The following is a 140870-nucleotide window of genomic DNA, read 5'->3' on the forward strand; positions in this document are numbered from 1 at the left end:
GAACCGAGGGGGAACGTACGTACGTCTGCTTTGTCACGCGCGAGGACGGCCAGCAGGGGGCACCCACCCTCCAATTCAATGGGCCAAATTGCTGTTTGTTGTGAACTCATGAATAAAGCCAAGGAGCAACTGTCAGGAACTTATCAAGCGAAAGATGAAGCTTCGCCACACAAGTTTGAGGTGGCGCCCTCTCTGGTGAACTTATGTATTTGCACAACACAACATTAAAATAAGAGAAAATGTGCTTGTTTGCCAACAACAGTAGTGACAAAGACCAAGCAACCATGTCATGGCTTCACCACTATTAAAACCTTCAAATGTGATTTTTTTATTTTATTTTGGTGAGCGACAGCGGGAGCAGAAACCAGGTAAGTTGGAGTATCGGACCTCCAGAGTTCATGTTGTGTGACGGCTGAGGTGGATCAGAGAGGCTCCGGCCGGGGGCACAATGTGTTTTCAGCTTGAACGGCTGCATGTCTTTGCATAGTGCAAACAAATACGCTGCTTTTTTAGCTGAAAGGAGGGAAAACACCCCCAGGGTCAGGAAGCAGGCTGCACAGAGCTGTGTGTGTGTGTGTATGTGTGTGTGTGTGTGTCAGGTGGGTGGGGGGCGGGGGGGGTCTGTTTTCCTTTACTTATGAAGCTTAAAAGGCTCCTTTGTGTCGGCCGCCACTCTGTGTGGGAATCTGGGGAGTTGAGAGCGTTAAAATTCATGTTTCTGCCGTCTGAGTGGACAGCAGCCCCACTGTGAGTGAGTGTGTGCACGCTGTGTGATGCCAGCACAAACACCTTCTCACGGCAGCCAGTATCAAAAAAAGAAAAAACTGTTTCTTTTTTCTTTTTTTTTTTGCTTTTTTTATGAGTAGTTGAACCACCTTCAGGCCTGGCGTGGGTTCCTGGCGAGCTCCCACAATTCCACAGTGTTCCTGTCCAGTCCAGGCCTCAAACTTAAACTACATAGCTTCTGCTTCTGCTTCTGAATTTGCAGATCTCTATTTTCTTGTAAAAAAAAAAAAAAAGTAAAAGTAAAAAGTACCTCATCTTTTTTCCAGTGAAAAATCAATTTGTAATAAAAAAAATGTGGTTGTAAAAAAAAATCGAAATCAAAATAAACTCCTTGCAAAAGGTAGCGGCGGCGCCAGCCACAGCTCCGATCGCCGCTGTTTTACTCGGTCCCGGTGCCGCTGTTCGACACGCAGGGCGAGGAAAGGCTAAGAGCAACAACATGCTAATCTGTCCGGCAGCAGCTGCAGGTCAGCGAACACGTCGGCAACTATTTACAGATGTGGATGAATCCGCATTTGGTGCGGCGGAGACTATTTGGAGAAACAGGAAGGGGTGTGTGTGTGTGTGTGTGTGTGTGTGTGTGTGTGTGTGTGTGTGTGTGTAGGTGGGGGGGAGGGGTGTTAATAAAGTCACACCCAGTATTACATGTTCGGTGGACAACAACAACTGACTGTGTGTGTGTGTGTGTGTGTGTGTGTGTGTGTGTGCGCGCCCCCCCCTCGTGGACTCGCAGCTCCGTCTGGAATCCCTCCCAGTGCCAGATAACGCTGCCGTCCCGGCGCGAAGCTGTCGATGACATCACCTCCAGCAGGAACAATGATGTGACATCACCTGTCGCCGGGGGGGGAGGGGGGGGGGGGGGTGTGGGGGGGGGTTTGGGACGGCGGTCACGTGTCCAGGTTTCTTCTCCGACCACCTCCATCGTCGCCTCCTCGCTTACGGCCCCGCCCACCCCCCTACCCCCCGCTGACAGACGTCCGAGTAAACAAAGGCCGAAAAACAAAAGCACGGCCTTCCCTTGCAAGCCCCGCCTCCTGCCGTTACATAACTCCGCTTGCCTTCGTTCATCCGAAACCCCCAGGAGGCGCCGCAGCAGGGTCACCGAGTGGCTGGTTTCATTACTCTGTTGGATTTATTGAACAGAGGAGGGGTCCTGTGATTTTGGCAGACAATTTAAAGCGGGCCAATCAAATCACTTCGCTGGGGAACAGCACGAGGCTTCCTATTGGTGCACGTTTTCTTCAGGGCCTTTTTTCGCTCTTTGCTCGTCTCTCATGAGGAAATTGCTGCAGAGTGATCAAAGTCAAAGTTAACCAAACGACTTAGACAGGAGCGACGCAAGACGGCTCTATTCACAGCTCAGACTAAGCCAAACACATTGTGAGTTTTAAGCGAAATTTATTTTTTGTAAACTTGCCGGGTTACATAAGCCAAAAAACAACAACATAAAATACACACTTTTCACATTCGTAAGTTAAAATAGCTTCATAGATACAAAATAGAGATGTACACATGAGACGGGGGGGGTGGGGGGTGCGAGCGGCCGGCCGGGGCGGCGTCCGGCGGATTGGAGATTGGTCCGACGACTCAGTCCAGCACCGATCCGACCTCAGCTGGAAGGCCCTCCGCCTGCCTCCACTGCGCGTTGCGTAGCTTGAACCACTTCTGCAGGGAAAAACACACAAAACACAGGCGGCCGGTTAAAACGACGACGAAGGCGGAAGAAGTTTTTTGGCCCACGAATCTCACGGCTTTCTTTTGGCACAAAAAGCGGCAGCGCCCGAATGAAACGTGAGAGCGGGTGAGGTCACCAACATGCATCTTCCTGGGAATTGACACAGACCGATTGTCACGGACTGCATTGTTGAGACGGAACTTAAAGAAAGTGCTCCTTTCCCCGCTCTGCTTCAATGTGCTTCTCTCACCTCCAGGGGCTGCGGGTCACATTTGCAGACACGACAATAATCGGCAATCGCTCCTGCTTCAGTTCATATGCAACCTAATAGTGTTGTCTACAGGCGCAACATCATTGTGCGCTGAAGACGAGGAAATGCTCGCTTTACACAGGGCTGACATGCAGACGGGCGTTATTTGAGCTCCACAGCCGCGGGCCTGACTCAGCATCGGCGTTTTGTTTGGACAAATTTGCTTCCTGGCGAGTTACAGGCAAGTTGGTTCTCACATAAGCAATGAGTTCTCTGTCTGAAAAATAATACACCTGGCTTAGCATGGCTAGCAAATAACAACAACGCGAAATAATTGCAACAAACAAAAAAAAAAAGAAGAAAAAAAAACAAAGACAAAAAAGTGGTGGGAAAAAAATAGTTTTTTGTTATGTTAAAGATTTCACGATGATCTAAAGGTGTAAAACTATTTCAACTAGCCAGCTAAACTACGAGCGTTGCGGATCCCCCCCCCCCCCATCCCCAAGCCGATATTGGCAACAAAGTTATCTCAAATCCACAAGGACTTTGTTGTATAAATATTATCCTCCAGAACATATGAAAGTCAGAGTTCATGTTCCCCCCGGCTCGTCACATGAGGGGGAAGCCGCATCACAACAACAAAAAAAAAAATGTTTCCAATTCCAGCGCGAGGACGGTTGCACAAGCGCGCTGCCATTTCTGGAAATCCAGTTGTCACAGAGCGCTACGCTGGAAGCGACCAGATGATGAGTGTGCGCGGCGGCCTGACACACACCCGTGACCCGGCACGCTGCTGTTTCTAGTTGCCAGGAGTTTCAAAACGCTGCTGACATCACGCTAATCGCGGCCGCAGGGGGATGGGAGGGAGACACGAGTTCGCTGGCTGGCAGCGGGAGAGAAAAAAAGCTCCCACATTTATTCTGTTTTGGGTTGTTTTTTTTTTCCCCTCATTGAAAGCACATAAGATTCCCATTTGCAGTCATCTGGGTTTATATGAGTTCATTAAATCGGCTTTGGCGGGGAGCGAATCGGCATTAGCTCACGGACATTTTTTTGCATTTGTCGCGCTTTTGCTTTTTTCGCTTCTGGCCGCGTTGTGAATAAAGCAGTGTACTGTGAGCGCCATACGTGTGATAATCCTTCCTTGACTTCCGCACGTGACGTATGTAATTTTTTTTGAGATTACATAACGAGGGCCTTTTCATACATCCGCCTGCCTTTATTTTATTGACACAACGCAAACAAGCGCTGGATGAAAGCGGCTCACGGGAGGCTGTTTTGTTCGAGGTGGGGGAGCGGCAGCTAGGCGTGTCCCCCCCCCCCCCCCCTCCCCCCACCCCCGCCGACTGAAACCTCCAAGAAAAAAAAAAAAACACCCAACACTGTAGACTTGTTTTCGGTCCGGACTGAGGTCCGAGCTGTTCCTCCCTCTCTCCCTCCCTCCCTCCCTCCCTCCACTCTTTAACGATGAATGGAAAGAATTGGGAGAGACCATTAGAGGGCGGCGCTGCGCGCACACACCTTTCTGAATCACACACACGGCTAACAAAAGCATGTGCACACTTTGCACATTTTGTCTAAAACGTTTGGCACGAGAGGGAGAAAAAAAACATCCATGAGTCAATTCTAATGCGAAAAGGCTCATTATGCAACTCCTCCACGTCCCAGAGATGACAAATAAAGGTTGGGTGATTTGAATATGAAGGACGTGATGATCCCGACCGTTGCATTTTTTTTTTCATTTATTAAAACGTTCGCTTTATGTAATAGCAACAGGATGGGCATTTATTTTTCACTATTCACTAATTTCACTGCTCAGATGCTTGGGAATAGGCGCCCCCTCTGGTGGATGCACGTAGTTGCAGGAAAAGGGTGTATTCAAGGTGTTCGGGTGTATTCTGTATTGTCTTTGGAAGGTCTGGGAAATGGCGCCACTTTTGGTAGAAACATGCAATTGCAGGGAAGATTCAGCTGAAAGAAAGCGATTTATCTGCCGTTCTATTATTATTATTATTATTATTATTAACATTTAGAATCAGCGGTTTTTTGTTTTTTTTCTTTGCCTTCAGCAACATCACCACAGTTAACATTTCCGGGAGGAGCTTCTTTTTGACTCGTAGTGGTAAACGTCACTCTGGAGTGACCTGGAGAAGTTCTACCCACCCCGGTAGCTTCAGCTTTTGGGTAAATATGTTGTTGCTCCTTGTTTGCTATAGGTTCAATTCTTTCCCCGTGGGCCAAATATGGTCAATCCAGGGGACGCAAACAGCAAATATGGGCCTCAGAACGTCGACAAAGGTGGTTTTCTTATTTGACCGTTTTCCCCGACTCACTCTCTTCCTGTTGCACAAGTGATCTTCTGGGCACCATTTCCCAACCCAAACAGTCATTTTTGCACTTCTACTCTTTAGCGTCTGTTTTTTTCACCGCGTGTACAAGCCGACGACTGAAACTGCACCACACACACAAAATCTCAGCGTTCTGCACGTCGGCCTTTTTTCTACCACCCGGCTGGGAGGCTGAGCAACATTTGCCATTCAAATCAGAACGAGGTTGGAGACACACCTTAAAAAAAAAAACAAGAAAACCTTGTTGGCTGAATTCTCAGAGTGTTTGCTCAATGAGCTCCCCTGCCGGAGGAACCTGCAGAACCTCATCGCCGCCACTCTGAGGCTTCGCATCTGCCTCCTGACCGGGCTCAGACATTCCTCAGATAGGACGAGAAGGTGGGAGTCGCCGGTGGATCCTCACTGTAAATACCCTGATAGGATAGAGCTCAGACTGGGAGGAGGAGGAGGAGGAGGGAGGGGGTAGAATACAGGGGGAAGAGATAGAAGAGGAAGAAGAGGAGGTGGGGGAAGAGATAGAAGAGGAGGTGGAGGAAGAGATAGAAGAGGAGGTGGAGGAAGAGGAAGAGGAGGGGTAGAATAGAGAGGGAAGAGATAGAAGAGGAGGTGGAGAAGGAAGAGGTAGAAGAGGAAGTAGAAGAGGAAGAGGAGGAGGCTTGGCAGTCAGCTGGAGACTCACAAAGTGAGCACACTGGCTGGGCAGACTGCCCCCCCCCCACACACACACACACACACACACACACCTGCCCTACCTGTTCTTCGTGTGCCTATTTCTGCTCTGACATCACCAGGTGAGGAAGGTGATTGCCAGGGACATTTTTTTTTTTTTTTTTTTTTTTTTTAAATTCAAATCGATTTCAAACGAGCAGCTTTGCCCTCCGTGAAAACAGCTTTGCCGTTTCAATAAAGCACCGCTGCAGCGGAGCGGCGCAGAGGAGTTTTCTGAACCATCAGGGCGAATCGGGGAAGCGGTCATTTCCGATGCGAGAACGCGAGTTGCGTCAGCGCACTGAGCGCCACATCAAATGAGTTCACCTGCAGGAAATGAACGGGAGTGGGAGCTATTGTGTTGCGAACAAACAGGAAAAGTGCCCCGGTGCGCGCCAACAGAAGACATTAAAGTGACGCTCAAAGTGAAGAAGCAGAGAGAGCAGAGACATACGGGGGGGGGGGGGATTCTCTCACGTTCCGCACCCGGACTGAGGAAATCCGCAAAGAAACAGCGCCGATTCGGAACCTGACGCAAAGTCCAAAGAAAGAAGGAAGGAAAGAAGGAAAGAAGGAAAGAGAGAAAGAAGGACCCACCAGTGTCTCCTCCTCCGACAGTCCGCACTCTGCGGCGATCAGCATGAGCGTCGAACCGTCCGGATGCTTGGCGACCCTCTTGAAGTTGTCCTCCAGCACCGAGAGCTGCTCCTCGGACAGATTGAGGCGCTCCATCGCGGCGGAAGCCATGCTGCTCCTGGTGGCGGCGCCGCAGACTCTCTCCAGCGTGTCGGAGCCAAAAAAAAACTCCCTCTCTCTCCCTCTCTCTCTCTCTCTCTGCCGGCTGGAGGAGGCGGAGGACGGGATGCTGCTGCTGCTGCTGCTGCTGCTGCTGCTGCTGCTGGAGCGACGGCCCGGGATGGAGGTGCAGCGGCGGCGGCGACGAGCGGCGGAGGTTCGCTGAGCGGCCCGGCGCGGGAGCGAGTGGCGGACGAGCGTGAGAGAGAGCGGCCCGTGTGCCCGTGTGTGTGCGTCTGCGTGTGTTTATGGGTGTGTTTTACAACTGTCAACAGAAACATACGTCACGGGGCTGCTTCCCCTCCCCTCCAGCTCGGCCCCGCCCACCTGAAGCAAACGCCCCCCCGCCCCCTCTGTACTGCAGAGCCTCTGGGATTAAAGGGAATATTCTGGAAAGATTGAGGCAACAACAACAACAACAACAACAACATCCAGTCCTTGACTTGACTTTTTTTTTAACAGGAGTACAAGTACATGCATTTTGGTACTAACTGATACTAATAATGAGTACTTAACAAGGCCATTACACTTTATTGAATAATTTTTATTGGCATCACTTTCTGTGAAGCTCTACTGTATAATGCAGTATGAGTGTTTTTATAAGGCATTATAAAACATTTCAGAAATATTCATAATCGCATATGACAACGTTTGTACATGACTAGAAGTGGTGGTGGATAGAATGTGTTATAAAGTCAACATTCATAGTTATTTCTACCTCCACACCAAAGAAGTGGTGGATGGTATTACCACAGCATCACTACCAGCTACAAAAAAATGTTCTTAGACATTTTTTAGAGTTTAACTTTGTGAGCTGGATGTACAGTGTGATTATAAGTATATAAGTATAGTATAAGTATAAGTATTTTACGAGCACGAGCAGAGAACTCAACCCCGGTACCGATACTCAATACTGGTAGTGGTGCATTGCATCAGTTTGCACAATATCAAGGAAGTGGCGACAGCGAAAGTTTCATATCCAGCTGAAAACACACACACACACACACACACACACACACACACGCACACCCGCACACTATCAGCTCAGAGACACTTCAAATAATCAGTCACATGGCGACTAACCCAACACAACAGCAGCCTGCATGCTGGTTTAAAAATACGCTCCAAGTCAAATAGCGCTGATCAGTCATGAGTTGTCTGACTCACGCTGAGCCGCCGCCGCCGCAGCAGCAGCAGCAGAACAGAACGCTACTGGGAACACGAGCTGCACAGATAAAGCAGGGATCCTGACAAGCTGCACAGGGTGAACAGGAATATTATGCAACAGCAGTTTACCAGTGACTCAGAGGAATGTCACCCAACTTTGTGCTGTGACACTTTTTTTTTTTTTTTTTTTTTTAGGTTTCTCGCTCAACTATGAGATTATTTGTTGTGGGAATTATAAAATGAAATATGTATATAAATCCAATGAAGCTCCAGATTTAAAGCCACCTGTTTGGAGGAAATGAGTGTTTGTCACACTCATTTCATTGGCAATAAAAAATAAATAAATAAAGGACATCTGTGTGATTTGTATTTGCTGCATCGCTAAGGCAATCACGCCAACACGAGGTCTGATGACGATGTTGCAATTGAACAAAAAGCCGCACATTTTTTTTCCCTTTCAAACAAAAGGACATTTCAATCCGAAATATCTCAGCATGTCTTCCACACCCCTTTGAAGCTGCACAAACAGCGGCGAGTGTTGCGTAATCTGCACTGGGCCCCGGGCTCTGCCCCGCAGTGGATCATTAACTGGCATCAGATGGACTGGTCCCCGACTGTTCTCCCCGAGCGGCTCTGGGTCCTGACGCTGCGTGTTGAAAAGCGTGGCGCTGTACAAACAGTAAACACAGGCTCGCAGCTCAGCTTCCCCACACTTTTCCATCACGACGTGGAACTCCACCTCGGAGTGCTTTCTGGGGGAAGTTTATGGCCGCCTCATGACGCTCGGTGCGGATCCACTCCGGTGTCAACATTGTGAAAGCACTGCGTTGTTGTTTAAAGCGAACAGCAGGGGACGAGAGAATGTAAAAACCGGGGGGGATAAAGCGACGCTTTTCAGGCTGAGTCTTGTGTTTTACGACCGAAAATTTCATAAGCAGCCAACATCAGATGTGATTTAGCGATTGGGTCGAATCAGATTCAGCCGATAATAATAAGAAAGAACACAGGTGCAGATCAGATGTTGTGTTCTCTGGCGCTACAATGATTGATTGAATTTCACCACATCTCTCTCCACAACCACAACACAAGGCAGGCCGACTCTGCCGACGAGAACAAAATCCCATTGGGAGTCAAACAGACTTCAAAGCAGCGCAGTTCTTGCGTCACAATCTCATCTTTCTTTCTTTCTGCTTTGGCTCAAACAGAAAACTCAATCGATGCAACAGCCCCGGCAGTAAAAGCCGCTGATGTCAAGGTGTCGCTTTATGACCGGGGTGAACAAACACGGCAGTGGGATAAAGAGGAACCCTGCGAGATACGGAGGCGTGCGGACAGACGGTCGGCCTGGATTTTATCTGGAGGATTAAAAAGTCCACAGTCTGCCGGTCATAAAAGTGTCCGGCGTGGACGACGGCGGCCGGGCGGCTCCCGAGAAACAGCACCGCCGGAGAGCAGCTGGGATTCACCTGCTGCACCGCCGACTGACCGAGGTTGGACCAGGAGGAGGTGCACCAGGGTCTGAACAGGGACAGGGTGGGATCCAGGGAGGCCAACTGGAAGTGGAAGTGTTCAGCGTATAGAACGTGTGTTGCTCAAGTGAAATAATTTTCTATCTCACAATAACAAACATAACTGAAATGTAAAAAATACAAATAAAAATGCAAGAAGATAAAGCCAGGAAGGAAAAAAAGTAAAAATGGAATTGATGGAACAAATAAGAGAACAGATTAAAAAGTAATTTACCGCCTCCAGATCTTTTACCATCTAGAGTGTGAATGGCAGTCAGAGGTGATTGACTCGGTGAACTTCCTTTCATCCTGCGCACTGCGTTACATCATTTGTTGGCGGACTTAAAAAAAAAAAAAAAAAAACAGCGTGAGGAGAATTTCGAACAGGTCGAGTTGATTTAGCTGCCGCAGCCGCCGCCCGGGGGGGTCGAACTGTTTTGTCCGAAAACTCTGCCGCTGAGGACAAAATAAACGGCGCTGACGCAGCACTGACACAGACTGCTGCTGCTGCTGCTGCTGCTGCTGCTGCTGCAGTCGCTCTCCTGCACGCTGGCAAAACAACACAGCGCTGGAATAGAGAAACTTCACGACGGCCGACGCGCTGGATGGATGCGAGCGGACAAACATCAGGGGTCGTGACCTCTGCGCCTGCTGGCAGAACATACTGTACGTGTGGTCCCCTGCCTTGTATACAAAACACTCCAAGCCTGGCGAGGGTTGCGCCATGAACAATGTCAAAATCGGTATTTAAGAACACTGGAAAAATAAAATAATAATACATAATATATAATAATGAAATAATATTTTTTTTCCAAGTTCGGCGGGTCGGATTAAAAAGCATGACAGACCGCGTGTGGCCCCCGGGCCGCAGTTTGCTCCTGCCTGAACCAGAGGCTCATAGCAAAAGAAGAAAAAAAAAAAATAGCGACAATAAAAACGCTCTCGGCTTGTCGTCACGTCAGCAACGTGTAATCACACCACACTGCTGCTGCTGCTGCTGCTTTATCTGCGGGACGGTGATAAACCTGAACATATCATCCTATGATGGAGGGGGAAGGGGGGTGGGGGGGGGCACTCTGGGAAGAATGAGGTGAAGGCGACTCATGCCACTTGCCTGAGTCACGACTCAGTCTCTCCTCCTCCTCGTCGTCCTCGTCCTCGTCGTCTTCGCAGCTCCAGGCGGTGTTTTCGCACGTAATTACAGTTGCAAAGCGTCAAAGTCTCGGCACGAAACCCTCAGCAGCAGCAGCTCCTGGGATTCACACACACACACACACACACACACACACACACACACACACACACACACACACACACACACACACACACACACACACACACACACACACACACACACACACACACACACACACACACACAGCTGCCAACTTGTTGTGAGTCAGGGACTGAACGTCACCCCATCAGAACTCACCGGCGACATCAGCAGGTGACGTCTCCCCTTCCACCGAAAGACAAAGTCAGCTTCCCACGCTGTGAGATCATCGTCTGCAGCGCCCACCTGCTGATGGCATCTTTGACTGGAAGTCCTAATGGGCTTGGAGCCATGACGGACGACCAGCAGCACAAACTGCAGCTGATGGGTTTTTCATTAAATATTTACAAGGACAAAAGCGATTCGCTGGATGCTTTTCAGGACTCGAAGCGAAAGTGACTGCGGTGGAAACTTTTTGGAAGTCAAGCGGAAGGCTTCAGTTGGGGCAGCTGGACTTGTTCTGTCACGCGTTCGCCCATCATTCGAAAGGCTTCTTCGGTTCTGAAAGAAGATCTGTGGAAGCCTTTCAGATGAGAGGCGAAAGGTCTTCAAGATCGACTTAACCCTTCCACTTGAAGATGACCTTGATGACCGAGGACCTTCACCAACCTTTTGGAGGTGCAAGCACCCACACTGTGTCGGCATGGACGAGCAATTTGCTCAGTCATGAAATTGGCGTTATAATTATTAAAACCTTGGGCAAAGTTCTCTAAAATCACAGGCCTTTGTTTAAACACTTCCTTTTCTGACGGGCTCTTTGTCAAACAGATGTGTGAAATACAGTGAAACACTTCAGACGCATTTCAAACATCTTCCTGTCATTGTTCCGCTGAAAGTTCACATAGACTCAAGTGGACTGGCTTTGAATCTAATTTTTTTTTGTTTGTTTGCAATTATGGACAATCACTGCCTGATATCGGAACAAATCGAAGATCCTCAAATAGATTTTTCTCCTCGGGGCACCCGAGTTGTCTGAAGGTCACACAAAGTTCCCAAGACAAACACGGCTCAGAGGCAGCAGCAGCAGCAGCAGCTTCGTCCTCCCCATGATAACAAACCCGTACGGAGAACCTGGTGAGCACAGCGGGATCCTATTAATAACTCCAGATCTGTGGGAACCAGAGGGTCCATCCTCCCGACGGCTGCGCCGCTGTATTTCAACTGCTGCTGCTGTGAATCCAACTCTTCATGAGATGTAAATATCTCGTTTTTATCCTTTACCCTACAAATATTTTTATTGCCTCATTTATTTTCAGTTAATTATTTCCCCAATGTGGGATTAATAAATGCATTCTATTCTCTCTGAGAGAAAAAAAAAAAAACAAGCTCACGTTGAGCAGAAGTCGTGCTGCCGAGTCAGACAGGAAGGCCTCAATTAGCTGCTGCAGGGTGCTAAGACGCTGCAATGCAACAGGACGTGCCGGTCCAGGAAGGAAGCAGCCGATGTGTGAAGACGGTGGGGAGGGGGGGGGGGGTCGGCTTGCCAGTCTGATACGAAGGTTTTGACTTTTTAAATTTCACGTAGTGAAGATGATGTGTCAGCAGACGCATCGTCTGATGCTTCGGCCGCTGCTCGGACATGTCTGAGCAGCCACTGTATGAGGAGGAATTACATTTGAGGAGGAAAGTAATGTAGTACAGTAGCAGTAATGGTGGATTTTACAGGCATCTACTTTACTGAAATAAGATAACGAAACATACTTCTGCTGGATTTTCACAAAAGAGCACCAACAACTTTTGTCGTCACTTCTGGATGTCTGTGGAGACGACTCGTCGAAACTGTTTGCTGTCTTTGACAAAAATCCGCTCATTTCATCTTCATTTTAGCTTTCAACAACACACACTGGTGTATTTTTTTTTAGCTCCCCCCCCCCCCAAAAGGCAGGGGGACCCTGGACCGTGGCGGTATGCCAGCCATGCCGAACCCTTAACGTAAAGGAAAAAAATGCATGGGAAAGGAGATTTGCACTCAAGATTGTCAAAGCGGCCCACTAAGAGTGAAGTTGAGTTTTGTTTTTCCAGCCCTCTAACTGGCAGAAAAGGTGGGAAGCCAAGACTCTGGAGCAGGAAACAACTTTCCAGCTCAGTTTGGGGATCCGACCAACACAATGGAAGCTTTGGAGGAGCTGCACCCCCGAGCGGCTCGAGGGCAGGATCTCTTGCGTAATTGGTGGGATTTATACGTTGCCTGTCAAAAACAGGGGGCCCCGGAGAAGGTACCAGCTTCTGTGGGGAAGCGGGGGCGGAGGGAGAGTCTGGAAAACAGCAGCGGGCGTGTTTCAACAGGGGAGCGTCGCAGCCAATTGGAAAAGAGCAGTTAAAGCAGTGAACTTCACACCTTGGCTTTATATATATGGATTTTTTAATATTTTTTAGAAATGTTCCAATTTCCAAAATATGGTCAGCGGAAAACAAGAATCCTCTAAAGCAGCGTTTCTCAACTGGTGGGTCGCAGACCTGTTTTGATTGATTTCTTTCTTCTTTTTGGGGGGATTTTAAGACATATATATATATATATATATATATATATATATATATTTAATAAGATGTCAGGCATTTATTTTGCCGGACACACATTTCAATTAAATAATTTCAATAATTTATTTACATTGCGTCTTCTATTTTTGTGGAATAAAGTTGGGTTGCGAAATTCATCATCAGGAAAACAACGTGGGTCCTGAGACTCCACCAGTTGAGAACCTTCTGGAAATGAGCGTTTTGTGAGAGAATTTTCAGCGATGCTTTCTGCTGATATAATTCCTCCTGTTTTCCCGAGCACAGCACGCATCGCTCCCTAACGCAGAGGGAAAAGGGATTCCTCGGGGTGGCAGGAAATGAGCGCTTTTGCAGAAAATCCCACCGCTTCTTTCTCTTAACGCGCCCCTGCAACCCGTTACAAGGTTTTTCCCCTCCCTCTGAAGTCCTTCTGCATGTGGTTCAAGTTGAGGACTCGGCGGGTGGAATGCTCGTCAAAATAAAGCGCGCTCCTCCTCCTCCTCCTCCTCCTCCTCCTCCAGCTCCATCGTGAGGCTGCGCCGCACCAAAAGCTGATCAAACGGGCTGCCTGTGGTGGGCGTGGCCATAAGGAGGCGCCGCGAGTTTTACAGCACCGACGATTTCTTCGACAGACAAGAGAGGTCAAGCTCCCATGGAGCTCTGAGCTTCTCCTTGAAGTCCTCAACCAGCTCCACCCCAGTTCCAAGGGAGTTCCAGGAGCCCATCCACAGTGACAACACCCCCCCCCCTCCCCCCGCTGTTTTTCCTTCTGCTTTAGAGCGGAGCCAAGAGGCGACTCCCACACACTCCCAGAGCGTATCGGCAGCAGATAACCTGCGAGGGCACGAGACCGGAGCTGCATCACAGTCCAGCAATGCGCTCCTGATTTCCAGCCAGGCGGCGCCAGCGGACTCCCGACAGCTGCCTCCTGTCAGAGGAGCAGCAAGGGGAAAAACTCGGGCAGAAGTCGCTGATGACGGAAGTCGGGCCGTCGACGCAGAGAATATATAGAAGTATTTACGTGGTACTGAGCCTATTACGATCTCGAAATAACGTGAAAAATGTTCACGTAAAGTGAGAAACTTTCACGTAAACGCATGAAAAATATCACGTAAAAACGTGAGAATTTCACAAATAAAAAGTGAAAATTATCACCTAAATACAACAATTTTAACATGATTACGTGAGAAATATTTTTTAGAATGGCAGTAATACGCTCCTGTATTTCAGCACCAAGCGGTATCTTCTTTTCCCTGATGAAAAATTCATCAGTGTTTGCAAGCGTCGCTTTATTTTTACGTTTCTTCGCCAGCCCTAAAAGCACTTCAACGTCTGGCGGGAAGGACGCCGGCCGAGGAAAACACGACGCTGAGAACAAGCGAATTCCGGTATCGGGAGGAAAGGTTGGGAGTGGCGGGAGGTTCCGGATGGCCCCGGAGAGCCGTGTTAAATAAAGCGCAGAGAGGACAGCGCTCTATTGTTTTGTCCGTCTGCTAATTAAAGGAAAAAAAAGGGAGGAGAGCCGCGTCAACATGGTGTCTGCCGCGACGGACGCGAAGGCCCCATGAAGAGAAACCTCCGAGAAAGATCCTTCGGTCGCGGCGCCGCGCACGGCCAGGAGAGCGTGCGAGGAGCGGAACCTCCGTCACGGTCGCAGAGAGCGCAGCGAGTCTGGGGACGACTTTATCAACGTGGATGTGGGAGATTTTTTCCAACGTATTGACTCATTGACTCTGATTTCACACCACGGTGTGAAAGTTCCCGCTTTCCACGGGCTGCTTCTCCACTGGGAACATGTGGGAAGCAGCCGTGCTGCAAATGAAGTGCCACTCGGGCCGCTGTGTGTGTGTGTGTGTGTGTGTGTGTGTGTGTGTGTGTGTGTGTGTGTTTACTAGAGCCCATTAGCTTCAAGAGCAGTTCACGGCTTCTTCCTCTGCTGCTTAAGCAGCTCCACTCGACTGGAAGAAACACACAGACTAGTTAATCCAGGGCTGGGCAAACCTTTAGACTGGTGGGCCACAGTGGGTTCTAAAATTTGACCGAGGGGCCGGAGCAGCAGCAGATGGATACAGTGTTTTGGTGACCCAACGCCTTAGTTTCACGTTTTTACTTGAGACTTTTCACGAAATAACATGATTACGCGATAATTTTCATGTTATAACGTGAAACGATCGCGCTATTTCGTGAAACTATCACGTAATAATTATCACATTATTTCGTAATAACGTTCATGTTATAACGTGATAATAAGCCCTGTTTTTTTTTTTTTTTCTTCTCGTGTGGCAGCGATGAGCTTCCGTAAAAACAAACAAAAACAAAGTTACTAAAACATTTCCGTCTTTGAAGTCCGACGTAGCATCATTAGCTTTTCTAATATAATACAGTTCCTTCAAGTTCGGCCGACTGGACTAACAGGCCGCATATGGGCCTGAGGCTGGAGCTGCTGCACTGACATTCAGGAATAAGAACAAAAACAGGGCCCCCCGTGTTTGTTGACAGGAGCTCGTCAAGTGGAAAATGGTTCAATCTCAACGCATTCTCAGGGACTCTGGCAGGATGCGATTGTTGTTTCAAGTGTTTGGGGGAGCAAAATATCTGTGGAACAAAATACTTTCTGGCACATTCAGAGACACGATCTCTGTTACGCCGCTGCGGCAAAGTGAGGTTTTCATCGACAGGAAGTAGGAATGCGTCTTTTGCTGCGAGTTAAAATGAGACATCAGTAGCAATGCTGGTAACTTGCAGGTGACCAGTGTCCTGGCTGGGAATGGCGCCGCACAGACTGGGAGAAAATGACAGAAGCCTTCTGTGGGAATATTTACCTGATAATTAGTGAGGAATGTGCATTATTCTTCAATTGCAATGAGCTACATCACAGCCTGCCTGGGTTTCTCCTCTGAATCTACTGATCTCAGCAGCACTAAACAACCTCATTAGGGTGTAATTTCACACACACACACACACACACACACACACACACACACACACACACACACACACACACACACACACACACACACACACACACACAATCTGTCTAAAATCAGTGCTTTTCTATTTTTGTGTTTGGCCATGATATAATTCAACCTTGCTTTCAGGCTGCGGCCAGGGTGGCAGGGAAGGAGGCATCGCTGTCTGCTGCCGGCGGTGCAGAAAACGTTGGCCCTGGTAACGTGACTGGATGAAGGGCTGTGATATTACGTAATATTGCAATTTTGTGACTGGAGCCCATTGTTTGACTGCGACGTTGTGCGACGAGTCAAAAGCTAGCAGCACGCCACGTGTGGCGCCCCCTATCGACTCATATCTATCGGCGCTTTGTTGGAACCTTCCGCGTGTTTGGACAGGGGAGCCCTCAGAGGGCGGAGCCAACACCTGGACGCAGATCCCCGCTTCAAAACTTCCTCCTGGACGGAGCCAGGAGGCGGAGCCACCGAGACGTGAGGGCGGAGGGGGCGCCGGGGGGGAAGGATTTCCTCAGCGCGGAGGGAAGGAGAAGACGTCCCGGGGCGTCGACGGTACGGTGGACTCCTGGGTCGCTGCCGCCGGGGCAGGAACGCACGGCCCTTCATCACAGCGAGCCGTCCAGCAGAGGCGGATCCTTCCGCCCCTCGCCTCCGACGTCACCGTCGCACGGAAATCACACGGAATATTTTCCTCAGATTTATTTAATAAGCTGGTTCATAAATTATCGCACATAAAAGATCTTCTCTTTACTTACAAAGTAGATAGAGATAGTAAAACAAACCAAAAGACGCTGACAGTTGTGGGCTGTAGGGGGGTGGGGGGGTTCACATTGCGGTAGTTGCGGGGAGTGTGTGTGTGTGTGTGTGTGTGTGTGGGGGGGGGGGGGGGGGGGGGGGGGGCGTGAACACGGTTTCCTCGTTAGCAGCAGCAGCTCTGGATCTCAGAAGCCCATTTAAAAAAACCAGACGAGGGAACGCCGGTCAGTCCTCCAGTGTGTTCGACGCAGTTTCAGAGTGAACGTGGTGGCGGGTGAGCGGGGAGGGGGGGGGAGTGTGAAGGGGTACGAATTTAAAAAAATAAAATAAAATAAAATAAAATACAAACGAACAAAACCAGCAGGAGCTACATCATGATAGGCTCACGAGAAAAACGACTGAAACACAAAAAACGAGGTGAGGAGGCGTCAAGTTCAGGTGGAGCGGCTCCACCTTCCTTCGCTCCTTCCTGCTATTTCAATTCCTTCATTAAAAGCGTAAAATCGCACCTTCTGTCTGTGCTTCCTTCCCTCGGGGGGGGGAGGGACCGACCGACCGACCGACCGACCGACCGACCGAGGGGCTTCCAGGGCAGAGTTGTTTACTCACGGCTGTCTTGGGAGGAGCTGTGGTAGAGGGTGGGTGGGTTGGGTCGGGTGGTGGGGGGGCACCTCGCTAAAAACTGACCACCCGGACTGCAGGGGGCGAAGCCGAGCTACTGTTCAACTTTCACTGATGGATGAGATCCTCTTCGTATTGGCTGGCGGCTGGCGCAGGATGTCCCGCCTACTTGGACGCCTGCTGCTGGATCTGCTTGAGGAAGTCGTGGTAGGACGAGGCCGAGTCGCAGCGCTCCTCCACCAGGTGCTGCCACAGCGTCACTTTGGACGGCCCGTCGTCCCTGCACCGGCAAACACACCACAGAGAGAGAGGGAGGGAGGGAGAGGGAGAGAGAGAGAGAGAGAGAGAGAGAGAGAGAGGACAAAAGAAATGATGAGAGAGAGAAATAATGCGGTCATGTCAATAAAAACTTGACAAAATAAAACAGGAAATTGTGCACAAATAACACAAATTAATGTTTTGTGGGATTTTTTGGCCATAGAAACTTTATTGGTAAGATAATCTTTTTAATCTTTTCATCATTCTACACTGTAGAAACTGAGGACATCAAAGATATGAGCAAGATATATGTAATCATCAGAAGGGTTTGCTGTGTGCTCCGCGCAACAACCTAATGAAAGTGATTACTAACAGTGAATAAATGAGAAAAATTATTATTATTTTTTTGTCTATACAGTAAAACAACTACGTGTCCTCGAGCAAATGACCGATTCAATGCGACTCCAGAAAGATCTGGGTGAGAGACAATGGCAGAAATGGGTCGTTTATGTGGATCGTGTATGTATGTGGTTTACATATAGGATCATTTGTCTTTTGGATGTACTGTTTACCCCCGGACCCTGAATGTGTGTTCAAAGTTCTCTGTTTGCTTCTTGAAAAAGATGAAAATTACTTATAAATAAAGAGTTAAAAAAAATAAAAAATAAAAAAAAATACAATGTATAAATGGACAGAAGGTAGGAAGCTGCCCGAAGCTGCGCTCTCTCAGAGGCAATGAAACACGTGGCAGAAACCTCAGGGAGGAAAGAGGAGGTGTTTGTGCGAGAGCTGCAGGGTGTGATGAGGGGACCTGACTGCAGTCTCAAGGTGTTGCTTACTTGACCACGTGTATCATGCAGCTGAACGCTCGGTTGTCCTGCAGCCAGTCCACGAACGCTCGCACTCTCTCCGACAGCGGCGTCTCCAGCTCGGGAATGTGACACTGCAATTGCAAAATAAATAAATAAATAAATGAATAAATAAATAAAGCCTAACAACAACAACATCAGCAACATCAGTGTTCCGCTGACAGGAAGGAAATCAAACAGCAGTGCAGGCTGCAGAACGGAGCAGAAGCGCCGATCGGTGGTGCGCTTCCACTGGGCGATTTTAAGGGGATTTGAATCACGGCCGTCACGCCACTCCCCGTCCAGAACTCCACTGACCATGTCGGGGGGTATGGAGGCGTAGTTGGCGCGACCCAGGACGTCCCGGATGAACATCTCGCTGCAGCTGCGGCCGATCCACAGGTAAAACACCTGCACGGACAGGAAAAAAAAAAAAAAAAAACGCTGTCGTGTTTTTTTCTCCACATCTCAAAAGGTGAAATAGTTCTGTTCTTTAGGCAACACTTTCTGTGAAGGTCTACTGTATACGGAGTGTCTTTATAAGGAAATATAATCACTTTATAAGGCATTACAAAACAAGTAATACATGTAATGTTCATTGTGATGTATGACAAATATATAATACCCATATACCTAAACTTTCTTTTTAAAGTTTAGTTTCTTTTTTTTTTATAAATAGTATGTTATGCCGTCCAGGACTTCCCAGGTATAAAACATTATAAATGATATTATAATACATTGTTACCACGTATAATCATTTATAAACGTTGTAAGAACATGGTTATGAACATTTCTGTTTTATAAGTGCCTTATTAAGGCATAATAATGCCTTTGTAAGGCACTTATAACGCATCATACAATAGACCTTCGCAGAAAGCGTTGCCATTCTTTTGACTGCAAACAGAAGCTAAGAGCTCACGTAGCCACAGTCCATGAGGAAGGCGCCGTCTCTGCTCAGCCTCTCTGTGGACAGGTGAAGCAGCTGCGGCTGTGGGACCACCATGTCGTTCAGGTGGAGCGCCCCCTGCAGGTGGGGGGCCGACGGCACACACACACACAGCGTTATGAGCGGTAAAGGTGATCGACGGGCACAGTGGAGGTATAATCCTCATTATCTCATTACATTCAACTCCACCCCCCCCACACACACCTTGTCAGACATGTCGTCCAGCCGGTACAGGTCCGGGTGAACCATCCGCATCAGCTGCTGCAGCGGCTGAGTCTTGAACTCGCACATGGCGAAGACCCGCTCGTCCAGCCGCGTGCTCGTCCCCGTCCGCAAGGCTTTCTGGGAAACAAACACAAAGTCTCGCTCAATGATGTTGACGTTTCCCCGACTGTTCTTCTCAACTTTATGCACATTGTTTGTTTCTTAACTGTTAACTTCTTACTTGTTTAGATTTTTTATTTTCAACCAATTTCACTTTGATTTTACTTTAAAGTTGCTTTTGAATTTGAATTTTTGAGTTCTGTGTTCATCTTTAAACGATGAATTGTTCAGCTTCTGCCCCTCCCACGCTTTGGAGCAGCTCCAACACATCTGAGCCTGCTGAATACTGATGGAAGAGCTCATCTACACACCTGGTAAAGAGAGAGTGCTATACTGCAGTACTACCCAGAAAATTAGAATATCCTGAAAAGGTTGTAGTATTTCTGCAATTCAACTTAAAAGGTGAAGTTGACATATTATATAAAGGAATAATATGCAAATCAATACATTTCAAGCTTTTATTTCTTTGGATTTTGCTGATCAGGTCTTGCAGCTTAAAAAAAAAACTCAAATTCAAAAACTCAGAAAATTAGTTTGTGGGTTTTAATAAGTTGAAAATCTTAATCAGCAAAGTTACAACAAGGAACTGCTTGAGATGTCAATTTGCGTGGAATGGCTCAATAGAATTTTGTTGGTTTCATCTTTTATCTTAAATTGCCAAAATAAAACAACTTTTACTTGATATTCTAATTTCTGGGGTAGTACCTGTACACACCTGGTAAAGAGAGAATACTACACTATATCTCGGAACACCACCACATTCTGTAACGGCTTGGTCTTCACACATCCATCAGATGGAGAAAACAATGAGTCATTTATGCAGTTGCTGACTTCATTCTTAATATTCATATTTCACTTCATTCCGTGATGCAACCCAAACTCATGAAGGGCTCCTCCACCGGCAGACCTTCAGCCGGGGTCGTCGTGATGCAATGAGGGAGGATTAAGCTCAGGAAGCTCTGAGTTGCTGCCCGTCTGTCTTTTTGTGACGGCAGCTTCACACACGTGTCAGTGGCCGCGCCCTGGATGTGTGAAAGAACGAGTTGTGGCTCGACGTAAGGAGCTCGCGCACGTGTGCGCGTGTGTCTGAGAGCATTTCTAGATCTACATTATGAAGCTCAATGGCGACGGTGAGTCACTGTGTGTGTGTGTGTGAGTGTGAGTGTGTGTGTGAGTGTGTGTGTGAGTGTGTGTGTGTGAGTGTGTGTGTGAGCACGCTTCCACACCTGTTTGAGCAGAGCGAGGATGTAGACGGGGAAGAGGCGCATGGAGGCGGGGACCACCAGGCCCGACTGCTGCAGGTTGGACACGTTGCTCTTGTAGGCGCTGATCAGATCCACCACGGCGTTGACCAGGGCCTCGCGAGCGTCCGCCAGGCTGGACGATATCGACCTGTCGATGGCTGGGAGCGCAGCAACATTTATTGACGACAAACTCCATTTTCAGTTTTTTTGTTTTTTTCCTTTGTTGCCCCACCATCTCATTCAAACTCACCCATGTTGGCCAGCAGACAGGTGATGGCCTGGACATCAGCGCCGGCGTACACGTCGCTCAGCTGGTTGACCACGGGCAGGCAGAGGGTGTGGACGCGGATCCTCCTCTTGCCTGCGAGAACACACACACACACACACACACACACACACACACACACACACACACACACGAGACATGAGACATTTTTGACAGCCATCGCATAACGACAAAACACTGGCAAAGCAACTGCATTGCTGCAGAAGATTTCTGAAATTTTCAGGGTTTTTTTCTATTCCTGAAATTTTGTGCATCGCGCTTGTCAAGCTCTGACTTTCTGTCAGTCTTTGTTCGAGAGGTGATCGAAGCAGATCCAGCAGGAAGCCCAAGAACCAGGAGGAAATACAGAAAGACAGAAACTACAAAAGCAGCAACCACGAGCCCGTCGAACAGTAAAATGATTCCCACGGCTGCTGCGAGACGATGCCACTGCAACACTGCGAATGACATCCATCCCTGGGTGTGACGGGTTACTGCTGTTACCTTTGCAGGAGGTGTAGAGCAGAGCGGCCTGGAAGCACGCCAGCGACGAGTCGGCCAGCGAGTCCTCGATGGACATCTGGACAGCGAAGGCCGAGTCCGGGTTCACGTTGGCCAGGGACAGCAGGTCGGTGGAGCGCACGAAGAAGTTCCCGTGGAAGGTGTGGATGGACAGACCTGGCGGGAAACTGCCATCAGTCCCCCGGGAACACACACACACACACACACACACACACACACACACACACACACACACACACACACACACACACACACACACACACACACACACACACACACACACACACGCGCGCTCCTGCGACAGTCGTCCGTTACCTTTGGTGCAGCGAATCCTCATGACGGCCTCGAAGCCGATCTTCCTGCTGAGGTAGCGCTCCAAGTCCCGCTGGAGCTTCTCCAGCTGCGCCGGGTTGTGGATGTGGTGGAAGGAGGGGTAGTAAAAGATGCTGCCCGCAGAGTACTTGGAGATACAAGCTGTGGGGGGGAGGGAAGAGAAAGACTGACAGACTGCATCCAGAACCTCCAGACTCACTCCAGCGTTCATCCACATGCCAGGACTGCGTTAAGTAACCAACCTGCCACCTGCATGCTCTGCACTTTGAATGGCTGCATTTTAAATTGGTGTATTTTACTGTGCACTGTTCTATTTTTTTGAGTTTATTTGTCCTGAAAAGTACAATCAACTCAATTCAATTCAATTCAATTCAATACTGACTGCTCAACGATTAAAATTCAATTCTTGCACCACAGAGAAGTTGCTTTGCTACATGGGTTGAATCTGATCAGACATTTATTGAACAAGTTTTCGTTCTACGTGGTTTTTGTTTTGTTCTGAAAATGGACAAGCGCCGCCCCCTGCTGGTTGGACTGGGCTATTGCAGAAATGATCAGGCGCCTTCAGTGCTGTAAGCAGCTGCGTTTGTTTCTATGACGGTTTTTCACAAAATAGAAGTGATATTTCAAAATTTCCATTGAATGGTGTGAAGCGCATAAGCCGTAATTCTCGTCAGATCTCGTCCCGCGAGACCCCACTTTTACGGAGGAACAAAACATTTGGCATTTTAGGAGGAGCTATTTGAAGTGAACTGGTTACGCAGCCCCCGTACGTCACGTCCGCTGACGTATAAATGCGAAAAAGAAGTCTTTCCATGAAACTTTTGCGATGTACCTCTATATGGATACGTCTGGAAAAACCTCCTCATGAGAGCGTCAAAACATTTTAGCCACATCAGAGAGGTTTTTCCAAGTTTAGGTGTTTGCATTACCAGTACGTTTTAATTGCGATATTTAGGTTTTGCGCAATTCTAGGGGGAAGGGAAACGCAGCTGCTGAGACCCGAGTGGAAATGTTGCGTGTTGTTCTTACACAGCGACGCCAGGTCGGCGTACTGGGAGCTGAGCAGGAAGAGATCCACTCCGATCTGCTGACCCGAGCAGTCCAGAGCCAGTTTCTTGTAGAAGTCGGTGGCCGGGCCGAGGTGCTGAACTCCCTGACAATGAAAAGAAGGAGTCACTTTTTACCTGAGAATATGAGCGCTAACTGGTTTCTGGAGGGTTACAGGAGCAACAATGAAAATGCTACGCTGGGATGTGTTGTTTGGAGTCTTTCAGGTGAGAGATGACGGCACACAACATTGAAATCCTAGGAGGAAAAACCTGAACTGAAACCTGTAAGGTGGTTTGAACGGGTAATAAAAGTGAGTTGAGGCAGGAAGATAAACACAGCACGGTACATAAAGAATCCCCACAGCAGGGGGTTCCTCACTGCACTGGAAGAAAATCTGCTCCACTAAATCAACCTGGTCGCACTGCACTTCAAAATAAAAGGCAGTTTAAAAAAAACCCATTCAACAGGTCGGGTCTCTTGCCTTTGTGCTGGAGCGCTGGTTGGGGTCCTCCCTCGACTGCAGCGCCCCGGCGCCCAGCGTCGGCAACTGGGTCTGAAACACGGTGACGCGCCCCCCGGTGGGCGACATGAGCTTGAAGGCAGCCTGCAGCGCCGGGCCCAGGGCGCTTTGGGTCTCCCTGCTCTGGGCGAACATGGCCGGCAGCGACGTCAGCAGGTCGTTCACCAGCTGCACCAGCGGGAGACGGAGGAGGAGGAGGAAGAGGAGAAGGAGGAAGAGGAGGACAATGCACAGAGGAGAACAGCCGGGATGTTCAGGTCCATTTAAAAAGCATCATTTGCGTGCTTTAAGTACTGCTGCATGTTACCTCCTTGCTTTCCTTGAGGTTCACCATCAGACTGTCATGTGAGGGAATGAAGACATCTGGCGGAGAGAGAGAGAGAGAGAGAGAGAGAGAGAGAGAGAAACAACCATAATGATTCCCGACTTTTGAAATCCATCCAGGTGAAAAGAGAAAAAAGGAAAAGAAAAAAGACGGTGGCGGCGCATTAAATCATCTGCTGCGCTTCTGTTTGCGGTACCGTCGATGTCGGACACCACCAGCATCTGCGGCTGGGACAGCTTCTCCTGCAGGTTGTAGAAGTGGATGGTGCTGTCGAAGGTGAGAAAGCCCACCTTGGTGCGAGCGTCCCCGGGTAACCTGAGACACAGACGGCACCCCCCCGCCCCCTGGGTTTAATCCACTGGAGGTCAGTGTGAGAGTGTGTGTGTGTGTTAGTGTGTGTGTTGAGCAGCTCTCACCTGTCCAGGTTGTCCAGGAGGGATTCGCAGAGATACTTCAGGTAGCCCGACTCCACCGCGTTGTGGGAGACGTCGAGGACGAACAGGTAGGCAGCAGGCTGAGGAGGCCGCAGCTGAAACCACAGCGAACACACATGGAGACGTTATTATGATTGATGACAATGATCAATGTGCTTTATATGATTAAAAAAAATAAAAATCAACATTCAAACGCGTTTAAAAAACAAAGAACAGTCTTCAAAGACACAATGCAGAGAAAAAAAGACCACTGGCTATTGTGGAACTGAGGTCCTGTGTCCAAAATTCTGAACAACACCCCCTTGAAGCGCAACTCTGCTGCTCTCTAGTGGTCACAGACGGGCAGTTTACCATGTAGTCGGAGGAGGCGATGAACTCCACGGTGGAGTTGCGGACCTCTGGCCTCTTGTGAGGCTCCCCGTACGACCTGGTGACCGGGTTGTACATGAACTCATCTGGCACTGGGTGGGGGGAGAGTAGAAGCGGGGAGTCAGAGCGAGACCAATCACCTGGACTGGAACAGACAGAGAGAGAGAGAGAGAGAGAGAGAGAGAGAGAGAGAGAGAGAGAGAGAGAGAGAGAGAGAGAGAGAGAGAGACAACAGAGAGAGAGAGGGAGACAGAGAGAGAGAGAGAGAGAGCGAGACAGAGAGAGACAGACAGAGAGAGAGAGGGAGACAGAGAGAGAGAGAGAGAGAGAGACAGAGAGAGGGAGAGAGAGAGCGAGACAGAGAGAGACAGACAGAGAGAGAGAGGGAGACAGAGAGAGAGAGAGAGAGAGAGACAGAGAGAGGGAGAGAGACAGAGAGAGAGAGAGAACAGCTCCGTACCATCGTTGACCCGGTAACACAGGTTGCACTTCCACCTGCGCTGGTCCAGGAATGTGACGAAGGGGTTGATGTAGGTGCGACAGGAGCGGCAGCGCACAATGGTGTTGGATGTGATCACTGGCAGCTGCTGCAGAGACAGAGAGGACGGCGGTGACATGAGGAGCAAGCAAGTCTCCTTGCAGCCGTTCAAGTTTCTGCAGACACTCTCAGACACTCTGCTCTCAGTGCTTCTGCTGTAGAAACACCTGCTTGTTGTTCCATCTTGTGCCTCTCAGTGTGTAAGTACAGAACTCTGATGCATTCACAGCAGAGGATGCCGAAACACACCAAGCGTCGCATATCGCAAAACAAATCATCATTCGATGGCAAATCCAGATATATCCCAGAAAGTAAATCTTAGCGTCTGCCAGCTCATATTACATGTATGAGTGTCAAGGTCGCAACGGTGTCGCGAACATGATTTGGAGGAAATTTAAGTGTTTTTTTTTCTCGAAAGTTGTGAAAGTATTTTTGCTGGGTTTTTTTGTTTTTTTTAAACCTGAGGTGAAAAAAAAAAATCCAAAAATCGTATCGTTCTGAAACACATATTGAAACCAAGGTATTGGTATTGCATCTAAAGATTTTGAACGATACCCAGCCCCACTCCCTGTGCATCGGCGACACTCATGATATCGGCCGTAAGCCTGTTGAATATTTTTGGTGGCAGTGCGACTCTTGGAAATATCTAAAATACTTTCAGGCGGATGAACCAAACATTAATAAATATCGCGTGTACAGCACGAGAGGTTCTGGCAGCGTCGCAGGCGCGTGGGGGGGTGAGCCAAAGCGCATTATATCACCGACAATAACTGCCAAGACTGTGTGTGTTTTTTGAGGCCGAGTTGACTGGAAAGCATCCAGACCTTGGAAACAGATTCAGTTGAAATAAACTCGACCCACTTCCGCCACTTTCCTGCGGCCCGAGCGACGCTCGCAGGGGGGGGGTTTGGGGGGCAGAGCTGCCACTGCGCTGCTGGTTGCTGCTGTTGCTGCTGCAGTTCGTCAGCTCACGCGCTCCAGTGACACGCCGGCGTCACGGTGGAGCAACACCTCTATAAATACAGCCTGGCTACTTCCTGCTCCCAAACACCTTCCCCTCGCCGCCTGCCCCTGCCACTTTGTTCTGAGAGGGTAGTATTAGCATTAGCATTAGCATTAGCATTAGCAAATAGGAAAATAATGTGATATGTTAAAATATCAGACTGCTGCAAGAAGTAAGAACTTCGTCAGTGGTTCAGCAGATTACCGGGGCATCACTAAGCCATCCTAATAATGAGCTTTTTAAGACTTGAAAACATTGCATATTGAGTCTCATGTCGAATGATGGGGGGGATGACTGGAAGATGCAAACTGACCTGTAGGTCTCTGAAGGGGTGCAGCAGGAGGCCCAGAGGGAGTCTGGCCTTGTTCAGCAGAGCCTGAGTCTGAGGGATGCTGCTCAGCGTGCACCTGAAGGTCCTGACCACCACACACACAGGAGAGACACACGCACGGGTGAGACGTAGGAAGGAGCCGCTACGCAGCGACTGACAAGTGCTGCTGTGCATCAGAGGTCCAGCATCGGCCACTTTTGCAAATAATTTAAAAAAAGAAATCGTACTCTTGAAGTTCAGTATTTATAGAAAAAATAATCAACAACAAAAAGCAGGGCGAGTTCCAAAGCGAACAGTCCCCTGCTATGGAACTCACTGCGGACTGCAGTTGACCTTCTTGAGCTCAGGGCTGAGGTTGGGTTCGGGGGCTTCCAGAGGCCTGGGGGGCAGCAGGTTCCTCTCCTGCAGCAGGTTGACCGGCCGCAGGGCCTCCACCTCCAGCTCGGGGACGCCGCTGAGGCCTCCCAGCGCCGCCGACAGCTGCGAGAGGTTGGGGAATGTCTGCGGTGAGAGGGGGAGAGGCAGAGAATTGAATTGAATTGAATTGAATTGAATTGAATTGAATTGAAATGAATTGAATTCTGTATTCAAGCATTAAAAAAACACAAGTGCTAAACGAAACAAAACTTATTTAAACCTTCCCCGATTCACTTGGAGTCTTTATCAAAATGTATTACAACAAGATATTTAATGCAGCTATTAAACATTAGCAACTATTACATGACTACAATTATCTCACTATTATATTACAGCACTATATTATACCAAGGTACTGTGAGTATTATGCACATAAACTACATTAGTACTATAAATAGTAATACTAAGTATTATACACACAAATACCATGTATTACAATATATTAGAGTATATTGGGTTGTCCAATGACTGAAAGGTTGGCAGTTGAAATCCCGCTGCTTCCCGGTCTACCCTGGTGTCCTTGGGCAAGACACTGAAGCCACATTGCATCGTACGAATGTGAGTGGATGTTTGGTGGGCGGTGGTCGGAGGCCAGATTGGTGCAGATTGGCTGCCAGGCTTCCATCAGTCTGCCCAGGGCAGCTGTGGCTTCACATGGCGCTCACCACCACCACCACCACCACCACCACCACCACCAGTGTGAATGAATAATGGCTTCAACGAAAAGTGCCAATTCATTTTATTTATTTACGATATTACTGCGTCCAGAGAGAGACGAGCGGAGGAAGAGGAGGAGGAGTAGGAGGAGGAGGAGGAGGAGGAGACGCCAGCAGGGCCTCACCTGGGAGTACTGGTTGTAGCCCGTCTGTCCGTAGGGGTCGTGAGAGGGGGAGGGGTCCCCGTGGGAGGCCGCCTCCGGCCCGTAGCCGGCCTGCTGCATGTGGTAGTCATAGCTACCGTAGCGCACCACCTGGTTGGTCAGGCCTTCACAGGGCGGCATCACATCTGCGCACAATCAAAAGCCAGAGCACACGAGTGAGACGCTGGCCTGGCGGGCAGAGGAGCGGAGATTAGTGAGGCCACACGGATCAGTGGGGGTCGCCCATATCAGGGTTTGCTGTGTGTGTGTGTGTGTGTGTGTGTGTGTGTGTGTGTGTGTGTGTGTGTGTGTGTGTGTGTGTGTGTCCTATTTCCCTGGCATGCTTTTACATAATTTGAGAAGTGCATCTCATCATCCTTTCAGTGAAAGTGAAAGACAACAATCTCCCATGCATCTCTACAACACATTTTATTAAATAAATGACTTTTTCATGATCGTTGTTTTCTTTTGTTTCTCATGAAAAAGATTCTCATCACGCTGAGGTTTTTAATTGTTAATTTAATTTAAAAAATATATATATATGTTTATAGAACCAAAACAAATTGTTCTGTAATATTTTATTTACGATTACTTCCTATACACAGTTTGAAACCTTAAACGTAAGTTTGTTTTTTTAACTTAAAAATGTTTAAGGAAGTCACATTTCCGAAGAGCTGCAGCAGCTATTTTCCATCTCAAACCACAAACGCGTGCGACAAACTTGAAGCAGACAGAACCGTTAAAAGAAAAAAGAGAGAGCACAACAACTGCGGACATGAAAGATCACAGTGACATCAAGTGCAGTCCTGGCCAACGTACCCGGGTAGCTGCCTCCTTCCAGGCAGTCGTAGCTGTTGGGAACCGGGGAGGCGGTGCCGGTGGAGGAGGAGGAGTCGCCACCTGACGGAGACACACACACACAAAGTGGGTTAGTGGGTGGGTTGGGGGGGCACCAACAGTCAAAAGTTTGGACACATACTTTTAATTGAATGGCTTTCCTTTCATTTTCATGACTGTTGACATTGCAGATTGTCACTCAAGGCATCAAAACTATGAATGAACACGTGTGGGATACGGAGTAAACAGAAAAGTCTGAAATAATTCAAACAAGTTCTATTCTATTGAGCCATTCCACGCAAATTGACATCTCAAGCAGTTCCTTGTTGTAGCTTTGCTGATTAAGATTTTCAGCTTATTAAAACCACAAACCCACAAACTCAGATAATTAGAATACTGTGAAAAGCTTCAGTTTGGTAGCTTCAAAGAGTCCAAAGAATCCCAAACCCCTGCAAAAAGGTCCTGAGCCTTTAAAAAGTCTGTCAGAAGGGTTCACACGTGGGCAACCTGCAACAACAACCTTTGCAGGAGATCCTAATGTTCTGGCTAGTGCTGCATATTGACATCTTCAGCGTGCATCTACAGTGGAGAAAGTAGTAAAGATAAAGAAGGAACGGGTGCGTCCAAACTTTTGACAGGTAAGAGTACAAATGTAAAAACGTATATAAATAATGTTTACATAGAGATGACTGCCTGCAACTACCTTCACTTCTAACTCGTCATTTTCAACCCTAGTCCTGTGTCTCCCTCTGCAGCGACGCACTGAACACAGTGAGTGAACAGATAAACTCGGGTGGCCGCGCTTCTCTCCGCCCGGCTGTTTTTCCTCTTTTCTGTGTGCGATGGCGGCCGGTGCTGCCAGGAGGATTAGCGCCGGCCAAATATCTGAATGAAGCCATTAATCCAGGCGAGGGGAGGGGAGGGGTCGGAGGTGGTGGTGGGGGGGCGGGGGTGTGTGTGTGGGGGGGGGGTGTTCAACAGCAGCGGACGAGAACCCTGGCAGACAGATCATTGGACGGCGAGCGATCCAATTATGTCAGACTAAGTAGGGCAAGAGGACTTGTGGATTATCAGCAGGCGGTGGAGGAGGTGGAGGAGGAGGAGGAGGAGGGGGAGGAGGAGGAGGCGGCTGAGCCTCTTACCCCTCATCCAAGACACTACCAACACCTCCATTAACCTGCATTCTGACAATTCCCCGCTCAGGAAAATAACCAAGGCACTCTTTCCTATTTGAGACCAGCAGCTCAGTCATTAATACTGAACATTGATAAGTGAGCGTCTGGAACAGGAGTCACCCGAGAGCGCCTGCAGGGGTACCGAGTCACATGAAGGGCCGAATGGATGACGTACTGTACGTCTATTCCGTGACTTACTCACTCTTAATATCATTTCTTCAAGTTCGGCGGGCCGCATTAGAAAGCGTAACGGGCCGCACATGGCCCCCGGGCCGTAGTTTGGCCATGCGTGAACTAACCTGTCACCTCGAGACTTTTTTAAAAAAATATATTTTTTTGGAACAAATACTTTATGATTCCCGGCGGGAAGACGGACGGCAGGCACAGGGTTGTGTTATGAAACGCGAGGACTGAAGAGCTTTTCAATGTTTTGGGTGATCAGCGAGCGACAACAGCGGGGGGGTAGTGAACACGACACGGAGCAGCCGTCCCCTGAGCTGCCGTCCAGGGAGCGACTATATTTAAAGTCTCGTTAACCTCTGCATGATGACACAGGGCCACTGGGACGGTCATGAGCAGAGCACCTGTGTGTTGCATAACACACACACACACACACACACACACACACACACACACACACACACACACACACACACACACACACACACACACACACACAGCATTAAGTATTAGTAAAACATCTAATGAGCCAATCAGAAAGAGGAAGACGAAGAGTTGACGAAGGTGAGGGTGGAGCTCAGCGGGAGAGGAGTTGAGGAGGGCGGAGTTAAGAGTGGATGAAGGTTTTGTCGGTGGTGTGGAGGCAATAAAGAGCATCAAGCAGACCTGCTTCCTCGTCCTCCTCCTCTTCATCGTCGTCGTCGTCATCTTCGTCGGAGCCGGACGACGAGGGTGCGGCGGCCGGGTCCGAGGCGGGCGCAGAGGCCGAGCTAGCGCCACTATTGGCCGCATAGCCGTACTGCAGGCCTGTCGGGGGTGGGGGGAGGGGTGGGGGGACAGGGGAGGGGGAGGGGCAGCAGAAGAGGAACAGGTTGCACGTGTTTGTACACAAAAACTGCTTTTAAGCTTCATTTGACGGCCCTGAGAATCGCCGCCGAGCACCAGGTGTCCACTAGAGGGCGCTGGCTTCACACACGCAAGCATCAAAAGTTTGGACACGCCTGTTCCTTCTTTATCTTTACTGCTTTCTACACAGTGGATCGGGGGTCGCCGACCTTTACAAGCCTGAAAACTACTTCATGGGAAGTGATTCACTTGAAGGGCAACTTGTTTGCTCCGCTCTCCATTGTTTTCAGTTAGACCTTGAGTTATGCACCATTACTAATGACACTCCTCTATGTGGAGACAGTAATCACATTAATGATTACGTTGCCGACCCCTGCTGTAGATACACACTGCAGACATCAAATCTATGACCAAGAGATGTGGATTAATGTGGCAAAAGAAAAAAAAAAAAAAGCTAAACACCTATAAATATGTTATGTTGTATATATTTTATATGAAAGGTGGCTATTCTAGATCATCTAAAACATAGAACTTCAATCATAGTTTTGATGCCCTGAGTGACAATCTACAATGTCAACAGTCATCAGTCATGAAAATGAAAGAAAAACCATTCAATCAGATCAGAAGTGCGTGTCCAAACTTTTGTGAACAAATTAAATATTTATGCAAGTTTCTCTTTTCCTGGTGCGTGTATTCATTATTATTACCGACTCTGTGCACACATCTATCTATGAATCTCTCTGCGTCGTCCAAAAACTCTTGATGCTGGTCGACCTCATTGTCAACAGTTTTGTGTTACTGGTGCGTCGCTGTGCGGGTGCCGAGCGTTGTGTTATCTTGACCGGGAGCTTCGGCGCAGTCGTAGCCGCAGCAACAGCGGGGGGCGGGCAAAGTTTTCAAGTGAGCAGCTGGTTTGCCTAACCTGAAACTCTCATATTTGCATACAGAGTGGGGCACACCTGCACGTTCCATAAGGCCTCTGTGTGTGTCAGTGAGATGGGCAGCAGCTGTGCACATGTAAACCCTACCTATGCACTGGTGCTCTAAATCTAGTGCAGGATTCCACAAAACCAAACTGTATGCGTTAACATAGGTTGGCAGGAGCCACAATAGAAAGGAGGCAACGTTAACATCAACGACTTCCATCATGTTTCTTCCACCGCAAACATTTTCTGTTTGGCTTTAAAAAGTAAAAAAAAAAAAGAGAATTCATCCCATTCATTTTCTATTATTATTGTAAGTGTTGCTTCGTCCGCTCGTGTAAAAAAACAACACATGCAAACGCCGGCGCTCCATCCCTGCGCTGGCTTGACCGGCTGTGACACGACCAGCAGCAGAGCGGCTGAACAGATCGAGGTCCGTTTGTTAGTGTTGTAGTCAAGACGGCACCAACGCAGACCAAGACCTTGTCAATACTAGAGAGTACCGAGATGGAGACAAGACCAAGACTTTATATATCAAAGAAAAAAGACAAAACAGAAAAAAATGACCAGTGTCTTTTTTATCAATTTTGAACCATTTTGAAAAAAAAACAACTTTGCTTGATAAAATAAATAAAAAAAAATTAACCAGTAATAAGGGGACAGGGTGTCAGAAACAGAGCGGAAAAACAGCAGCAGATGGATTATTTTCTGTTATTATCGTGTCATTACAGTGTACAGCTGAATCTCAACCGGTCTTGATCAAAAATCCCCAGTCCGTCCAGTCCGAGACCGGGACAAGACCCAGTAAAAAAGGCCTGGAGACTCAAGACCAACCTCCAGGACTACAACACTAGCATTCGTCACGTTTGTCAACAATACGACAGCATCAAATCAAATCAATGCGGTTACCTCTGTGATGTCCAGGTGAGGAGTGGACCGAGGCGGAGGGGGTCCCAGAGGGGGGTCGGTCCATGTCTGCTGCCCCTCCAGCACCACCGCTGTGAGGAGGGAGCCCAGCGTAGGAGTTGTAGCTCAGGGTGTCCTGGTGGCTCTGGTGCTCGTAGTGCTGCTGGACTGTGTGTTTGGACACAGAGGAGACAAGTGGCGTTAACACTGGAAGAAGTGCGTGACCGACAGCGACAGCGGCAGCAGCAGCAGCAGCAGCAGCGGCAGCAGCAGCAGCAGCAGCGGCAGCAGGCCTCAGGCTGCCTGCAGTGTTTGGAGCAGCCATGTCCTTGTTAGGTATACAACGTGCCCGCATGATTTTTCACACTCGCATCAGCTGACAAAAAGCGTCTGCCCGAAGCTTAGAAAAAAAAAACCCTTTCAGCCTGTTTCTTATTTAGTGACGGGTAGGAGTTCAAACCACCCTCAATGTAAACACGCCGGGCTGCGCTTGCTCATCCATCCTGCCAGCGTCGAGCGGAAAGCTTTTTAAGTCGACGTGCAGATGACACGAACCATAGGTGACTAACTTTGGCCTGCAGTGTAATTATTATTAGATTTGGCCCCGCGAGTCCAATTTTCTGTATAACTATCAACGTTCACCCAGGACTTTGTCCAGGACATTTGGGCAACACTGTGAGTGGGAGAAGACGGATGAGAAATACGGGACGCGAGCGACCGCGACCCTGGCCAGCGTAAAATCTACGGCGGACTTTCATGGAGAAGCAGCCGTTTGCCTGCGGCAAATACTTTCAATTCAAGTTGTTGTTCTCGATATTCCCCAATTTGTACTGAGTCTCAATGTTGTTTTATTAACGCTGCTGGAGTGTGATTTTTTAAATGGACCAAAAGGAGCGAGACTTTTTCCGACCCATTTGAATATGATGAGCAAAAGGTTTCGTGCAGTCATCTTCAAAGGTTTCCCTGCGCTTTCAAATGCTTTTTAATCTATTATTATTATTTCTTTTTTTTTTTACCAGATAGATGTGTGAAATGAATCAAGAGGACTTAACAAATGTTCCCTGTGTTGTGTAATTTCCCTGATCCAACACCACCTATCAAAAGACTGCTTAAGAGCCAATAAGACGCTTGTAAAATAAATACATTCAATCAGATCAGAAGTGCGTGTCCAAACTTTTGTGAACAAATCAAATATTTATGCAAGTTTTTCTTTTCCTGATGCGTGTATTCATTATTATTACTGACTCTGTGCACACATCTATGCATCTTTTGAAATTCTAGCAGGACATTCTGCTAGAGTTACATTCTGGCCTGTAGTCCACATTCTAGTGCTATGGAAGGAGCTATGGAAGGATAACGCTGGCGTGTGCAAACTGACGTTCCAGTTTCTCTCGGAAGGCATCAAAACTACGTATGAACACACATGGAATTATGTAGGAAACAATAAAAGTGTAAAATAACTCAAACGTGTTTTATATTGAAATTTTTCAAAATAGCCACCTTGCTTAAAAAACATATTTAACATCGATCTGCAGTGTAGAAAGTACTAAAGACGAAAAAAATGCACAAGAAGGAGTGTCCAAACTTTTGGCTGGTGGTGTGTACGTGATGGTAAAATCCTGACAAAGATCAGAGAAAGACGCTCCAGACATGATGCCGTCACGCTGCCGCAGTCCCCTGACGATAAAGCCCACGCTAGGTTTGTCGAGTAACACACTGACCTGCAGCTCCTTGTCCGTTGACCATGGGCGCCGCATCGCCACCATAGCCCGGCTGGCCGGCTGCGACGAAGGCTGGCTGGGGGGTCCCGTACTGGTGCAGAGGGGCCCTGATCTGGGTGGGCATGACTCCGGGTCCCGGCGGTGTGCTCTGGTGGGAGGAACTCAGGGTGCCGAACTGGCTGCTTCCCGGCGCAGAGGGGTATGAAACAATAGGATAGAGGGGAGCTCCAGGGTCGCTGGCCGGAGCAGCCACTAGACTTGGCTGCTGCTGCTGCTGCTGCTGTTGTGTAGGGGGAGCAGAGTATGACTGCTGTCCATAGTAAGATCCTGGAGTGGTGTATGGAGGATGCTGCTGCTGCTGCTGCTGGTTGTACTGGGCATTTGACGGCGGCGGTCGCTGAGATGGAGCAGGGGCAGCATATGGCTGTGGAGGAGGGGCAGAGCTCGGGGGAGCGGCGTAGGGTGATGTTGCTACATGCTGCTGCTGCTGCTGCTGAGGATGATGGTGGTGGTGGTGGTGGTTGCCCTGGTAATAGTGGGCACTGTTGGTGACGGGTGCTTTGTTGGGAGCAGGCTGTGCAGGGATTGTGGGGTAGCTCTGCTGATGAGGTGGGGCTGCAGCAGGTGCATAGCAGCCCGGAGGCGGATACATGGACTGGTAGGTTTGTGCTGGACCTGCAGCGAGACAACAGAAAATCCTCTCAGTGTGTGACATTCAGAGGCAAATCTCAATAGAGGAAACCAGGTACAAACGGAAGTGGAAGTGTTTGTATGTTTACTGCACAGAGAGCCGTTAAATGTATTAAAAGATGTGTATCTGTTATAGGGGTAGAATTGGGGAACAACATCAACATGCATTTAAACTCACGAATGGCATTGGTCTGTAAAGGTATCTTTGAGGGATATATGCAGAAATAAAGTTTTTTCTTATTTCTATTATTATTTGAATTTATAGTTTTGCTTGTTTCAGTGTTTTTGTTGGTAGAATAAAGCCGTTTATATTTTTTTATTATTATTTGTATGTAGGCGAGACGTATATAAGCATTTAGCTTCTGCCTCAGCCTATTCAGTAAAAGGAAGATGTACGGTCAAAAACCACCCTTCATTGTTTGTATTTCTGTGCTTTGAAATGACTGGATAAAGTCAATCAAAATCACAATCAAAGTCATACAACAGCGGTGCTCTGTGTAAGAGCTCCACAAAAGCAGGCTCTCCTGTCCTGACTGCAGTGCTGCTGCTGATGATGATAGAGGCTAGCCGCTGACTTAGCCTCAGCAGAAACCCACTGCTGAGCATCACTGGCAGCCCCACTCCACTTGACCATAACCGTGGAGACAGTCCTGTTCGGATTTATTGATTCAAATCGTGTCAAATTATTTGTTTAAACAGCAAAGGTTCATTGCAGGAATGGGCATCACTGAGCGAAAACAGCCGGGGGAAAAAAATCGATATTTAAATAGCGTCCGCGCTAAGCTACGAGCTACCTTAAGCTTGATAGTTTGCCATGATTACAAGTCAGGTGCTTCCGATGCGACCTCGACAACATTTGTGCACACGTCACCACAATTCGTTTAGGTGTAAAAAAGTGACGATGCGCTCTGACACAAAACGCCGCAATTTGTACAATGACAATAATGCAACTGGTATCGCGGAGGGTTAGCAAGCTAAGGCTAGCCAGCCGGGGCTAATCGCCTCTGACAGCCCCGCCTCACCGTTCTGGTAGGGGGACGCAGCTCCGCCGTTCGCCGCCGAGCCGTGGCTGTAGCCGACGGGGCTGTTTCCGTTCGTGAAACCCGGCGAAGACATCGCCCCCGTCCGCCCGTACGTCCTTTATGCCCCACAGGTGGACAATTTGGGTTAAACGCGCATGGGGGCGCAACCCGTCCCGTAAGCCTTGGTTCCAGCAGAGGAGTGCGGCAGAAAGCCCCGCAGCAGCCTGGCCAGGTCCTCCTCGGTTAGGGATGAAGACTGAAGTTTTCGGTGTTAGGGGGGGATGTTAGGATCTCATCAGCTTGTTGTGGTCCTAACACCCCCTCTAACGGACATTCGGTGGAATTACACTTTGCTTTATTTTTCTTCTTTAGACTTGACTGCTCCAGAATTGACTTTGATTTTCTTTTTTATGATGTCCAGAGTGTCCAAGTCCAATAGGAATGTAACAAAGACTTACATTAAAGCAAATTATGCATTTCACAGAAAGACAAGCCTATGACATGAAGGGCATGGTTTGCATGGCCTATAAACAATTCTGCACGTCTAAAGATAAAAAATAAAATAAAAATAAAATACAAAGGTTATAGTATTTGGCAAATAACACACTGAAACAACAGACTTGTCCTTTGAATTCAACCTTAATGATCCTCTCTTAAAAATCATCAATTGATCAAGAACTGCAACACTTTTTTTTTCAGGAATAAAAATGAAAAAAGTCTTGAATTTTACAGCTTAGTTTAAAAATAACTGCATGTGAGGTGAATTAGGAACTCTAAATTGTCCTAAAGCGTGAGTGTGAATAATTGTATTTCTTTGTGGCCCTATGATGAAATTGTCCATCGTACTTGGCTTTATGACAGTTGGGATAGTTTCCCTGCAACCCTTAGCTTCATTACTTTTGAATGTTTTAGTAATACACATATTTTCACTAAAGAAACTACTACTATTGTACTGACTATATCAGAAACACAAAAGTTGGGTTGGGGGAGGGGGGAGGGTGTCATTGAAGTTTGTGGACCAGTCCAGCTAAACAGTGAGAGGAACACGGGCCCTTGTACTTATATTCCATGATGTCTGAAATGGGAAGAAGGTGCAGATGATGTCCTGGCTGGGGGCTTGGAGGGTTGGGTCAGAGGGGCGATGGTGAGAAGGACCTGGGACCATGCTCTGGTGGGTGGGGAGTGGGGATTGGAGGAACAATCAAACACGGCAAAAACAGATCCAGTATGATGCATTTACTTCTACACTACATAGAAGTGGATGCTGTTTATATCTCCAAGGCACACAAATGTGACGTAATGAAACCTACAGGGAAATTTCTGTGGTTGAAACCTATTTCTTGAAAAATCGTGAACATCTGATTTCTTCATCCGGCACAAACTAAACTTTCCTGTTAGAAAAACGAGAATTTCCCTTTTCTATGGTCGGAACGGCCGACTCGAAAATTGGCGGTCGGACGAAAAAAGGCGTTACGCTTTGGGGGTGACCCTTGAGTACCCCGGAAGTACTTGACTTGAATTAGGAGCGCACGGACGCTGTTATCCAGGCTTCGAGCCGCCGGCTTGGTTTATTGTTTTGTTTGGTGCCCGTTTTGTTGTCGAGGAAATATATTTAGTGAAAATGTCCCGGAGGCGACACAGCGACGAGAACGATGGTAAGTAGAGGCCGGATTTTGAATTCGTTTGATAGGCGGATGTGCTGTTGCTAAGCTAAGCTTAGCGTGCGTTTCTCATATTGTTTTTTTCTGTTGCTTTGCATGGAAAATCTTGATTTATTTTCATGGGAAGCCGGCCTCGTTTCGTGTGCCAAACTGTAAAAATACGATATCTTCACATATACGCTCACATTTAAAACAAATGTTGTACAAACCGACTCTTAAACTTGCACACTTGTGTTAATTTCTTATCGTTAGCCAAAGGGTTTAGCATGTGCTCATGGGGGCGGCAACAATTAAAGATAATAAAGATGAATACGAAACGTGTTTTAATGGAGTCAGTTGTGATCCACACACTCATGGTTGAAGATCTACTTTTTTTTTTTTCTGACCAAATCGGCTCTAACCCGGAATTCAAATTGCTAGGATGAATTAAGTCGGCATTTCCATTGTTATTCATGATTACAACCTTGGAATTCCATGTCTTATCGAGACATAATGTTGCTCTAAACTTACTTCTTTACGAGCCTATTATATATACATTATAGGTGTACTACATATGTTACCCAGATTGTTAGTCGAAGCAGTCTGTAAATGCTGCGTTTGATGCAAATATGTAGGCATATGGAGATACTTCATACACTACCAGTCTAAAGTTTGGACTCACTCTGTGAATTTAATGTCTTTTCTTTGATTCTCATGACTATTGACATTGCAGTTTCTCACTGAAGGCATCAACACTACTTATGAACACACATGGAATTATGTAGGAAACAATAAAAGTGTAAAATAATTCAAACACGTTTTATTGAAATTCCTCAAAATGGCCACGTTTCCTAAAAAGCATATTTAGTTATTTTACTCTTCTTTCTTTTTTTAACTGCATAATTACACATATCTTGCACATATATTTGATGTCTGCAGTATCTACAGTATCCGCGGTGTAGAAAGTTGTAAAGCTTGCCTTTTGCTGGGCAGGGTCCTCAAATGTTGCAGACGTCAATGTTTTCTACACTATGTTTTCACGCATAGTGTTACAGGAGATTGGCTGCACCAATGCATGAGTTTGTTCTCACTCTGTGTCTGCACTGCCAGGGGGACAAGCCCACAAGAGACGGAGAACTTCAGAGCCCATCGAGATAGAGGACCGCCTGGAGTCGCTCATATGTCGTGTTGGTGAGAAGGTAAGAAGCTGTCATCCAAGTGGCTCCGAGCTTTATTTCTGCTGTTGCACGTCCTGAAATTACAAATGCTTCTTCTCAGAGTACGTCTTCGCTGGAGAGCAACTTGGAGGGTTTGGCCGGTGTCCTGGAGGCTGACCTGCCAAACTACAAAAACAAAATCTTGCGCATATTATGTTCTGTGTAAGTCGATTGACCTTGTTCCTCTTCACCACTGCATGATTCCCCTTTTGCCACACATCATCAGTATTATTCATTTTTTGCCTGTTGGATTCCAGTGCCCGCCTCCTCCCAGAGAAGCTGACCGTGTACACGACCTTAGTGGGTCTGCTGAATGCCAGGAACTACAACTTTGGAGGGGAGTTTGTGGAGGCCATGATCAGACAGCTCAAGGAGACTCTGAAAAACAACTTGTATGACGAAGCCGTTTACTTGGTATGCTGATTTTAGACGAAGCGCGTCTGCCAGTTTGAACGTTTTTTGCTGTTTCCTGCACAGTGAGACTTCATTCCTGCTCGTCTGTCGTAGGTGCGTTTTCTGTGCGACTTGGTCAATTGCCACGTGATCGCTGCTCCGTCAATGGTGGCCATGTTCGAGAACTTTATCAGTGTTACTCAGGAGGAAGATGTCCCTCAGGTAGGTCTGACTCTTGTATTTACCTTCCTTCCTAAATGAATGCGGAGAACCAGAGGTTCAAGGCCGCTCCGATGTTGAAACTAAAACTCTAAAATAGCTAAAACAATTAGAACTGAAATTTGAATGTCTGGGCCTAAACACCTGAACCTAGAACTCCCGTTTGTGTCATCAGGTGCGGTCGGACTGGTTTGTCTACGTGGTTTTGTCTTGTCTGCCCTGGGTGGGAAAGGAGCTCTACGAGAAGAAGGATGTGGAGATGGACCGACTTCTCAGCCAAGTGGAAGGCTACCTCAAGTGAGAACATCTACGTTTTACACACGACTCTACGTGTTGCAGAGGCTCCACTATATCTTTCATGCTGAAAAGCTTTTTTTTTTCTTACCCCTTACGTTTTGATTTCTGTTAGGCGACGAGTGAAGACGCACGTCCCCATGTTGCAGGTGTGGACAGCAGATAAGCCACACCAGCAAGAGGAGGTGAGAATTGGGTGCAGCGACGGCATGTGATTGATACTTAAGATTTGAATCTAGATATTGCACTCATACATTTTGACTTCTGTGTTTAAACTACAGACTTTATGATTGTCCATTAAGTTGGAATAAAATATTTTATTTATTTATTTATTTATTCATTTTTCTAACCTTGTCTCATGTAGTGAGCTCTTAATGAAGATTCTGCTCAAAAAGTGCGACAGACATTGAACAGTATTTTCAATTTAACTAAAATTTCAAAATTCTCTCCTGGGTTTTAACTAATTAATAATCCACAGGGGAGGGAAAAAAACGTCAAAAACACTTAAAGGTCACGAAAATTCACAGTTAAATACCTTAAAAAAGATTTCTCACGACTTAAATATTGAATTAATATTCCCTAAATAACACAGTTGAAAGGAAACTCAAAAGTCTTCTCCGCTCCTCCCCGCCTGCCAGTACCTGGACTGTCTGTGGGCCCAGATCCAGAAGCTGAAGAAGGACCGCTGGCAGGAGCGCCACATCCTGCGCCCCTACATCGCCTTCGACAGCGTGCTGTGCGAGGCCCTGCAGCACAACTTGCCGCCCTTCACCCCGCCGGGACACATGCCCGACGCCCAGTACCCAATGCCCCGAGTCGTCTTCCGCATGTTCGACTACACCGACGCTCCGGAGGTGCGTCTTCCAGAAATTTTGCGTTGCCCTCAACGTTTCTGCTCCGCAAATAAATCCCTGTTTTTCATTTGTGATGTAAGAGACACGGCCGAGAGTTTTCACTTCTTTCCTCCTTTCTGCCCTCAGGGTCCCGTGATGCCCGGCAGTCACTCTGTGGAGAGGTTCGTCATTGAGGAGAACCTGCACTGCATCATCAAGACTCACTGGAAAGAGAGGAAAACATGGTGGGCGGCTGTTTGGAAAGATTTAACAGATGTTCACCAAGCCTGTGAACAAAGTAACCCCCTGAAGTCTCCACTGACAACATCTCCTCCCTTCCTCTCCCCCTCCAGCGCCGCGCAGCTGCTCAGCTACCCCGGCAAGAACAAGATTCCACTCAACTATCACATCGTGGAGGTAGGAAAGTGCTTCGCGAGCTACCTGCGTCTGTCTAGACCAGGCATGAGCAAACTGCGGCCCGGGGCCCATATGTGGCCCATTAAGCTTTTGAAGAAATTATATTAATAGTAATTAAGTATTAAAATCTAATTGTTATAATAATAATGTTATAAATATATTTAATTATATAATAATCTATGTCATGAAAAAATAAAATAAATGAAATAACTCTAAAAACACTGAAAGAATGGATGAAATACAGCTATTTTATGACTTACTCACTGTTAATATAATTTCTTCAAGTTTGGCTGGCCGGATTAAAATGCTTAACGGGCTGCATTTGGCCCCTGGCCGTAGTTTGCCCACCCCGGGTCTAGACTCAGACGTCCTCCTCCTCTCCCCCATGCCGCAGGTGATCTTCGGAGAGCTCTTCCAGCTTCCGGCGCCGCCTCAGATCGACGTCATGTACACGGCTCTGCTCATCGAGCTCTGCAAGCTGCAGCCGGGCTCGCTGCCCCAAGTCGTATCCTTCACTGCGTGGTCCTGTTGACACGTGACCAAAAAAAAAAAAAGCAGTGCGTGGGTTCGTTTTCAGCTGCTTTGGCGCAGCTCTGGCGCGACCATGTGGTCGCACGTTATTATGCTATGGGACTCAGAAGGTGCAGTGCGCTGGACTTTGCCCAGGTTCATTGGGTTCATTTCAGTGTTTACAGGGATTCATTTTCCATCACATGTGGACGTGAAATGCACACGCCTGTCTGCTGTTTCCAGTTGTTGTTCTTTAACACTGACCGTCAGTTGGCCCAAGCCACAGAGATGTTGTACATGAGGCTGGACACCATGAACACCAGCTGCATAGACAGGTAACGTCGCATCGCTCCCTCAGAAACTGGGCCAGTGGACCGTCTTGATTACGGTTCGGTGGTAACAAAAGCAAATGTCTTCCTCCCACTTTGTCTCCAGACTGAGCAACTGGTTTGCTCACCACTTGAGCAACTTCCAGTTCCGGTGGAGCTGGGATGACTGGTGAGGAACCGCGGCAGGGCGCCCAGGGCAGAGGAGTTTCATTTTGTGTCTCCGCCCCGGCTGACTGTGTCACTTGTCTGCCCCCGCCCCTCCCCCAGGTCTGACTGTTTGGCCGTGGATCCAGAGAAGCCCAAACCCAAGTTTGTCAAAGAGGTTCTGGAAAAATGCATGAGGTACCAGAACTCTGTTGAAATATTTTTAGATGCGCTGAAACACTGTGGGAGCAAATCCTCGATCCCAGAGTGTGTTTGTACGTTTTTCTCTCTTTGTCTCCTTCCCGACCCCTGAATTGTCATCTTTGGCTTCTTCTTCCACTCCAGGCTCTCGTACCACCAGCGGATCGTCGACATCGTTCCTCCAACCTTCTCAGGGCTCATCCCAGCTGAGCCCATCTTCATCTTCAAGTACCTGGACGAGAGCGCTTGTAAGTCCATACGTGGTGTCGCGGGGAAAGAACGAGCCGTTAAATGAGGCGCGAGGAGGACGTCCTCAAAACGCACTTCCTCTGTCGCTTTCCAGCTTCGTTACCGGGCTACCCCACCTCCGTCACGGTGAGCAACGCCATCAAGAACAGAGCGTCCAACGAGGAGATCCTGGCCATCCTCAAAGAGGTGCCCAACCCCAACCAAGACGACGACGACGGTCAGTTTCCCGCCACTCGCCGCTTCCCACAGCACAGCGTTACCATGGATGCACCGCCGCCGTGTCTGACCAACCCTCTGTCACTCCGTCTGCAGATGAGGGCGAAAGCTTCAACCCGCTGAAGGTCGACGTCTTCCTGCAGACTCTCCTCCACTTGGCCGCAAAGTCCTTCAGCCACTCGTTCAGCGCCCTCGCAAAGTAGGTGCAGCCCACCCGAGTCAAAGCAGTCACGCGACTTCAGTGATCGTATTTGGTTTTTTTGAGCAAAAGATAATAAAAAGCACAGTCGATGAAGCTCAAACTCGCTTTGCTCTCCACCTGGCCAGGTTTCACGAGATCCTGAAGAGCCTGACGGAGAGCGACGAGGGCAAACTGCACATCCTGAAGGTGGTGTACGACGTGTGGAGGAACCACCCGCAGGTACGGAACCGCAGCAGCACAAACCCTCTGTGCTCAGCAGGAGGGAAGACGGTGGTGTGACTGCACCATCTTCGTTAGGGGTCGGGGAAAAACGATTGTTAGATTAATCGCAAATATGATATTGCCAACTATGAATTGATTCACAAATAAAACAATTATTTTTTTTACTCGCCAGCGTATGGCAGCATTTTGGCTTTTACGAGGTTGAGGGGGAAAAGAAACTTGACAAAAGTCACAGTGTGCGTGCGTGCGTGTATATATACATATCTATATCGCGATTAATTGAAACATAGCCCTCTGAATGGGAATGGAATTGAATGGTCAGGTAGGCAGCGATTCCCACCCCAGGTCTCCGCTCCCAGCGAATGATTTTCTGCTGCCGCTCCTCCTCAGATGATCGCCGTGCTGGTGGACAAGATGATTCGCACGCAGATCGTCGACTGCGCCGCCGTCGCCAACTGGCTCTTCTCTCAGGACATGGCCCACGAGTTCACCAGGTGCGGGTCGGACCGGGGGTGACGGGGGTTCCCCGGGTAAACTCGGGACTGATCTTCCTCACCTCAAAAACCTGTTGTTCTCGTTCCCTCCCCCTCGCTCGGCCAGACTCTTCACCTGGGAGATCCTGCACTCCACCATCCGCAAGATGGACAAACACGTGCAGAAGATCCAGCAGGAGTTGGAGGGAGCCAAAGACAAGCTGGAGAAACAGCAGCACAAGAAGGTGAAACCCCACTTCACACCTGGAGTGTCTGCGGTACCCAAACCGCTCCGCACCCTCTCACACCCGGCGCGTTCTAGCGCGGCGGCTCAATCAGTTCAGACCGCGCGACAGCCCAGGAGGTAGTTTGACAGTCCAGGAGGTCTGAAGTATCGCTGTGTGTAACTGCCGGTCTGATACAAAATGCAGGTATTTAAAGTTTGCCTGCATTTTGTTCCTCACAGTTTCAGATTTTAAAGTGAAATCTGCTTTATTGTGACGGCCGAACTGAACAGCGTTGAAGCGGATACGTCGCGTCGACGTTTCACAGTCAAATCCAACACGCACATAAAGCAAGTTTTTGGGGGTCCGGCGCAGGCCGCCTCATCGAGGTCCGGTTGAAGCGACACGCTCGCTGGGTTGTGGTGACGCGATTTTCTCGTGACCCCCGTCAGAGGGACAGCGGCGACGACGAGGACATGGACAAGGCCAGCGAGGACGAGGAAGGCCAGCTGGAGGAGCAGATCGAGAGGCTACAGGAGAAGGTGGAGTCGGCCCAGAGCGAGCAGAAGAACCTCTTCCTGGTCATCTTCCAGGTACCGAGCGCATTTCCACGCAGCTTTTAGATGTGGAACCAAACCCCCCAACATGGCTGCCCATTCATTTCACTGGCTGCCAATATGAGATATAATAGAACCTTTTATAACAGTAGAAAGATTTACTTCGCAGGTCGCACTCGTCCTGTCAGCCGTTTTGCAGGCATTTATTTTTATATGGCGGTCTATGGGAAAATGTTGGCTGCAGTACTGTAAGTGGCCACCGGAGAGAAAAAAAAACCCACACTACCGTGTTGCCAGCCTGGTATTCGCTTCTTATAATGCATCCATGTTCAGAATGCGTCTCACTAGTCACAGTGCTACACACACGCACACACGCGCACACGCGCGCACACACGCGCACACACACACACACAGTGTGCTGCTTCAGATGTTCAGCCTCAAGTGTTAACAGATGGAGCTGAGTTAAAAGCACCGTGCTGCTCCTCCAGTCTCACTCTGCACCTCTTTCTGGCTGCAGCGCTTCATCATGCTGCTGACGGAACACCTGGTGCGCTGCGAGACCGGCAGCGTGGACATCAGCACGCCCTGGTACAAGAACTGCATCGAGCGGCTGCAGCAGATCTTCCTCATGGTAAGACGCGCACACACACACACACACACACACACACACACACGCACAGAGACGGTTTTAAAGGTCCAGTGCAAGATGCTGTAATCTGAAATAAAACCACTTGATGTCGCCGTTTCTTCCTCAAAATCTCCAAACGTTACACACTTTACCTTACCTTTAAACACACACTTGACTGGAACGTCTCTCCTACCATCCCACAGCACCATGTGACCATCCAGCAGTACATGGGGACGCTGGAGAACCTGCTGTTCACAGCCGAGCTGGATCACCACATCCTCAACGTGTACCAGCAGTTCTGTGCCCTCCAGCTCTGAGCAAACACACACACACACACACATACAGTACACAGAATCGCCACAGAACTACCAGCTCTTGTATCAAGGATGCCCATGTTGCAATTTGTTTTCTCTCCTTTTTAATTTGCAACCTTTTTTTTTTTTTGCCTGCATTGCCTCATTTTTAAAAACAGTTAATTCAGATGATTCTGTTGGATAAATCTGTGCTTTACTTGCTGTAGTTTTTCTTTCCTCCTCTGTTGTCGTATTGACTGAGTTCACATCAACAAATGAGTCTTTTTAAAGCCGTTGAATCACTGCCGAGCAGAGCAGGTGAGGGCGAGTCGTTAATCCAGAGAGCATTCTACTTTTTATATTTGTTTTATGTGAAATTGCAAAAAAAAAATAAAATCACATTGAACGACTCTTTCTGACCGTCCGTGTCGTTTCTCTATAAACACATTCAACTCAACGCGGTTTTAAAACTGGGTATAACAACAGTAAATCAAAGGAGCACATGTACGCTGCAGTGAAGTTGCATTTCCTATCAACTGTTCATGTCGGGAAAGAGCTGAAAGAAAGATAACCATTGATAATAAAATGATTTAATCACCACTTTAAGTCATTTACACCGCATCAAAACTTGGCATTAATATCTCAGATGTTCCAAAAATTTCAGGAATGAACAAGAAAATAATAATGAAAAAAAAAAAGCCTCCTGATTTGTGTGCATTTGAGGAAATGATCAAGTGTGTTTCTGGCTTCAGACACAAGCTTTGCTCACCATTCAAGTTACGGATTAAAACCAGCATGCTAGAAAAAGAGTTCATGAAAAGCAGTTAAATAATTGGTCCTGGCATTTTAAAAGGAGTTAATTACTGTTATAACGTAATGCAGACAATCATAAATGAGGTTGTTTTTAAAAAGACATTCAGTTGTAGCAGTGGACTAGACTTCAAGATCAACTTCACCCTGGATGACTGAGAACCTTCACAGACATCCAGCTGTTAGCGATAGTAATAACAATGTTAAAAAAAAAAAAAAAAGACTGACAGCTTAGTAAGCCACTTTAAAGAGTACCGTACTCATCATTAGGGTTGCTTTGTCCCGTATTTCCGTGAGATTAAAAAAAAATGACTCATAAATCCTCCCGAAACCGCTCGTTGTCAACCCAACTCGTGTCTGTTGCACAGCTCTTCTGCAAACAGAGCCCTTCAGAAGAGGTTGAACGCTTGTTTGTTGGAGGCGGAACTCCTCCCGCCGCTCAACAGTCGAGGTATTAAACTACCAGAGGTACCACAGTGGGAAAAGCTTAGCCCGTCAAACTTTAGGTAGTGTGAGATCTTTCAGAGAACGATGACAAACCTGAGGAGGAAGGAGTTGAAATGCTCACCCACGCATCAGTGTGTTGCGATAAAACCGTATCCTGACAAGGACAAAGTGCAGAAACCGCCATCGGACGTCTAAGTATCAGTACTGAATGTGGAATGTGAGCCGTTTGCGATGCAGGGAACAAAAGTAAAGGCACACGGGTATCGAGGATCGACAGACGAGACCGTCTTCGGACCCGAAAACCCCAGAGGTCAGAGGTCACCTTCCTTGCACTTCCTGCGCCTCCCGGTTCTCACTTGTCCTTGTCCTCCTCCTCCGTGCTCGTCCTGCCGCCGGGCTGCTGCCCGTAGACGGCGCGCTCCTCGGCCTCCAGCCGCCTGTAGCGCGTGCGGAAGCAGATGACGAAGACGCAGGTGGAGAGGGTGAAGAGTCCGGCCAGCACCAGCACCGGCACTGAGGGTGGAGAGGAGCGGACACAGGGCCACACACACAAAGCTATTATCAAAAAGGAAAATCTTATTTATTTTTTCTTTCTTCTCATTTCTCTATGATCTGAATACAAAGACGAACTGGACACGTTTATTATTTAACGGCAATATGTTAACAGAAAACACCCTGTGTTCATGTTTGTGTTGTTGTATATTGTGAGAAAAAAGTTTGGCATTTGGGACAGGCAGCCAACATGAGATGTATGCTTAACTGATGTATCAGAAGTGTGATTCTAAATGTCTGATCCTAATTGTCAATAATAAAAAAAAAAAAAAAAAAAAACACCAAATAAAATTCATTACCAGCAAATGAGAAAAAACAAAAACAAAAAGGAAATTCTTTCTTTGTGTTCAACACTCTGATAGGAATTGCTTCACATCAATATGGACAATTTGAAGAATGCAAATCAAAACGCGAGTAATCGTGGATTAACAATGGAAATTCAGAGCTTCATCGTGATTTAAAAAAAAAGAAGAATCGTTCTCTGTGGGGAAAGTTTCATCTGGAAATAAAACCCAGTGAAGTGAACCGGTCACGGCAGATGGGACTGCGTTGAAGATGCGGCGCCACCTACCTCTCCAGCTGAGGACGACGTCCCCGCAGGTGGCCTGAGGCGCGTCAGTGAGCCGCGTGGTCAGAGCCTGGAGCAGCATGACGTAGACGACGGACTGGACCTGCCTGCACAACAAGACAACAACAAAAGTCTTGGTCTTGTCTCGGCCTCGGGTGGGGCGGTCTTGACTACGGCACTCTATCGTGTGCACCGGTCAGACGTCGTTACCCCGACACGAAGATGAGTCCCGTGGACGTGGCCTCTCCCACGGGGTAGGAACACTCCACACACAGCTCCATGGAAACCGGGTAGAAGGAGGAGCCGAAGAAGCCAAAGAGGGAGCTGAGGGCGATCAGGGCGGCTTTCTGCCGCTGCAGCATGGACACCTGGCGACACGGGACCAGAGGGTGGGGTCAGATGACACTGCGGGCGACCCATGTGGTTCCTAGGAGAGGAAGACACGCTCGCTCACCACTGCGAAGGCGATGGAGGCCAGGGCGGTCAGGCACATGTTGATCTTCGTGGCCTCGGTGAACTTCTTGGTTTTGTCCACGATGAGGCCCAGAGCGCCGGCGCCCACGATGCCAAACACGATGAAGAGGGCGCCGCAGATGCCGGCGAAGCCCTGCAAGGCATTTCCAGCAAAGATCTCCATGCAGCCAAAATAGGTTCAAATCATAAATTTTTCCTCCTCCTCCTCCTCCTCCTCCTTCTTCTTCTTCTTCTTCTTCTCATTATTACAAGGTGACCGTGTGTCACTGATCAACGTCAGATCATTTCAGTCGATCTCTGCCTTTTAGCACAGTGTTCTTACGTCGTCATATCCCTGCACGCACAGGATCTGCTCCAGCAGCGTGGAGACGCAGGTGTAGGTGGCGATGACGGATCCCATGCACAGCAGCAGCACCAGGTAGGCCTTGTTCCTCAGCAGCTGCAGACAGCCGGCACGGGTGCAAAGACAAGAAACACAACAGATGTCGGCAAGAAGGAGCAAAAGTTGTAGCGAGCGCCGTTTATTTGCAAATGCAATAGTAGCCGCGTTTCCATGGACCCTGGAATTGCACAAAACCTAAATATGGCAATAAAAAGACGTCATGGGAACGTTACGGAAACACGGCTCAGAGGTTTTGACGCTCTCTCACATCAAAATGTAGATTTACCCAAGAGATTTTGTTCCTACATCCTCCTCAAAGTGGGCTCTCGCGGCACCAGATTTGACCAGAATTACACACTTCACACTATTTAATGGAAACATCTGCAAATAACAATCGCGCTTTGTCGAAATCTTTAGAAAGCGTCGCTTTTATTTTGCGAAAAAACGGTCATGTAAAAATGCAGCTCATGTTAAATAAACTGTCTTGGACCTTGGACCAATGCTTTTAATTTGCCCAACTTTCTGCCCGGGTTACGGAGCCCTGATGCGGGTAAACATCTCACTCTCCCTCCATCCCCGGCTCCTCACCTGTTTGAGCCCCTGGATGAACGGCTCGGGAGTGGACAGCTCGGCGCTGGCGGACGGCGGCGTCGGTGGGGTGCTGCTCCTGATGCCCACCGTTGCCAGGAAACAGGTGACACAGGCCGGGATGGCGGAGACAATCAGCTGATAGAGAGGACAGAAGAAAGATGGAAGAAAAATCAAAGTTGATGCAGTTCCGTCATCTCAGCTCACGTAGTCGCCCATTAACTCTCGGCACTCATCCGACTCACCAGCGTCGGGATCTGCTGGGATGTTTTCACTATGACCGGTGAGATGATGTTGGCCAGCAGGATGCCCAGAGGATTGGCTGAGGAGGGAGAGGCGTGAAACAACGAGCGTGACAATCTGTTCGCAGCCATCTACACCTTCTTCCGGCCATTTCTGTTGTTTTACAACACACAGGCGTCATCCATCCACACCCAACCATGTTCTACACATAGAGCCACGTGGAAAGAGGAGTTCACACTCGAACGCACACACCGACGGACACTTCAGAGTTTCCGATTCTCCTCACACGCGTGCTTTCTGGAGTGTTTTGGCCAGAGGACTCGGAGGGAACCCATGCAAGCCACGGGGAGAGCATGCAAACTCCACACAGAAAGTTCCCAGACCAGGAATCGAACCCATGACCTTCTAACCACGAGAACCACTGCGCCACCCCTGTACAAACTTGATCTTCCCAAATCCTAAAATAAGTCTAAATGCGCTTTGCAGCTGAACAGCAGAAGTGCTTCTTTAAACTCCAGTCAAGTTCCTCCCTGCACGCAACAGCACGGACCGAAAAACAACTGACTGAATGACTTCCTTTTAGATTCTGTCACGCGACACAGAGCGATTCATTGAGGTCTAGACATTCAAGGTCTGGACAGAGACACGATTGCAAGTTCATGAGAGGAAGACGCTGATCTCTAATTCATTTTCAGAGAACAAGAATCACAATTATTTTGTATTTATTCATGACTTCATTTAAAAAGAAAGTCCCTTGATAATCCGATTTTCTTTATCCCTTTTTTTCCTGAAGATTTTCAATTCAAATCAGAACAAATGTTAGAAGCTGCAGTCAAAGTTGTCTTTGGGCAAAACGCATTAGCTTTCCTCGCCCTGCCTCCCTGTTGCCATGACGATAAACTCACACATGGTGGCGATGGTGTTGGCCGTGGCGCGCTGGTGGTCGGGGAACCACAGCGCCACCTGCTTTGTGGGGGTGAAAATGATGAGGGGCTGGGCCAGGGCGCCCAGGGTCTGGCCCAGCATCACCACGGGGAACAGGTAGCTCCTGCCCAGCAGCGTCCCGCAGAAGCGCAGCACGGCGCCGAGCATGTTGAGCCACGAGCCCAGAATCAACTGCAAGGCAAACCCAGAGGTCAAAGGTCGATGTGCCAGACACGTCGGGACGTTGCCGTGCAGCGGTGGCGTACCGTGATCCGCAGGCCCAGCGTGTCCAGCATCCACGTGGTGACGAAGCTGACAGGTATGGACACCACCATGAAGACCAGCGACAACCAGTTGACTTCCTGCAGGCCGACGTGGAGATACTGGGAGGACTGGTCTGCTACTGGTGCAAAGGTCAGCCACACCTGCGGAGGGAGGGGGTGGGGGGGTGGCGGCGGCACGATTTTGTTGTTCATTTTCAATGGACATTAAAGCATGTTTTCTACATCGCCCATGATATATTTTCTCTACTATGAGGTGGGGTCACCAAAACACTCTGTCCATCTGCTGCTGCTCCTGGGGAATTTATCCAGCAAAAACGTCAAACTTTTCATGTAAATATGTGATATGGTGCATTTCGCCATCACAAAATGATGCGATGTGTGAGTTTCGTGTATAAGCATGAAAATCATCTCGTAAAATCATAGAAAATTATCACCTAAATAACGCGAAACTTTCACGTAATTCTGTGATTCTGAACCTCCTTTTTAGTCTGGCAGCAATAGCAGACAAAACTGAAGCACTAGACAGAAAAAAAAAAATGTTTTCAGAAATGGAGCTCAAACTGGATATTTACTGATGTTGCTGATCCGATGACCTCAAAGATAACAACACCAAAGGCTGCAGGAGGGGGAGGGAGGGGGGATTAGTGGCGAGGTGCAAAGGTCCTGACAGCGTCAAACTTTGAAAAATGAGATCAGCTGTGTTCAGGAACAGGGTGGGTTGAGTCCACAATAGCTTGGCAACCTGCTTCTAATAACCAACCTGACTGGCTCACTTTAAATGCTCTTTCCTGGTCTTGCATTTTACAAGGGTGACAAAAAACGACTGTAACACTCTGATCTGGCGGCAAAGTCCACGTAATCAAACTGTGAAAGTTAAACTGTGAAAGACGTTTTCAGACTTTGCAAAGCTGCTTGGGCGGCACTCTGCACAGATCAGCTTCCTCTCGTGACCCTTTGAGAAAAGAAAAAAAAAAAAAAAAAACGTTTCAGTTTAGAGGGGAACAAAAAAAAAACCCTCTGCAGCTTAAACATAAAGTGACTGAATCAGCTGAATTCATCAGTTCACGTGTCAGTAAAGACCCACAGAAATTGACTCTGCAAACACGCCACACTGAACCACAAAGTTAATAATAAAAAAATTAAAAAAAGATGTAGAAATGTGAACACAATCTTGCAACAAGAGACACAAGTAATAACACATAAAACAAAACACATTTAAGACATTAAAGGTGCATTTATGTAACTTAAAATAATGACAGTGACCGACAGTCCCTGTAATAGTTTCAGCATTTTCCATGCAAATTCCTCAATAAATGGTTTTTATTTGCCACTTCTTGGGTGACTCAAAGCCAGCAGAACATGATTTGTAAAAGGGGGAGCAGTGGAACGTTGTCTCCCACAGTGAAGAACAGTACCCCCCCCCCCCCCCCCCCGCTCCCCACCACCACCACCCTCCTTACCCCTCCACATAATTAGGTGAGGGGGGAGCAGTTAGCCGCAGGCACACTCCGCTTCACAATGACAGCATCCCCCAGGGATCCATAACAGGTTTTTACGACACATACAGCGAGTGTTTACCGGCCAGACCAGGGGTGGGGAAACTTTTAGACTGGTGGGGGCCACAATGGGTTCGAGAAATTTTGACAGAGGGAGCCGGACAGCAGCAGATGGATGGAGTGGTGTTGGTGACCCACCTCGTGAGGAGAGAATAATATATCATGGGCTGTGTATTTTTCATTTTTATCTAACACAGCTATTTTATGACTTACTTACTACTATTAATATGAATTCTTCCAAGTTTGCCCCGGCCGGATTAAAAAGCTCAAAGGGCCGCAGTTTACCTTTGGCTGGGCTGAATGTCTCACCAAAAGGTAAAACAACTCTCATGGACGATAATAATTCCATCAGTGTTCGTAAAGGGCTCTCAAGAGCTTATTGCAAACAATAGTAGGTGACTAAGTAAACGTTATATTGCATATGACTGTGTGGACGTCGTTGTGATTAGGAGGCAATGATGCTTCCAAGAACACACGGCAGACTTTTATTTTTTTTAGTGTTTAAGGGTTTTGTGGCAGCTTTTGTTTATGTCGTCAACTATGATTCCACTTTTGTATTTTATTAATTTATGATTTAATCAGCGTTGTAAGTGTAGGGTATAAGCAAACAAGTTAGACTGAAGGGTGGTTGGGTTTCTTTTGAAGATTTATTCTTTCGAGTTCTGCTGTTGTTATAATTTGTTTTGCAAACAAAACTATTTGCAGACTCTTTCCAAATATATAAAATATAAATATTTATCCCAGCAACGGCTGAACAATTCTCGTTTTATTACAATTATCCACGGTGGTGGAAACTCTCGAACCCACTTGATCGCTTCCTTGTTGCGGGAGTTTCCCACCGGCTTTTCGTTCACTACTCGGCTCGCTCACCATGGCGTTGGAGCAGTTGAGCAGACACAGCACCAGCAGGGCGAACCACCTCCTCTTGTACACCTTGTACCGCACCACCGTCTTCGCCTCGGGGTTCGGCGGCTCCGGAACCTCCGAGGAGGGAGCGGTGACACGGCCATCGTCCTCCATCCCATCGGCGCCTGGCACCGGGGTGTGTTTATTGTCGCCCAAGCCGGTGCGGGAAGCTAAAAGCTAACAAGCGGCTAACACCGCACAGATATTCGCGGCATGGCGAAGTTCATTTGGAAAGTAAAAAAAAAAGAAGAAGAAGAAGAAATAAATAAATAAAAAACGCCAGTCAGCCCTGGAGTTCACAGGTTCGCGTCCATTGTCGCTTCTGTTTTTAAGTCGTTGCGGACGACTGTCGAGTTGAGAAAGAAGCTGGGAATCAGTTCAGAGAGGGCGAGAAAACACGCCCTCAACCCCGTGAGTTTGAGGTTATCCGCAGCCGCCGGGAGTCTGCTTGTACTGTACCAAAGATCTTCTATGGAGGCGAAGAGCCACTCCTTCAAACATTATTTCAAGTAATTAAGCTGCTTTTTTTTTTTTGGTCGAAATCTGACTTTACTTTTCCAAAATTCCCTTTTAAATGAACCCACATGGTCCAATTCCTGATTCGGTTAGACCTAATAAGAAAGTGATCGTCTTATCTCACGTATTATCATCCCTAAATGTTCTTATCGGAATTCACCTTGTGTACCTGTTCCTTTTCAATGGAAGCAAACCATGTTGGTTGTACATTTTCTCCTTGCCCAGAGCAAACAGATGGAAGCACTACACAGACCAAAGTGATAACACTGCGTATTACAAAGAAGGGGAAAAACACTTGCGAACACACAACCGAACTCATCCATGATGGGGGATGGCTCGAGCAAAATTGTCTCGGGGAAAAGGTGACAAGAACGTGGGCTGAAGGATGATATTAAGCTAGAGACAAATGGCAGTGTATTAGAATTTTTTTTTTTTTAATCAAAGGCAGCAGTGGGCAAAGTCAGCGTTGCAAAAGCTGAATCCAAAAATCCAGAAACGTCATCAAAAGGCGCAAACAAGCAGGCAGCTAAATAGCTGCCAGGGCCCAGAGCCTGCTCAGTGACGACAAAGAATGAGACGACACGCTAGTAGACAAGGCTTTTATGCTGGCAATGATTGGAGTTAATGTTGGACAGGTGTGCTGACGATGTCAGCAGGCCAGGTGTGCAAGGGGGAGCCACGGCCAGCCAGGAAAAACCGAACCAACTGAGTAAGAGCAAGAAGAAGAACAAGATATCTCACCATTCCAAGTATCCCAGTAGTATAATAAATACAAAGGCACACACCGACAGAATTATGTTATTACAGAATAAGATTACATGACAGTGAAAAATTATATAATAATATATTAAAGACAAAAAGAAGGGAGAAGAAATAAAACAGAACAAGAATATTTTTTTTGCTCCACTTGCAGCTGGCTGTGGGCAGTAACAAGCATCTAATGTTACCTCTCATTGATAGGAAGCCAGTTGGCATGCTGTGTTTCCCTGGTGGGTTTAATTACATTTACAGGGTGCTTGATGCCACTCTGGAAATTCCCCCTGGTGATCGATAAAAGTGTTACTTTATCTGGGTTTTTTTTGGGGGGGGGATTACTATCTTGCTGTGTATATTAATGTTAAACACCCAAGAGCCTTTAACAGATCAACACACGCGGAAGTATCCAGAACAGGATGGCTCGGGTGAGGCGAGATTTGACACAACAAAAAGATAAGACAAAGTTTCATCAGTAGGATTGGCTTCTGTCCAGCTACGTAAACAGAGAGAGATCAGTTTTTAAAAACAGTGCGTTAATGTGCACGATTAAACACCTCAAGGTCAATGTGGTGTAATACACATAAAAAAAATTTGCAGAGTGCTGAAATTGTAGAATTGTAAGAATAACGTTCAAATCTTTGCACTGGCTGTTCTAATCTTTCAAATATTGGTGTTAAAGTGGAACTTTGGCTACTGTCAAAGTGAATAAAGCCTTTTAAAAGCCGAGCCTTCTCCTGGAGGAAGAAGACCGCTGACCACGTCTTTCTGAAACGGTAAGAGAGTGGGAGCTCTTCATATTTCTAAGCTCGTTAACTGCACTCTGAGAAACAAAACAATAAACTCCACGGCGTCGTTAACCCTTTGATTAAATCACGAGAGTTAGGAAAGTGATAGCGTTTTAAGTGCGAGGTTTTCCACTTGTTCCGTTTGAACCGTCAAATCAAGATTTTGAGAGGTTCTCAAATCTGATAAAATTACATTGTTTGGATGTTCAATATTTATAAGAGACAGATAAAATGTCAAGGAAAATGCCTGTGTGTGAGACAAAGAATTCATGTCAGGTAGGCAAAGTCATTTTTTGGCTCTTATTTCTTGAATGTAACAAGTTTGTGCTCTATTTGTTTTTTTACATTTGAGAATTATGATTTTACATTTGATTAATATATTTGGGTAGTATGAAGGTCTATCTGATGTGCCAGTTCTGACAGTCGTTGCATGCAATACTATGTACTCCAGACTAAGTGAAATAATGACTGTATTGGTGTGTTAGTAACTACAATGTTACACATTGTGATTAATACGCAGAAAGTTCATATGGTACTAAAAGAAAAAAACTAAAAATGAAGTGACAAAGATGGATGGTGTCTGTGAGAATCTCTTTAAACAAAAGAAGAGAACAGAATAGAACGTGGCCAGGTCAGAATCTTTGTTTAAAATGACAATTCTGCAAGTCAGGAAGAGTGCATTATTGCGGGAGATGGACAGAACGTTTGACGCAACAGGGGTGAAAAATTGAAAACCCAATGACACAAGAGTATTTGCATTATGGTTTAAAAAAAAAACAAAACAAAACAAACTCCCATTCAGCTGTGCAAAATAATCATTTGAAATAGATAAATAAAATTAATCAATTTCACTAAAAGTGCATCTAGTGAATAATGTCCTTGATTCAGTATGTCTCTCACGGGCAGGTAATAATAATAAAACGTAATATTTATTGTTTCCTTTTCCTCACTTGATTTTGAAGTCAACAGCCGGCCTGTCTGTCCCAGTAACAATTCAATCATATATGTTGATCCTATTTGTTGGGACACAGGGTAGTAAATCTGTTTATCACGCTGACTCTTCTTCCATAGAATTGGAGAAAGACTTCATACGATTTCCTGTAAATTAATAATAAATGACAGTCAGCAAATCGATGCAAGGAATTATCAATCGCACTCGCTCCCCCCCCCCGGACACACACACGCACGCACGCACACACACACACGCACGCACACACACACACACACACACACACACACACACACACACACACAAAAACTCCCACCACTGCCACCTCCGGCGATGCCTGTGCGCATGCGCATCGCGGCACACAAGGAGCGCTGTTTCGGCCTGTTCCGCGGCCGCTCGGTCATTTTCGCCTCTTTGTTTTACCGATAGTGGATTTTAACTCGGATTCATCCCCGATATCCAGCGGACTGCGCCGCTCCCGAACAGGTTAGTTCGCCCCGAACTCCTCTTCGTCGGCCCACCCGGACCACGGTCCGACCTCGACGGCTCTTGTCTCCGGCTCTTGTCCCGGTTCGTGCCCCCACCTCCACCTCCTCCTGCTCGGTTTTCTCGCACGTCTCTTTCCGCCTGGTGCTACGGGGGCATGCTATACGTGTTGTGTGTGTGTGTGTCTGTCTGTGTGTGTGTGTGTCTGTGTGTGTGTCTGTGTGCTGGTATATGGCGCCGCCGGGCCCTGCAGTCACACAGACACACACGCACACGCACACACCGGGGATCGGGGGGGATTTCACCGCGGGTAAACGTGCGTCGGGAAGGGAAGCTTCGATGCTGCTAGCCGGGATGCACACGGCTAGCCGAGCCGGGCGACGCGGCTCCGGCAGCCGCCTGTCTGCCTGTCTCGTCTTGTTGTAGTGCCGTTGTTTCTCTCTGGCCAACACCGCTTCTTCGTTCCCCATCCGGCTGGAATGTTCTTGGGGGGTAACGAGGTCCACCATTAGGCGAAGCCTCCCCCTCCTCTTCCTCCTCGGTGTCCAAAGTTCTCTCTCAGCCTCTCTCTTTGTAGGATCTGCATGAGGTTTGGATTCAATTAACGCACGAAGTTGGTGCGATTTGCTTCGACTCCTCCGACTGGGTGGATGTTGCCCCTCGCGAACGAGCCCTGTCTGCCAGTCTGCTGAAGAGATGGGGGGGTCAGACATGCAAAAAGCATCATAAAAGTCTGTGTGTGTGTTGTCAGAGAGCCAAGGTGTTGAAACATCACCAGCACATGGTTTATAACACAGCTAAAAGATGAGGAAGCGACTGGACGTGACTGCGCCTCCCTCAACTTTTCCTCCAAGTCTCTTGCGAGTCTTTTGTGTTTTTTGGTGATTGGCAGGTCAGGAGATGGAGGCGTCCGACTCAGATTGTCTCGGAAGTGGTTTGGGATCTTGTATGCTTTCTCGAAACAACTCTCAAACTTGGTCTCGTATGGGGCTGCATTCCCTCAAGCGACTTCACATCTCGCAATCAAGTTCACGTTCACCTTGACGGCAGAGCGGCCTGTTTTTTTTCTCTGAGAAGTTTGTTGCCCCCCCCTGGATGGCAAGTGTTGGCTGGCAGCGGCGTGAGGAAGGAGAGAGTGGGAGAGAAAGTACGTTCAATGCTGAAAGCGAGGCTGTCAAAGAAGGAGAAGGCGATTTAAGGGTGGTGGAAAAACACACAACATTGGCCGCTCGACCAGGAACCAGTGGTTTCAGTTCCTTGAAACCAGAGGGGGGGGGGAAGATATCTCTGACTCTCACTTCCACGCGGATGAAATGATTCCTGGGTGAGATATTCTTTCAACGCTTCAAGCGCCCGTCTTTCCGCTAATCTGCTCAGGCACGCCAGCCTGGTGTTTGAAAGAAAAACGATAAAACAACAACAGACCTGAAGACCGAACCAAATCAACGTGCTGTGAATGAAAAACCTTCGCTCGTCGCTGTGGGCCAATCAAAGCGTAATAAATCCCGCCGCCCCTGGGTTCAGCCGAGGCCACGCTGCCGTACCGCGCTGCCCCATTGTTTTAATCCGCACCGAGTCCGTCCTCCAGCGTACGTTGGCAGCCGCCCGAAAACGACGTGAACCTTGACTGACACGGAGGTTGTTAAAAGCCCTCGACGCGCTGCTCCTCAGTTAATTAGCGCGCAAAAGTGTTTTCTCTGCCGCGGCCGCGAGTGTCACTACCTTCAAAGTCGGCGACTTGCGGCTGCCAAACAGCACCTGCTGCGCCTGTGTTTTAACAGCCAAGACATTCTAATGTGTCACACCATCAGGCAGAAAACAGTGTCCTGCTGCTGCGGGGCCTCATTTCTCAAGCGGGAGGCTCTGGTCTGCCACACCTTTTCAAATTTATACATGTCTCGCATGAAGCTGTCTTTTTCAGAACGTTTTTTTTTTTTTTTAGCTTACCCCTCCATCCAGTCAAAACCCCACTTCCGGACCTCGTTCACCCAAATGGCACATCTTGGCAAGCCCATCACCTCTTGGCCTCCACTCTGGAGATACCACACGATATGGCCCTTGCGTAACATCGCACGTATCTGCCAAGTGTCGACTTACGCGACGGGATTCTGCTGACTTTGCACCGAAAACCGACCCCAAACTTAGCCCAGACTTTTATGGCCGTTTGCCAGCGTGGGCTTCGGAGTGAATGAGTTCCAGCGATTTTTCTCTTTCGCGAAAACATGCAGGCGACACTTCCAGGGTGCACTGTCTCGAAATTAAACCGGCGGAACATTTATTTTGACCCATTACCCTGGAAAACATGTGCTCTGTCTAAACAATGTTAATGGTCCCGCTGGGTGATCAGATAAAGGAGTCAGCCCTATTGGACAGGCAAGCAGGATATGGCCTCTTTAGGACAAGTCCTGCTTGATAATGAAAAAAGCTCAATAGCAGCCCAGGCACCAGAAGATGCATTTGTCTTCCCCGCGGACAGGAAATTATCTCGGACAGCTGGCTAAATGAGCTACTGAGGAACTGCGGCGAAGCTGCTGCCTCCAACATCCAAGCTGTGGCTGGGATGCTGTTCGAGTTACACTTGGGCGCCGTTTCACATTGAAAAGTGCTTTTTTTTTTTTTTTTTTAACGAGAAAAATCAAAACAAGACAACCATCGGTAGCCTGAATAGTCAGAAGCAGGACTGACTCGGGTTGCCTGAATCCTGTCGGATATTGCAATTAGCAGAAGCTGCTGGATAAGGACTCTGGATGTGACCTTTTGAAATATAATTAGTCGGTTCGTCAACATAAAGTGAATCACTACATGTTGTGATTATGCCTAACCCTGAAAGCATAAAGGGCAGATAATAAAGCCGTTCCTGAATTTGCCGTTTCCTAAATTCAAAGATCTTCTGCCACTTGCAGCGGGAAGAAAAGCGCCTCCCCATAAATCATGTCTGAAAGCCCTGGCTCCTGCCTGACTCCTGTCTTTTGGAATCTCGTGAGATCTCACACTTTTAACCAGCAACAGCAGTTAACTGGGCTCTCCGGGGAAAGACTCTCTACTGGAGCCATGTAACCGCAGGCAGTGTGGAGTCCACGTCTGAGGAAAACTGGCAGGTGGATGGAGGTGTATTGGAACACTTGCATGCACCGCTTTATTTCCTCACTGACACCAAGAATCACCATTAATTTGGGTTTTCACTCAGATTGGAGGACGTGTAAACGCCTCATTGGGAAGAAATGCCAACAAATGCCCAGGATTAATATTTGGTCATTCAGATGCTATGGCTCGGGGGCGGGGGGGTCCTGTACTCTCTGTTCAGACTCCTCCCATTCAAGGCTCCGCTGTTGTGTTTTTCTCAGATCTCTCTCTTCATGTCATGGTGTGTGACAGGTTTAGGTTGTGCGGCTCGAAGCCGTTTGATTCGCCTCCTTGTTGACATTTCAGACAAAGCGTCCGTTCGACAGACACAAAGCCAGTTTTTGGTGGCAATGAGCATCAGACGGCAGTCGGCGAACAGCTGTGACAAGACAGGATTTCTCCGTTGTTTGCCTTCGAATCGGACGCCCTCCCTGTTCTGTTCTGTTCTGACAGTCTCTGGGTTTTTCAAGGAGAGTGAGCTTTCGGAACGCTCGCCAGACTCACTTTGCCTGCCGGTTCATCTGAGGACACTGGGTGTGTGTCTGTGTGTGTCTGTGTGTGGATGCTGCGAGCTGTCTCCTCGCCGCTCCGCTTGACGCAACCTTCCCTCTGGCAGCCATGTTGAATGTCTCAATTTGCGGCTGTTTTTCTGAAACTCGGACCTGTCCATCTGAGCTCGTGCCAGCTCTCGGCACCAGTTTCAGGGTCGTCGCCGATGGTTCCAGGAGAGACTGCGATCGATGCCTTGTAAAGCAGCTGCCCTGTTTCCCAGAGGTTGTCGCTGGCTGCAGTTTTTCGAGTGTGGTATTTCAAAGATTGAATTTAAAATATTTATTGACTATAATTTGTCTTTAAACCCATGTTGGGGAAACCAAGAGAAAATTGCGTCGTGAGTTGAGTGAATCGTTAGCCTAGTGAAAACACGCAGTTGCCGACAAGTTGTTTTTTTTGCTTGATTTCTCTGAGGCAGTCGCTCTCATAAATCACCCTGTGTCTTCGCTCCCCGTCCAATCAGTGGCCTGCACTGTGGTGACGTAACATTTTTGGCTCGACTCTGCTGACGAGGAATCCCGACCGAGTAGGTTCCGCAATAGTCCCCTGGTGCCAGGTACTCCCACCTAACAGAAGCTTAAAAACCAAGCAAGGCCCCGTGAAGACTTTGCATGTTGTCCAGGTTCAACAGGTTCCTTCCAGATTTTCCAGTCTCTCTCCCCCCCACCCCTCCACAGTCCAAGACTCGCTTGTCAGGTCAATGGGTGATAGAAAATTGCCGGGAGGTTGTAGGTCAAACCCTTGTTAGGCAAATAAACGAGACAACCAGCTCAGTGAATATTTAGCGGTTTGTCTGCTGCCGCAGTAACAGGTCGGCGAAGGTCTACGTATGCACCACTTCCTCTGAAAGTAGCAGAGCGATGCCTGACTGACACTGTGGTTCAGTGTCACTGTCAGTCCGCCGAGCCCAGAACAGCCTTGGGAAAGGAACTTCAGCAGGGCAGGATGAGAGAAGTACTCACATGCTTGCCGTGTACTTAAGCTCGGTTGGTACAGTAATTGGATAATAACCATCATCTCCGGATTTGGGCGCCCATGTCTTCGCTGTCTTTGTGGTCAGAACCAGAGAAGCCAGATTGTGGCTGACAAAACCATCCGGGGTTGAGCACTGCAAGACAACACAGTCACTACAGGGTTTGGCACCTCAGCTTTCGAAGATTAAATGTTAATACAGTGTGTCAATGCATCTTATTTTGTAAAGCAAAAGTGCCGCTGATGATCTTTTTTTTAAAAAAAAATGCTACATCTCTTCTTGAAATACACGTTTCAACCTGAGGACAAAGCAAGTCATTGATCTTATCTGGTCTCCTTGAAAGAAAAGTTATCCCAGACTGCTGTGGCTGTTTCAAAAAGTTTCCCTTGCGTCTCCTCGGCTCCATGGTTCCTACTTGAAAGGTTTGATGCGTCCACAACCTTCCCGCTCTCCAGCGAATCCACCTCTTCTTGCAGCCTCTGGTGTTTTTATCTGAGCGGCCATCGGAGCTTCAGACTTACGAGGTCCAAAACGCGCTAAAGATTTTTCTCTGTGCTTTGTGTGTGTGTCGAGTTTCATGGCTTGACACTGCGAATTGAGAGGCCGCCAGGTTTGAATGAACACGCTGACGCCGGACATCTGATTGTTTTAGCAGGAATTAAAGATTCACCTCGAACTGATGCACGCTGCAAGTGACGATTCTTTGGTCATTACTGCGTAGCCTGGCCAGTGAAAAACAAAGGATCTCAAGTCAATCATGTGATTGTAATACTTTGTGATTTAATGCAAAATGTCTTTGTCAGCAGTTTACTGTCTGTATGGTCTTTAGCAAAAAACCACTGTCCTCCCTGACTCGTGCTCATCCGAGTTCAGGGAAACTTGTTTGGCGAAAACCCAGCGTTTAGGGTGACTGAAGGTCTGGGAGTGTCTCGCAGAAGCTTTCAAGTTAACGAATTGATCACATGTTAATGTCCCTCGCAGGGCTGTTTGAACAAACCAAGGCGACTCTGAAGTGATTCACTTGCTGAACAGTTGGTCCGTAATAATAGAAACCCGAGCAGCCTGTTATTTCATAATGTCCTGCATTGTGTCTGCAGTTCAGACTTGTGCGCAGGCATTTTTTTTTTTAATCTGCCGAAACACATTCAAGATTCCCTTTATCCGATGAAAACTATCCTGCCCGGCAACCGCTTGTTGTGTTGCACAGGATCATTTTGGTGCATATCAGAGGTGTGTGTGTGTGTGTGTGTGTGTGTGTGTGTTGAGCCTCAGGACTCACTATTACAAAGAGGAAACATCCGGTTCAAAATCAAACTGTGACACCGAAGCTAATTGAAGCGATGCTGGTGGGGTGAACGTTTTCTACCGCGAGCAGCAAGTTTCTGCCGTAATTATTGAAGTAGGAAATCTTTACAGAATGAGATTAGAGTTGGACTCCGGACACTCTGAACAACAACAACAACAACCTCTAACTCGCCCCTTAATGAGAAAGCTATCTGCGGTTTGCCGAGTCGATGCTGGTGCTGCGGCTCTTAGCGACACCTTGATAAGTTCTTGCGCCTGTTTTCCTTCCCCCTGGAAACCTCTGCATGGATCGAGGCCATCGCCGTGGGTAGTCGGCCGAGTGCGGACCCCAACTGCACCTGCACCTGCACCTGTGTTTGGTCTCGGGTCGCTGCTCTAGTTGCCCGAGGCCACAGCTGCCGTGTTTCTCCACCTTCTCGGCTCTCTCCTTCTGCACGTGCCGCAAGGTCACCGTCGAGCGTCTCTCCGGCCGCGCGGCACAAGTGCAGCGCACCGGCGGCGCCGTGTGTTCAGTCGCCAGCACTGAGGATAAAAGAGGCAGGTCGGTTTCTTCCTAGCACTGACCCATTAGCCGCCGCTGCCTAATTAAAGTGCCATTTGGCCACCTGCTGACGGTCCCAGTGATGGTAATCATGGAGATGGATGGAAGGTTCTCAGTACATCTTGAGAAATCAAAGCCAAATAACGCAGTTGAACTCAATCCAGGATCAGTCGCTGTGTTTTTTTTTTATTATTATCCTTTTGATTTATTTGTACCGGTCTGTCTTTGCTGGCTGCTTGTTTCACCATCGCTCTGCCTCACAGTGTACACCGGACATCAGCCAATGAGACTATAGCTGCGTTTCAATTTCCCCTAAAATTGTGCAAAACCTAGTTATTGCAATAAAGACCTGGTATTGGATAAACTGGGTTTTTACGTGAGGTGGTTTTTCAGACGTATCCATGTAAAGGTATATCGCAAAACGTATGGCTTTTATTTTGCAAAAAACTGCAATGGAAACGCAGCCTCTCATAGACTATTTGCCACTACATGTTTTTAGGGTCATGCAATGCCGTGCTCGTTAGCGTGACCTCAAATAGCGGCTCCACCCAATCAAACCTTTTGAGGCCGTTTCCTCGGTGATAATGTCCAACAAAGCGGGTTTGACTCACGCATCCGTAAAAGTTCACGCGGCAGAAGTTGAAATTTTTTTTTTACATTTTTTAGTTTTACATTTAGCTGTTCAATTGTAGTTCATCGCAGGCAACAGAGCACAGCCCTCTAGGGCTGGGTGCCTGGGTAGCATTTGTACTTGCACTGACCGAAATGCAGAATCAACCCAGCTTTCGGTGCCAAATTCCGTCACCCGAGAAAGTGAATCGTAGCATCTGCGAACCAGCAGTTATTTGTCCTACGCGTCTTCTGAAGTTGATGATTGGCTTTGACATGACAGAGGCGTGAACTACTTGCAGACGTTGCAAACGCTTGTTTACGGTTAGGGTGAAAATTGGCGACATAGCGTCATGCCAAACAAGTCTAAAGTGTGGCTTCACTTCGGTAAGGTGGAGCAAAACAGAATGCAACATTTAACAGACAGTAAACAGATTTTTGGGAGATTTGATTCACCGGTAAAGTAGAAAATAAAAGCTCTGTTTTGTATAAGTTCCGTGTTTTTTTTTGTGTTGTTCAAATTGTTTTTTTTTTATGATTTTATAAAAACTCAGATAACTAAAAAATAAAATTAAAAAAAAGAATTGTTCTGGAGACCAAGGTATGGAAATTGGCATCGTGTGAAAATAATGAGCCATGCACTGGGCCTGGGCTCTACTGGAACTCGCAGACATAGCGATGAGTTAATAATTCTGACTTTTCGCGTCGCCTTGTGCTGCTGAGTTTCACTGGGTTTTGATAGTCGCACGTCATGTGTGTGAGAGTGTGTCTGTGTGTGTGTGTGTGAGAGTGTGTGTTCCCTGCACAGTAAGACCACCATAATGGTGCCTTCTCTCCAGAACTCCCAGGGATGTGGACAATGAGCCCATTTGGTGTCGCTAGAAGCATGTGGCCTTTATTGGAAACATTCATCCAGCGCGCCCGGCGAGCCCGCTGCGTTCTCCAGCGTTTGTGTTTCCGCGCCGGCGACTCTCTCGCACGCCGGTGGTATGTGCGCTGAGTTGTCTAGTAATGGAAAGAAACGCGAAAAGTCTTTTCTTTCCCTCGTCTCTCCCGTTGGGATCAGTTTCACTCGTCCTCTCCTCAGCTGACTGAAAACTTAATGTGGAGAATTACAACCAGCGCTGTTCCACACACCCTCCCCTACTCCCGCTTTTTTGTTTTATCTTTCTACAAGAGCTCCTTGTAATCCTTTCCTAAGAGCAGCACATCCCACTTTAACACAAAAACCATGTTTAGCAGAGAGAGCGGCCCTTCTTTCAAACTCAAAAGTCTAATCCTTTGCTTGTTGTTGGATCTGTTGGAACCTGCGTTATCCCGCCTGAAGGCCGGCGGTGGCGGCGGCGCAACACGCAGAGTCTGTCCTCCCCTGGCGTCTTTAATCAGAGGTCATCAGGCCTGGTGATCGGCAGCGGGACACGTCTGGCCTTCGCAGATACTCCTCTCCCTCGCCCGGCGCTGAAGTTTGAAACAGCAAGAACACTCTACAGCAGGCATGGGCAAGCTATGGCCCGGGGGGGCATATACGGCCTGTTAAGCTGTTTAATCCGGACCTGAAATAATAATATTTAATAGTAAGTCATGGAATAGCTGTATTTCATCCATTTTTTTCAGTGTTTTAAGGGTCATTTCAATAAAGAGCTGAATATTGTGGGGCTTCAAAGACACAGATTTTGTCGTAATGCTTTTGTTCATTTTCAATACACATTAAAGCACACGTTGTTCTCCTATGGGGTGGGTCACCAAAACACAGCATCCATCCGCTGCTGCTCCGACCCCTCTGTCAAGTTTTAGAACCCATTGTGGCCCCACAAGTCAGAGAGTTTGCCCAGCCCTGTTCTGTAGACTCTACGATGCTACAGAGACACTGAGTCACAGAGAGTTCAGGTTTAGTAAATGGTTTCTGCAACAGATGTGGGTCGTGACCCAAAAGTGGGTGGGGAAGCTGCTTTGATTGGCTTGTGGCTCTGTGTGCAGTTTCCCTTTTTTTTTTTTTTTTTTTGAAATGAATTTCAAAATGTATATATTTTTATATAATGTTTTGCTTATATGCGGATTGTGACTGGATGAAGGCAATTCTGTCTTGTTGCCCTATTTTTCAATTTTTGAGTGCTGTGGAATAAATGTGGCCCCTGAGATTCCCAGCAGGTGAGAACCACTGCTCTAAAATTTTCATTTTGCTATGAAGAAAAATGATCCCCTCGGATTTTTAGAACGCACGCCGCCGCCTCTGCCAACATGACGGCTAAATGAGCCAATTTTGCTGTTGAGTATGGACATTTACGCCCTCGTCGAGTGACAAATCACTCTTAAAATGTTTCACCTGCGTCGTCGTTCCACCTTCGGAACATAAATAAATAACAGTTACGGTTGTTTGCCGTTGATAAATAATAGCAAGTCAACAAGTGCCATTTTTTTTCATCAGGCATCGGCCGCGGCTGTTAAATCCAGCATTAAGTGGGAGACGTTTGTTGCCTTTAAACCGTGATGGGAAGGTGTACATCATCAAGCCCAGGTACTTGCAGCTATTAAAGACGTCGTTAGCAGCACTGGCAGCAGAGGCAGCAGAGGCAGTTTGCACCGCTGCTCCCCGGGAGGCGTTTTCACACATTAGCTTCGCTGACTTCATTCCTGGCCCTCTTTCACCCCGACTCGGAGCTTAATTGTTTTGAGTGTTGCAGCTTTTTGGCAGCTCGTCGCGCCTCCTGGCTGGTTGCTGCCGGCTGCCTGCCTGCTACCTCTCTTTGCTCGATTGTCTCGTCTGCAAGCCTCTCTGAACCCGAGCTGGAGGATTGAGGACCATCAAACTGTAATAGGAGGAAGCAATAACGTGTGTGTGTCTTGTACGTGGGTGTGTGGGGTTGAGTGTTTAAATTAGTGGTCGGTTGCTGTCTGTGTGGCTTGTTGTGTGTGTTTTGAAGCGAAGCCAGAGCCTGCACGACAAGCGGCGTGCTCGCCTCCTGCCTCCGTCCACTGATGCAGCCCCTCAGTGTCCTTCAGTCCAGCTGGCAGCCGATTCGCACTGAGGCCAAACACTCCAGGACCCACAAGCCGGACAACAGGGGCTCTTTGAGATGCCTCTGTGTGTGTGTGTGTGTCTGTGTGTGTGAGCAAGCGGGCCAGTTGTTCAGCTCACTGTCGACCACAAACGCTGTTAATCTGAAGGCACGGCTGCATTTTGTGTGTGTGTGTGTGTGTGTGTGTGTGCGTGTGCGTGTGCGTGTGCGTGTGCGTGTGCGTGTGCGTGTGCGTGTGCGCGTGCGCGTGCGCGTGCGCGTGTGCGTGCGCGTGCGCGTGTGTCGCTTGCAACACAGTGTTGTCGCCGAGCCAAGCCGTAAATGATAATCTGTGAATGACAGGCAGTTAGCAGAGACACAGGAAGCAGGGCAAGAGCACGACTTGTGAAGAAGAGGAGAATCTTCAGCCGCATTTCCGTTACAGTTTTTTCTGCAAAATAAAAAAAAAAAAGCGATATTTCTAAAAATTTCGACAAAGTACAATTGCGATTTGCAGGTGTTTTTCCATTGAATGGTGTGAAGCGCATAAGCCGTAATTCTCGTAAAATCCCCACTTTGAGGAGGATGGAGGTACAAAACATGACTGGCTGTTATATTTTTCTCTTTAAAAATATAAAGTATTAAAAAAGACGGATTAGCAAAGAAAAAAAAAGGCTCAGTTTTATCACACGGTGGTTTCGTTCATTTAATACACATACACGTTTAATGCTGCGATGGTAAAATTAAATCTGTTGAGCTTCAAATGTGGTGTTTTTGTACCTCAGAGTTGAAATGTTCACCTTGTGTCACTCATCTACTGCTGTGTGACGGCTCATCCATGCACGGAGCCAACATATGAAAAACATCAAACCCAGATTTTTGGCCAGCAGGTTGATCTGCCTCACGCAGAGGAAATCAACCCCAGTCGACTGAATGAAATTTGAGGCGACGAGTTGATCCTCTTATTTAGAGCAACAACTTGGCGCAACGGCTCACCGGCACTGTGACAGGCAGCCTGCTGTAATGGAGCGGGTCTGAGTCTTGTAGAGTCACGTGACGGAGTCATCAGGGAACTGCAGTCCAGATGTGATTCTGGTCCAAGTGGAACATGGTGGAGGCGGTGTTCTGTGATCCTCCTGTCGAGAGAATCGTCGGCGCGGACGCGTCGGCGATCACTTTGGTTTTTTCCACAGTTGCTCTCTTGTGGTCTTGATGAACCTTGAAAATTAATCTGTGTCCAAACTGTGTGTGTAAGCTGTTTTAGTATTTATTTAATCAGTGCTTTCACACACACATTAAATACCTTTATTTTTTTTACTAGAAAACTGCGGTACAGCTTTTGTAGAACTTTGTGACTAAAGTCAGAGCGACTGGTTTGGGGTGTGTGTGTGTGTGTGTGTGTGTGTGTGTGTGTGTGTGTGTGTGTGTGTGTGTGTGTGTGTGTGTGTGTGTGTGTGTGTGTGTGTGTGTGTGTGTGTGTGTGTGTGTGTGTGTGTGTGTGTGTGTGTGTGTGTGTGTGTGTCGGTTTCTGCCCGACAGGTTTGGCTGGGAGGAGGAGGAGGAGGAGGATGCGTGATGATGAGCCCACAGTCACACTCTTGAGTCATCACAGGCTCTCTGTTGACCGCACATACACTTTGAACTCTCATGATGGCACATATGCTCTCTGAGCGTGGCCCGCCACGCGTCAGCCAACTGTTGTGGGCAATTGCAGATGTAGGCGTAGGGCTTTCGCAGCCAAAGAGTTGATGGCTCTGCGTCACTTTTTAAACATCCGTTGTCTTTTTACGATGCAGAATACAGTGGAAGTTCTGCGTGAAAACCTACAAAGAATTGACACTGGGACATCAGAGGTTCAGTGCAGTTTACTGCTGTCACGTGACGGCTGTCAGAATCATAATCAGCCTGCTGAGGAGTCAACGAGGTCGTCGGTCAAACAGAAAAGCCAAGTTGTGACTCCAAAACTTCATCTTTTTTCCCCGCGGATGTGAAAGTCCACACGAGTCGCTGGCTCCACTTGCTGGTTTTGTGTGTATTTGCTGCGGGGTGCTTTGGCAGCTCCCCGGACTTCTGTCACTGTGGGCTAGGGCGGCGCACCTGTCGCCTGGCGCACAAACAAGAACAGTGTTGTTGACAGAAAGTGCCAGGAACCAGCAGCTGATTGGAGGACATGATCAGTGCCGCAGGTGGTGGTAGAACAAAGAGACGAGAGGTGAAGGTGAAGAACTGACGATAGCTTTGAAGGCATGCTTAGGGTGATTAGATGTATAATTAATAGATAAAGCATTTATTGTGATTACTGTGTACACTCAATGGGCCTGATGTAATGAAGGTTTGCGCGTGATAAGTCATTAGACGTGCTAATTAATGACAAAGCTGACCTACTAACGAGGCAGAATGAGGGTTGCGCCCGTGACCTGAAGCGCTTTTAGCTCAATGAATATGTAAACACAGGTGTTCCTGAAAGAATGCACAAAATACCGCGTGGAGAAAATCCAAATAGATTGCTGAGCGGCCACATTTTGATTTACCGAGACGGAAACTGACTGCGGCCCGTAAGTTTTGTGTTTTTATTTAGCACGTTTGAACGGCAGGTGCTGCACTCTTTGGTTACATGCAGGAACCAACAGGGTCTCCGGGTTGCCGTCGGGGCTTCTTATCCAATCACAGGATGCGTACGGTACGTGTGAACGTCAGCCTAAAGCAGCTAGCTGGTCTTGCAACAATGGAACAAGTGGATATTATATAATGTGAAAAGAAAAAAAAAGACTATGGAGAGTAGCTTTATCATATTATTTATGGTAAAATGTAATATCTAAGTATGGTGAGGCCAGCAGAGGAGGTCCTGCAGGCCCTGACGGCTCACCACCACTCACCACACCTGCTTGCAATGGCTATCTGGGAAAGCTATTGACAGCATGCAAACGCTCCTGAGTTTACCTCGTGTGCGCCAGAGTGTAAACTGGACCTCGGCTCGGCTCAAAAAATGAAGAAGAAAAAAATGACATCACCAAGCAGTTGCCCAGACGTCACCGGGCGATAACATCTGTGCAAGATGCTGTGTGTGGCAGCCTGTCCTCAACAGACCCGCCGACACACTTGGCCTCAGTTGACGAACTGGGCTAATTTCACGGTCTGACGAACAGGCGGAGGCGGGGACCCGGCAGACTTTTTGACGTCAAGCGTGCGTGTTTGTTTATGTGCGATGCGAGGAGGGACGGAGCGGCGGTGGGCGTTGGCCTGGCCCCCCCCCCGTTGCGACTGCGGTGGTGGGACTCCTGCAGCTCGGTTTCTCCGCTGGTCGGAAGTCTGTTCCCCTTCGCCGAGGACGGGGAACGACTTCACAGCGCCAGAAAGCTTGTGGTGCAGCTCCGGGTTGATCCCTCTGGCCAGAGCTTCAAGCGTTTGTTGGTGGCAGAGCAGAGTTGTACCGCTGCAGCCGACTCAGGACGGCTTCTGTCCAGTGCGTAGTTCCTGTAGAGCAGGGGTAGAAAAACTCTGAGACTGGTGGGCCACAATGGGCTCTAACACATTTGACGGAGGGGGCCGGAGCAGGAGTGTTTTGGTGAAGCGCCTCATAGGAGAAAAAAGTATGGTGGGATATGTAGAAAACCTGTTTTAATGTCAATTAAAAATGAACACACAGCAAAGTTACAACTAAATGTGTCTTTGAAGCCCAACGGTATTTAGCTCTTTGTCACTTAAAACACTGAAAAAATGGATGAAATAGTTACTTTATGGACTTGTCCAGGGTGTGACCCTGCCTTCGCTGGGAGAGGCTCCAGCAGACCCCCGTGACCCTGAATAGGAATAAGCGGGTATAGAAGATGAATGAATGGATGAGTTATTTTATGACTTACTTACAGAGTAGAGTCTTGTAGAGTCTCAGGTTCCAGGCACCACCGTGGTGTTTCTGCAATGATCGAAAGCCTCCCTGGCCTGCTGTCATTCTGAAACACCCGCCCAGTCGAGCCGCCTTCCTAATGAATGTCTCACTCTGATGGCTTCTCTCACAAGAGCCTACAGTCAAGCTGTGAAAACTCAATTCATTGCACCGTTTAAGGGCCACTTAATGTGTAGTGGTGTGCGTATCCGTCCAAATGGATACCAATGCTGGTACCTGTGTTGAAATGTTGTCTGTCTTTCTATCTATCATAATATTACCATGATGTTTATACTGCAGTGTTGTCCATTAAGTTGGCATAATTGTTTTCCCCCGTCTTCTGAAAAGATTATGGTGAAAAATGTGACTGGAGGGCAAACTTTCTGATGTCTTCTTCCGTAAAGGTGCGAAAGGCCTTGAATGGTGCAAATCCATCCTGTGGCTTTTTCCATTTACCTCTGTAAGGCCTGAATTCTCTACTGTGTTTCACTACTTCTATTCACAGGGAAACGAATCACAACAACACTTGAAGGTCGTGAAAATTAATTACAGAGTTTACAATTATCTGCACCGTATCGTGTCGACAATACCGGCTGTGTATTCATTTAGTGTCGGATCAATGCCAACGCCTTTAAAAATACATGTGTGTTCATTCACGAGTCAAAGGTTATATGCAATGTTGGAGACCAAAGAGATGCAAATATTTAGTGGACTTGATGGGATTTAAAAGCTGTGGGTAGGCTCTCCAGGTTCGACCGGTGCTAACCGCTTTGCTCTCCCTCCTTCTCTCCTCGCAGGCTCCGATGAGACGCTGTCCATGATGAGGAGCTAACACTGTGGGCCGCACCAGCGCAGGAAGAGACGTGGCTGCTGCAACATCCACAATCGACGCATGGCGGTATTAGGGGTGAGCACAACTTCCTGTTTTGCCAGGCACCGAGGGGGGTGGGGGAGCGGGGGAGGGGACGATCGGCGAGGAGCCCCTGCCATTGTTGTCTGTCAGCCTCGAGAGGAGAAAGTCAAACGTGTTGCCAGCAGCATTTTCTTTTTCACACACAGCCGCAGGGAATGGAAGTGTTTTTTTTTCTTTTGAAAGGTATTTTTTTCTGCCTTATGCGAAACAATCAAGCAAAGCGGGAGACACTTTGACCCGTTGGAAGCTGAAGAGAGAGCGAGAGAGAGGAAGGACGAGTCAGCTGATGGGAGTGAACTCTTCACACTGGAGTTTAAATTTAGTGGAATGCAAGAGAATACCGTCTGGCGCATATACAGCCAGCAGAGGCACATTTGTATTTTCTCAGGGAGGCTCGAACTGCCTCTATTTCGGTTTGTCTGTTATTTCATTCACTGTTGCTTTGATTGGGGATAGGTGGGGGGGGTGAAACTGCACACCGCAAAGCAAAAAAAAAAATCCATCACGAGCTGAAAAAAAAAAACTTGATTTGTGTAAAAGCGACCTTGGGAAAAAAGTCTCAGAAAATCGCAAAAAAAGTCATTGATGGCGCAGCCGTGCTTGAGTCTGGGTTTGAACCCACAAAGCTTTTTAACTCTCATCTTACAGAATGTTGCAAAAGGTTTTGTTGAAACAGCGTTGACCGCAAACAAAGAGAGCTTCCTCTAATCTGCGTTGTGAAGTCGTCGTGCTGGCTTGAAGCTGCGTTGGTCTTTGTTGGAAACGAAATCAATCGTCCAGCTGACGTCCGGGAAGTTTTCCATCTTCCCCCGGATGTTGCTTTTGCAAGTGGAGTCGAGGATTTTAATCACAACTTGGTAAATTGCTGAAATCCTCTCTCCCATCTTCCCTTGTGACGTCACTACGCCCCGTTAACGCCCCAGCCTGGTTTGCTCTGATGATTCATAACTGAATGCGGTCTGTGCCACTCTGGTTACGGCAATCAGGTGGAATCCTCTCAGAAATACAGCTGGAGGTATTTTATTCTCAGACTCTTCAACGTGGAGTTGGAATCCACAGTTTGGAGTGGAGGTGATGGATGCCCAGGTGGTCTTGCTTTCGCACAACCTGAGACAAGATGTGTTTCTCTGACACTGTGAGACGTTCAATGTGAAAGCGAGTGGAGGAGAAGCAGACAGCCGACGGTCTCGCCGACACCGCGGGGCTGTCTGACTGGCTGCATCAAAACAAACTGAAGAAGAAAAAAAAACACTCAGACATTCTGTTTGATTATTTAAAAAGCTGCTCCTAATAGCGGAGGGTAAATATTCTTTTTAAACTGCAGCTGTTTATGCAGAGCAGCTCCCCCCATCTGGGTTGCCCTCGTGAACAAAAGCCATTGACAGGAGTTTTAGTCAGAGCTCCGTTCGAAGTGTTGCGATCGAGCTCTGCTGCAAGACAGTGGGACAGAAACTCCCCAAGGCCTCACTGATGCCCTCCTGTTGCCCCTGGCAATTGAAACGCTGTGCAGAAACTGGATGCTTGCAGTCACATGCGGCGTTTCCATGACCTCTAGAATTGTGCGAAACCTAAATATCGCAATAAAAGACGCTCGCTCTCATGAGGTGGATTTTCAGACGTATTAATGTAGGGGTGAATCGCAAAAGGGTCATGGAAACATTTCTTTCGCATTTACACGTCGGCGGACATGACGTATGTGGTCACGTGACCAGTTCACTTCAAGTGAACCCCCCCCCCTCCCCCAAACATTGCCAGCAAACAAACAAAAGTAAACGGAAATCTCGTCCTGCGGGTTTTACGAGAATCGCGGCTTAAGAGCTTCACACTGTTCAATGGAAACGCCTGCAAATCGCAATTGTACTTTGTCGGAATTTTAGAAATATTGCTTTTATTTCCGCGGGAAAACGGAAAATGGAAACACAGCTACAGGCACTATGCGTGTGCAAAAACAATGTTTTCTATGCAAATGTTTGCTTGCCGCGCACGTCCTGTGTACTGTTGGCCTCACGCTGGGATATTAAAATGTACCAGCACGCTCACAATACTCTCTGTGTGTGTGTGTGTGTGTGTGTGTGTGTGTGTGTGTGTGTGTGTGTGTGTGTGTGTGTGTGTGTGTGTGTGTGTGTGTGTGTGTGTGTGTGTGTGTGTGTGTGTGTGTGTGTGCGCACGGACTGTGCGATCCGCGCGTCTTCAGGCTGTCGGTCGTCGTGTCTGAATTGCGATTTTTTTCTTTTCCTTTCTCGCAATATAAATACGTGGGTGTTTGTGTTGGAAGGCAGGTGGCGCGGCATCACCGGTCAGCTCGAGGCAGCCGCCACCTGTCGCCTCTCTGCCCATGAAGGCAGCCGCTAGGATGTTTTAGCTTAATGGAGAATTAAGGCTGATTGAAAAACACTCGGGGAACCTGAACGATCCAGCTGCTGTTGGTGAGGTTCTAATTAGCCAGTGGCTACTGAGAAAGTCACATCTCTGCATTTGATGTTTGGGACCCAGAGAGTGGTCAGGAGAGGAGGTTGTTGGTTTTGGGTCAACAAAAAGGTGAAGTGGAAAAAGCATCAGAACGTATTCTAGTATTTCCACATTTGTTTTAGTTTTTTCGTGCCTAAGCATGTTTACATATTTTATTTATTACTAAATTAAATGAATGCAATGAAATAAAACGAAAAAACTAGAACTAGAAATCAAAAGGAATGAAAGGAAGGAAATTATTTTCCCTTCATCCTGTGTTCCAGGAAAATTATTTCCTCAAAGCAACGTAGCAGGAAAAGAAGCCTCACTGTCTGAACTAACGCCACACGAGGGGGAACAGCGCTCCAAGAACAACAACACCCACACCAACCCAAAGGAGGAACTACTGTAGTTCCCGGCGCCGCCGACGTTAGTTCCTAATATCGCACCGACACAGCCGCAAATGCGCCCTACTTTTAACCGATTCGAAGGATACACCGCTACTGTCCTCCGCGTCCTTCTGTATCCCAGAATGCTTTGTGTGCTGCTGCAAAGCATTCTGGGATCCTGGGAAGTCAGCTGGAATTGCAGCATCTACTTGCAAAGACACAACATATAAATAGAAGTATTCAAATTTCACATCAAATGTTCAGTTTTTAACGTCGAGTTTTTACCAATTTGAACATCCAACGACATGGTTGGATGGCGAACCAATGGTTGGCTTGATGCTATGTAAACGTCACTTCCGGGGTTGGCCAGCAGGAGGGAACGGCGGTGACGCAACCAGGAAATACGCCGAAGGCTGGACCGTCCCGGGTGGTTACCGGGGAGGCAGGGTTTGGTTCGTCCTTCTCGGCCGGGTCCTTCGGAGGACGCTTCCTTCCGACGGATGCAGACTCTGAATTGAGACGCAGCCAGAGTCTCTCTGACTGCACTCACATCACAGCCGAAACATCAAGCAGCCTGCAGGGGGAGAGCTGAGGAGTTTTCTTCAAACAGACCCTTGAAAGAAAATGTCATGCAGCAGGAGCCCCGCTAACTCCACCCGGCCGGCTGGCGGGCGGACGTGATGGCCGACTCGCTCTTTTGAACGCGAGGAGACGAGACGAAAACAAAAACGGCGACGGCCCGCTAGCGCAGGAAGAACAGAGGCTCCAGACGTCACGTGTCTTTATGACGGCGATGACGGCCGCCAGCAGTTCAATGAAGACTCATTGACGTGGATGCTGCAGCAGTGTTTTGGCAGCCGGTTGATCTTTACAGGAAGTAACGATTGGCTCGCTTGCATCAGCAATGAAAGGAAGCACCGAGATATTGAAAGGTGCAACGTTGTGGTTACGAGCTGCTGTGTGCGGCGGCAGTCTCGCTACTGTCTCACCGTCCAATCAGATTTGCCCTGGACACCCCTCTGGCTCCGCCTCTGCAAGAATTGCCTGTTAAAAAAAAAAAAAAAAAAAATCCAACATCCGTCTGAATGAATGTTTTGTATTTTTCTGATCAAACCTCTTAACTTCTCCTTTTCCCTCCTGCTGCAGAACCCCGACATGCTGACGAGGAAGATTAAACTCTGTCACATCAACGCCCACATCACATGTCGCCTGTGTGAGGGCTACCTGATCGACGCCACCACCGTCACAGAGTGCTTGCACACCTGTAGGTTCCCCACCCGCCTCCTGTCTGACCTCCTCTCCTCTTGCTGCACGCAGACTTGTTGACCTCATGCATCCATCAGACATTGACACAATGGAGGGAAACCTGCGGTTCGTCTTGGCAACAAAGGGTTTTACTGCCCGCGAGAGGTTAATCGCGGTATTACACGTGAAGTATCACTGACACAGATTGCAGGGTGATGGATTTCAGACAAGTACAGACTCTTGTTCATATTTAGGGAACTAACTATTGAATGTTTTAAAATATATTTATTTTTTGTTGCTGTTTTAAATGTTTCTTTGTAGACAAATCACAAAAAGGACTAAACAAAACAAAACAAAACACTTTGCTTGTTTACATGTTGAAAAAGCTTTCAGATCTAAATCAGGTCTCTGCTGCAGCCGTCTTTATTTTATTTTTTTTTATACCAGACTTGGCTGAAAGAGTCGAAGTTCACTGCATTTAGAGCGTTGTTTTACAACCGCTGTGTCGCAGTGAAATAATATCAGGTGTGCCGTGAAAAATGATCCAATTTAGTTAATTGGTCTAAAAAAAAGAAAAGAAAATTCCTTTGTGGAGTGACTGTGCTCAATTCTTCCCAGGATATCAGCTTGGTGTGCATCTAAACAGGCCCAGGTTTCACGCTGACTAAGTATAAATAAAGGTTCAGGGTAGCTTCATTGTCAATACTACAAAATATGTAAACATATGCAGAGCATTTATATTTTGTTACTCGGAAAGGAGAGCAAGAGAGTAAAAGTACTAAAAAAAAAAATGTAGAAAGCTACGTCAGTGTAAAGCAAATAATGAGTAAGCGTGCAAAATACAAATCAATCTAGAAATACAAGAGACGATATGACCATTATTTGGCCAAAAAGTCATTTTATTTAGTCATCTTTTTATTGGTGGTTTACCATGGGATTTTTTTCCATGTAAAAAATGTGCCATTGCTGAAAAAAGGTCGAAAAACACTGACTTAGGAGAGTCAATTTGTCTTTGGACAACCCATTTTATGTACTTCCCCATCTGTCCATTGGAGGGAGCCTTTCCCCCACAAATGCGTGCATCTCTGCCATCCTGAAACCTCAGGAAGTGGGGAAAAAAAAGAAAAGAACAGGAACGGGGTCTCCCTCGACGGGGAGACAAAGAGATTCGCGTCACGTCACCACTGCAGCTGTTCTGAAGCACAACAGCTCCGCTGCAGTGGAACATGTCAGCTGCAGGCTGAGCAGCAGGGCCACAGGTTCTGATCCATCCCGCAGGGGTTTTATTTGGAATAAAAAGGCTGTTCAGAGGTTAAAAGGTCAAAGGATGCAGCAGTCGTAGGATTGCCTGCCAACAACAAATAGTAAAATCTTGCGTACCTGCTTGAATATCGTCAAATCAGAAATGACGCGCGGACCGCAGTTTGTTCTGAAGAGCCACTGAGGAGGTTCTGCCAGATTTGGCTGAGCAAAAATATCAACATTTACATTGATTTTCTTTGAATACAAAAAAAAAAAATACAATTTGCAGTTAAATGTGGGCCCGTTATTATTGTTGTTTACGTCCTGATCTGTCGGTTCTGATCCGGGAAGTTTAGAACTCCGGCACCGCCCACTACTTGTTCTAATACAATAGCCGCATAAAAACAGCAGGTGTCAATCTTCATCTGTGACCCTGTTTGTTTCGCCGTCATGACCGCGTATGTATATGCGCGTGCATATAAATGTTATAAATATGTATATAAATGTGTGTGTGTGTGTGTGTGTGTCTGTGTGTGTGTGTCTGTGTGTGTGTGTCCAGTCTGCAGAAGCTGTCTAGTGAAATACTTGGAGGAGAACAACACGTGTCCCACATGTAGGATTGTTATTCATCAGAGCCATCCACTGCAGTATATCGGGTGAGTGGGGGAGCTGCCGACACACACGCACACACGCACACACACACACACACACACACACACACACACACACACACACACACACAAACACACACACACACAGCCGGCCCAGCCTTCGCCTCCTCACGCACATCTTATTAATGCACAAACATCAACTCTTTAGTTCAGCTGCCGCTGCCGTCTACATCCTGGCGCTCCTCACTGTGAAGGAAACTCCCCATTTTAAACACAATTAGCCGTTATCGCAGCTGTTTTTGTTGTCGTCTCATTTCTTCTGTCGGAGATTAGAGTCGACGGGAAACGATCTGCAATGATCTGAGGCGGCAGAACAAGTCGGCGGATTAAAAGCCATCTGTTCGCCGGGACGAGTGATCAGAGAGAATTTTGGGGCTGAACTAAAACTCACACTGAGACTGAGACGTCTCCTCACGGGGGGAGATGCAGAAATTATTCTGGTTCTGCAGAACGTGAGTGAGGCGTTCAGTCCCGTTTCTGGGCTTAATGTGGAAAATTAATATTAGCCAAAAATACTCGAAGCCTCTTAATTTATTTTATCATCTAAATTTCCAGAACTGACTGTGAAAATTCGGTAAAATTAAATGAAACAACAATTACTGGTAGGAATTAAATACATTTCTTTCTATACTAAGCTGAAACCGCCAGCTCTGACCAGCAGGGGGCAGTGTTTTTCCTTCTTGCGCGTCCCTTCGCAGCACCAGTGCAGCGTCGCTCACTCAGTGGGCTGAGGAAGACGGCGGTTTTGTGTTCACTGTGGAGCCTCGGAGCCGAGCAGCACAGAGAGCCTGCATTAGTTTAAATTAAATACAGTTATTTATTTTTTTGTTGCATAATCAGCGTTTTGTTTTTTTTCATTTATGAAGAGTCGCTTTGTAATCAGAAGGTTGAACTCTCACAGATCAGCTATAGTAGGCCAGCAGGAGCAGGGGGTGGAGCCACAGGTGTGGTTCTGGTGCAACAGGCCACCATGGTAGCAGCAGAAACATGCTGTTACCAACTGCCTGCATTGGTAAATAAATGATGAGGTCGGCTTGTGCTGATTAACATTGAAAGCATCCTCTGCTTTTTCATACACACTCTGCCTGTGATTTCCCAGATTCTAAAAACAAATCTCCCATCAGGATCATCAGGTGGAAAACGCACAACCTCAGAATGAGACTGATGACTTTGTCCTTCTTTGCAGCCATGACAGAACAATGCAAGACATTGTCTACAAGTTGGTCCCGGGACTCCAAGAGGGTGAGTGTCAGTCTACGTAATGCACGCAAAGCGTTGCGGAAGGTGATGCAGAGCTGTGATTTATTCATTTTCTCTCGGCCTTGTGTCGCCCTGCAGCGGAGATAAAGAAGCAGAGGGAGTTCTACCAGAAGTTGGGCATGGAGGTTCCTGGCGACATCAAGGGAGAGCTGAACAACATGAAGACTCATCTGGATCAGCGCAACGGTACGTTCCGCCGCTCACTGAGACCTCCCGGATTGGCTCCGCCCTCCGAGAGTCGCTGTCTGAACGTGTGGAAGGTCCGACAAAGCGTCGATTTTAGCTGGAGGATGACAACAGAGGGCTAAATACGGCGGAAAGCCTTCGGCGATTCTGCGAGTCCTCTACGACGACTGGACCAAGTGAACACATTTCAAATAGGACGTTTTATTGTTTTTTTTTCTCCAATCACCGCACTAGAATCGTGCGGGCGTGACGTACGGAGTCACATGATCAGTTCACTTGAAGTGAAAACGCCGCCTTGTGTTTGTACAGAGGAGGAGGTGGAATATTTTTTACAAGCATTATGGAGACGCACCCAATGACAAATTAAGTTAACCATTACAGTTTGAATTTCAAGTCGTGAAGTCGGAGGAACTCCAGTGACCCTCAGAATTCCAAACACTGGAGTGAAAGTGGCTCATTATTTACGTCTATGGGGCCACTGAGTCTGCGGGAACGCTTCCCTCTGAGACGCAGCATCAGGCGAACTCGCCCGCTGCACTAATGTGAGACACACACGAAAGCGTCACAAATGAGTTTGCATCTGACAGACATCTTCACACCAATTTGACCCAAGTCTTAATGAGAATTAGTGCGTCTTGCATGGTTTTAAACACACTTGCTGCTGGTTAACGGGGGAAACGGACGCTCCTCATTAGCCGTTAGCTTGGGAAGACGAAGCAGAGAGACCACGGCGACGACAGGCCACGCTGTGCCGAGCCGCATTACACCTTGATTAAGGGCTCATTTATCCACGATCGACGAAACCGCAAACAAGAGGTCCCAGCGGCCAGGGTGGAGTCGTGGAGGTGGAGGAGCCTCGGTCGGAGCCTCGGTCGGAGCCAGGAGCTCCTGCGTAAGCAATCAGCCCAGCCCAACCAAGTGGAGACAATCAGCACCGAGGTGCTCCTGGCGACCTCTGACCTCTGCTGGCGAGTCTCACTGGGACTGCTGACACTTAAAGTGGCCGGAGAGCCGCTGAGCACAATCCTCCTTCTGTGTGAACCAGTGTGTACACACACACACACACACACACACACACACACACACACACACACACACACTGTGACAGGCACGCAGAGTGATATTACATTTACTGCATCCAGGAAGAGGAGACTCAATTTCTTGTGTTTTTCCTCCTGTCCAAGGCTACAGAAAAGCAATACCTACCTGTGTCACTGCACCGCCGTTCTGCCTCTGATAACTAAGTTTCATATCTGAAAATCCAATATCGCCGCAGTGTCTCAGCCAGCGCGGAGGAAAAAACAAAGCTCCACCTGAGCTGGACAACTGCTTTATGGATTTTTTTTTCTTCCTTTTTAGAAGAAAAAAAGAAGAAAAATGTACAGCGCCAGTTCTTGCTTTTATTGTTTTGGGGCTGGCAGGATTTTTAGTGCGGGACGAACATTATTTAACCCAGGTGAGGAAGAGCAGGTGAGCTGTGAGTGATGATGGAGCGGCGCTGGTTTCCCCGATTTAAAGACCCGGTGTTCTTCATTGGTGTCTTCTAACAGTCATAAAACATCTGCCAGGGAGCTCCAAAGACGTGAGGCTGCCGTGACTTTTATTTTGAAGATTCGCTGATCCTTGCGTTTGGTGTCGTACAGGGGTTTACTTTTGGTCAGATCATCAAATCTTGCATTGCGTCCATCCTGTTTTCCACCTGTCACTCAGTCACCGCCAGTCGAAGCGATGGTTCCGACCAGACGTCTCATCCGCGGGTTTGATCCGATCCTGGACGACCCAGAGGTCGGCCTGGAGGAGCCCGCTGGCCCCCCCCCCGGGGGCGTGCGTGTTGTTAAAGGACGCTTCGGCTCCCTGCGACATGTAATTGTCTGATTAAAGGAGGCCAGCAGGAGGCGGTTTGGATGTTTGACGCTCTAGCGGCTCCCAGGACGCCGTTCTTAAACCTGCAGAACACAAACACTCCCCTCTGAGTCTCTGAACTGCGATCGGTCCAAACACATTGAAGCTGCGAAGCTGTGATCTTTGCTTTTTTTTTTCTCTTTCCAACATGGCTGCTCACTGCTCTCTCCCCCCCCCGTGTCTTTGTGCGCAGGCGATGCCAAATCAGATGAAACGGCCAATAAGGAGGCAGGGGAGGAGAAACCAGAGGAGGACAACGACTACCACCGCAGTGACGAGCAGGTACGACCTTGACGGGACGCTCGCCAGGCCTCTTATGCAAAGGGGGGAAGGCTGCAGACGTTCACCGGAAATAATAAAACTCAGTCACAGCTGTCTTGGAGGACAATGTTTTTTTTTTATGATTTAGGCCCAAAAATATCTTCTTTTTTTTATCCCACTAATTTAATTTGTGCAAAAAAATTCCTCATCTTTGATTGACATGACAACAGTAAACTCCTCTTAAATGTTGCGGACCAGTGGAATCAAAGCCGTGCCGGTGCTCACACACCACCGCACTGCACTGCACTGCAGGGCAAGGCACCGGCATTTATCAAGGCCAAGGCAAAAAGGAAAATTGCACCGCATTACAAATGGGTTTATCTGTGAGCTGCGATTAGAGGCAGCTAATTTAACCAAATAATTGCGGGTTTTATATATCGGTTAGTCGAGGAAACAAAGAGCGAGGAGAAAAATAATGCCGGCCATAATTGCGGGTGCAGTCGCCGTCGTCAAAGGCTGCGCATCAATTGTTGCCGCGGTAAAAAAAATAAAATAAAAGCCACGGCGGTTTACAATTACCGGCCGCTGTGCTGCTGGGTTTGTGCGTCGGCGCCGCTCTGCTGAACACGTTTCTGACCGAACCTTTTTATTTAAATTTTATTTATATTCTGGCTCACTCGCAAGTGCTACGAAATGTTTTTTTTTTTTTAAATCAATAATGCAGAGGGAATTATCGAAGCACAGGACTGACACCAAGCGTTGCACCAACTGCAGGAAAAACAGGATTCCTATATATACATACATATATATATATATATATATATATATATATATATATATATATATATATATATATATATATATATGTATATATATATATATATATATATATATATATATATATATATATATATATATATATACATGTGTATATGCACAGCTAGAGGAACAGGCAGGGCAACGTAAATGCGAAAAAAAGAAAGAAAATTCTAACATTGACAAATGCGCAAGTCAAAGAAAACAATAATAAAATGGTGAGGGACGGTCAAAGAATTATTATATATATAGAAACAGAAGTCGCATCACACGGTTTGATAATGGTGTGACAGCGGCCAGAAGCAAAAGCAGATTCTTTGTGGGAAAGTTTGGCAGCGAGATGAAGGAACTGCGCCAAGAAAACACAAAACAATCCGCTGCTACGACGACTCGCTCGCTCCAGCCCTCTCTCTCTCTCTCCCTCTCTCTCTCTCTCTCTCTCTCTCTCTCTCTCTCTCTCTCTCTCTCTCTCTCTCCCTCTCTCTGCACAATAACAAGCAGCGCACCGGTGTAATCCTGATGGATAATAATCCTGTTGCTCGTCTCTAGAAAACTGCCGACAGGAGCTTCATTAAAACTCTCCGTGTTTCCGTCTTTGCACGAGATTAGAATTCAGCGTTCCCGTCGCTGCAGCTCATCCCGTTCTCGTGTTTGTTTTGCTCGTGTGCCTGTTTGGCTGCCGGCTGCTTCCTGCGTTTGGTTTCCTTCCTGTATTTACACAAGAGAACAAACTTTAATGGGAGATAATCCCTGAACCGTGAGCGGCTTGCGTCGAGTTTCCACACAAGCTTGAAGTCAGATTGTTAGTGGTGAAACTTTGCAAGGCTGCAGCCGTTGCTGCTTGGGTTTCAAGTGACCGGTCGTTAAAAGCTCTAATCTGATCTCGAAATCTAGTCTAGAGTTCAGTTCAGTCGGTGGCACCAGGGGGCGCTAACGGCAACAAACCAGGCCCAGACTGACTCACCGGAGCTCTTTAGTCCAGTGATTCTGGGGCAATACATTTGTAGCACCGACTGAAATTCTACAATCCTATGGAATATCGAAAAATGAATCATCTCCCATTTGTCAAATTTCCATATCCGAAAAAATAAATATTATAAAATAATAATTTTGCATGCGATTGTCAAGAACTAAAGTCGCTGGCGATTGGCTTTCACATAAGTATTATATTATTTAGCTATTCTTATTGGCTCCACTTCATTAAGGTGGATCAAAGTAAAGCAACATTTATGCCAAGGATGAAGCGGCAAAGGACGGGAATACAGATTCTGAGGAAATCGTACTTTGAATCACCAGTGAAATGGAAAAATACGTCTTGTGCTGTAATGGCAATGAATTATTATTAAAACATCAGACATTGAAAAAGTGCGATTGCGGAGCGGGTATGGAAGACAAAAGTATCGAAACTGACATTTGATCAAAACATTTTGAATGGTACCCAGCCCTAGGAAGTGTGGAACCAGCCCCGCTGCTCTAAACCCCAAGTCGCCGCCGTCGTCTTCAGAGAACTTGGAGGGGGCGGCGCTGCTCTGAACGACTTATCGCAGCTTAAATTCCCGTCTGACCTGCTGACGATGCCGTCGAACAAACTCCCCCTCGGCGTTTGCGTGAAATCATCCCAATTCGCTGCAGCTTTTTTGGGCCCAGGCAGCATCTGCCGGTGCGTTTAGCGGCAGCGCGGCTCACCACCCCGGCTTAATAGCGAAGCAATGAAGCCGCGGCGGAGCGGCTGTGGAGGCGTTGCGGCGCTCTCTCGCCGCCGGGAAGCAGATGTGTCGCGCCGCTGCTCTCAGTTTGCCGGAGTTGCCCGTTGTTCCGGAATGAAGTTCGTGGGAATAATCTGTAGATGTGCTGGGGTTCAGAGACGGAGGTCTGCGCACACATTTAAGCGCACAGATTGTCTGTTTTAGTGTCCTGTAAGCACCCAACTGGTTGACTCCACACTGCAGCTGCACTGCTGAAATCTCTCAATTTCCCGCTCATCTATTGGCCTTCTACAAGTTGTCTTTTTTTTTGTTGCTATTGTTCAGGATTCCATTGCCAAGTCAGCGTCACGTTAAAAGCAGCCTTTCACGTCAGAGAAAGTCATGCGGTTTGCAAATGCCATTATTCAGACATGAAAAAGTCGTGGAATCTGTTTGTTGTACCCTTATGGAGGCTTCGCGTCTCGCGTCTCCAACAATACTACGGCTCGGTGAACACAATAAGCCGACTAGCTGCGCCTTTGTAGTTCATAAGGTAGTTGGCAGAGGTTCACACATATTTTAAACTAGGATAAAGTTGCAGGCCAACATTGATATTTATTGAAAAAAAATCTTCCTCCAGATATAACAGTGAACCTTTTTATATTGACCCAAACAAGTTTCGCTTCAACTTGAATATGGAAAAAAAAGCAAAGCGTAATACTACACAATAAATAGCTTCAAACTAAAAAAAACAACTTTTTGTTTACAACCCAAATGTTTTTTTTTGGAATTGTGAGATTTGGGCTACGGCGACTGAACCCCGCGTGTCTCCTCCCCCACCATCAGGTCAGCATATGCCTGGAGTGCAACAGCAGCAAACTGCGGGGCCTGAAACGCAAGTGGATCCGCTGCTCGGCGCAGGCCACCGTCCTGCACCTCAAGAAGTTCATCGCCAAAAAGCTCAACCTGACGTCATTCAACGAGGTAAACGTCGCCACTGCACCTCCACCAAAATAAGGTTGTTGTTTTTTTTGTGTTAGATGACTGACTCATACACTCACACACACACTCACACACACACACAAGGCCTGTTTTAGGTATATTTAGCAGAAAACATGGCATGATGATATGATTTCCCTGTTGTTGTTGTTGTTGTTGTTGTTGGGTTGCCATGTTTTGGAGCAGCGGGAGGGACGGTGGGCGACGTGTCGACGAATCATCGCGGCCGCCTTCATCTCCTTTTTTTTCCTCCCCGGTACCTTTTTATAAACTGGTTGTCAGAGAGACGAGTCAACCCGGGCCTTTTGTCGGCTCCGTCTGTTTGAATTGCGATCCAGCTTTTAGAGCGATGAGACAGGAGCTGCTCGCTCCTGCTGATAAAATCCCCTGCTGCGGCGGCGGCGGCAGCAGCAGTGACCTCTCTTCGACCTTCCAAAAGGCGAGGAGAAGAAGAAGAAACATTCTGATTCTTTTCTACCGTGCGAGGGTGCGGGGGGGACAGCCGGTGTGTGGGAGCGCCCGTCTCAGAAATAAGTGGCAGCAGAGTCTCTGTTGACTCGTCGCTGCTGATTTCCAGGGACCACAGCGACTTATTGAGATTGTTTGCGCGGCACAGCCACCACCATCCTCAGTTTGTTACTAAGAAGGAGAGAGACAGTTTTACAATTGATTTGAACTGGGGCTGTCAAATTATCATTTTTTTTCTAAATTGCGATTTTGGTCTGAAGTTTTATAGTGAACTGCGATTAATCGTGTTTTGCAGCTTTAGAATTCTGTTTCCTTTTTACAGCCATATTTATGTCAGGCAATTCTTACTGGAGTGTCTTAATTGCACACTCCGGTATTGCTTCTTTCAAAATCTACAGCCAAAGCATGAACCTTGGCCATCAAGAACTCTGTTCTTTTCAAATATAAACACAAAGAACCACAAGGAAGATGGACAACTATTTCGGTCCCAAGCTGTGTCAATCTTATACTCCGAACACAAAAGTGAGAATTTTAAATTTGCACTCGCTACTGAGGACAGCTGGTGTAGGTGGTTGCTTAAACCACCCACAGTGTGAATTGCACAAAACAAACACAGCGTAGGGCCACAGCCTGAGAATAGACGACGGGTGAATGGAAGGGACAAATGCGGTTAAAAAAAAAAAAAAAGAAGTCATATTTTCTTCACAATTGACACGTTTTAATGCTGACCTGAATTACTCGAAGGCTTTAATTTCAGTGGGAGGGAATTCACCTCAGTATTAATAAAAGACATCGGAGGGGAAAAGGTGCAGCCGGCCTTTTCCCTTCCTACACAATGACTGAACACCAGACTATTTGATTAAAGAATAGTGTGTCTGCGTTTCCAGTCTGTCCGTCACCTTCTTCCACATCTCACAACATGGATGAAATGTGGGTGGGGGGGTGGGGATGGGGGGGCGGACTCGGATTTCAAACAGACCTTGACAGTCGGTGGTGCCTCGACACACAGAGCAGCCGGCACCAATTTTGACTGGCAGCACAAAGGGATGCTGGGTAGTCGTGGGGGGGGGGGCTGATGAACTGAATCTTTACCTGCTTTCCTGAAACACTTTTCTCTGTCTTGACAGCTGGACATTTTATGCAACGAGGAGATTTTGGGAAAGGACCACACTTTGAAATTTGTCGTCGTGACGAGATGGAGATTTAAGGTCAGTCTGCCGTTTTGTTTGTGTGCTGTTGAGTTGTGCGAGTCCTTCACCCTTCGCCGTTGAATGTATCTATCGCGCAATGACTCCACTGTTCTCAGCAGAGGTCTATTCAGGGAAATCTGAGGGTTTGCTTTAGCGTGTATTCTTACATTTTGGCTCAATTTTGTTTCTAGCAAAAGTCCAATTTAAAGCTAAATTCCCTTTGCTGCTATTTTAACCTTCTCTGTTGTGTCGGCGATGAGTGTTGTCCGTCCTTCGCTCCTTCTGTTGCTCAACTTTAAAGGCTTGGGGAAAAAAAAAAATCAGCCCTTTGTGACGTCGCATGCTCATACCACACCCCCCACACCCCAGAATAGCACCATATTTAGCCCTCTGTTTGCAGCCCCCCCCCCCCCCCCCCCCGCTGAAACCGATGCTCTGTTTCACCTTTCCACGTGTTGCTACATCGGCTGGGGGTGTGGCTACTAACCCGAGAGAGGCGTCAGTCAGTTCCCCTTGTGACATCACAAACGGCCTGCACTGAGGTTTTTCGGGAAAGGCTGCAGAAGCAGAAGTTGCGAACTTCTCTCGTTTTCATAATGGTTTTCATAAAACACTGATTTTCGGCGAAGGCAATTTGGTACAGAACGCTCATTTTTCTCAATTCCCCGGAGTTTCTTTTTTTGTTGTCAATTCAAACTTGAGACTTCAGACTCTTGTCGTTTTTCTGGTTTCTTCCCCTCCAGAAGTCGCCCCTCCTGCTCCATTACAGACCCAAGATGGATCTGCTGTAGCTAAAAAAAAAAAAAAAAAAAAAAAAAAAAATACACGGACACAACAGTTGCAGTTTCTCTTGTTTGGTTTGTTTTTGGGGCTTTTCAGTTGGCTGCGGACGGTGCCGGAAAACAAACCCCTCCCTCACTCTTTTTTCAAAAAAAAAAAACAACAACAAAGAACAACAACAAAAAAAAAAATCTACTTTTATTTATGCAAAGACGATCCAGCAGCACCAAGCAAAAGAGCCGACGGGTTCCAGTTCGACACCAGCCAGCACCATCGGGATCCGGGCAGGGAGGGAGGGGGTCCGAGCTCAGCCCCGCCACCACCCCCGCCTCCGCGGCGCCGCCCCCGGTGGGGGGTTCTAGGAACTACAGCAGCCATTTTTTTTTTGTGCGTCCGCTACATCCTCGATATGTGAAAAACAAGAAAAAAAAATGGAGAGAGAGAATATATTTATACTTTTGTACAGAAGAGACACATGAACTAAGACACTACTGGTGCTCTGTTTACACGCAAACACGATGTCGGGCGTCTTTTTTTGGAGCTTGGTGCAGATTCCGTCCTCCCGGGACGGCCTCTCGGATCAGGAGGGCGGAGCTTTTTCTCCCCCCCCCCCTCCTCCTCTTCTTTTGCTTTTGTAAGACAAAAATGTGTTTTGGTTCCCTTTCGCAAGACACACTCGACGCAATCTCGGGAGCACAGAAAGTTGTTTTGCGACAGAGGGCGGCCCTACAGCGGGGCGCAGATTCTCAGCTCTTCATCCACTCAATCCGAGTCTCCTCCTCCTTTGAAAGTTCTTTCAGGTCCCATTTTTCTTTTCTCCACCCCCACCACCCTCCCCCCGTCGGCCTCGTCTTCATTTTTTGCTCTCTGGGTTCTCGATGATTGTCAATTGTGAATAGACTTAAGAAAAAAAATGTTTTTTGTGTAGTTATTTATGTTCTATGATGCTGATATTGTACATAAAAAATGTCATAAGAGAGAATGAGAGAGATTGAAGAGAGACTTTAGACTGTTAAAGAGAAGGAAAAAGGACAGAGGATCCCAAAAGTGCTTCTATTTTCAGGGGAGGCTGTTCATACTCCCTACCCCCACCCTCTCCACCCTCAACCCCCGAGTGAAAAATTAGCAGATTTAAAGACAGACTCAGTATCACTATGGAAATATAATGAAATGCATCTTTTATGTTGTCTTGGGAAAGACGCAGGTATATCAGAGTCCTCCGCCGCCGCTCGTGCGTCCGTGGGGTCAGAAAGTGTGTCGAGTGACAGAGGGAGCGTCAGGCCCCGCCCACAACTCCTCCCCTTAATATCTTTTCATTTTTTTCCCTTTTTTTTTTTTCGTTTTTACACATCATCCACCACTTCTGTCTCGTCAGCAGCGCAGGTCGACAAAATGTTTTTTTCCTCCCCCATTTTTATTTTCAGCCGGTCGTTTGAGCAGACGGCAACCGACATTTCTCAGAAAGCACTCCCTCCCCCTCAAACACCCTTGATTTCTTTTTATGGCACGTACTTATGCAATTATTTCCAGTCCCAGCTGAAGGGCCAATCTGATCAACACTGAAAGTCGTTTTACAGCCATTCGGAGCAAATTCTTTTTTTTTTTTGAGCCAGATTGTCTCCAAAGTCCCTAAAGATTTGTCTCTAAAAAAAAAAAAATCAAAGGGGATCCTGGATTAAACCTGCACTTTTTGGCGGCTCGATGCTTGTAAAAATTTTGCAGCAAAATGTCTTAAAAACAAAACAAAACTGCAGAGTCTTAAAACGTTGTAGTGCGAGGGTTCCTCCCCACCACGTTACGTCTCACGCTGGTCGTCTTGGAGTCTTATTTACAATCTCAACCCCCGTGACGCACATGGACATCTGTGGCACACTTTGGGGATGTGGGATTATTGGAAAAACACGGTAAAAAAAAATAAATAGACATATCGCCGCGTACAGGGACCTGTGACAATGATAAATGTTTTTTCTACACATTTCCAGGTACAAAACAACTCCTGCAGTCCTGAAATGTCTCCAACTTGTTGCCATTGATCCCCTTTTGTGAGTGTTTTCTACGTGTTTGAACAGCAAAACTCCTCCTTGCAGCGCAGAACTCAAAATCCAGCAGTGTGTTGACACGTTTTCTCTTTTTTGTTTTGTTTTTTTAACTAAAAGCCTGTAAGAACAGTGTTTCTCACTGATTTACCTTTTCAATTTGTGAGATTTTTCTTCAGATCGGATCAGGTGTGAGCTCTTATCAGCCAGTCTACTCCTTTTTTTTTTTTGCTAATTCCACCACAAACCAACCAGAAACACACGCATACTTTAATCACCATGGTGCTACAGTGACGACACACTACAAGCAAACAAACGTACACATTTGTTTTTGCTCCACTAAGTTTCAGCTCTTAAGTGCCCCTGGTGGGCTGGCTGTGGCACAAACTCTCATCAGTATTTTTTTGTTAATTATTTTTTACCTGTTTCAGTTCCCGTCAGTAGAATTTCTACTCGTCACTGCCGATTTGCCAGTATTCATAGCAAACTCTGACTCATTAATGGTGCAGAAGAACAAAAGAGGAGAGTCACTCGCGTGGATTTTTTTTTTGTTTGTTTGTTTTTAATTTTGCAGCACAAAGGCAGTTGACGGGTCAGGTCACGGGTGCTACCGAAACATGAGTGACCTACGCTCGGTAATGTCCCTGAATGCGTCCTTTTTCCAGTTCACTGCCGCCTTCAGAGCTCTCGTCCCAACACGTCGCCTGCACTTCCGGCCATTACAGATCTAAAAGCGTCCGGTAACGGCAGAGATTTATGTCACTTTGTTGCCGTATAAAAAATGCTAACACCGAAATAGCATCAATTCGGAGCAAAAAGCACCGAAGTCCGTCGTCATAGCCGAGCCTCGGCCGTTCAAACCTGTTTGAACTAGTTTGGCGCTTCCTGTCGGATTCCAAAAGAGGACGGATTTATTCTTTATTGTATGTCTTTTTTTTTTATTTTTCTTTTTTTGTTTTTTCTGCACTGTGAATTGTTTTGTCCCGCTGTGTGTGTTCTGGGTGTTGCTGGCTGGCTTCTCTTTATCAGCGTAAATGCCAAGACATCGGCAGCCCAGTAAAGAGTTTTTATTTTTATTTTATTTTTTTTTAACTCTTGCTTCCCTGCGAGAGGTTCCAGGTGTGACCTTGAACGCCTCTCTCTCACACGCACACACCGACACCGTCGTCCCTGCTTGTTACCGCGTTGCGGCGGTGCCCCTACCCTAGAGAACAGTTGATTTCCTGCTCTGCCGCTGCTCCACTGTGAAGGCGGCTTTGCGGCAACCGGACGAGTTTGGTTTGGCCGGCGATCAAGGCTGCTGAATTATCGTTTAATAGTTACGCCATCACGCGATCTGTCATATCATTTATTTTTCTTTTACGTGCATTTTTTTTTTCTAAGCGGAAAAAAAAAAAAAAAAAAAAAAAAAACTGGGCGGTCTCGTACGGCTGGGCGAGGGGACGGGGTGAGCAACGTCACTAAGCTGAAGGAGGCGCTTTTGCTCTTTGTGACGTCATAAAGGGCTCGCCATCCCATAGCGCTCACTTTCCAGGAGGAGAGGATGGGACTCCCCCCCTCTCACGTGTGATGCATTCACTGACCGGAGAACAGATCCCGAAGAGGCTCAACAGCCGTCCACAAATCTGTCCATCTTTGTTATTTATTCTGTATATGTGACCTGCGGTAGGTTTTTTTTTTTTTTTGCGCCTAAATTTTCTGATTTTGTTATTTCGTGTGAAATTTTGCTTCTGCATAAAATGGCTTAAATTATAATTTTTCCCTTTTGCAACTGAATTTCCCTTTTTTGTATTTTTTTCCCCACATTTTTTCATGTTCAGGTGTCTGTTCTATTATAGGTCATGCTAAAAAAAAAAAGTTTTTTTTAAAAAAGATAAATAAATAAAATTCAATGTGGTTCTTGTATTTGCAGGAAAACGTGCAATATACGGTTCTCAGATGGGTCAAGGTCTCAGCTTCAATGATTTTTGTGGTTTTTTTTTTTTGTTTTTGTTTTTTTCCAGTCAATTCCTCAGGTCACTAAATGCCTTCTGGTCCTGAGGGTGACCAGGAAATCTCAGAACACACACACACACACACACACACACACACACACACACACACACACACACACACACACACACACAAACTAATGCACCCGACTTACAAAAACGACTGGATTTTATTTTGAAGTCTTTTTTCATTTTGTCACACTTGTATTTTTTCCCAGGAGCTCTTCTTTTTCTTCCAGGTGTCGTCTTTTTTCCTTTTTCCCTCTTGCCTCCTTTTTGTAATGTTATTTATTGCACACACAATGAACTGGTTTCCATTGACAGATACATGTTCTTTCAAGGAGTTTGGGTTCTGGAATGGGGGGGCGGGGGGGCTGGAGTTTCTTATATATAAACTACAGAAGCTTTTTGTCAAAACCTAAGTGTGTATTTCATCAATAAATGCCTTTAAAAGTTCCACTGGCCCCAAGTGACTGATTTGGGTTCAGGTTTATTGAGTTGATCTGTGCCTGAAACACCCTCCTATTGGTTGCCTGTTCGACCAATAGACGCTGACTGTTGTTAGTTGGTGAATTGTATTTCACTGGCATCATCACCAATGAACTGGTTGGCAGGAGTTGACTTTCTACTGGGTGGATTAGCTCCACTCTGGCGGCTGCAGGAAGGTCTTGGGCTCACACGGTGGGAACCCTTCTCACCCGCCGGCCTTCTGCCGGCCCCTTTCAAAGCAAAAACACAGTTTTTAATTTGGTCGTCATCACCAGAGTTCTTCCACACCGGCCACAGTTTTCTCCGATGCCACGGCCCCTTCACTGACTACGTTTACGTGCACAGCTTAATCGAGCTCGGGTCAAAATTTGTTTTCTTTTTCTCGTCTAATTGAACTTCTCAAATTATTGACGGGAATGTGTCCTTCCTCCCCAACACTAGGGGGCAGTATGAGTTTTTTCAGCGGGTTTATTTCCTTGCACAATGACAAAACGTCGTTGTCGTCGTCGTCACAACGGGGCGGCAGACTTTTGTTTTTTCCCCTGCCAATTGTGCGAGTTGATTTTGACCGACTGGTCCGATTGCTGTGGAGGGAGAACGTCCTCTCTGAAGACAACAAGAAGCTGGCGACGGTGTTTTGTTTTTCTCAGGGGTCCATTAGACTGCAGCTATTTTCAGATGGAATCTGTAGGCGGAGAGCTCGGATGTGTGAAATGAGAAGAGGAAAGAAAAAAAAACCAACAACAATAGCAACACACACGTACAATTGACTCGTTCTATCTGGTGCGTGGAGGCTGCGGGTGGATCAGTGCCGTCACAGCCAGCTAGGCCTTCTCTGCTGGCCTAAACATAGTGAGAAAAGTACATTTTCCCGTTAATATGATAATAAAATTACTCTCCATAGTCTGCTGTTTTTACGTCATATAGCATCATAGCGTCATATTGCGTTGCTTCCAATTGCTGTAAAATACGGTAGAGTTTTTATTCAATCATTTTTCAGCCAGCTTGTGTTTTCAGGTTTCATAAAATCTGCCTGAGGCCAGCAGAATCAACATGGCTGGCTCCTGTCTGCTGTAAGTGAACTCAGTTAGTTGCGATAGCCAATCAGATCTCGAGTCTGCGATGTCGAGACCAGCTAACCAGCTGCTTTACGCTGAACATAACATGTACATGTCCTGTGATTGGATAAGAAGTCCTGAGAATCTCTTAAGACTGAACGCTGAAGGTCAGTCACTCTGACTGAACCTGGAGAACTGGTTGCCACCACGGCGAACCCACGATGTTTGAATGAGAATATGAAGATTTAGTTGCTAAATCCCAAGCAGCCACAGACATGGTTTGGTTGAGAAAAAAAAAAAAAAAAAAAAATCACAACTGATTTATTAAAAAAAAAAGAAAAAGTTGGATTTACAAAAAGAAGGCAATAAAATAGGCAATCAGCTTTCATGGTGGACCAGGGCCACGACCATTAATGTAGCAAATGCCTTTGCTACATTAATGGTCACAATGAGATGTCAATGGGGCATCATCATCATCATCATCATCATCATCATCGTCATGCTTAAATTGCAGCTGAATGAGTGTGGCCTTCAGAGGTTCGAAGTGTATGAAAACTCTCAAAGGATTCTTCATTCCACTGAATTGTTGCCACTGTGACTTAAAATTATGTAATTTCAGAAAAATTCCTTTGCTCATTTCTTTATCCGTGGCTACTGATGACAAGATGAGCAGGGACGGAAGGCAAACATTTCCATCGTTGCTTTCTGCACTTTGGTTTTGAAGATTCTGTAAAACCGTGTCAAGAAACCGTTTACAGTGCAATGTACAAATTTATAATTTTGGTCAGATGTCTCAGTCAGAACTCCTGCTGCTGCTGCATCATCAGGACCAACTGATCATGTCTCAGCATGGACACATCAACATCTGAAGAGAGAACAAGAGACAGCAGAAGTCACGACTCAAAGTCCTTGAATGCATCATTACATAGGCAATCACTTTGCATTGAGATGATGAATTCACTGCTGATAAGAAGCAGACTCTCTGTCACAGTTATTCAGACAGATGGTCCTTAACCCAGTTTGGTGCTAAAACCTTCATCCATTGGTTCCAAACCTGGACTAACCTCAGATACTCCAGTTTATAGTCACTGCTCTTGACAAGTTTACTCAGCGGCTTCACTCCTGAATCCTGCAGCTGGTTCTTACTTAGGACCAGCTCTCTGAGGTGGGAGGGGTTGGACTTCAGAGCTGAGGCCAGCCAATCACAGCTGAGCTCTGACAACTTGCAGGACCTCAATCTGAATACAGACAAAATGGTGGAGAGTGAAATACACAGTCTGATATGTTTTATAGTTGTGTTTGTGCACACTGAATTTAATACAACGCTGGTCTGAAACCAATTAAGATTTGAAAACCCAAGAAACTAAAAACAGCTTACAAATTGATCTATGAGACTAATAAAAGTATTTAATCAATATATGGTCATTTCAGTAATGTGACCATTAACCACCAGTTAAAAGAATTGAGAAACAATAATTACAACTAAATAAATAAACACCAGTGACTGACCGATTGATTGGAATAATGACTGAATGACTGACTGACTGAATGAATAAAAGTCAGTAAACTGAGAACTGACCTCAGAGTCTCCAGTTTACAGTTTGGACTCTGCAGAAAATCACACAGCAGCTTCACCCCTGCATCCTTCAGCTCGTTGACACTCAGCTCCAGCTTTATGAGGTGGGAGGGGTTGGACTTCAGAGCTGAGGCCAGCCAATCACAACTGAGCTCTGACAACCCGCAGTTTCTCAATCTGTGTATGTGCAGACACAATTTAACAGAACTTTTCTTAAAACTTAAAATTTTTAGAAATTGATTTATGAGTCTAATAAAAGCATTTATTCAAATTATATTCATTTCGGTAAAGTGACCATTAATCAGTGGTTAAAAATAATTTCAATGACAAAAAAATACAACAAACTAAATTTAATAAAGTTAAAACAGTTAAAACAATTAATAAATAACAAAGTTAAGTTAATCAAAGTTAATATGAAATAAGACAGTGAATTGACCTCAGAGTTTTCAGTTGACAGTTTGGACGCTGCAGAAAATCACTCAGCAGCTTCACTCCTGAATCCTGCAGCTGGTTGTGACTCAGGACCAGTTCTCTGAGGTGGGAGGGGTTGGACATCAGAGCAGAGGCCAGCCAATCACAGCTCATCTCTGATAAACCACAACTCCTCAATCTAAAGAAAGAACAAATATTTATTTATGTTTATTAGAGGTTGTAAATGTCATATTAAAACGCCATGTGTTGATGTTCCAGATATGCAGATATACATTTCTGTGTTGATTTCATTGGTCATGTCTGATATCAAATACACATTAAAAGGACATAAATAAATTCTGCTGACATTTTCACAGTTTCTTTCAGAATTAAAAAAAGTTTTTCCCCATTTTCAATTTCTTCTTCTTTTTCATTCAATTTTCAGATGTATAGATTCATGTTTAACACCTAGAGAAACAAGCTGCTCGTTGGCAATCCAGGTCATCGAGTGCCTTAAAAGAACTACAAATCTGACCCGAGCAACCGGCCTTCACCACAGTGAAAGTGAAGTGACGTGCAGTTTAAACTGTTCACACTGAGCAGCTCTAAACCTTCTCAGTTGTGATTTTGCAACCAGACACATTGAGAATCACAACAACAAGATAGAATGTAACATCTCTGTTCCAGATTTCCATCTGCTGACACACACACTGTCCACCAGGAGAAACAGTTGCTGACCTGAGAACGTGTAGTCTGCAGTTTGGACTCTTCAGTCCAGCTGACAGCAGCTTCACTCCTGAATCCTGCAGGTTGTTCCAAGTCAGGTCCAGCACTGTGAGATGGGAGGGGCTAGACTTCAGAGCCGAGGCCACCACTTCACAGTGGGTCTCTGACAGTCGACAGCGAGAAAGTCTGCAATGAAGAATATAATAGTCCAGTTACCGTCAACATGAGACTTTGCCCGCGGTGTGAAACTGATTATGGACTCATTAACAGCAGATCAGTCAGTAAAATGACTGTGTCTTTGATCATCTAATGCATCTAATAAAACTATTTCAATGATTAATTATCTTGAACGTGTTTCTGTTTTACAGTGAGTTTATTGTGTGTTTTCGCTGCACCACTGGTGGATTGTGTTTAAGAAACATCTGGACTTACACAGCCTTTCTGCAGTTCCTCACAGCTGGAATCAGTCTCAATCTTCCCTCCAGTGTTGTCTTGTACTTCTTCAGGTTCAACTCATCCAGAACCTCCTCTGACATCTGCAGCACGTAGGCCAGAGTTGAGCACTGGATGGCTGAGAGTTCCTTCCCTGGTCTTTTCTTTGACTTCAGAAACTCTTGGATCTCTTGATGCACTGAGTGATCCCTCATCTCCAGCAGACAGTGGAAGATGTTGATGCTCCTGTCAGGAGAGACATCAACATTGTTCATGTCCTTCAAGTTCTTCATGACCCTCTTTATGGTTCTTGGATGGTTGCCAGTGTGACCCAGAAGGCCACTTAAGAGTCTCTGGTTGGATTCCAGACTGAGTCCATGGAGGAAGCGAACAAACAAGTCCATGTGACCATTTTGACTCTTCAGGGATTCCTCCATCATTCTCCTCAGAAACTCATCCAGACCTTCCCCAGATTGAATATCTTCTGTTCTCTTTCTGTTGGTGTGACAGTGGAAGCTGTAGACTGCAGCCAGAAACTCCTGAACGCTCAGATGAACAAAGCAGTAGACAGTTTTCTGGAAGATCACACTCCCTCTTTTGAAGATCTCTGTGCAAACTCCTGAGTACACAGAGGTGTCAGTCACACTGAGACCACACTTCTCCAGGTCTTCACTGTAGAACATGATGTTTCCACTCTGTAGATGTTCAAATGCCAGCTGGCCTAGCTTCAAAAGAAACTCCCTGTCAGCCACCATCAGCTCAAATGGACCTGTGGATTGATTTTCCCTGTCATACTTTTGCTTCTTCCTCTTTGTCTGAACCAGCAGGAAGTGTGAGTACATGTCAGTCAGGGTCTTGGGCAGCTCTTCTCTCTGCTCTGAAATAAACATGTGCTCCAGAACTGTGGCAGTGATCCAGCAGAAGACTGGGATCTGACACATGATGTGGAGGCTCCTGGAGGCCTTGATATGTGAGATGATCCTGCTGGACACATCATTATCTCTGAACCTCATCCTGAAATACTCCTTCTTCTGGTCATCGGTGAAGCCTTGTACTTCTGTCAGCCGGTCAACACATGACTGAGGAATCTGATTGGCTGCTGCAGGTCTGGAAGTTATCCACACCAGAGCCGTGGGAAGCAGATCTCCTCGGATCAGGTTTGTCAGCAGAATTCCGACTGATTTCTTCTGTGTGACATCAGTCACGACCTCATTGTCCTCAAAGTCCAGAGACATTCTGCTTTCATCCAGGCCGTCCAAGATGAAGAGCAGTTTGCAGACAGCCAGTTCCTCTGCTGTGAGCTTCTCTAATGTTGGATGGAAACCATGGAGCAGCTCCAGAAGACTGTAGTGCTGCTCTTTGACCAAGTTAAGCTCCCTGAATGAGAGAGGAACCACTAGATGAAGGTCTTGGTTCTCCAAGCCCTGGGCCCAGTCAAGAGTGAACTTCTGCACTGAGAAGGTTTTTCCAACCCCAGCAACACCGTTGGTCAGCACCACTCTGATGGCTCCTTGTTGCTCAGGTAAAGCTTCAAAGATGTGGCTGCACCTGATTGGACTGTCATGGAGGCTCTTCTGGGTCTCGTTCTCCAGCTGCCTGATCTCATGTTGGCGGTTGATCTCCTCACTCCATCCCTCAGTTATGTAGAGATCAGTGTAGATGCTGTTGAGGAGGGTTTGACCTGCTGCATCACTGGTTCCTTCAGTCACACGTTCACATCTCCCCTCCAGACTGATCTTGTATTGCTCTAGAAGCTCCAGCAGACCAACTAGAGTACAGAAAAGGTTGGAGAAGAAAACATCAGTCTCACAGTATGAGCACTATTCTCTGTCCACAACTTGAAGCTGCAACAATCCAAACTAAATATTTCAGCAGATGTGATGAAGCGTGTGTGATTGTATGACCTCAGTGAATCTTCTCACTGTAGGTCTTGACATGATGGAGTGAGATGTGTAGATGATCAGTCTTACTGTGAGCAGTCTTGGTGTGACTGGCAGTTTGCAGTCCTGCTCCACACTCCTCACGACCACGACTGCTCTTCGACTTCCTGTGGACAAGATTTGATTCTATATGAATACTAAATGACATGATGCTGGCCTCCTGGTTGGCTCTTCAGAAATCATTTATTGTTCTTTGGTCTATTTTCAAATTTCATTCAAACTTAACACTGAATAATTAAGACAAAATGCTTTCTGTGACGTCCTCCATTCAGTGATGTTTGAGTCACCGTGGACTGATTTTGAAAAAAATAGATATGAATGTAAAGGACCTGCAGTTTCAGACATGGAAGACATCAAACAATACTGTTAGAGAATCGAGTTCTGAGCTTTTATTTTGAAATGACTTGCTGCTTTTTTGTGCAACATGATTAATCTTATCATTTAAACTAAAATTATTCTTAAACTTTCCATCACAGACAGCAGTTTCCAGCAACAGAAGACATTTCTGCCACGTATTGACTTGATTTTACTGCAGTAAGAAAAGTTCAGAAATACTAAGTGGAGCATCGCAGAAGAGACTGTGAAAAGAGGAACTAGTCCAAGATTTCTTACTCTGTCACAGAGGCTCCAGGATCTTTGCTTAAGTTTGGAGGTTGTTCTTTGGACCGGTCACTCTTCAGAGACAGACCACTGGACACCAGAGACTCTGCTCCCTCCTTCTCTTCCTCCTCATGAACACTCATCTTGTGAACTGGAGTCAGTCTGAGGTTAAACAGGGAGTGTGATGGTGAGATCAGACCACAGTCACAGTGAGTCTCTGCTGGGGTATCTTATATTTGCTATCAGGGAACCTAAATGCAGCCCCACTGCACCGCTCCACCAGAAGCTGGACTGGTCCCCTTGGAAGTATGATGGGATGACTATTCTCATCCCACAAAACACTCTTCATTTCTCAATATATGAAGGTTAAACATAATATAATATAATGTAATATAATATAATATAATATAATACACAAGGTTTCAATATTCATATAATTCATTATGTTGTGTCTATGTTAGTAAACCATATCTTAAAATTTGCAATACCTTCGTAATACCTCTTTAAAAGTTGCAGCATTTGTTTTATCAAGTCAGTTTTAGCCACAGGGTGAGATCATAACTCCCACAGGGGGCGCAATCTCTCAAGTCTGGCTACGACGGTGTGGTGGTGGTGGGGGGGGGGAAACAAATGAGAACACAACCGAACCGAGGCGAGGCGGCGACAGGCGGGGCGAGTCGCGGCGAGGCCATGAGAACACGCTCCAAGTGAAGTGCGTCCCGTATCAGCTTTTTAGTTGCTATCTAGACCACAGACGGAAATCAAATGAGGTTTTGTCATTTTCCCTAAAAAAAAACGGGACAAATTGAGTCCCGGGAGGGATTTTACTTTCCCCGGGACAGGTGGTGAAAAAAGAACAACTGAGAAAAACCGGACGGGTGGCAACTCTACTGTGTGTGTGTGTGTGTGTGTGTGTGTGTGTGTGTGTGTGTGTGTGTGTGTGTGTGTGTGTGTGTGTGTGTGTGTGTGTGTCTTCCCGCCTCTCTGAGTCTTTGTGTTTGTGCTCTCCGCCGCTGCTCAGTCGGCTGATAGCCCGATGAGTCGCACGACGGGGTGTTAAGAAATCCAGCAGACCCCGCGAGACCCTGAGCTCAGGAAGAAGCGAGATATTGAAAATGGATGGATGGACGGACGGACTCACCCTTCTTCATCACGGACTGACTTCTGGTTGTATCGCCCGTTGCTCATTGCAGCTCAAAATGGAGAACGATTTAGTGCGACGTTTACTTTTACTTTCACTTTCTCCCCATGTTCCCCTGCACACACAGAGTGGAACTCTGCGTGATCCCTTCAGGGGGCAGCATAGGGTCCAGTGTGTGAAATTTGGCTTGATTTTTGGCTGACACGTTCATAAAAGTGAATGCTCGCAGTACAATACAAAAGTAATTTGACTTTTCTACTCTTCCTTGTTAGCTTTTCCATACCGAGCTTCCTGAAAAATGTTTTAAAAAATAAATAAATAAATAAAAAAAACTCCCCCCAAAAAACAAAAACAAAACCAAAACCAAAAAAAAACTTTTTGTTTCGAGTTTACACCACTTACGCCCATCATGCCTCTTCGCAATGACAAATGAGCAAACCATGTTCTGGACTACTGCTGTGAACCCAATCCGATGTTCTGCTATGTTCTATGTTCTACCGATCCAAGAAATTTTACTACTTTGTCATTATTTGAACTTCATGTTCATATTTCTGTTTCATGCTTTAATTAAATAATAATAATAATAATAATAATAATAATAATAATAATAATAATAATAATAATAAAATACATTTGATGCAGCTTCTTGAAGTGCCTGCAAATTTCTGTCTTCTGATGACTTGAAAAAATTCAGCAAAAAAAAAAAAAAAAAAAACAGCAAAAATGAAACAGGACTGAAATGATAATAGGACTTTGTGGTTCAGCGAGAGAGAAAGTAGGACGTTAGCAGCAAAGCACGTCCACTGCAGCACTCCTCTCCGCCATACGTATTTGATTTTCTTTAAAAACAAACAAACAAACAAACATGGAGAGTTAGCTCTGCATCAGGATGATTTGTCATAAGCTGTGCAGTGAGTGTGTGGGTGGATTATGTCTTTGAGGGTGTGCGTATGTGTGCGCGAGAGGAGGAGAGAGTGTAGAGTGGGTTTGTTCTGGAGAGGAGGCAACAAATCCCCACAATACTCCACTTGTTGTCATTTGAAATAAACCTGTGTAAAACTCAGTCCCGGATGTGTAGACACACAGAAATGTCAGAGAAGAGGGCGGGCATTCAACGGAGAGCGCGGTGCGACGGTGACTGTCGGCGTGACCGACGTCTTCATCGCCTGGCAGGGGAAATGGAGCGCGGTGCTATATTTAGCCTGAAGGTGGCAGCTCTGAGATGAATGATTTGTGAAATTTGGCAGACGCTGTCAAGAGTCAAAGAGGCTTATGTCCGTAACCAGCGCTGACGAGGAGAAGAAGAAGAAGAAGAAGAAGAAGAAGAAGAAGAAGATTGATGGAAAGTGACATCGTCAGGAATGATAGTTGAGATGAGAAATCTGATATATATGTCTATATTCATACGTTTTTTTTTCTGTCTTTTCTTTCTTTATATGTCACATCTTTATTACAGATAAAAAACAAATCCCGACCAAGGTCGTATCAACTTATAGCCCAGTTAACCCTGTTTTCAACTAGATTACAATAGCAACCAATGAACCAATTAAAATGATGGTGGAAAGAAAGTGGAAAGATTCCACAAGTTGCCCCAGGGACCAAATAAAGACACCACATTGTTGCCCTGCTTGTGATGAATGCAACTCCAGCACTTCCATCATGGTACCTCCGTCAGGATGAAAGCCTCCAGCCTCCTGCCTTCACCTGCTCTCCGGCTGGCACTGAACTCTTGAGATGCGTGAGCCACAACATTGCTGCTGCGGGGGAAATCGATGCAGGGCTGATATTGATCCTGAAGGAGGAAATTGGCTCTCTGGAAGGAGATGTTCAAACAAGAGATTCGTGCTTCTACTTTCTTTTTTTTGATTACTATCAATAACTGGGGTGCTTCGAGGTTGGCAGCCGTGCCTTTCAAGGAGAATAATAAAATACAGCAACAACAGCTCTGAAATCTCCAAAGCAGGATTACGTGCTCTCTTCTTCTTCTTCTTCTTTCTTTCTTAAAGAAACCACTAAAATCGTGGCAGACCTTCGCCAGGTTGGGCTGCAGCTTCCCCGACTTCTCACCTCCGAACATCTGCTGCTGACGAGCGGCCCGACCTGTTCTGCTGGAGAACAGCCAGATGGTGCGATGGGCCGACCTCCTCCTCAGCGCTGATGCGACGCGTCCTCGCTCTCTTTGTCGCCAGAAATAAAGCCTCTTCGGATCACTGCGGTCTACGGGTGCCAGGCGGGATGGATCAAAGTGAGCGTTTGTTGATCAGGCTCTGAGAAGAATGCAGAGATTTTGATTCTTTTTTTTTTCTTTTTTTCTGGTCCTCCCACTGGTTGGTTTGGCAACGGCTGATCTGGAGGGCGAAAAAAAAGAAATCGGAAGAGGATGTGACAGCGCGGCTCCTTGATCTCGCCATTGTTTCTCCTGCCCTGACACGGCTGATTAGCAGCCTGCAGGATCGGCTCTTTGAGCCGGCGGCCCCAGCTGAGACCGTTTCCAACCTGTGCCAGCAGGTTAACGGCTCCTCCTCGACGTCGTCCCTTGATTTATATCCCCCCCAGGTGGTTTTTTTTTCCTCAGGTTGTTGATATTCCGTCGGTGACGAGGACTGTCAACACGTCTCTGCAGACCTCAATCAGCCAGCTCGCGCAGACTAGAATACTGCTACTACTAATAGAATAAAGATACTGCTGGAATGCCTAGCGTTCGATGTGTAATTATGAGGTTATGTTAATCAAATCAACACAAACTGTGGGATCTTTTAAAGAAAATCAGGGGCCATTCATGCATCATTTTGTCCTGTTGGAAGTTGCGGCCCTGGGACCTTCCTGTGTGCAGTTTGCATGTTCTCCCTGTGTCTGCATGGGTTCTCTCCAGGTTCTCCGGCTTCCTTCCACCTTGATTTCTCTGAAGGTTCAGATGAAACTCTTGGACTCTCGGCAGCCGTGCTCACCATCACGGCTCTCTGTTGCCAAGGTAAAAATGTCTTCAGCCCAGGAATTATCGAGCCAGACATCATGTTCTGGAATAAACTCCGGGCACTGTCTGCGAGTGACCTTCAGTTCCAGCGTCAGGAACGCCTCCGCCGCGTCTCTCAACTACGAAATTCACCACAATGACCTTTTTTTCTTTATACACCTGAATAAATGAGAGCGAGCTCTTTCCGCCGCCACCTCACAGAGGAGACGTGAGCCTTGTGGCCGTCCTCGTCCTGCCCGTAATGAGTTTCAGCCGCCGGTGATGATGCTATCACCCAGCTGCAGGCGCGGGGGAGTAAAAACATCCCGCGCGTCTCACCTCCTGCCCCCCCTTCTCATCCCAGATGATGGTAATTAGGCCCCACAGGTAAAAGGATCAGCAGGCTTCTCAATGAGCTCGGAGAAGAAGAAGAAGGAACAAAAAAACAACCCAGAGGTTGTCCGTCTAGCTGGGGCTCCTCTCTGACCTTTCACCACTTGTTGTTTTGAGTTACACGCCATCCAGGCGGCTAATTTGCGGACCAACGGGAGAGCGGTGTGCTTTCCGCACGCGCTCATTATCTGCGCCCTCGCGATCCCTAATTGGATTGCAAGCAGGTCATGACACGTCGGCGACGTGGAACAATGCGGGGATACACTTCACCGCTCTGCAACCGGTGCTGAAATTAGCACTTATGGATGCCTAAACACCGAGCGCACACGCTAGCGGAGCCAAAATAAAAACACAGCTCGCAAAATTAGTAGCGAGTGTGATCCTCCGAAATGAACTAATAAAGAATGGTGAGGGTTGGTAAGCGTGGGGATGCATTCACGCACTGCAGATACAGGATGAAACAGGTTGCACTGACCCACTGAGTTTGACTGTCAAACTGTGGACATATTTCCAGTAGCTACGTTAGCATTGATGACAATGGTTTGCTGGAAACTGAGAGAGAGAGAGCTCTAAGAGCGATTATGAATGTAATTATAATTTATTTCAATGTAATTCCAGCTCTGATGATTTGAGGCTGTGACAGTAGTGATACAAGAGGGAGTGCGACACCTGCTGACCTGGAGGTATAAAGGCTGTTTGTATCACCTTTAATTAAAGGTCTAGAGTGTAACAAATTGGCTGGATTTATATTGTTTGCATTGGTTAAAAATTAATAAACTGCTAATAAATACATTGGTAAAAGTGCAAAATCACAGTAAAATAACAGCCATTTGGTTTTCCTACCCTTAGAAAGGTTCTCATATATATATGTACAAGAATAGAGATACATTAAGGGTCTTGCTCCCGGTTAGCAGCCATCTTGCACTGCCATGCTTCTAAGGAAGCCTGGTGTGGACAATCCAGCCCGCCTGACAGGGTGTTTTGTAATTAGGGTGAGCGCTCGTGTCCTCAAATAAACCAACCGAGAAGAAGGTGAACGAAGTATCCAGGTTTGTGTGCGCAGGCCAACGTAGCTCGCTGGCAAGGTCGGGAGAGGGAGAGTAAACGAAAGACGCTGCGATCTAAAATGTAACCACTTGGTGTCACTGTTTCCTCTTCAAATCTCACACTTAACCTTTAGTAAAGAGTTCTCTGTGGGTTGGTTTTCCTTGTTTGTTTTAAATTATTCCACAAGCGTTTCTAATTTGGTCTCGTTCAGTGCCCTGTTGGGACCAAGAGGGAACACAACTCCAGCAGCAGCAGCAGCAGCAGCAGCAGCAGCAGCCATTTGCAGACCTGAACTAAAACTCTTTCCAAAAGCTAGTCAGCTAGTTGCAGGAAATCCTTCCGCAAAATTGCAGAATATGAGAAAAAAAACAAACAGTGACATTTACAGTGACATTAAAACAGAGAACAGAACTGTGTGCAGAAGGCAATAATGAGGAAGAGTGGAAAGCAGAGGTTTTCCGGCCGGTCAGAAGCGGACAACCTGCAGTCGTCGGCGTGAACAAACACGGATAGAGTTGTGTCCCTGTCTCAGCGAGTACTGCAAACATGCGCAGGGGAAAAACCAACACGTGCTGGGGAACACGTGACGAGAGCAGCCCCCCCCCGCCACCCACTCACCCAACCTCCCCCGATGAGTGGCACATATCTCCTGCTGAAGCGTGCGGCCCCTCCCCTCAGGAAGGATGCTCCTCTGCCACCAAGGCTCGGGAACGACGGCCTCTGGTTCTGCAGCAGGACGGCAGCCAGGAGGTGAAAACAAAAAGCCTGGCGTTTCCGCTCCGGCGGTGACATTTACAGGGGGACGCACAGGCGACGGTGGCGGCGGCTGATGAGAGGTCCGTTCCAAGACAGAACAAAACCGCCGGATTGAGGTGTCACGGTGGCGGCACGGCGCCACGTTAAGCCCCGCTCCCTGCGTGAGGATGGTTTCCGTGACGCAACCGCGGCCCCTTTCCACTGGAAATGTTTTTTGTTTTTTTTACCAGGCTGAGCTGAGCTGGGCAGCCCTCGGCGGTCCACTCGCTCAATCCTGGATGTTCATCATGTTGTCCTCAGTACAGTGGAGGAACTGCAGCTATACAACTCGCTAAAGTCTTCCTGGGAAATGATGACTTGAGTGGAGGTAATCTTTTATAAGTAAGCATTTATCGCTGTTCCTCTAACACCACGTCACAGGGACAGAGTGAAAACTACAACAAAATCTGAATACAAAGATCACCATTTTGCTCTGCACCTGCGCTTTTCCTAAATATAAATATGTCACACGGTGGTGAGTTTTTGTCTCGTCATTTCCTCTTTTATTTTGACAGCCTAACTCAACTTCCTCTCGTTTCAGATCACGCCCCCCCTCCTCATGTGCCACCTGTGCGTGTGACCCAATTACCCATTGTTTCCACCTGTGCCTTGTTACCCTGTGTGTTTAAAAAGTCTGCGTCGCTCGTGTCTCGTGCCAGAGTGTCTTTGTTCATCACGTCCAACCCCGCACAGCCGCAGCACAAACATTGGCAGCCAGTTGTTCTGCAAGGTCGAGTGATTTTTTTTTTTTTTGTTAATGATAACTTTTGTTATTAGCAATTAGATATTGCCCGCTGTATGTTCAGAGTTCCTCCCTCTTCTGTGGAGTAGATTATTTGTAGTTTAGCCTTTTGCATTTTCCTCCTTGTGAGTGATTTTGATTTTGTAACTTGTTAGATTATATTTAGTTTTTTGTTTATTTGGACTTTGGCCTCCTCAGGAGTGAGTTTCTGCTCTCAATTGTCTCCCCGATAGCTTAGAAATCATTGGAGTTTCACAGCCTAATTGTTTGATCACTCATACATGTAAATGAAATGTTCCAAACACAAACTGCTTTTATGTAATGTGAATAATATTTTTTCATATTAACTTATGCTTCCACTTATGAAATGATCTACTTTTCGACATAGCCTTTACAGTGTGACTGGCATGCAATGAACACAAAAACACAACTCCCTCAACTACCAACATGAAGGCACCTCTGAACCTACAACTTGCTGGCCAGGATAAACAAATGTCAAAATAAAGGCACATTCAAATGTAATGTCAAAATAAAAGCACATTCAAATGGGTGCCTTAAAGGCAGCACATTCACTTGTAAAAATTCTTGTGCGGGTTTCTCATCACCCCTTTGTCAGATGAATGCATTTCAAATTCTACACTCTGGGAAAAAAAATGAACAGAAATTATTTTTGATTTTTTTTTGTATTGCCCGTCGAGCGACGTAGCTTCCAACTGGGAAGCTGCCACACGCCTACGTGCTGCCCTGGATTCTTGCTGAGCGAAATCAAAGTGGAAACACAACATTTTCACCCGAGGAAAAAATGTGAAAAATGTGAATATACCGCTCGGTTGTGCGAAAAAACAAAATTGCTGCACAATAAGCGGGACTCACGCTCACTTCCTGTATTTCTTCCCTGTCCCTGGTTCTTCCAGTTCGGCTGGCGGCTGCTGGTCCCTGTTAGACACAGATATTTTGAGCCGGAGAATGAGAATTAAGATTTTCAAAGATGGCTCATCACCCTCCTGCGGGGACTCAAAATGAGTGTTTATCAGCCAGAGGGGAGCAGCAACAGTTTTGAAAAGCCGGTAATTATTTCAACAAAAAGCCTCTGACTCATTATTATTTAAAAATGTGTGTTTCATCAGAGACATTTGATGCTTTCATCCAAACCGGTGTGAATAATGTTCCCCCCCGCGTGGTTTTGCTTCCACATTACTCGACCTTCGTCCTCAGTTTGCTTTGCTGTGTGGGACAGCGAGCTGAGGAAATGTCCTGTGGACAGACGGAGACAAATCCAGGGTGAGCAAATCAATAACAGCGCGTCAGCCTTCAGGCGTTGTGTGTAAACACGTTGCACCTTTTCTGAGCCTCATTTCTGTGTTGAGTTGAGCAAAATTTGAGACACGACATAGAAGGTGAGGGCATCGGAGACAAATGAAAAAAACAGGGCTGAGTGTGTGACTATCATGTTTCTCCATGATCATTTTCATGTTGTTTTGTGAAAGTTTTGTGTTATAACGTGAAAATGATCACGTAAAAACGTGAAACGGTGAAGTTATTTCGTGATAATTTTCACGTAAAAGCGCTAGCATCAACTCGAGTTGATTGAAAGGGAACCCACAGTAGGACAGCGATTCAAAGGACTTATAGGGTTCTTGAAATGTAGTTGAGTCTAACTCTATAATCTGTGTCCAAGTACAATAGAGCACTCACCCTGTGATCTGTTCTAATTACTACGGAAGCACATTGCTGCCAAAGTAGAAAATAAATGTGGCAGTTTCACATTTTTACGTGAAAATCATCACTAAACAATGTGATAGTTTCACGTGGGTGGCAGCAATGCGCTTCCGCAGGTGCTTAGCAGCGAATCAGAATGAAGATTGTTCCAAGATGACTGAGTGGGATACGAGATAAATAAAACAAAAACCAAAATCTCTGCTGTGGGGCTGCAATGTCGATTCAAGGGCTTCAGGTCACGTTTTCCGCCACCGGCTCCCACAGACACGAACGCAGAAGCTGCCCTCCGCCGCTAATCACAGATGTCCCGGCTTATTAATTAGTCAGAACCTGTTTACGGGATGACGAACGACGCGGCGTGCACATTAGCGTTAAAGGGGGGGGGGCTCTAACGTCACCCACGGGTGCTTTGCAGTGCAGCCACCGGTCATGTGGTCTAGCGCCGGGCCCCTGGGGGCCACTTTTTGCCGCCGGCCTCCGCGTTCTCCTTTTCCAAGTTATAGCTTCTAATTACGGAGCGGCGGCGGCGGCGGCGGCGGCGGCTCCACGGGCCAATGCCAGCAAAAGCGGCGTTGATTTAGTGCACGTGCGCCTCTGGGAGGCTGAGAGCCCGGCGGCAGCTGCATGCGGCGGCAGCACATTCATGTCGCGCTGATCAACGGGGATGAATATTGTGTACGATGCACCACGTGTAAATAGGTAAATTCCCTCCAAGGAATGTGCATTGGGAGATTTTATGGTAGCATTTGAAAAATGAAGACCTGTGGCTCCCAAACGTGACATTCAGATCTGATTCCTAGGCAATGCCAGCCGGACAGCACACATCCAATACATGCATTCCAAAATTTCCAAGATGCACTGCAGTGCTAAACAAAGCAAAACAGGTTTTAGGTTCTCATTATCGGCCTCGTAATGCAAAAGTTACTGTGCAGAGAGATCTGAGGAAGCAATGAAAAATCTGCTCTGCTGCCTTTGAAATGATAAAGTTGGATACCAGGATCATACACACCGGTTGTTTTTACTGTCAGATATTAAAATCTGACGATGACCATGTCTTTGCTGCCCTCTGTAGTTTCGGAGGTGTCTTGACACTCTGTTGTTTACAGCGTTGTTTATGTGGAGCGTGAGCGGTGGACTGCGACGATTTCGTGATTTCACACCAGGCTGCCGGCGAGCAAATGGAAGCCGAGCGGAGCATTAAACTCATTTGTTTGCTCCGCGCTCGCTGCTCTGCATTACACATCATTACAAACCGCTGTTCTTCTCATTTTTTCCATTACGCTCGCTCTCTCTCCCCCCTCCCCCGCCCCCCTCCCCCTCTCCTGACTTACAAGGGGAGCTTCTGCTGATCGCGCTTTTTCTCGGCAGAACATTTGTGTAATTAAACCCGGTTCGACCGCCCGGCAGCTCGCAGCAGCAGCAGCAGCAGCTTGTTGCGCCGACACACCTGCACTGCTGCTGCTCTGTGGCTAAAACACGATTTCTATCATCAGGAAAATGCATAAATAATTGCTCTACATGTTAGGGTTGCTGACAAAATGAGAATCACATTCTTTTGTTGAGAACTGAGATCACGATTACCTCACAATTATTACACCTGACGTCCGTGACAAAAGAACAGAACAAAAAATATAAAACATGGCCTTTGTTTGTGCAGCCAACTGATTAAAAAAATCTTTGTAAAGAACACAAGTCCACATTTTCAGGAGTCTTTCTAGCTTTCGAGCTAATTTGTGGTGTTTCCTTGCGGTGCAGCGATCAAATCACAACATCAGTCGCATGTGACGTTCTTTCGTTGTCTTCTCTGAAACCGAAATCCTTCCGTGTTCTCTATGTTCTAACTATGTTCTGACCATGGACTGACTCGCTTTCTTGGAAATTCATTTTCTTGGTTGCACAAGTCTCGCTTTCAAAACAGGAAATAAACAAAAACGCAGCTCACCGCTGCATCGGGTCCTCGTGAAGCTCGGCTGGATTCCACCGGTAATCACACCACGCTTTGACGCGCCATCACTCCGTCCTTCGCCCGACAGGTGGAGGACGGAGTGATGGCGCGACTTTATCGGCCTCCCACCAAGGCTCATCCGGTCCATTCGGAGAGAGTTAACCAGCGGCGTGGGCTGCACTCCAACCGCAAAACGTGCCGTAATTGCCGCCTCGGTCGGGGCTGCGACGAGCGCAACTTTAATCCCGTAAGCTTTTGGTGATAGCGACCGCAGAGCTGCAAATTATCCCGCTGGCGATAAGGGAATACATTTCAGGGAGTGGGTGATAAGAGAGCCGTCTGGGTGTCAGAGTTCAGCGTGCTGCCCGTCTGAGGAATACATTGCGTCACCCCAATCCCAGCCGACATCTGAAAAAAAACCTGGACTCGCTTTTTCTGTGAAATATATATTTATTTATTTATTTTGACCTCACCCACATCTGAGAACCTCCATCTGTCACTGCCGTCCCGCTCGTCTCCGGCGGTGTTCCTTATCAGCCGGCGCGTCCCTCAGCACGCCACGCGTCACCCGGCTGCGAGTGATTGGTTTTCCTGCCCATCTGGACAGCCGTCACGCGTGTCGCTTTGAACACGGCGGGAGATTCCCATCAGGTGTTATTTATTTATGCGTTTCTGTGTTTGCGGATGCAAACAGGAGGCGTGTGACTGATTGCTTCCTGCGCTGCCACTGCGGGCCTGCAACCTGACAGACGAGAAGCTCAGAGTTGTGTTTTTTTTTTTTGCTTTTTGTTTGTGAACACACGGTATCGTGAGCGGCTTTGTGGAGACGCAGAACTTTCCTGCCAACTGTCTCCCGGCCAGATGTGTCAGTGAGACTGGTCTGGCAAAAATGAAACACTTTCTGTTTGAGCTTTGAAGGTGTGTAAAAGTGTGTAAAGTTTTGCCTGATCTATGAATTTTATATTGGTTAAAGCTCAATATACTGCTCATAAATACATGAATAAAAGTGCATACCCACAGTACAATAAATCATTTGGTTTTCCTACTCATAGAACAGTTCTTATTTATATATAAGAATACACACAGGTCAAGGTTCTCGCTCTAAGTTGGCTGCCATCTTGCTCTGCCATTTTTTTCTAAGGAAGCCTGATGTGGACAATCTGGACCACCTGACAGCATATTTCATATTTAGGGTGTCTGCTCTCATCTTCAAATAAACCACCGAAGAAGCACGTGGTCGAGGTATCCCGGTTTGTGTAGGCAGGCCAACGTAGTTCACTGGCAAGATTGGGATAAGGAGGGTTAGTGAATAAGCGCTGCAATCTAAAATCTGACCACTTGATGCCAGAGTTTTACACAGTGTACCTTTAACTAGCGACAGAGGCAACGTCTGGACTAAAAGCTGAACAGCGAAGCTGTGTGTCCTCACACTGCGCGGTGAGCTTCAGATTGCTTTTCGTGACTTTCTCCCAAATCAAAATGTCAACCAGCGGGAGGAACCAGATCCCACCGCGTTCGCCGTTAATTAATTCATTTTCCGTCTGTTTCACACTGGGCGGAGCGCTCACAAAGTCCAAAGACTGTCTAAGACGAGAACAACTGCAGCTTTTAGTTTTGTCTGGTTTCAGATCCTCGTCTTGCCTCGTGAAATAAAGACGTGTGGGGGGCCGAGGATCAGAACGTGACCGAGCCGACGATATCTTCATTCAGTGCACGTGCGAGCAACACGACACCTGACCCCTTTATCCCATAGAAATTCCTGCCTCGAGCTAAATCATATCAGATAAGTTGCTACTTCCTCCGGGCGATGAACGGGCTCTGCAAGCGAGTCCAATTTCAGTCTCTGCTCTGCAAAGTCCCGTGGTTAAGTACCAGCTGGTGGCGTTAGACAAACAAAATGTAGTTTATTATTATTTCTTTAAAACAGGGGAGCAGCGACAGGCGCTGGCGTTGGGGGAACAAATGGGTTTAATTTGTCCCTCGCTGCACCAAAACAAACAGCGTGGACCGCGTGGCCGCATCACTGTGGTCGGCCTGCCGCTGCTGCTCATTAGAGCCTCCTGGTGGTGTCGGACAGAAACAACTGGACAGAGCCGTTCTCTTTTTTACTAGCCGGCTAAAATTACGCACGTCTGGTGAGTGGTGAGACGACCTTCAGGTTGGCGTATTAGCGGTTGGAAGCTGGAACTCTGTTTGTTGTTTTGCAATTAGTGTGAAATGTAAATGTGTCTCCGAGTTCAAGCTGGGCCTGTAGTCTCACAAAAGGCAACGCGTCCATTTTGCTGCAACTATTAAGCATTAAGCATCTGCAGCTGTTGCCTATTCTGGTTACGAGGAAAGCTCCAGTTCTAAATTGTGCCGCCGATGCGATTGTTCACAATCATGCAGCAGCTTCCTGCTTTTGTTGCAACTAAACCGTGGCTGTAAGGCCACAATAATCCCAATCCGACCAGATAGAAATGGTTCTTTTCAAGTTTGGTCTGCATGAATTCCGACAATTCAGACGTCTCAGCTGCACGGTACAAAGAAAAAAATATATTTCCATTAAATATCTGAATGAGAGGAATCTTTACAGGCTGGAGCAGATTAATACAGCTGCTGTCCTCGGTGTCACAACGAGCCTCCTGCAGATTCCCGCTCGGGCCATCCAAGTTCTATGGTTCTGTTTTATTTTCCCGCAGTTGTCACAGCTGGTCGGTCGGACGAGACCGAGGGAAACGTTTCCCCCTAACGTCGGGTTGCCGGGCAGAATGCAATTAGAGGAGAGGATGCTGAACATAACTGGGTGTGACACGTGTTAATGGCCTTTCATTTGGACAAATCTGGGTGTACAGCTGGACGAGAGAGAGAGAAGAAACAGGAGGAGGAGGAGGAGCAGAGGGGTTGCAATCGGCCTGGATGCTCCTGCAGAACAAGTCATTGTGCCGCAGCGTCGGAGCCGTATGGCAACTGTGCGAATGTGTGAGCGAGTGTGTGTGAAGTCTCCGCCAAAAAAGGAGCCTGATTGCTCCCCTACAGAAACACGGGAGCCAGCCGCTATTTATCGGTGCAGCTGCATCTCTGTCAGTGCCCAGAAATATGGCATTTGTTTAAAACCGGCGGGGAATCCTCACGCGGCACCGCGGCGATAGAGGCGGCAGGAGTTTTTGATGAATGGAGGGCGGATTTAATAGGATAAACTGCTGAGGATGGAACCCGGAGAGCAAAATTATCGCTGTGTGCAAAAGCTTTCATTCGCGGGGAAGCGGGAGGGCGAGCAAACAGTTTTTCGGAAGGGCAAATGAGAGGTTTGAGCCCGAGAGGAGGACGGAGACTGAGACATTTTCAACAGTTCAGTGACTTTGGATTTGGATTTGCGCCGAGAATTCCTGGAGAGCTTGAAGTGTAGGACGTTGGGTCAGTGGGAAGAGTGCTGGTCAAGACTCGTCTGCATCCATGCAGCTCTGTAAAGCTACGGCAGACTCGCTGAAACGATGACCCCCTGTTGGTTTTTGCCTCGTATCATCGCTCAGATTCTGTTTTCAGATCCTGAGGCAAAAACACCTCCAATCGGATTAGTGTTCTGCAAATTACCTTAAAGTCAGACCTTAGAAGAAAGCATCCAGTTGCATTGAAGAGAGCATTTCTCTTTCCACAGAACAGTAGGTAGAATATAAACACACTTCCCTCGCGCAGCAAAACGGGCTTTAATGCTCTTTCTACCCTTGCGCAATGCCTCCGTTCAACAAAGGACGGCTTTAAATATTTCATTAAACTGTAAATGAGTTGCAGCCTTGGGGACTGTTGCAACCAGCAGCCTGTTTAATAATTTGAATGACTTTGAAGCTGCGGATGGAGGCGAAAGGCTAATCAGGGTTCAGTGCGTGGAGTCGGCAGAGGCTGAGGCATCTTGCTGCTCGCGTTGCACCAGATAACGCAGCCGTGCTGTCGCTGGAAAAGCCAGATTTCGTTGCGTCTTCGCCGACGTTTGCTGCTTTTTAACCTTTCAAAGGCACCATATGAAGGAAAACATCTGCTCTGTCCACGGAGTCTTTTGAGAGGTCATAAAGGGCGACAGCGACCGCACCCCCAACTAGGTGTTGGCTCCGACCTCTGAGATTGATTTCAGGTGGAAGATCCAACAGCATGTCAGTTTTAGCAGAGGGCTAAATGCTTCCACTGCTTTTTCCGGATATGGAGGGAGGATTTTATTTGGGTAATTTATTCTTCAACCAGGATGAAAAATAAAGAGCAAAAAAAAAAAATGACTCCAATGACTCGACACCGCTGCGAGATCTTCAGGAAAAAAGAAATATCAAAGTTTCTACAGCAGCAGCAGCAGCAGCAGCAGCAGCAGCTGCCATGACCACGTGGGCCACGGATGTGTCTGTCTTTAGCCAAGTTGGCAGCCGCTTCGCTGCTCCGCCTCCCCCCCCCCCCCCCTCTTTCAGCACATCCGCCCTTCCCGTCTCAAAGAGTTTTTTTGGATGACCCGATTCGGAGACAGATGGATTTGCATTGCGCGGCCCTCGCCTCCTCCCCCAGAGTCGCAACAACCTGCCAAATCTGCTGCAGAACTTCCTCTGAACTCCGCTGTGGCCTTTCAGACGTCCACCCAGTCCTGACCGCGTCCCAAACAAAGAAATGAACAAAAAGAAAAGCCCCATTTTTTAGATTTTTTAGTCGGCTCTGTGTGTGTGCGTGTGTGTGTGTGGGTTTTTTTTGTTTTGTTTTGTTTTTTCAGCAGCTGGCAATAATGCATATTTTAGGCTTTGTTTGCTGCTCCTCTTGAAGTTTCACTGACTTTTAAATCGGGAAAAAAGCTGAGACGGTGGGAGTAAATGTCGACTTTAATCATTTTCGCTCCTGCGCTACGCAGTACAAATCTCTGCGATTAAGTCAATTTTTTTTGGTTCCGTCTTCTGTGTTGCTATGACTGTCATTTTTCTTCTTTGTTTGTTGCTTGATTTCAGTTTCTCAGCAACCCCTGAAGGGAACTGACCAAAGAATAAGAAGAACTTTGTTGCTATCGAGGTAGCGTCAACGATGTGTACGACAAAGCAAACGTCTTTTATATTTTAAATAGTGGATGCTGGTGTCACTACTCCTGTTGTGCAAAGCCGTGTTAGACTAAAGCACGGCCAGGATTAATTTTGCCGACACTAATATCGGGGATTGTTTTGTTGATCGTGTACTTTTCTACTTGTAAACATCTACTTCAAGAGCGGAAGGAAAATAATTAGTCCATACTTTGGGACCTTGGGAGATTTATTCATTACTGTTAATTATAGATTTGACAGTTATTGGCACTGGAGTGGCGCTAAGTCCTGGCTGGAAAACAGATTAGATTCCGGCATCAGCAGACAACTTGTAATGAGTGCGGAGATCGTTAGCAAAATGCAAATTAAAAATATCGCCGGCTCTTAATGGTCTCAAATTCAATTTTTCCGGCACGGGAGGGAAAAACACGCTCGACCCATCAGGGCTCGTTATGTTGACAAAAGGTTAAGAGGATTTCGGGAATATACCGAGCACAAGCGGCGACATCACTCTTTTACATAATGTAAAAGTCGGGGAGGGGCATAAATCACGTTTTGTCATCATTTCCAGGAAAGTCGATGCGTGGTGAGAATCCCTGCGCTAGGAAAACACCATTAATTTGCCTCATTCGCTCCCTGAGGGTCGCGCTGTGGGAAGCCGGTGGTCGACAAACGAGACGTTACGAACTGTAGGTACGTTTGCCGCGGAAACGCCTTCGACTGGAAGCCCGTGTCTTATGGGACACGGTCGTAAACGCGGGTGCATTTTTCATCATGCGAGAGCAGATCTCCCCTCCGTTCACTGGAGTCGTGGGCGGATGGCGGCGTCTCCTCATTAAAACTGATTCTCAACGGTTCCTCTGATCATATGTGTGTCGGAACCCACGCAAACAAACTCAGTGATTAAAATAAAGGGGAGGATGGAGTCACTTCCTGCTTCTTTTGAGTGGCCAAAGAGGAAAAATGAAACCCACGAAATGGAATTATGTCAACGTGGCCCAGTCACATTCAGACCCATTCGGATTGGAATTTTTTTTCACTTTCATTTAAATGCTTCTTCCTTCTTTCCTTCCTTCCTTTTAAATGCTCATTTCTTCCTTCCTTCCTTCCTGCCTTCCTTCCCAACGTCAAACTTGAATTGCCTCACTTTGCGTTTGCCTTCAAATGGCGTTATTGCGTGTGTTGTCATTAAAACAGATTTGCTTTCACTGGCAGTGGAAGAGGTAGAACGTACGCAGTGCTGTGAGTTAATGAGTCCGACCAATTCAACAGCACGGTTGGATTTATAAAAACCTCTTTTTCCTGAGACGCAGGGAGACTTTGGCTGTTTTCCAGCGTGAAGCCGGTGGTCTGCGGTGCAGCGGCCGCCCTCATCAACCCCCCCCCAGGTGGTTAAAGTGTGCTCAGGCCACTCGACGCTGATAAAAACCACCAACAAGTCGCCGTTCTCCCTGCAGAGCGAACAGAACGTTCCGGCTCCTTCCATACAGCGCTGGCGGGATTGATTATCCACAGTCGATAAACAAAAGAGCCACCTTGGAGGAAATCGTGCTTCTTGGCAAATGTTTCATGCGCGGCGCCGAGCTTTTTCCCGAGCAGAGACAAATCCCTCAGATGGCGGCGCCGTCCAAAGGCCCCGTGTTCAATCAATTTCCGCTGTTATTTTTGAACCGAATGATCAGCAGCAGCAAGGAACAGGAGTGGAAAATGTTTGTCTGACGACGGCATGAGAGGATGGAAAACCAAACGGGTTTTTCAAATTGCGCCACTTGCCAAAGTTACGACTTTAAATGTGTATTTGGTGATGGAAAACGGATGGCTTGGCTCCACCTTACTGTCGCTTCAGTCCCCTCCTAAAGCTCGACGAGGCAGTGCAGAGTCAATAATTAACACATGGCGAGCTGAGCTTCCATCGTCTTTTCTCTTCTTTAAAAAAAAAAAAAAAAAAAAAAAAATCCTGCCCTAAAATCCAAAATCCCATCCTCTTTCTTGTCGCTCTTGGCGATTTTTCATCCTAAAAAAAAAAACGTAATCTCGTCTAATATATAAAAATGCTGTGGCTGCTCTCTTTTGCTGTGTTCTTTTCCTCTTCCTGGCGCTTTTTCCTGGGTTCTCAGCAGCTGCTGGGAGGAGCGAGGCGAGCGGTGTTTGCAATTCCTCGCCATCGACGTGCTGACTTTCAAAACGGGAAAAGGAAACAAACCCTCGTCTTGACTTCTGAAGGTTCCACAAGGTTCCACAAGGTTCGCTTGGGGGGGGAAACAAATCTGCAAAAATGCACAAAAACAAAACATGAAAACGGCTTGCTTGTTTCTTCAGCGTTTTTCGTGTTTTGTGTGAAGGAAATTACAGCTTATTCGCACCTGTAACGTTTTAAATTCCCCCACAAATGAAGTGTTTTTGAATTGAATTGTCTTGAAAAATTCACCTGTGCATCAGAGAAGCAGCCTTGTGTGGTTAATGCTCCAAAATCCTCTATACATGTCTGTAAAACGGCACGTTTAGCCCTCTGTTTATGTTTACAGCCTTCCACAAGGACGACCTCATAGGGGGGAGCCAACACCTGCCTGGGGGGTGCAGTGGTGTCGGTCCAATCGTCTCCGACGCCTCACCCTCTTTATGTGTCAAACGTTGCTCAACTCAACACGGAAATCTGTTGGTTGAGGCTCAGAAAAGGAGATTTCATCTCCTCACCACCCCACAACACAAAGGCACTGAGGGCAAAGGTCGAGCAAATTCAAAGACAAAACCAAACAGGGGGTAAAAAAAAAAATATTCACACCGATTTGGATTGAAAGCATCAAATGACGGAACGCAAATTTAAAAAAAATCATGAGTCAGAGGCTTTTTGTCGAAATAATTACCGGCTGCTTGAAACTGCCGCTCGTCTCCTCCGGCTGACAAACACTTTTCATTTTGAGTCCCCGCAGGAAGGCGATGATTCACGCGATTTTAATCTCACGCGGCCGCCGGGAAACTTCAGCGTCTCGGCTCCAATTAGCTTTGAATATTTGATCTTTGTTTCCCGAGCGCTCCCACCGCCGAGCACGCGGGACACGAACCGGAGTTTCGAAATGTAACCCGTCTCGTCTTCACTCCCTCAGTGCGTTGTTCTTTAACGACCCGGCGGGAAAATGAGGAATAATAATGACGGAACTGCTGAGACGAGGTCGAACGTAATCAGCTCCTTTGTTCACTGGAGGAACAAACAAGTCACTGCACCGCTGTTCAACCCCAAGAACGATACCTCGGTCTGAATTGTTGCCTGCTGCTGTCAATCACAGCTGAAACATGCAATTTCTCCCCCCCCCTTCACTTAATTCAAAAGACCTTCATCACGACGGGACTCTTCTGCTGTCTTTGCCGGGCTGCATTAAAGACGGTCCAAAGTTCAAAGCCTCGTTTAAAGCCTCCGTCTTCACTTGTCTCCCCCCCCACTCGAGCCGTCCTTGAAGTGAGGATGATGATGATGAGCTTTTTGCTGAGGGTCGCCGGCCAAGCGTGGTCCTTTGTTACGACTCTTCTCGTCTCCCATCCCAGACTTTTCAAAGCAGAGCGCAGGAGCGAGCAAGAGGCTGAAAAACACCCCGCTGCCCCTCAAAACTTTACAACTCATGTATGTTTCTCTGATATATATATATTTTTTTTTTTAGTCTGGCCTGTGCACAGTGCCGACAACGTCTGACTTCTCAAGCCCGAAGCACACCGAAAGTAGCTGCGGGGTGTTTCGGAAGCTTCCCAGAAGCGTGAAACCAGCGGCGCCCGCGTTGTTCAAATACGCGGCCGTTCTATTTTTCACGCCTCGCACGCGCGTTGCCGCGGCGTCGATGGCAGCAGGTGGAATCGTTCAGGCAGCAAGTAAAGGAAATGGGAAACACAATGGACCTGGTTGATTTCCATCATAATATACCATGTGCTGTATTTCGCCTCCATAAGTGCTGTATTCAACTTTGAAACGTCAGCCGCTTCAACACTGTTCAGTTCGGCTGTCAATAGAGCACATTTCACTTTAAATCTGAAGCTAGATTGAACAAAGTGCATTTATCCTTTAAATACCTGCATTTTGTGTGAAACAAGCAATTGGTTTTATTATTATTTTTCTTGTTTTACACAGCGATACTTATCAGCAGCTCAGACGGACGGGTAAAAGAGTTTCGTTTCGCACGTTTTTTTTCTTCAAATACACACAAAACTACCAGGGTTGTAGTTGAAATCCAGAATAAATCTTTCTATTCTAGATTTCAAACACATGGAATTTTGATCTCACTAAATAAAAAAAAATATTATACGGGCCAGAAGACCTCCAGTGAGCTGCGCCTCGGCCTGTTCTGCATCACGTGACTTCCAGAGGCATGATGGGAAGTGACAGTGCAATGGATGGGCCGCCGGTGCTGGACTCTGAGGGGCTGGCGTGGATGCTGCAGTGGCGTCAGTGGACAAACGACGAGAGGAAAAAGTGCAGCGACCATCAGTCATCCGGAGTAACGATGGCGTGACACTCGTGCACGCACACACACACACACACACACACACACACACACACACACACACTTCTATAATTCATCATGCCTGGTTCACTTTCCTCTGTGGATTCAGACAAACACACACACACACACACACACACACACACGCTCACAGGTGAACGTGTGTTCCTCCTTTTTTTTCTCTCTCTCTCTCTCTCCTCTGTGTTTTTCCTGCGTGCTGATGCATCGGCTCAGTCGCTCGGCAACGTGCGGCTGCATCATCCGGCGAGCTGAGCCGAGCGGACGCGTCGAGCCGGCCCCCTTTTGTGTGTAAAAGTCTCATTGTCTGCCGCTCTTTTGTCCGAGATAATGAGGCGTTTTGTCCGCCGTGTTTTTGTCATCGCTCATCACTCAGCCGCGACTCTGTTCGTCGCCCAGCTATTCATCACTTTTGAGGAAATGCTTCCTAATAATTCGCACACGCACGCCGTCATTTTGCCGCAGCGAAACGGGGGACGCGGGCGATGCGGCGCTTCGATTCAGCATGTTTGCGTGACAAAAACTACAAAAACAACAACAAGTTCCGTTGCATGAGTCACGCTGTTTGCTTATGGACTGGTGGAAGCAGCTCAAACCATCTGGTTCTGACTCACTGGATGTCGTATAAGGCCTGACACTCTGCACTGGCTGAAGGAAGAGAAGCGGCTGGATGACTCCCAGTGTGTGAAGTAGCTGTCAATAACTGGTGGTGGGGGGGGGGAGTGGAGAGGACCCCGCCCTCCTGATTGTTACTCAATATCAGGAATGCAACGGCACAGTTTTCCCATGGCTTGGTCTGCTTCGGTTTCGATATCTTCATATAAAACTACTCTGCCTCGCAGAGGCAATATTGTATTGTAAAAATAATTAAAGCTGCAAGAAGCATTGGCGGGACTGAGCTGCCGACCCATGTCCCACGTCACATAATCACTATATATGAATTCACATGATCACGGGTGTTATGATGCAATAAAGCAAATACATTGTGAGTCAGTAAAGCACCCGTTCTCTACTGTAAAATAGTGGTGTGTGTGTGTGTGTGTCTGTGTGTGTCTGTGTGTGTGTGTGTGTGTGTGTGTGTTTGTGTGTGTGTGTGTGTGTGTGTGCATGCCAGGAAACACTCCCACTGCTATCTGGATTGTCTTGTTGCTTTATTGTTTCAATTCAACAGTTGATCATTCACTTGATATTGTTGTGCAATATAGACTGCTGGCATATTTCATGAGTTATTGATTGACTATTGTCACATTGAGCCAACGAGCAGAATCAGAAGACAAAATTCTCTCACAATATTTACATCCATTCATCTGATTGACAAGAGGATCAACTGTCAGAAGGTTCAACAGATGGATGAGTTGTTGAAAGGTCAAAGGTCAGGGTGGAAAGGTCCAGAGTGGAAACAGACCTCAGCTGTGTTTCCACAGTAATAATGTTGTCACGTGGAGTAATGACACATTATTAATGTGTGGGATGAATCGGCTGCAGAGGAAGAGAAACAATGTGGCACAAACATCCAGGAGCCGTGGAGACAAACATCAGGTGGACAACAGTCACCAGGAGCACAAACAGGAAGTGGCGTCCAGGCCCCGCCCACCCTGTTTGACTGACAGCCGGAGACACTGGGCAACAAACGTGAAGACAGAAGAAGAACCAAAGGTGAGAATTCAGCTCAGAGTCTCTCAGACGACTTCAGTCACACTTTCATCAACTCAGCTGAAGAACCTGAACCAACATAAAGTCCAACATGTAGCGGCTGAGTGAAGGAAGTCTGGACTCTGTGGAGGAGCTTCATGGTTCCAGAGACGCTGTAGAAGGACAGAAGACCTGCTCTGTGGTCCAGGTACACTCCCACTCTGGAGGACTCAGGACCTGAGACATCAGTGCTGATGCTGTTGTGATAAAACCCATATCCACCTGAGGAACAATATAAACGCCAGGATTTGTCATTTAATCCAAATACACTTTCCTCTGACTCTCCTACTCTGCTGATGTTCCTGTAGGCCACTGCTACACCAACCCACCTCCCTCTCCACTCCACCTCCCAGTAACATCGTCCAGTCAGACCTTCTCTACTCACAACCTGCTGCCAGTCAGTGAATCTGTCTGGATGATCACAATAAGACTGAACTTCCTCCATGTGTGTCACTTTTCTGTTCTCCTTAGATAATAACAGATGTTTGTTCACTGTGTTTGGATCACTGCTGCCCCCTGTGTGGATCTGACCTGCTGCTGCACCTCAGAGCGTCTTCTCTCCAGCATACGGATCATCGGTGTGAGGATCTTCTCGCTGTCATTCACTGCTTTATCAGCAGAGCCGTTGATGGACTCCACCTCCTTCTGAAGCACCTTAAGGTCTTTCTCTGTGTGCTGGATCTCTTGCTGGATCTTCTTCCTGGTCTCCTCCAGCATCCCCAGGTCACACTGTCGCTGCCAACTTGCGCTTTCTGAGCCTTATGTTTTGAGTTTGTTCCAAACAAGTGACAATAGCTCACTTCCAGTTTGTCTGGGGTCAAAGGTCATCATATCAACAAATAGGTCTGGATTGACCGAACGCGTGAGTGTTGGTCCCATGTCTCTACGACCTTCCTTCGTTTTTAACGTGAAAACGGAAAAGTGGAAATAACTCACTTCCTGTTTGTTGGGCGAAAAAAGTTAGAGTGTGCGAAATGTCGGGCTTGAAGAGACGAACGTGTGGAATTTTTCCCCATATTTTTTCAACCTTCCTAGTGGAAGCTAGGGCCATTTCTAATTTTTTTGATGCCTCTAGGGGGCGCTAGAGAATGGAATGTTGCCTTTTCTCTTCATTTTACAAAATTTTACACCAGTTTCTACCGGCGTGCCAGATTTGTTGACTTTTGGAGTATGGTAAGGGGGTCAAAATGGGGTTCGAAGCTGCGAAGCTTAATAATAATAATAATAATAATAAGAAGAAACGGACGAAGAACAATCAAGTCTTCGCCCTGGCGAAAACCTGCTCTACTTCAGAGCAGGTCTTGGCCAGGGCTCAGTCCCCGAATTAAAACAACAAATAACATCAAACCACAAATGCGACAAAAAGCCTCACAGATCAAATTAAGCAAACATAAAACCACACAAATTGAAAATAAAGTGTTTACGACTGTTTTGTGATCCAATAAAAATATATAAAATTTCAGTTTGCCCTGCTTGTATTTCCCCAGCCGCCGACTCGACAGTGTCTCCGTGACGTTTCCACGTGTCCTCGAGGAAAAACGAAATCGGCCAAAACTCGGCAGCTCACGTCAGACCTCCAGCTGCTCCGGCTGCCGCTGCAGCGGGTTTGTTTACACGTTGCCGCCGCTAATTAAACTCCTTCAATGATCAAATGGTAAAAATATAGTTTAACCCCATTAAAAACACCCCATCGCAAATGTCTCTCTTTTCTAATTAATTGGCAAATTAATTGCGGAGGCCGCCGGAGAAGATTCAGACTCAGACGTTGCCACACACACACACACACACACACACACACACACACACACACACACACACACACACAAACACAAAAGGACAGACGGCGCTTCAGGTTTCAGCCTTTTTTTTATTTTATTTCCTACACGATGGTTTCTTTTGAAGCCTGTGTTCACCAGCCCACCGTCTGCCTCTCTGAAGCTCCCTCACTCTCATCTGCCGCCTGGGTTCAGCCTGTTTTTCCATTCAGGGCTCCTTCCATGTATAATGAATGCTGTTGCCCCTCCCTCCCTCGCCGACAATCACTTTTATCTATATATATATTCACTCGCAGAAACGCTCGGCAGCACAACCCGCTCACTCCCCTGTCAGATTTTTTTTCTTGTTGTTGTTGCTCCCACATTTACTCCGTCTTTTCCCGCCTTTCCATCACTCTCTCTTTCTTGTCTGCAGCAGGGAAGAAGAAACGTCGGCTTCAAACACGTCTGCGGGAACAGTCTGGGAGCTGGGCTGCAAAAATGTGGGGGGGGGGAAGCAATCAAAGACTTCTTTAGTGAAGGAAGAATATGAAGCATTAAGTATTGTATCACACTGTTCAAAGGTTTACAACCCGTCGGGACCGTGGCCGCGTTCCAACTGGGTTCAAACCGGGGGCCGAGGAAATGGGCCGCGCACATTTTAAAATGCTGGAAAATGAACCATCACAAAGCACAGCGAGGTTGGATTCCTTTGTAATGGCTGACCCGAGGTTGCCACAGGGGAGCATGATAATGGTGCTGGTGCAACTGGGCCGTGAATTACAAGTAATACAATGCAGAAATAAACCAGCTGTGTGGGCATTTTGCTTGGCAGTGACAGTAACAGGGTTGCGACAAAGTACCAGAAGAAAGAAAGATTAACCATTATTTCCTTTGTTCGCGAACAGTTTGAACCCCTTTATATTGCTTGCGGTCCATTTTCACCTCAGAAGGTGTCATTGCAACCGGCCTGTTAATGTTTGTGATCAGGAAAAAAAATACCAAGAGGCGGACGGCAAACGGTGCTGCGACAGTGTTCGACCGGAGGCTCCGTCGCCGGTGATCCCTCGGGGGAATCGGGGTCATTATACCACTCGCAGCCAACGGCGCCCTTGAGCGGCTCTGCAATACGACGGCTGACCTCCAGAGCCGAGGCGAGGCAATTAACAGCCAATCACGTCCACGCCGCAGTCCAGATTGGATTATTTTGGCCCCGTCTCTCTCACTCTCTGAGTGTGTGTGTGTGTGTGTGTTTTAAATCATGTATGTATTTATTTTGTTTGGCAGGGTGAAATGAAAAGAGAGCCGCGGCTCTCGGGGAAGCAGTGACGGAGGGAGGGAGGGGGGGGGGGCGGAGGGAGGGAAGCCTCTTTTTTTTCTTCTCTTTTTTTCCCTCCTGCCCCCAATTACTGCACAGTTGCAGCCGCCGCCTGTTATTGGACCGACAGGAGGCAGAATGGCGTGATGCGGCTCTCTCGCCGTCGTTCCGGCTCAGCGAGCTGCGGCAACATCAAACCGCCGGCGCACTTCAAAGCCTCGCGTGTCGTCATCGCGGAGAATTCCCACCGCCAGGCGTTCAGCGCCGCCTCCGCCAGGCTCGGGTTTGACACGCCTGCAAATAGTAGAGGATGCAAAAGAGATAAAAAGGTGGCGGCGTACATGGCGGCGTGAAGGCGCCTCCTTCCTGACCTTGGCAGAGCGCTAGAGGTCAACCCACTGCCTCCCTCCACCTCCCTCCACCTCCTCCACCATCCACAGCCTGCGGCGCTACTTAGTTTAAAAGAGTTGAGCTGCTCAATATTCATGGTCCCTTTAGTTGGAGACACGTCTGTGGGGCATTTATTCAGAGCTCCACTCCTCACTTCAAAAGCATGCACACATATGGCACGTGTTTTACTTGGGCAAACCTATTTGCATAGGTTCCTGGGGTTTTAGTTGATATATATATGTTCATATACAGCGCTCTGCGGTCGGTGTGGAGCAGCAGCACGACGTCGTCTTCGTCCCATCGGACCAGGGGTCACTTTCACCAAGCCGGCAGGTTCATTTCAATGTTTTAATCCTCACGTTGCAGCATTTCTTTGTTTGCAACGTGAGGAGCCAGAGCGCTCTGAAGCCATGTTGAACAGACTGGACCTGGAAGGCACCTATACGCACCCGGTCTTAGCGTCTCACAGATATGTAAAGTCTTGGTCTTGTCTCGATCTCGATGCTCTCTGGTCCTGATAACGTCTCGGTCTTGGTTGGTGCCGTCTTGACTGCAACGCCATCGACCACCGACCGCTGCTAGCAGGGCTACTCGGGGCTAAAAAATGTGAAAACGCTTCCAGCATGCCGACTGAGAGCCTTCCAGCCTGTTGTTTTCTGCGGCAGGAAGGATTTTGAGAGGAGAGTAAATGCAAATAGAGGTGAGCGCCGCCGCCGCCGCCGCCGCCGCCGAGGACGGGCGGGCGCCCTCAGGGAGCGAAACGACGGCCAATCCATTCCCATTTCACTCCGCGAAAGCAATGCACCTTGAATGTCACAGGAGATTTATTCTAAATGATAAGCGTCGCATTCAACACGGACCCGGGCAGCCGCGCGCGCGACGCTCGGCTCATCTGCATAATGCATGTTTAAGAATGTCAGCGCGGCGCGGCGAGGACGCGGTGGGCGCTGATTGCATGATGCAACATTTGCGAGTCTCACGGGGATCCAGCGAGATTAGAAATTCTCTCAGACGTGCAAATGATCTTTGAAAGGTTTCATATATAGCGTATATATGTATGTATGTATGTATATATACATATATATCACCAGGCATGTTTAACTAGGAATAATGAACTTAACCAGATACTCAAACTGCCGCCTCTGCCAGCAGCAAGTCATATTTTTTTTTATTGCCCTCATGATGAAGCTAAACTTAGCCAGGAGCAGATCGAAACAATTTATTGAGTAAATGGATTACAAGGCGCCCTGTTTGGCACCTTGACAGTCCATTTAATGAGAGTTAAGGAGTCAGCGACACTTATCCTTAAAGAAGAGACTTTCTCCAGGGACTCCAGGGACCAGTTTGCACACGCAGACGTGTGCACTGGAGTGTGAAAAGTCTTCTTTAACTCCCTCTCTCGTCATCAAATCAAAGCCCCAACAACATCCGCAACCAACGCGGACACTGACACGTCGAGTTTCTCATCCAGTCTGTTGCCCTGCTAACAAGGTTCAAGGTTTCTTTATTTATACCTGACAGCAAATGTGTAATGTTCAAAATAATAAACAGTTGTGTTCTTCCTAATCTCTAAGATCTAGGAAACCAAATATCAACATCACCACCTCATTACATCGTAAAACACAGCAGGAGAAAGTCCAGTGGTACCGACTTGTCATCATTTGGGTTTAGTTTAGCGTTGAGTCTTGACTCCACTCCTCATATGATGCTAGTATAAACTGAACCAAAGTGGAGGTCTCTGGTTGTCGACGGACATTATGGAAGAAACTCTCAGGGTTGGAAATAAGCTAGGAAAAAAAACAAAAACGCCGGGGAGCTTCACATTTGAGCGTCTCCGTATTCAAATGTATTCAGCGGACAAGTGACAGGGGAGGGAGCTCCTTCATCAGCTCCTCACATCCTCTTCCCAGGGCAGCGTGCCGAGCTCTGATGCCTTGTAGAAACATAATTACAGCCCTGATGCGGCGCACGCTTAAACTCTCCTCCTACGACTTAATACTTCAGTCCTACAGTGTGTGTGTGTGTGTGTGTGTGTGTGTGTGTGTGTGTGTGTGTGTGTGAGAGCGAGAGAGTGTGTCGCTTTTCCAGAGACAGCATTTCCATATTCACAACTTCCCCCACTGTTTGATCTCAGGCTTTGCTTCCCGAATGCTCACAGTGTTAATTAAAAAAAAAGAGAAAAACTCTTTTGAAATGTTTGACTTCTTTGAAACCTCGATAAAAATTTGAATTTGTACTGTACTGATGTTTTTTTGTTTCTTTGACCTCAAAGCTGTTATTTCATGCATATGTGGATCACGTGTCTGTGTTGATTTGAACAATTGAAAGAACCATAAGCGTAAAATGTGTTTTTTTTTCTGTGCGTTCCCACAGACGAGGCCTCTCTGAATAGAAAACAGGAAAAATCAAACCCCTGTGGTTCAGGGTTCTTTCAATCGTCGTTGAAGGACTTTTTTTTTTCTTCTCTTAATCTGTCTCCCAGTTGCACGTTACAAACCTCTGATTTTAACAGTGGAGACGCAGAAATGAATCAGCAGGATGACAAAAGCAGACTGGACTCACCAGAGGACAAACGTCGGTTCAATTCTCCACATTGAACTTTTAATTAAAATATTATTGTAATGACTGTTGAATGTCATACGGTGACATTTTGTAAACGAGGAATCAATAGTCAACACACAGAAGAAAACAACTATAAAGGGGGGAAAGGAGAGGAGAGGGCAGCGTGAGTATTGGAAAAACCCAGGAACACATAAATGTCAAAGAGATAAATGTTTGCGAAATGAAGTAAACATAATAATGAAATGATTCATTTCACAGTGTCACTTTAACCTTGAAAAAAAAAAAAAACTCAAATGAGAGGAGGACACAGGAGGCAAAAACAAATCAGTGGCGACGTCACTGGGAGGCGGTTAGGAAATTTCACAGCCCGTAAAAAATGTCATTCCTCGGAATGAAACGGCCCCCCTGCGGAAAATAAAGGCGATATTTTCCATCCTGCGTTATTAATCTGACCCGGCTGTGACCTCGCTCGAACTCCGGCCGGGCCACAATAACTGCACGAAAAACAGCGAGTCCGCTGCGGAGAGCTCGGTTGGCGTCGGCGGCCAGGATCCCTGCAGCTCCTGAAGGTAGCAGACGCTGCTGAATTGGTCGAATTAGGACAAAGGCGTCGAAGGAGAGACAATACTTTTTCTTCGTGCGGCCTGCAGAAAAGAACAATGAGTAGCGTTGTAGTCAAGAGCCCACCGACCCAGAGCAAGACATTATCAAGGCTTGAGAGCATCGAGATTGAGACAAGACCAAGACTGAACGTAGACCTAGACGTAAATCAAACAGCTCTTTTCAGCAAGGTATCTTTCAAGAATTTTCTTGAAGAATTTGCTGCTTTGCCAACTATTTTGAGCCATTTTTAAAACAACTTTGTTTCATGAAATGAAGAAATATATGAACTAGGAATAAGGGTGTCACTCTGGGTGTCACTCTGGGTGTCACAAACAGAGCTTAAAAGGGCAGCAGCTGGATTCTTTTCTGTTCCCGAGTCCGTCCAGTCCGAGACCGAGACAAGACCCAGTAAAAATGCCTCCGAGTCCGAGACCCTTAAAAAGGTGGTGGTCTCGAGACTGAAACTAATCTCGAGTACTTCAGCACTGCGCCGGAGCCCTCAGAGCCAACGTCGAGTCGATACTCAAGACTTTCACCTTCATGCCCCGCCGATAACGGGATAATATGTTTTCATCCCCAGGCCGCCCGAACCGTCCTCGTCCGGCTCCAGCCGGCCGAGCTGCCCTTCGGCGAGTTTCGATCACTGTGTTGGACAATCAGCAGCTTTATTGCAGCCACAGTCAGGTTAGGCCTGTATACACGCCTTCGAGCAACAAACGATTCCACGCAAGCCACTGATTGATTTGATTTCTTCAAGCATTTTTGTGTGTGCAGCAGTGAGTGTCTAAAGACGCTTTAACGTCAATCGTGCGCTGTTTCACAGCTTGGATTGGATTGGGTCCGAAGACAAATTCACCCGTCAGGAAGAAGTCAAAAGACCTTTCAAACTTGAACGTGTGCTTCGGTAAAAGGAAAATTCTTGCTGATGAAAGCGAAACAGATATAAGATCAGTGGGAAGCTGAAGTTGTTGCCAAAAGCGTCAAACTGGTCGACTCTGCTGCTTCGTGCACTCATTTTTATTTGTTTGGGTCTGGACAGTGTTTTCATAGCCGGGCGAGAAGAAAAACAAAAAACAAAAAATCAAGGGAGTTCACTTTTCGCTGCAGGCTGCTGGCAGGTTGTAATTTAGAATTCAGACTCTACGGAGGGAAAAAGGAAAAAGCTCAGAGTCGTCGGCGGGTGCGAGCAGCTTCTCTCTTTTTTTTTTTTCCAACGTAAGGAGTACAAAGCACAGATATTTGTACACAAATGTAGGAAGTAAAAGTAAAAAGTAATAGTTAAGTAAAGTACAGATACCTGAAAAATCTACTCAAGTACAGTGACAAAGCATTGTTCCTCTGATGCTTCCGACCTCTGGTTAAAACCCACAGTGTCCTGGTGAAGGATTGAGTAACAATCTTATTCAAGCACTGGCAGGTGTCACTCTTTCCACGCCGCTCCGGTTTTGTCCCCATTGCCTCGTCTCATCGGCAGCCAACACACCTGTTTCCACTCTGCAATCAACACACCTGCAGCCAATCCCGTGCAATCAGCTCCAGCCGACCGAAGCTCCAGTTCTATAGCCACTCTACACCAGAGGCTTAAAGGACACAGGTGTGTATTGTGGGATCTGAAGTGTAAGTAGGGGTAGAAACTTGGTAGGTGAGCACTTGGGTTTGGAATTTTAGTAGGATACGTTTTTTTTTCCTCTCTCTCTCTCTCTCTTGGGTTGGTGCTTAGTTTGTTGGATATATTTTGGTTTTATTTTGTAAGCCTTACATCTGATTCACACTCTGTAACAGAAGGTGGTGGCAATGCACCAATTCGCTGGATGCCAACCACAATAAAACAAGAAGGACAAGAAGAAGAAGAAGAACCCACAGCAGATCGTCCTTACATCCATGCAGAGTGTTTCCCGCGTTCCTCCCCGGACTCGTCACCTGTTGCCGACCCAGTTTGTTGCCGCTGCTGTGGTGCTTTGTGTACATCGAAACTCTGAGTGAGTACAAATCAATTGAGAGACTATAGTCTCATTATTAGGATAAAAAGTTTTCATTCTATATTTTGGGTGATGTGCCTTGTGATTTATTTCACTGTAATAAATGTGTCATGGCTCAAAAGAGGTTGAAAACACTGTCCTACGCTCCCTGGTTCTGCTGGGTTCTGATTCCTCACCTGTCTCGGACTCTGTCTCTGCCTGTTACCGTAGTTTTGTTTTGCTGTAAAATTACCATCTGTGACTGAGTGGATCAGCGCTTTGTGGCTCAGCAGAAACATCACGGGCTTGTACCCTGGTGGCAGCGCGAGGTATGAGCCCAGTCTCGGGTGGCCGTCGTGGACTTCGCTAACAGACTGTTGGTTAGTGTAGCTATCACTTGCTGACACGCTGCCGGGTCTTTTCCCGTCTGCAAGCCCCGTGAAATGTTGCCACCGGGATCTCGCGCTGGCCTCTAACCAAGCGCACCTTCCTCTCCGTCTTTTTGATTCGCAATTAAGTGGAGGAGTCGTCCGTAACCGCTCGCGTCAGTCAGCGCAGCAGGTCCGCGACAAGTAAATCAGTCCCTGAGACGCCTCTGCTCTCCAAAACGTCGGGCGCCGCGCCGTCAATCAGCCGCCGGCCGGCAAATGGCCGTAATTGGAATGCAAAACAGGATCCGCTGGGTTCTGTGTGTGTGTGTGTGGGGGAGGGGTTGGCGCTGCCTCCACCTGAGCGCCCCTCCTCCTCCTCCTCCTCTGGTATATTCGTTAACCTTTGCAGTGTCTGCTGATGATGAGCGTGAACTTCTCCCCTGACCTTTTCGTCAGCATTTCCGGTTTTGGCACAAAGTCGGGGAGTCTGGCAGACGGGCGGCCAGAAGGTCACAGGTTGAATGTGGGAGAAGTTTAAAAGTTCCTGGGGAGTCGAGATGGGATGACGGGGACGCTGGTTGAACTGACAGGGTGCGACGTTGGAGAGGAAGACACCCGTACGTCACATTCGGTGACGCGGAAATGTGAGAAACGTCTTTCCAGGGCACACTTGTGATTTACCTCGACTATGGATGTGTCTGGAAAAACCCCCTCATGAGAGCGTCAGAAGGTTTTCGCCATATTTGAGAGGTTTATCCAAGTTGAGCTGTTTCCATGACCTGTTTTTTTTTTTTTTTTTTTTTTTGCGATATTTCGGTTTTGCACAATTCTGGGGGTGATGGGAAAAACAGCTATTGACATGTTTTCTGTATCCTCGTCTCCAACCTGATACCGCTGAAGAAATGGAGGATTTTTTTTTCCCCTCGGCTCACTAAGTATCAATTTTTCCGTCATCGAAAACCAATTTTCACCGCCCCCCATCTTCCCCCCCAAAATATAAATAAATAAACAAAAAAAAGAGAAACTGCTTGTCCGCTGCCTGAGGGATCCTTCCACAATGAGACGCTGTGTATTTTAAAGCCTCGCCACATTAATTTCCCATTTTGCTCTCAATCATCCGTCTCTGCCTGCGTTTGGAGCTCTGCGGGAACTCGATTGAATTATGCACGGAGACAAATTGATAGCCTGAGCTTCAACGCGGCCCTCATCACTGACCCCCCCACCCCTCCTCATCCCACAAACCCGCCCCCACCACCACCTCCACCCTCCATTATTCTGTTTCATTATTTGAGTGAATTGATTGAGGTTTCTTTGCCGCCGGTGTCACCTGAGTCTGACGGTGACGGCAGCCTTTCGTTCCGGAGCTCCGTAGGACGCCGTGGGAAGAAGGGGAAGTGGGCGTTTAAAAGGACGTATCAACAGCTCCACTCGTCTTCTCTCTCTCTCGCTCTTCCCCTCCCTCGTTCACCTTATTACCGATTCTCTCATTCGGTGCCGGTTTTTAATTGCCGCCGCTCCTGCGGGAAGCGGAGTGGAGACGCTGATCAAATGTTGAAGTCGTGACTGAAAAAATCTTTCTGATCGAGTTCAAAAGGTTTTTGAGTCTCTCTCTCTCTCTCTCTCTCTCTCATTCTTTCTGTTCTTTTCATTTGCTTCTTCTGTTATCTGATTTTTTTTTTTTTTTTGATTGCACATTCCATTAAACGTTGACTTTACAGTGCTATCCGACAATTTAACTAAACTGTGTTCAAAGCCAGTCAGGAGCAGGGACAAAGGCTTCGATTGCTTTCCTTCTCCAGTCCACCTTTTATGCGTTTCCTGTTTTCATCCCAACTGCTCACTGGTGAAGCATTGCTGAAAGCTGTAAATGCTTCAGAATCAGATGAACTGGCGAGAGTTTACCAAGTTGCATTCAGGTTAGAAAACGCACATGTGCATCACTCTGCCTCGCCTCCTCCTTCACGTTCTCAACGTTTCACGCCTCTGGAACGTCACGGTGGAAACGGCTCCGGGGGGGAGAGCGAGACAAACTCGTCGTTTTCGCCGAGCAGAAGCTCTCACGCCGGCTCCTTTGAAGCCTGGCGCCAGGAAGGACGGTGACGCGCAGCAGATCCTGTGATACCGCGCTTCACAAAGGGCTTCTGAAGGATGTGGAGGAGGAGCACCAGGAGGCGGCGCAGGGGGCGGCTTGGTTGGGGTCGTCGACTGGGCGTCGACCGCCGAACCGCACTGCGTCGATCCGTCATCGCCGCTCGAAAAGAATCCCTTCCCACGCCCACCTGGCATCGACGCGGCGGGTTGATACATGGCCTCACGTCGCTCGGGACGTTTGATGGAGGAGCAGGTCGTATGGATTTTCTCCCCGCAGCTCACACGCGGCCTCTCCTCAACTCCGGCGCCTCTGCTAAATAATTTATTTGGCCGATCTCCTGCGGGAGCCGGAGGAGAAGTAGGCCAACGTGTCTGACAGAGGAGTGAGAGACCTCCTCGTGCCCGACGGTGGTAATTCTGTAGCATTAGATATTAATTAGCTCTCTTCCAGCTCCGGCTTTGATGCCAGGTCTGTTCGACGTTTTGATCTCAGCCTGCGAGGGGGGAATATAGGAGGCTGGGGGGGGGGCAGTCACGTGATTTGGCAGTTCTGAGCTTCATCGGCCGCCATCGACAAGCTGAAAGATTGATCCCGACTCTCGAGCTCAGTCCGCCAGTCAGCTCACGCTAACCACCTGTTTGCAACCGTGCGCTCGAGTTCCAACTCAACTCTGACGACTCATTTCGCTCACGACGGCCGCTGCAGTTTCGTCCGATGCGCGTCAACGTCAAACTTAAGCGACCCGTTCACGTCTATTCAGCAAAGACACGGTGCAGACATAACTGGATGCAGCAGGTGGTGCTAACGATGCCCCCTTGAACTGGAGGAAGAAATGTGATTGGTCAGCTTGAACTTTTGCTATTGATGCAAAGAAAATTTGCAAATTCCTCCTTGTTCTTTTCCTGATTATTAGTCGGAGGAGGTGAAAACAGTTTCCCCTTTTTCCGGGAAAACACACGTTTTATGAAGCGTATGTGGGTCCCTGCCACTAACATTAACATGCAGATTACACTAATGGCTTCCAGAGCGTCCGCCCGCCCACTAATGCCGTTATTTTTGCTCTGCCTGTGTGATTTTACTCGTAATGAAGGTAATAATATCTCTTCCGCGGAATTGCAGGCGGTGAAGGTTTGATGTGATTTTACACGCGAGGCATTATCAAAACCCAGAGGAATCCTGCTGAGTAACCTGCAAAAACAAACCATACATGGAGGCGGGATTGTCCTCCTCAGTCAGTGTTCAAGTCTGGATTTTTTTTTTTTTTTTCTTATTTATTGATTTTAATGGCTCAATAGTTGGCTGAAGTTGAACAGCTGGAGGTCAAACGCATTACACGAGACCCTTTTGCCCACTTTCTCTCCGGCAAAGTGCTGCTCATTTTTTATTTTGCTGCGGGAGAAGCCGTCGAGCACGTCGGAGCCTTCAGGAATCAAATATGCGACAGCTGTCAGACACTATTGGGGGGGGAGTGGCCAGTGGCATCCCAGGGCTCTGTGATGGAAAATTAATGGGATCTTCTCCGGGATGCCAGAAGAGTTTTGTCACAGCCGGAGTCTGAGTGCTCCAGTGCCCTTCCAATGCAAATCTTATTCATGCTTTCATGGCTTAAAACTGCGGGAAGGAGCCGCCGAGCCGAAGCCCTTCGTTCCATCCGGGAGACCTCCTGACACATTTCTCCACAGCCGTGAAGCTCAAGAGCTACGACTCTCTAGCTGCATTTCCATGACCCCTAGAATTACGTAAAATCTAAATATCGCAATAAAAAAAAAATAGTAATGGAAACAGCTACGCTTGAAAAAACCTCTGAAATATGGCTAAAAGGTTTTTTTTACGCTCTCATGAGGTGTTTTTTTTTATTTTTTATTTTTTTTTAGACGTATCCACATAGAGGCATTTCGCAAAAGTGTCATGGAAACATTTTTCGCATTTACACGTCAGCAGACGTAACATACGGGGTCACCTGACCAGTAAAAATGGCGCCTTATGATTGGACGGAGGAGAAGACGGAGTATTTTATTACAAGTATTCAAAGAGAAAAATAGAACGACCACTCTTGACAGCAAACAACATTGAACAGAAGATTTATTTATACGATCCATCCTCCTCAAAGTGGGGTCCGGTGGGACGAGATTTTACCAGAATTACGGTTTACGTTGCTTCCCACCATTTAATGGTAACACCTGTAAATGGCAATTGGACTTTTTCAAAATTTTAGAAATATTGCCTCCCCCCCCCCCCGAAAAACTGGAACGCAAACGCAGCTTCTGACTGCACGCCACCAGTTTGCAGACTGGAGGTGAGTGAGGAAAATGCGGCGCCATCGCTGCCAGAGGGGAAACGTGGGCGTGTGCCTTCCGCATCGGTGCGTCGGGATGTGTTTGCACAAAAGCGCGGCTCTCCTCCTCACTGTCGCCTGGTGGCACCAGGAAGACGCACCGTCGCTGGGAAAACACATCAGTAGCCGGTGGGAGGCTGGAGGCGCTGCTGGCTGCTCGGCCGGAACAAACAAATATGCGCACGACGTCTTTCAAGAAATGTAGAGGTTTTTTTTTGTTTTTTTTTGTTTTTTTTTTTTTTTTTTTAGCGAGAGTTCGCAAAGCAGTGAAAAGCCGCTCCCCCGCTGCGCTGCAGGTTCTTGTTGAATCTGGATTTAAGACTTTAGAGAGATAAGAGATTTTTCTCACTGGCGCTAATCTGCTTTGCATTTCTCACTTTAAATGTTCCCACTATTGAGAGACGGATCCAAAATTAAGTTTTTGGTGACGTATTCCTTCATTGGCAAGTAAACGGGGAAAAAAAAAAAAATAATAAAAATAAATAAATAAATAAAAATAAATGTATGTATGTATGTATGTATGTATGTGTATATATATATGTATGTATGTGTGTGTGTGTGTGTGTGTGTGTGTATGTATATATATATATATATATATATATACATATATATGTATATATACATATATATGTATATATATATACATTACCCGCCATATATAGTTCACCCAATGATGCCCCTCAGCTACAAAATACCTTCAAAATAAAGAAAAATAAAAAATAAAATATTACAAAATGACTAATGGCTCCAATACTTCTTTTATTGCTAAAAAAAAAAGAATAGTTGTTAATGTGGCGAGATTATAATTAGATTAGATTATAATTAGATATAATTAGAAGATTATAGTAGCCAGACAGCGTTTCTCATATCCGCTGATAAATCGAAACAGATGCAGTAGAGTCAGTTTCTCTCTGCCAGTTGCACAAGAAGAAACATTTGATGAGCATCACTGCCGGTGGCGAGTGCAGCTGGTGGGCGGAGCCAAACTAAAAATGTGTCAAAGCCAGTCAGGAGTGAGTGGAGAAAGGCCGGACAGAATCACCGCACTGCTGAGTGTGTGACGGTTGAGCGACTCCCTCCATTCCCTTCTGAAAATAAAATAAAAAAACAAATAACAGTCCCGCTGCCAGTAAAACGCCATATTAAAAAAAAAGTGACACGCGTAATCAGTTAATGAATCGTTGTGTTTGCTGGAGGAGCGGCAGGAGAAGGAGGCGGACTCGCCGGCCCTCTCAGCGTTTAATCGCTCATGACTGTTACACACCTGATTAGAATCGAGGCTCATCAACGATTACAGATGAGCCGAACGCTTGAAAATCCCTCGAGTGGCTCGACGTCAACCAACCGCTCAGCTCTGCCTTTCCTGCGCTGGGTTTTAAATGGACACGTTAATTAATGTGGAGCGTCTTCCTCCTTGTGTGTGCGCGAAACTGATCGTGCGTCAGCATTATTTCACCAATGCCTGATAGAAAATGTGCAAACAAGCTTGAGTTACTGTGCGTAGCGCCAACGACCCTTGCCTTCACAGCACAGGAATGTGAAAACAGCAGTACGATAATGGAAACAATGTATCGTCATTCATAAAATCAGTGGAAAATAAAGTGTTTTTTTTTTTTCAGCAAACCATCAGCCCATATTCACACAAATTAGATCAGGCAAACGCTTTAAGTGTTGACTTGGAGTATTGTGTAGTTGGAAGTGCATTGCTGCCACACTAGAATAAAAAAAAAAAAAATATATATATATATCACGTTTTCACGTGAAAAGTATCACGTTTTTACGTGATCATTTTCACGTTATAAAATGAAACTATCGCGTTATTTCATGATAATTTTAACCTTTTTTACGTGATAACGTTTGCATCATTCCATGATAACAAACCTAAACTACGCCAAGCGAGGCAAACAAAGGCACCGGGTCTCGTTTGCGCGATTCTATCAAACTTCACTTTAAACAGGATGAGATCCTGAATTTATTGAGCGCGGCTAAATTAATTTCAGTGTGTATGGAAGAGCATTGTTGCCACACTCTTAAAAACACGGGGCTCAGTATCACCTGAAACTATCTCGTTGTTTCGTGAAAAGTTTCACGTTTTGACGCTGCACGTTTACGTACAGCCCGATGCCCCCCCCTGTATGCGTTTGTGCCGCATTGCTCCCAGATTTGCCAGCCACTCTTCTGGAGGGTGTTTCTCATGCGGGGGGGAATTAATTGCGACGCGTGAAGAGCTGCGTGTGAACCCCCGAGGACACCTCGTGTTTACGGAGCTGCAATCGATCAAACGGCAACACTCGACGCCGCCAGAAAAAACACTCAGAGATTTAATCAGGCTTTTGTAAGAGGGGAGGGCAAGTCTGAGCCCCCCCCCCCCCCAGAGCCCCCCACCACCCAACTCACCCACCCACCCACCCTGCCTGGTTAATGTGAACCTTCAAAAGAAATCCAATTAAAGCACCGGAGGGACGCTGGCTCTGGGCTTCCTTTGTGTAACGTCGCCGCCGCCGCCGCCGCCGCCGCGCAAGACGAACAGCAAACAGCAGGTATTTTCTCAGCGACGCCGGGGAAATAACCTCACTTATAACTGTCGCCGTTTTCGCCCCGCTGCCGGCGCCTCGTCCTGTTTGCCCGAGGTCCTGTTGCCGTCTCCCCTCGCCCCCCCCCCCGAGGCGACAGAGAGACCGGAGCTGCAGTTGGAACCAGAGCGGAGATCTGCACACGGCAGGTCTGCGACGGCTCTGCTGCCTCCGACTTTAAAAAAAAAGAAAAAAAAAATGAAATGAAATGAAATGGTGAATTTTGATTGTAATCGGTTGCGAAAAGGTTGCGTTTCTCACGTTTTGGCGTCGCAAGGCGGTTTGACCGACGACCTTTCTGTAGCTGGAGGTGTCGCGTGATGTTGTTGCGACGCTGGTAAACTGTCGGCCGATGGGGGAAAAAAAAAAATACACTTCTGATTCTGGTCTGATCAGAGTGACGTCCTTACTTCAAGTTGAATCAGAAACAACATAATCGGATTAAAAGTAAAAAAGTTAGACATATTTGTATTCCTTGCCTTTTAACTCACTGTAACTTTGTTCAGTCGATTTGGTTAATACGTTTGGTAATGAAAGTTTTTCCTTTCCTGATGTGCGTCCACATTATTATGGCCGACTCTACGTAGCGGGAGTAGTCGGAATATAATTGAATAATCCAGGCTTTTTACTCCGATGATGAAAATGCCAGTTCCTTCGGTCTGTAATCGTCGTCGGGTGTTTACATGCACTTACAATCGGAGCACTGAAACACTAAAGTGCACGTGAACGCACCGTCTGGCGCCCGTCCACCACCACCACCACGACTCTCCTTCAGTTTCTGGACTGTCTCCGAAGCTCGTCGGCCTCACGCACGGCGAATTAAATTGCGGCAGTAACTTGATGCAAATTCCCGGCCGCGCTGACCCCGCCGGGCGTAATGAGCGCGAGTGCGTGCACGAGGCGTGCGCTGGTAAGAAGCCCGACGGTGACCCGCGTCTATTTTTGTCTCCTCGGGTCGACTCCATTATAGTTGCAAGGTTTTAAAAGCGTCAACTCCCACTTGGCCGGCGACCCTCTTACACACACACACACACACGCACACACACACACACACACACACACACACTTGAGTTGCTGCTCGGTGTCCATCTTCCCGCCGTGTCGTTCGGTGTTGTCTGCATTGTCCTCCATTTTCAGACCAATGTTTTGCGTATTTTTTTTTTCATACACGATGACAGCTGCATGTAAAATCCAGCCTGGCGCACAGATTCTTACTTTTTCCCAGATCTCACTGCAACGCAGCAGATATTGTTGGACGTGTTCAACATTGGAGATTTGAAATCTGGGTGATTATGTCTGAAGGACGGCAGCCAGCGAGGATTCGGGAGCCAGGGAGTTAACTGTGGGAGTTTAATTTGGAGTTCCAGCAGACGGAGAGACGCCCGACGCCCGACGCACTCACTGCTTCCGACTGGAAGAAGTCTCTTCCGGTCATATCCCTTTATTCTTCACATGGTTTGCTGCCTTGTGTGATTGCAAACGGTGGCCCCTCTTAACCTTCTCCTCACACACACACACACACACACACACACACACACACACACACACACACGCAAAACACAAGTGTGACTTTCAACACCCCAGCCAGACGTTATTGTCTGATTCTGGTTGTGAAAATCCGCTCGGATACCCAGAAAATCCTGTTGACTATCGCGGCAGCCATCTCCTCCCTCCACCTCCATCCAATTGATTCTCCTCAGCGCTCAACATCCGTGTGGTGTCACAGATAAGCATCGTGCCAATGGAAAAAAAAATAAAGGGGGGTGGGGGGGGCAAAGGATCCTGTTGCTCTATTTTCATCTCCAACTGAAGTTCTGCTAATTGGGTTGCGACTGCCCCAGTTTATGAAGTCCTATCTGTAACTCATTAGTCAGAAATCAGGTGACTGAGGAAACTTTTTATGCCTCAACTCTTTCAATCAGTATGTAAATGATTCCGGAGGACGTGAGGTGACTGAACGAGTTTTTCCTCGTCTAATTCCGCCTCAAAGCAAAAGAAACGTTTAGCAGCAGCGCCACAAAGAAAACCCAAACAAATCCCATCCCAGATAAATAACATAAAACCTCAGAATGTTGGGGACTGAGCCTCTTTCGGAGGGGCGGAGCCATGAACAAGGCTCTCCAATCGAACAAGCTCGTCTGACTTCAAATAAATATCAGCAGTCTCCTCCCTTCCTCCTCTCACAACCAAAGGCGGCATTTCAATTTCAAAGCCGCCCCCATTTGCCCCCCCATCTCATCCCTCATCACATCTCTTGACTGGGGGAACAAATGAGTGCCTTAAATTAAATTTGAGACAATTAGGCTCCCCTCCGGATGTAATTGCTTTGCTGAACGGATCAAACGGCCACAACTCGGGGCCCCGGATGAGAGGAAATGTGGGCGGATTATGCGGGATGCGGTCCGAGGAGTCCCCGATGTTTCATCAAGCGGTTTTGGCGAATGCGGCAGCAACAGTGTTTCCTCTGGGATCTTCTCCCTTCATCATCCCTCCCTCCCTCCCTCTCCTTCCAGGCTAAGAGGGTCTGATTTACTACGCTCTGCCACGGCCGCTCCCTCGGTCAAAACTCAGATGTCAGGCGTCGTCACCCAGCGTCTCCCGCCGCCATCAAATTTCAATACGCGGCTGGCTGTTCAATTTCGCAGCTCAGCAGCGCTTTAATTCCGACGGAGCGCTCTGGGGAGGGGGCGGCTGCAGATTTCGCAGCGCAATTATCAGTTGCGTGCCGTCTGAGGGCTGACGAGACCTTTCCACTCAGCTGGAGGAGCTGAGTGTAAAGTGGTGTACACACATAAGGATTTTATAAATGATTGAAGAAGATTTTTTTTTTTTTAGTCTGTCAGAGACAGATTATTATAATGAAGATTGAAAACAGGCATTAAACAGTTCTGATCGTACTGCGAGTGCTGTCCAGCTCGCCGCGCATAATGATTCTGTCCAATGACCGATCTATAATCCAGACCTCTGGGCCAGCAATCTTACCGCTTGATTAAATGTAATCCAACAAAAATCAAAGAAGAAGAAGAAGAAGAAGAAGAAACGACAACAACCTCCAATAACCAATAAGCACAACACCAAAAGAAGACGTACGACTGGCGGATTCTTTGAATAAAAGGCTCCACTGGCTCCTCCTCCTCCTCTTCTGACGTCGACCCAACTTTGTCCTTCAGGTCGACGGCGCTTGATTCTATTTACGCCTGCTTCCTTGTTCCTCATTGGCTCCGCCCCACTCCGCATCACCATTCACGGAGTCACGACCTGGGAGTCGTCGGCTTTCCCCCACACGAGAAGATTTGTGATTGTGAATCGTGAACAAATGTAACATTCGTGATTGGTTGGACAGGGAGGAAGTCGGGACATAATCGGCCCGGTCATCTTTATGTGCGGACCTCACCTCAGTGAAACTGTTCCTCTGGGTTGACGTCGACATCTTAGTCTTTGTGCAGTAACAAAAGCAACACTTTGGACTCGTAAATGAAAGAGAAGGTTGATTATTAGGATCAGTCGAAGCAACCTGGAGTCCAGTTAGCCCTCTGTTTACAGCCTCCTGCAACAGAAAACAATGCTTTGTTGGGCCTTCCACATGATTGGAAGGCAGAAGGACAACTTGGACTGGAGGAGGTACTTGTTGATCACCAAGGGCGGAGTTGCAGTGATTTGCAGGGTTTGGATGTTCACTGGGAGGACGGAGACGCTGGATTCTGTTACAAAACACTGTGGTGAAACTTTGCATGTGACAGTCGAAGGCAGACTGAAAAATAAATCCTTCCCTCAGGCCCTCCTGCCTCGCCGAGGACTGTAGGCGGTGGAGTGATGGGAGTCTGACTGTGAAGCTGCGCCGCAGCCGCTCCTCGAATGTTCTTCGATCTCTTTGAAAAACTTTTAGAAAGAAGCTCCTCCGAAACTCTGCAGGCACAAACTTTGCACGGCGCAATGCAAAATGCAACACCACAGTCAGAATTATTAAGGAAGCGTCAAAGTGTCAAAGCCTCGACGCGTTCCGAAGGTCCAAATAATTCTGCAAACACAAAAGGCCGAACCACCGAGGCACTGAGGCGCAATGGAAGGAAAAACTGAAGTACCTGCGTTAAAACTCAGTGAGAGGCCAACGAGGTTCAGGGGCAGAGAAACCTTCACCGTTATAGAGGAACTAGAAAAAAGTTCCCACCATGAGCAGAACAAATCAAGGATTTTGATTTTGAGAAACTTTTTCCCCTTTTCCCCCCCCCCCCTTTTGCCTTGTGAGAAATGAATGTGTGCCTGGATGGGTTGCATTAGGAAGGAACAAACAATCCCCTTAAATGAAGAATAAAGGCAGTAAGTTGTTTCGACATTTAACACTTAGCGGAGCCTTGTCTAATGGAGCGAGTCGACTGCGACTCGGTTGACTAATATTGTGAAAGCCGCTCCAGACCTGCTGCGGTGACAGGACGTCTGCCGATGAAATGTGGGATTTTTTTTCTTTGCTTTGCTTTTGCAGCAGCAGCAGCAGCAGCAGCAGCAGCAGCTCGTCAGGCGGTGACGGCTTCCCTCAAGGTGAGGCAGG

At 47.2% G+C, this 140870-nt stretch overlaps 6 protein-coding genes across 12 annotated transcripts; 2 read left to right on the forward strand and 4 right to left on the reverse strand.

The window, feature by feature from the left end:
• Positions 1–2165: 2165 nt before the first annotated feature.
• Positions 2166–6784, reverse strand: hopx (HOP homeobox). Its single transcript, XM_076048178.1, has 3 exons — positions 6573–6784; positions 6365–6542; positions 2166–2451 (listed from the first exon to the last, which is right to left on the reverse strand). The coding sequence occupies exons 2-3, from the start codon at positions 6512–6514 to the stop codon at positions 2374–2376; spliced, it is 228 nt and encodes a 75-aa protein (XP_075904293.1). The 5' UTR covers positions 6515–6542; positions 6573–6784; the 3' UTR covers positions 2166–2373.
• A 10263-nt stretch (positions 6785–17047) lies between these two features.
• Positions 17048–36491, reverse strand: sec24b (SEC24 homolog B, COPII coat complex component). 4 transcript variants are annotated; one of them, XM_076048069.1, is made up of 24 exons: positions 36239–36491; positions 34527–35201; positions 32809–32973; positions 30797–30937; positions 28758–28838; positions 27921–28084; positions 26979–27163; positions 26645–26747; positions 25251–25374; positions 24773–24882; positions 24404–24516; positions 24184–24302; positions 23970–24025; positions 23624–23830; positions 23122–23245; positions 22072–22230; positions 21739–21912; positions 21220–21330; positions 20952–21127; positions 19606–19743; positions 19375–19479; positions 18774–18866; positions 18447–18550; positions 17048–17629 (listed from the first exon to the last, which is right to left on the reverse strand). In XM_076048069.1, the coding sequence occupies exons 1-24, from the start codon at positions 36330–36332 to the stop codon at positions 17515–17517; spliced, it is 3636 nt and encodes a 1211-aa protein (XP_075904184.1). In that variant the 5' UTR covers positions 36333–36491; the 3' UTR covers positions 17048–17514. The 4 variants fall into 4 exon arrangements, with proteins under 4 accessions (XP_075904184.1, XP_075904183.1, XP_075904186.1 ...); XM_076048068.1 differs by having other exon boundaries at positions 25251–25377; XM_076048071.1 differs by lacking the exon at positions 32809–32973 and having other exon boundaries at positions 25251–25377.
• Positions 36492–37725: 1234 nt separating this feature from the next.
• On the forward strand, positions 37726–45913 carry ncbp1 (nuclear cap binding protein subunit 1). 2 transcript variants are annotated; one of them, XM_076048042.1, is made up of 23 exons: positions 37729–37893; positions 38989–39077; positions 39157–39257; positions 39353–39509; positions 39603–39710; positions 39883–40004; positions 40117–40186; positions 40640–40855; positions 40982–41079; positions 41188–41251; positions 41646–41756; positions 42032–42096; positions 42197–42259; positions 42358–42432; positions 42580–42683; positions 42779–42901; positions 42997–43099; positions 43228–43321; positions 43715–43818; positions 43925–44042; positions 44474–44614; positions 45096–45209; positions 45410–45913. In XM_076048042.1, the coding sequence occupies exons 1-23, from the start codon at positions 37860–37862 to the stop codon at positions 45521–45523; spliced, it is 2388 nt and encodes a 795-aa protein (XP_075904157.1). In that variant the 5' UTR covers positions 37729–37859; the 3' UTR covers positions 45524–45913. The 2 variants fall into 2 exon arrangements, with proteins under 2 accessions (XP_075904159.1, XP_075904157.1); XM_076048044.1 differs by lacking the exons at positions 44474–44614; positions 45096–45209; positions 45410–45913 and adding an exon at positions 44190–44219 and having other exon boundaries at positions 37726–37893; positions 43925–44066.
• A 160-nt stretch (positions 45914–46073) lies between these two features.
• Positions 46074–53596, reverse strand: slc49a3 (solute carrier family 49 member 3). Its single transcript, XM_076048045.1, has 10 exons — positions 53198–53596; positions 50754–50912; positions 50469–50679; positions 49566–49642; positions 49321–49458; positions 48673–48789; positions 48331–48483; positions 48087–48244; positions 47880–47983; positions 46074–47269 (listed from the first exon to the last, which is right to left on the reverse strand). Exons 1-10 carry the CDS (start codon positions 53345–53347, stop codon positions 47109–47111), a joined length of 1428 nt encoding a protein of 475 aa, XP_075904160.1. The 5' UTR covers positions 53348–53596; the 3' UTR covers positions 46074–47108.
• A 1712-nt stretch (positions 53597–55308) lies between these two features.
• Positions 55309–91300, forward strand: pcgf3 (polycomb group ring finger 3). Of its 2 annotated transcripts, none has more exons than XM_076047992.1 (10): positions 55309–55566; positions 71505–71614; positions 75604–75721; positions 77504–77600; positions 78802–78857; positions 78954–79061; positions 81157–81245; positions 84572–84709; positions 86320–86400; positions 87126–91300. In XM_076047992.1, the coding sequence occupies exons 2-10, from the start codon at positions 71600–71602 to the stop codon at positions 87171–87173; spliced, it is 750 nt and encodes a 249-aa protein (XP_075904107.1). In that variant the 5' UTR covers positions 55309–55566; positions 71505–71599; the 3' UTR covers positions 87174–91300. The 2 variants fall into 2 exon arrangements, with proteins under 2 accessions (XP_075904107.1, XP_075904106.1); XM_076047991.1 differs by lacking the exon at positions 55309–55566 and adding an exon at positions 56568–56725.
• On the reverse strand, positions 91000–99645 carry LOC142902686 (NLR family CARD domain-containing protein 3-like). 2 transcript variants are annotated; one of them, XR_012929132.1, is made up of 10 exons: positions 99563–99645; positions 98434–98583; positions 97852–97928; positions 95882–97649; positions 95462–95635; positions 94749–94922; positions 94316–94489; positions 93801–93974; positions 92443–93601; positions 91000–91908 (listed from the first exon to the last, which is right to left on the reverse strand). XR_012929132.1 is itself a non-coding variant. In XM_076047990.1 (9 exons), the coding sequence occupies exons 1-9, from the start codon at positions 99607–99609 to the stop codon at positions 93595–93597; spliced, it is 2745 nt and encodes a 914-aa protein (XP_075904105.1). In that variant the 5' UTR covers positions 99610–99645; the 3' UTR covers positions 91000–93594. The 2 variants fall into 2 exon arrangements, 1 of the variants encoding a protein (XP_075904105.1); XM_076047990.1 differs by having other exon boundaries at positions 91000–93601.
• Positions 99646–140870: the final 41225 nt, after the last annotated feature.

This window comes from Nelusetta ayraudi, unplaced genomic scaffold (assembly GCF_046127955.1).
Source record: "Nelusetta ayraudi isolate G7.1 ecotype Tasmania unplaced genomic scaffold, CSIRO-AGI_Nayr_v1 ptg000097l, whole genome shotgun sequence".
NCBI classification, from domain to species: Eukaryota; Metazoa; Chordata; class Actinopteri; order Tetraodontiformes; family Monacanthidae; genus Nelusetta; species Nelusetta ayraudi.

Bases quoted from the DNA above. Each gene is read 5' to 3' on its own strand.
- sec24b (XM_076048068.1), bottom strand. From the start codon at position 36,332: ATGTCTTCGCCGGGTTTCACGAACGGAAACAGCCCCGTCGGCTACAGC. The intron at 28,085-28,757 runs GTACGTTGGCCA...GATTGTGCGCAG, and splicing joins GGAAGGAGGCAGCTACCCGG to ATGTGATGCCGCCCTGTGAA. The intron at 21,128-21,219 runs GTGAGTTTGAAT...CTGCGCTCCCAG, and splicing joins CTGTCTGCTGGCCAACATGG to CCATCGACAGGTCGATATCG.
- pcgf3 (XM_076047992.1), top strand. The intron at 79,062-81,156 runs GTACGTTCCGCC...CTTTGTGCGCAG, and splicing joins TCATCTGGATCAGCGCAACG to GCGATGCCAAATCAGATGAA. The intron at 84,710-86,319 runs GTAAACGTCGCC...CTGTCTTGACAG, and splicing joins ACCTGACGTCATTCAACGAG to CTGGACATTTTATGCAACGA.
- slc49a3 (XM_076048045.1), bottom strand. From the start codon at position 53,347: ATGGAGGACGATGGCCGTGTCACCGCTCCCTCCTCGGAGGTTCCGGAG. The intron at 49,459-49,565 runs GTGAGTCGGATG...CCTCTCTATCAG, and splicing joins CCCAGCAGATCCCGACGCTG to CTGATTGTCTCCGCCATCCC. The intron at 47,270-47,879 runs GTAGGTGGCGCC...CTCCACCCTCAG, and splicing joins CGTCGTCCTCAGCTGGAGAG to TGCCGGTGCTGGTGCTGGCC.
- LOC142902686 (XM_076047990.1), bottom strand. From the start codon at position 99,609: ATGAGCAACGGGCGATACAACCAGAAGTCAGTCCGTGATGAAGAAGG. The intron at 97,929-98,433 runs GTAAGAAATCTT...TCTTGTCCACAG, and splicing joins CCTGGAGCCTCTGTGACAGA to GAAGTCGAAGAGCAGTCGTG. The intron at 94,923-95,461 runs GTCAGCAACTGT...TTCTTTCTTTAG, and splicing joins TGCAGACTACACGTTCTCAG to ATTGAGGAGTTGTGGTTTAT.
- ncbp1 (XM_076048042.1), top strand. From the start codon at position 37,860: ATGTCCCGGAGGCGACACAGCGACGAGAACGATG. The intron at 39,510-39,602 runs GTATGCTGATTT...CGTCTGTCGTAG, and splicing joins ATGACGAAGCCGTTTACTTG to GTGCGTTTTCTGTGCGACTT. The intron at 44,043-44,473 runs GTGAAACCCCAC...GACCCCCGTCAG, and splicing joins AGAAACAGCAGCACAAGAAG to AGGGACAGCGGCGACGACGA.
- hopx (XM_076048178.1), bottom strand. From the start codon at position 6,514: ATGGCTTCCGCCGCGATGGAGCGCCTCAATCTGTCCGAGGAGCAGCTC. The intron at 2,452-6,364 runs GTGGGTCCTTCT...TTTTCCCTGCAG, and splicing joins TGTCGGAGGAGGAGACACTG to AAGTGGTTCAAGCTACGCAA.